Source organism: Aquarana catesbeiana, linkage group LG09 (genome assembly GCF_042186555.1).
Source record: "Aquarana catesbeiana isolate 2022-GZ linkage group LG09, ASM4218655v1, whole genome shotgun sequence".
Lineage (NCBI taxonomy): Eukaryota > Metazoa > Chordata > Amphibia > Anura > Ranidae > Aquarana > Aquarana catesbeiana.
This window is the reverse complement of record NC_133332.1, coordinates 69,440,519-69,584,697: the sequence shown is the minus strand read 5'-3', so window position 1 is coordinate 69,584,697 and position 144,179 is coordinate 69,440,519. Positions and strand designations below refer to the sequence as shown.

Genomic DNA, 144,179 nt, shown 5'->3' with positions numbered 1-144,179 from the left:
CAGGAAATGAAAATTATGGTAATTATTTGATAGGGAATTTTCTGTTTTTAAAGCCTGGATGCTGGATAGAGAGTGATGCTCAATTTGTCTTTTCAGAATTCCCCATAGGTGTTCGATTGGGTTCAGGTCAGGAGACATACAGTACTTGGCCACTGAACCATTTTCACCCTGCTCTTTTTCAGAAATGCAACTGTGGCCTTATATGTGTGTTTTGAATCATTGTCATGTTGGAAAAGTGCACGACAATCTGTCACGAATTCCACACCCACGGCGACTAGCTAACCGTGACGTGCGTTCTGTGACCGGGGTATATGAGGAACTAAGGGAATAAGGGGGAACTTATACTGAGCATGTGAAAAAAATCAGAAAAGTGTAGCGCTAATATGAAAAGTGAAATATCAACATCACATGTACAATGAGGACTAGTGCATCATCAAAATTGAAAAACAAAAAAGACATCAAAATGGAGTGTTGTGAGTCCCATATATAAGAACGACTTCATACGTGGATCATGACAGTGTGCACGTAAAATCTTGAAGTGAGAAAAAGCATCACCACCAACAATAGGGAGGCTTTCCGGAACGTTTGAACCCAAAGGAACGTACGTTCAATGGGTCAAACAAGCTTGTGTTGTAAAACAGCCAATGTAATTCTATGGGAGTTGCGAGGAAGACCTGCGATAATCCATAAACCGGTGTGTCCCCTCAGGAGTGATGCCCCAATTGCATAATGGTTAGGTTAAATGGAAAAGAACAAAAAAGGCCACATAGTGTCATTCCATAAAAAATATAAAAAATGTATTAAAAAGAAATAAACTCACATGTTGAATGGATAAAACATGTATGAGTAAAAATGGCGGCAGTGGGGTCCTACCCGACGTGTTTCGTCTCCTTGGACATCATCTGGGGACCCTATACACTTCTAGGGTTCCTCCAGCTATCCTGCAAGCTTGAATCCTGGTGTTAATCACTCTTCCCACTGTCCCCACATCCACACACCGGACACACAATAAATAATAGCCTGCCACCACCCAACAGTTTGTCCGCAGACTGGTCTGCTGAGCCACCACACACACAGATCTCTGTCTGGAAGATCTGTTAGCTTACAATCTGCATGCAATCTGCCAACACGCAGTGAAATTGCATACGATTGGCACATAACTTAGACCGAGTACGTACTTAGGCACTAAAATACACCAACCTCTTCAGAGATATGAGTCCTAGCTTAGTACACAGAAGTCACTTATTCATTTTATCATTTAATATCACGAAAGTGGGCAGTGCATAAAAGATATACAAAGAAAAAGAAGTTACCAAAAAAAGATAAAAAAATACAGAAAGACACACAATTGGCAATTTGCTATGAAAATAAAAAGAGATAAAAACAGAAATAAACTTTACCGAAGTCTATCATCTTTGTAGAAGCATACTGGAACATGTGGGATTTCCCCAGTTTCGAACTGGCTTCGTGGAAGAATGATGTCCATATCTCAGGCTACCCAATTTATAGAAATATGGATGTGGGCTGGACTTTAGCCCCTAGTCAATCAACCATGGGGGGTGTTCCTGTCTCAGCCCACAGAAGGTTTTGTGTTCTGAATTTACCAGAGTGGAAGTGGCCCAGAATGGCGCTGATTGCTGGGTCATGGATAGCATTTCCGATACCAGCACATCAGTCCGATCGCAACAGTACCAATCACTGCCTGCCTGCTGCATTCAGGCGCTATATAACGGTTTTGTGTGGTTCTCTAGGATTCCACACCTGCTAAACATACAGAGTTACATGTACACGTAACCCATCAGGTGTACGATGAAAAGGAATTATTTTCATCTCTCTGATGCTAATATTTTAGCTTTTATGAGAGATAAACTAGGTTCCTTAGATCTGTTGGTATTAATCGAAGTTTACAGACTGTCCGGAGCCTTGCGAATGCCCCCTGCGGATCAATGTAGCCAAAATGACTAGTTTTCTTTGAAGCCTCAGGATGGTGGCAATCTGTTTACTCTAATGGAAACTTTTATTGGCATCTAGGTGTCACTTCGATCCTAAAAAACTGTCTCTGTCCTTTTCAAATGCTAATGAAAGAACATATGTGCATGACTGACATAGAATACTATATTTTTAATAACCTAGAATTAAACTACATCTACAATTACACTACTTCTACAGATCACACCACATCTTATTAAGGCAAAACTATCCTACGCTTACATTTTCGTCACAACGACCAAGATGGTAGCATCTTCTATAATCAACTGTCTGCTGGACAACTGTTATAATGAATAATTAGACTCACCTGTAGTTGAATTCTTGTTAATTAGGATTTTGTTGTCTAAAATGTATCTTTATTACTAAGGCTGCCTTCATACTGGGGCGGGGGGGGGGCGTTGATGGTAAAATCCTGCTAGTTTTAGCGGCGCTTTACCGTCTAGCGGACGAATAAAGGGGTAAAATGCGCCCTTGTAGCGCCGCTGCCGAAGTGCTTTGCAGGTGCTTCGGCAGCGGTGCTCATTCATTTCAATGGGCAGGAGCGGTGGAGATGCGGTGTATACACTGCTTCTTCACCACTCCAAAGATGCTGCTTGCAGGACTTTTTTTAATGTCCTGCCAGCACATCGCACCAGTGTGAAAGCACTCTGGCTTTCACACTGGGACTGCAGAGGAGGTGTTTTCAGGCGTTTTACAGTCGCTATTTTTAGCCCAATAGCGCCTGAAAAACACCTCAGTGTGAAAGGGGTCTAAAGGCTCGTACACACTATAAGAAAATTGGGCGAATATTTTCGTCCAAAGAATTTTCGTATGATTTTCGTATAGTGTGTGCGCAACTTTCGACATCCGATTCAGACTTTTTGTACAAAAATTCTCGAACGGACAAACTCCAAAATGTTTCTCGTACGAGAGTAGAATGAACGATTTTCATTCAATGTGTACCGTTTTCGTACGATTTTCGTACAAGAAAAATCTGAAAAGAAAGACTGCACATGATCAGAAAAAATAAACAAAAAAAAGCCTTTGTCATACGAGAATTTTCGTACGAATTTTCGTTCATCAGATTTGATTTGCTTTGAAACAATAAAGAAAATTGGATGATTGTTCGCCCGTGTTTCTTAAAGTATGTACCCCACTTAAGACTTTCATTGAGGTGTATTCATTTTTGCAACATGGTCTTAAAGGGGTTGTAAAGGTAAAAATTTTTTCACCTTAATGCATTATATGCATTAAGGTGAAAAAACTTTTGACAATACCGCCGCCCTCAGCCCCCCCGTTTTACTTACCTGACGCCTCGAATCTCCGCTGCTCGTTCTCGTCATCTCTATTGCAGCTCAGCCTGGTCGCTGATTGGCTGCAGTGGATGGATTGAAAGCAGCGCAGCCATTGGCTCACGCTGCTGTCAATCACATCCGATGACGCGGCGCGCCGGGGGGCGGGGCCGAATGATACAGCGAGCGGCTATAGCCGCCGGCTGTATCACGGGAGCGCGCCCGCAACAACTAACCACCATGCGGGAGCTCGCATTAAGGTGGTTATTTCTTGCGGGGAGGAGCTGAAACAGCCGCCGAGGGACCCCAGAAGAGCAGGTTCGGGGCCACTCTGTGCAGAACGAGCTGCACAGTGAAGGTAAGTATGACATGTTTGTTATTTTAAAAAAAAAAAAAAATTACCTTTACAACCCCTTTAAATGAATTTGTTAGGAAAACTATTTTTTGTGTGTGCAAATTAACAAATCTTTGCTGCAATCAATGACCCACATTTGTGGGAATATTTTGTAGTATAGTGTCCCAAAGAAAATGTAGATTCTGAAAGGAAAGTAAACGTTTTCTGACAAATCTGTTGGGGTGTACTCATATATGCTGAGCGCTGTATATATTTACATTATTATTATTATACAGGATTTGTATAGTGCCAACAGTTTGCGCAGCGTTTTACAACATGAGGGCAGACAGTATAGTTACAATACAATTCAATACAGGAGGAATCAGAGGGCCCTGCTCGTTAGAGCTTACAATCTAGAAGGGAGGGTCAAGTGATACAAAAGGTAATAACTGTTGGGGATGATCTGATGGAGAAAATAAAAGTACAGTTGTTAGGTGGGGGCCGGATAGGCTTGTGAATGGAATGGAGGCATGTGAATGGAAGCACAGATGGGTGCTGCACTGAGGCCCTCCATACCGGACACTCTGCCCTCAGTGCATGTTCAGCCCCAAGGCTGCTGTTATGGTGCAGGGAGTCTGCCTGCACCATAACAACCACTGATCCTGTCAAAAAATGGCCTCCCTGGGTACATTCAGACATCCCAAGTCTCCCGTATTTGGTAGCGGGCTCCCGGACACACGCGAGTGCCCTGCGATCTCCCGGCTGCAGGGATGATCCTGGGTGGCAGTAGCATATCATCCATGTGTCCCCCTCCATTCTCAACCGGCCCGCTGTCCTTCTCCGCTTCCCCCTCCGTTCTCCTCTGGCCCAATGTTCTCCGCTCCCCCCTCCGTTCTCCTCCGGCCCACTGTCCTTCTCCTCCCCCCTTGTCCCCCGCAGCCGTCTCTCTCCTCACCCCCGACCATAGCTCCCAACTGTCCCTGATTTTGAGGGACTGTCCCTGATTTTGGGCAATGTCCCTCTGTCCCTCATTCCTCCTCATTTGTCCCTCATTTTGGTCTGATCTATATAGTTGTATATAAAATGCACTTTTTATCTATCAAAAAGTGTTTCCCAGTGCTAAACCTTTCATCCAATCTCTAAATTGCTGCATTTGTAAATTCCAAAAGCCCATATAAAGGAATAGTAGTGGTAAAAAAAAACACTTGTGGGTTTAACCAATCTTGTTTTTTTGTACAATTCTCCTTTAAGGGGGCATGGCAAGGGGTGTGTCCTATGCCTGCATATTTTTGCTGATAGGTGTCCCTCATTACCATCTCAAAATGTTGGGAGGTATTCCCCGCAGATGGCGGGAGAGGAATATGTCGGAATGGAGAGTGGAGGAAGGAGCCGGTAAATATGTCATTTACTGACCCCCTCCTGTTATGAAATGGACACAGTGAGCTATCGTTCCTATGATAAATGAGCAGAGTAAACAGTGTGAACCTGTGTTCTCAGTCCCTTTCTTTGTCTCAAAGGGGAGATGTCAGGGGTCTGTTTAGACCTCTGATGTCTCACCAAAGCCCCCCAACAGGGATGATAAGAAAAAAAAACAATAAATATTAAAAAAATTAAATTGTAAAAAAATTATAAAAATGTAATTGTAAAAAAATATATATATATAAATTAAAAATCTACTGACACCACTCCCCCCTGCCCCACCAACACTGTCCACTGCCCCAACTCCCTCCCCCCAAAAAGCATTGTGAAAAAAATAAAAAACAAATTAAATTGTAAAAAAATTAATACGTAAAATTAAACAACTACTGACACCATCCACTGCCTACTGACACCGTCCACTGCCACATACCCCCCACCCCGTTCCCCAGAAGCACTGTGAAAAAAAATATTTAAAAAATGATCTGATTTAAAAAAAAAATAATAAACAACAAAACTGTAAGAAAAAAAATAGATAAAATAATAGTATAATAATCATATAATAATAATAGTGCGCCACCTCCCTGAAATTAGTTTTTGCAGGTTGGGATGTGTGTACATTTTTCTAACATGCTAAAAGACCATTATAAGAGGAGGGACTGCCTTAATGCAACTGATTGCATGAAAATTTATTTTGATATCGCAACAAATAGCTTGAGGCTGGGTACACATATATGCGAATTAGATGCGGTAAATCTGCATCCAATTTGCATGATAGGCAAGTGTGACCAGCTCTCAATGGAGCTGGTTCACACATGTGTGGGCAGCCGCGGTCCAGATTAAAAAAGGGTCCGGTGCGCATTTGGGTCAGGTTCAGGTGTGAATTCATGCAAACATTTGGACCTAAATCACACCTGAACTAGTGAACAGACACGCACCGGACCCCAGGCACGAACACATGGCCGCACATGTGTGGACCTGGCCTGAGACCAGGTTCACACTGGTAAACAGTGCAAGACAGTGCGTTACCCTGGGTTACTTTGCGCTGCATTAATAAATGGCACCACAGCAAAACAGTTTGCCGCAGAGAACCACAGCACATAGGGGTTTATTTACTAAAGGCAAATCCACTTTGCACTACAAGTGCACTTGGAAGTGCAGTCGCTGTAGATCTGAGGGGGACATGCAAGGAAAATAAAAAACAGCATTTTTGCTTGTACATGATTGGATGATAAAATCAGCAATGCTTCCCCTCATTATAGATTTTCCCCTCCGATCTACAGCGACTGCACTTCCAAATGCATTTCCAAGTGCACTTGTAGTGCAAATTGGATTTGCATTTAGTAAATCAACCCCACAGTGCCAAACTGCTTTGCGCTGCCTGGAACACAAAATAGTGCTTATCGCTCATTTTGATGCGATAGCAACTAGGGTTGCCACCTCATCCCTTTAAAACTGGACACATACTAATACTAATACTCAGGACTTCTCCAGAGCCTCTCCCATCCTCTGGAATGCTCTACCCCAATCCGTCCGATTTTCTCCTACTTTATCCACTTTCAGACGATCTTTGAAAACTCATCTCTTCAGAGAAGCCTATCTGGCCCCTACCTAACAACTGTACATTGATCTTCTCAATCAGCACATCGCCCACAGTTATTACCTTTTGTATCTCTTGATCTTCCCTCTTATGCCTCGTTTCCACTGAGCGGATCAGTTCGGTTCGGTATGGTACGCTATTTTGGGTGTTTCCATTATGAAAGTGGCCCATACAACCAAACCGAACCGTTCCATTCAGGGTCCTGCTTCAGATGTGGGGCCATAGAAAATGGAACGGTTCGTTAGGGCGGAGCTACGATGCATTCCACTGATTGGCTGACAGAAAACCCTCTGCTGTGCTATGCTGAGGCATTTTTTCTAAACCCTGTATGGCCCCTTGTGGTCCCACTTGCAGTGGAAATGCTCACCAGAATAGACTGGACCATTCTAGGCCATTCAAACTGTACCGACCCGAACCGATCCGCTCAGTGGAAACAAGGCATTAGATTGTAAACTCTAAGGAGCAGGGCCCTCTGATTCCTACTGTATTAAAGTGTATTGTATTTGTATTGTCTACCCTCAAGTTGTAAAGCGCTACGTAAACTGTTGGCGCTATATAAATCCTATATAATAATAATAATAATAATTACACAGGTGGTTGATTAAGGTGGTAATTTAACTCACTCGGTGCCTTATCAACATTAAATTAGCCTCAGAACCTGTGTAATTCATATGTGTTCGGGTTTAAAGGGATGGGGTGGCAACCCTAATAGCAACATATATTTACGCACTGTGTCACTGTGGATGCAGCCTGATTGGCCAACTCCAGCGCCAAAACCATAGGCGTCACCAGGGGGGGGCTATCGAGGCTGGAGCCCCGAATGTGGAGCTCATAGCCCCGAGTCTCAGCGGGTGTGGACTGTGGAGGAGAGAAGAGCCGGCGGGTCGCTGCTGTGGCGGGCGGCATTGGAGGTGGAGGAGGGACGATCAGGCATGTACAGGCACTGAGCCATCGGACCGCCACCCCCCCCCCCCCCCCGCAGCGCTCACCTCTTCTCCCTGCTTATGCAGCGCGGCTGCATACAAACATGATCCTAGGAGTGGACACTGATAAGCTTATTGTACGATCCAGAAGTCATGCAGCCGCACACAGCTGTGACATGAACTTCCTCGGCACTCGTTCTCTTGTTCTTTCCTTCCCCCGCTCTTCATCCTGTCTGCTGTCACGGAGAATCTAGATGAGAGCGGGGGAAGGAAAGAACAAGAGAACGAGTGCCGAGGAAGTTCATGTCACAGCTGTGTGCGGCTGCATGACTTCTGGATCGTACAATAAGCTTATCAGTGTCCACTCCTAGGGTCATGTCTGTATGCCTATCTAAGCAGGGAGAGGAGGTGAGCGCTGGGAGGGGGGATAGAGCAGCATGGAGGGGGGGGGAATAGAGGAGCATGGGGACCATAGCAGGGGGGGGGGGACCAGCAGAGCACATGTGGGACCAAAACAGCATTCGGGGGATCAGCGGAGCATGCAGGGGACCAGCACAGCACACGGCGGACCAGAGGAGCATAGGCGGACCAGAGGAGCATAGGCGGACCAGAGGAGCACAGGCGAACCAGAGGAGCATAGGCGGACCAGAGGAGCATAGGCGAACCAGAGGAGCATAGGTGGACCAGAGGAGCACAGGCGAACCAGAGGAGCATAGGCGGACCAGAGGAGCACAGGCGGACCAGAGGAGCACAGGCGGACCAGAGGAGCACAGGCGGACCAGCGCAGCACGCGGGGGACCAGAGGAGCACAGGCGGACCAGAGGAGCACAGGCGGACCAGAGGAGCACAGGCGGACCAGCGCAGCACGCGGGGGACCAGCGCAGCACGCGGGGGACCAGAGGAACACAGGGGGACCAGAGGAGCATGCGGGGGACCAGAGGAGCACAGGGGGACCAACGCAGCACGCGGGGGACCAGAGGAGCATGCGGGGGACCAGAGGAGCACAGGGGCACCAGCGCAGCATGCGGGGGACCAGAGGAGCACAGGGGGACCAACGCAGCACGCGGGGGACCAGAGGAGCAATCGGGGGACCAGAGGAGCACAGGGGGACCAGCGCAGCATGCGGGGGACCAGAGGAGCACAGGGGGACCAACGCAGCACGCGGGGGACCAGAGGAGCACAGGGGGACCAACGCAGCACGCGGGGGACCAGAGGAGCACAGGGGGACCAACGCAGCACACAGGGGACCAGAGGAGCACAGGGGGACCAGCGCAGCATGCGGGGGAACAGAGGAGCACAGGGGGACCAGCGCAGCACGCGGGGGACCAGAGGAGCACAGGGGGACCAGCACAGCACGCGGGGGACCAGAGGAGCACAGGGGGACCAGCACAGCACGTGGTGGACCAGAGGAGCACAGGGGGACCAGCGCAGTGCTGGGGACCAGAGCAGCACGCGGGGGACCAGAGAAGCACAGGGGGACCACAGGAGCAAGAGGGACCAGAAGATCCGGCATGGGTGAGACCTGTCAAAGTTGGCCGGTCTGGATGAAGTCCAGGGCCAAATTTTTGTCTCAGTCCAGCCCTGGAGACGAGCAGGCGGACAAGCAGAGATGACATCATCTCTCTCCGCCCACCCGTCACCAATCTTCCGCTTTCACAGCTGGGACTTCAATGTGGGAGCGATGTGCGGCGGGGAGCAGAGAGATGATGTCATCTCTCACTGCCTGCCACACATCAGCGCTCTTCTGCCCTCACTAAATGGGCCTCTTCAATGTCGGAGGTGTGGTGGGGAGCAGAGAGATTACATCATCTCTCACTGCCCGCCCTGCATCTCCGCTCTCCTGCCCTCACTAAATGGGCCAGTGCTGCCAGCCTGCCACCAATGCAGCGAGAATGCACATTTAGTGGCACTGGCTGGCATAGCAAGTGACAATCTGCTAATGGTGGCAAGTGACAATCTGCTAATGGTGGCAAGTGACAATCTGCTAATGGTGGCAGGTGACGTGGCAAGTGACAATCTGCTAATGGTGGCAGGTGATGTGGCAAGTGACAATCTGCTAATGGTGGCAGGTGAGGTGGCAAGTGACAATCTGCAAATGGTGGCAAGTGACAATCTGCAATGGGTGTCAAGTGACAATCTGCAAATGGTGGCAGATGATGTGGCAAGTGACACGCCCAGGGCTCCCACTGATTCTGCATTATGGTGAGTTGAACCACTTCATTATATATTACAATATAACAATAGAAACAATGCGCTTTGATCACCCTGACACCATATCAACCATGGTGCCATGAAGATTGAAACGCCAACACCAGCCTTCTTTTGCCCGCAAAAAATTGCTTACCACCAGCGTGCACCCCCCCCGGTTGGTGACCGCTGCTATGGGCTATAGCCCCAGATCTTTTTCAGACCTAGCAACGCCCCTGGCCAAAACTATTCATTTAATTTTGGACAGAGTGTGGGGGCAAGTTGTAGGTGCTGACAGAGAGATTTGCCTTTAATGTCTCCAATGAGAATTCACTTTACTTCCTGTCAGAAAAGGAATAAATAGGAAGTTTCCCAAATGGGTACTCACGAAAAAAAGTTAGTAAAGAGGGAAAGTGTTGGGATAATTTTGTTTTTTGTGTGTTCTGTCTTCTTGTTCTGGTGACAACTATGTCCCCATTTCTTGTATGGGTGTCACGGAAATAGGAAGTGAGGCAAAGTTATCAAAATCAAAACTTAGGTTAGAGTTGGACTTTAATACGCAGAGTGTATGTGACATTGGCATAGGAGGAATGCTTTTATAATACTATATACACAGGCCTCTGTGTGGACCAGAGCTGGAGACGCATCAGTGGTGTCCACAGCAACCATGTATACCGTCCTTTGTTGCATTAACATTCCCACGTTTTATTAATTCTTCACTTCACTGGAGGAAATATGGGCATAATTCTGCAGCTACGGCTTATTTACAGTGCAGCCAATTTATAAACATCAGCTTTGCACCGTCGGGTACTGCACCACACATCGAATGAATGAGGCGCCATTACACGCTAACAACGAACAAGATGGCGGTTCGTCACCTCCTCACGCCTTCTGGCTTTAGCAGAAGGCAACCAATCCCAAAACAGGCGTGCCTGTTATTGGCGTCCGCTTCCACCAATCAAATCGCGATTTTTCCCAGCCCGCCTCTTCTCGCTTTCTTTGAGATGATTTGCTCGGGTATCGGAGTCGACTGCCATAGTAAGCCAATAGGAAGAAGTCTTTAGGGACCGGTGTTATCGCGGACCTATCGGGATAGAGTAAGTAGGCGGGGTATAGAGGGTTTTTGCCCCGGCGCCATGTTACGGGATTCTCAGTCCCGGCGGATCTCTGAAGATGGCGGCAGCTGCAGCGGTGGGAGGAAGGTCAGCTTATTACGGGACGGAGGGCGGACGAGCCCCGAAGAGGCTGAAGACTGACGGGACGGACGACAACGTGGCGGCCAGTGTGGTAAGGGAGGGGCCCGCGCGGAGGCTGAGCGAGCTCTATTGTGTCTTGTGTGGAGGACTCATTCATGGACTGGGGGGGAGGGGGGACTACGAATCCCAGCATGCACTGCGTGCCTTTTGTCCAGGTGGGGTTGGAGTGCTCTGCACAATGGAAGGCCTTGCAGGGATTTTAAGTATCATCTCCCATAATATGTACTCATCACTACTACTACTACTTCTTCTACTACTAGGCCTCCCACACATATCTGATGAATGGCTGGACCAGTCCCGGCTTTGCTATTGTTCTCACCATCCGGGTGTGCAGGGCTGATGTGAATTGCTCCCAGGCTTTAGAAGATGCAGGAGAGTGGTCAGGGCTGATGATGATCGGTACCCTCCAGTCCGGGGGGGGGGTCTTGATCAGTGCCCCCGGAGGGTGCTCAGGGGGGGAATGACCGGTGCCCTGGTTCTCTGGGGGTGATTAGGGCCCCAGTTGGCATAGTCAGGGGCACAGGAGGGTGCTCGGGCGGATGACCGGTGCCCCAGTCCTCGGGGTGGGGGGGTGATCAGTGCCCCAGTCCTTGGGGGTGCTCAATCCTTGGGGGGGGGGGGGGAGATGACCGGCGCCCCAGTCCTCAGGGGGATTGATCAGCGCCCCAGTCCTTGGATAGGATGATCAGGGGCACAGGAGGGTGCTCGGGTGGATGACCGGTGCCCCAGTCCTCAGATGGGATGATTAGTGCCCCAATCCTCGGGGGGGGGGGGGGGTCATGATCAGTGCCCCAGTCAGGGGGCCTCGGGGATGACTGGTGCCCCAGTCCTCAGGGGGGCTCAGCAGGATGGTCAGGGCCGATGAAGATCGGTATCTCAGTCTTCAAGGGGCATGTCAGTGTTGTTGACTGGCACCACAGTCCCATGAAGACAAGAGGATAATCAGGGTAATGGTACCCCAGTCCTGAGAAGACACGGTAAGATGGTCAGGGCTGATGAGAATGGTCCCCATCCAGTCCTGAGGGGGTGATGTGTATTGGATTTGGTTGATGTCCTGGGGGGGGGGGGGGGGGGGGGCTGCATAAGATGGTGGGCCAGGGTGATGCAAATCTGCACCCAGTCTTAGCCAAAGCTCACCCCTGAGATTTTTTGGGGATTGACATGCAGATTTGGTCTTCAGTGTGAGAGCCCGTTGTAACATGTGTTTCGCACGATTTGTGTCTCTAGCTTTTCATTGGCTACAAATGAAGCCATGTGTACAAATGCATAAAAATAGCTTGCAGCAGTTCATGTGAGAACCTAATGCACTCATTCACACTTCAGCATAAGATTTTGGAGCGTGTATTTGTGGGTTTGTACACGCATGTTTTGGCTATTTTTTTAGGCTTGCGTGTTTTAGGCAATGGCTGGCAAGCTGGATGGAGGAAAGGCAAGTAATTGTGCAAAAACATGTGCTATTGATGTCTCTTCATGACTGTCCCAAAGAAGTTCATGTACTTTCCTGTGATATAAACAGCTGCACATATGTGTTTTTCCTTTCTTGAGCTCTGAGGCATCCAATCACAGTATAGGAAAGACATGCCTTGGAACACTAAACACATTGCATTGTGTGTGGGTTTTTTTTTTTTTTTCTTTCGACAGGTCGTACAAAGCCAATCCCTGAATTGTTTTGGATATCCCCACAATTTCAGTAGTATAAATTGGCCCCATATAATCTGTTTGAATTGCCTGGGTTTGTTGGCGAGTTTTACTTGATTCACAGTTGGGACTGAGGCTAGTTTAGCTCTGCAGAGAAACAGCCTCATTTATGGACAGATGGTGTAAGGTTTGTGCACATACCTTCTGGCTATTGAATGATCTGTGCATCCTCAATGTGCATTGACTCAGCTGTGCAGGTCTTGTGGACAGCGCCTTCACACCCGTACGTACCTTGGAGGGACAATGGCAATCTAATGTTCTCTGAGTGGGATTGCCCAGTGGCAGCTGCTATTACTCTGTGTATCTGAATATTGATCTATCTCTTAGGCAGGCTGTACATTCAAGCCATATGTTATGCTTTTTTTTTTTTTTTTTTCCACCACAGGTTGAAGGAAAGAAGATTGCTCAAATTTCTTTTTGCTGGCGGGAAGCCTTCCCCCATCGGCAAAAAAAAACAAAAAAAAAAAAACTTGTGTTGCTGGCTATCGCCAATGGCACTAATCATTCGGGACAATGGAACAGGCTGGTTGTACACAAGTTGATCAATGGTTTAACTTGTGTACCACCAGGGTTGCCCATACTTGGATCAAAATTCAAAACAGTGCCTGTTGAACCAACGAATCTCGATCGGATCAGCTTTACTGATCCAGCAGCATTCAGGAGATGATGTAGGTGTTCTATCTCCCCTGCATAAGTAGATGCCAAGGATTGCATTCATTGTTGGTATTGTCCAACCATTTTGTATATCTTTGAATATGTGGCCTGCACATTTTATAATTTTTAGCTGTAAAACCATCTAAATCTGTTCTGTTGGAGGTGTAGGCACTTTTCAAATTGTGATTTTTTTTTTTTTTTTTTTTTTTCCTTAGAGGAACTGCAGTCTGCTCACATAATTTGTAATTAAAACATCTTTTCCATTCTGAAGCTTCCCTCCAACAACTTTGCATATTATTTTATATATACTGTGATTCTGTACTTGCCAAGTATGCTGCAGAAATCTCCCTCCACTGAGTCTGGCTGCAACCATTTCGATTTTGGGCAGCTTCAGCTGCTGCCTGTTCACTTCCTGGATTTACACACATGCCCCAGCTCTGCAGCTCTCATTGGCCCTCTTATGACTACTCCCCCTGCACCCGCCACGTTCACTGGAGCTGTGGAGGGGGTGGGAGCATCCTGCTTGGGCTCAGCGGTTTCCTGAGGGGCTGAGCCTGGTACCAGTCCAGGCTCAGGAAAGATCATGACCATATGGTCCTGATCAGCTCGCATGCCTGGACTAGTTCAGGCTGTGACATCAGTAGACAATGAGCTTTGGCGCGGATGTCACTCCTGTGATCCTAAGTACAGCCAAATGAGTTTAGGCTGTACGTCTCCTCCTTCAACCACTTGAAGAAACAATAACACACATGCTGTGTCGGAAAGGTGGGCTTTAAACCTGGTTGCCGAATATGTGTTCGTGCTGGGAGCGTGTTCCCAACATAGACTGGGCTCTTGCTGAGAGTCTCGCACTAGATCGGGAACATGGACCCCCAGTTTCCTGTCACCTGATTGCTGTGCTAGCCAATCAGAGGCTATCACAGCAATCAGTCACTGTAGCCTGTCCATTGGTTTTTATTTTTTTTTTTTTCTTCTCTGAATGGAGAGAAATGCATTGCATCTTTCTCCTTGCCAGAGGAGAAAGATGTAAACAAAAAAATTGATGTAGGTTGTTGGTGGGGGTCAGTATATTTTGGGTATGATTAAAAAAAAAAAAAAGCTATTGTTTTTGGCCTGTACTACAGGTACATACAATAAATAACATACACGCTGCAATCAGCAGGAGAATTTTTTTATTTTGAGGAGTCCATTCTTAAGTTATGATAAGAGAAGGAAATATACAGCTAAATGAAAAATTGTAGTATTTTGGGACAGTTTCTTTTATGATGGAGGGGGGGAGAGAAACAAGAGCATTTACCACCCAATGAAATCCTAATTTTTCTTGGAGAAAAAGTATAATTCACCTAGATATACTAAGTGGTTGTGGTGATATGTACAGTTTTATGAACACATGTCAAATTTGCAAAATTGGGTCTGGTTGTTAAGGTTTGTTACCCTTGGTGAAGAAGGGGTTACTGATGGCCTAGTTGACATCTTGCAGTGGCCTCATACAACATAAAATCACCAAGGCATGAACGGGGCCCAAAGACCGATATCCATTTCGCTGACCCAACTGTAACATTGCAAACTATTTTCTTTCTGCATGAGTAAACTACCAGGAAGCTCATACACTGTCCTTGTACTGGGCGGCTGTGCTGGCTTTGTGGCTATAATGAGTTTTACAAAAGATCCCATTGTTTGGAACTGGTCATGAGATTTATTTTTTCCCTCCACTCTGATTTGTAAGGTTACGCTTCAAAAACTTTCTCTTCTGATTATGCACTATAAAAACATTTTTGCTGCTTAACCACTTACGAACCGCCCACCATGGATATGCGTTCCTACTTTGACGTTGTATACCGTGGTTATGGCAGAAGCTAGCTGCCATTACCCCGGTATATTTTCCCACAGTGGCCGATCCTCTTTCACATAAAAGTGCGGATTCATCGCAAGATCACTTATGGGCGGCGTGAGGTACTTCCCGGTCGTTTCCACCGCTTATTGGAGAGATCAGCAGTAGAAACGAGATCCGAGCCATGGGAGTGATGGGCAGAAAATTGAGTGAGTGCAAAATGGGGCCCCCACTCGACTATGCTCTTAGAGGGCTGGAGCGATGTCAAATATCACTTCTGTCACCTGGCGTTAAAGAGCCTCCTCTTTTTTTGTAATCTGAGGTCTTTTGACAGTGTAACAATATAAAAAGTAATGAGAGAATTGAAAGCGCCCCATCCCTCCGAGCTCACACGCAGAAGCGAACGCATAAGCAAGTCACGCTCACATATGTAAACGGTGTTCAAACCACACGTGAGGTTAATACCATGATCGTTAGAGCAATAATTCTAGCCCAAGACCTCCTCCTGTAACTCTAAACGGGTAACCTGTAAATTTTTAAAGCATCGCCTATGGAGATTAAGTACTGTATTTTGTCGCCATTTCACGAGCATGCATAATTTTAAAGCATGTCTTATTGGGTTTCATTTTACTCGGCGTAACATCTTTCACATTATTCAAAAAAATTGGGCTAACTTTTTTTTTTTCCCCCCCAAAAAATTGTTTGTTACACCGTACTTGCGCAGCTGTCTTACAAAGTATTGCAATGATCTCCATTTTGTTTTCTAGGGTCTCTGCTGAAAAATAAAATCTATACAATGCTTTGAGGGTTCTAAGTATTTTTCTAGCAACAAATACAGATTTTGACTTTTAAACAGTAAATGTCAGACTTAAGATTGGTCCTTAAGTGGTTAATAGTGGGACTTCAGACACTGGGGTTTTCCAGCTGCTGAAGTCCATGGTTATGGAAAAAACTGGGTAAACTGCTGCAAACAAGTTTGTAATGTTTCCATTGTTAATATTTCTGTACATCATCTCCTCTGGTTTGCACACCTGTCACATTGTAAGTAGTCAGGGGACTGTTTTCTGGTTCAGCAATGCAGCCTCTTCTCCACCCTTTTAGATAGAGATCCTTAACGTCGGGTTTAAAAGTGAGATTAAAAAAAGGCCAGCCTTTGCATTCTTCCCAGAGCTATCCTCTGCTGTACTGTTCCATTGAATCTCACATTCTGCCTCTTTTTTTTGTTTTTCAGGAAGGCTATGAGGACCCTCACAAGACCCCGGCTTCCCCGGTGGTCCACGTGAGGGGACTAGTCGATGGTGTGGTAGAAGCTGATCTTGCAGAGGCACTTCAGGAGTTTGGAACTATAAGGTATTCTGTCCATGACATGGATGATGGCATGGTCTGTCACTGTTTCTGCAGTGTGGCAAGGCCTTATTGTGTTCCTGATAATGTTCTCCACTACTTGGTGGAAAATGCATAGAAAAAACGTGTGTGTGTGTGTGTGTGTGTGTGTGTGTTGGCTGCTTGTAAAACCTTCATCCACACCATGTGTAGAGATGCTAACACCTCTGTAACTGTACAAGGCTGCATAAATGTTTAGAAGATAGTCACCTTTTGAGTTAACCCTTGAAATACAGCCTCTGCTTTTTACAGGGTGCTGTCCTTTTATGCACTTTCCGGGTTGCTGTAAGTTTTTCACCCACTTTATAGCACCTCTGTTTAAATGCCATGTGCTGGTGTGGAGTATTGGTGCATACTGCATTCAGCTTTGTCAGTAAAGTGACCCTAAAAGAATGTCCACTTTGATTCTAGCAGAGATTTTGGTGCACTGTGACTTTTTACCCACATTGGGCAAAGAAGGCATTAATAGTTTGCACCAGAAGCAGTTCACACAATTAGTTTGTGGCTTTCCTGGTGTAAGCATGGCCAAATGTAATAAATGCACTCAACAGTACTAAAAGTGCACATTCTAAAGGTTGGCATTGAAGCCTGCATTGCAGCCACGATCAGTGCGTCACAGGGGACAATGTGCAGACTGTTGCCCAAGGCCCAGGTCCATATGACCATGTTAGATGATGTACCATGAAACGGTAACAAAGCCTTTAAAGTGTTACTAAAGGCAAAAATATTTTTTTTACTTTGCCTGTCCCTTTTGGGGAGACTCGTTCTTTGTCCTGTTGACCATTATTAAAAAGTACATCCCAAATTTTGGGCTGACATCAAATCAGAAATAGAGGTGAAATCTTCCATTGGGGACACTAGTTCTGGTGAAAATGACACCTTCATAGCTTTGGCTATGGGAAATCTCCTCCACAATGGCACACAGATAGCAAAAGAACCCTCACTTTATCCAAAATGGGGGGCGAATGTTACCCCAACATTTCATATTCCTGATGTGTCTGCTGTACCATGTACTTGCATCCTGCTCTCTCTTTGTATTGCTTCCTTTTAAATTTACTGACTTGTAAATTGTTGGCTGAGGCATGAGCTGGGCATTTTATAGGGATTTTTTTTCTCGCTTATGATTCTGTTTTCTTATTTATAGCTATGTGGTGGTGATGCCGAAGAAGAGGCAGGCACTGGTAGAATTTGAGGATATTCTAGGAGCTTGCAATGCTGTAAACTATGCTGCAGACAACCAGATCTATGTGGGTGGGCATCCTGCCTTTATTAATTACTCCACCAGTCAGAAGATATCTCGCCCCGTGGACACAGGAGATGATTCCAGAGGCGTCAACAACATCCTTCTGTTCACCATCTTAAACCCAATCTATTCAATCACTACAGTAAGTTAAGCGTTCATTCCCATTTGTTTTTCCGTAGTCTTCTTTTTTTCTCCCTTTTTAACCACATGCCAACCACCTGTGAAAATGTCATGACTTTGAAGTTAAATACCAGGGTTATGGCTGCAGCTAGATGCCATAACCGTGGTATTTTCTTTTCTCGAAGGCAGCTGGCTTTCAGATGAGCTCTCCTGGGATCACTTTTAGAAGTGGTGAGAGAGGTCTTTTAGACCCTAGATCTCTACCTAAAGAGGACCTGTCCTGTATTATTGCAAGGGATGTTTACATTCCTCGCGACAGCAATAAAAGCGATCAACTTTTTTTTTTTTTTTGGGAACAGTGTGAAAATTTAAAGGCAATATTAAAAACTGTAAAGCGTGCTTGCGCACTGTAGTGAATGCATACGTAGGTGGCACAACACATGAGGGGTATTGCCGCAAACGTCTGAGCGAGAGCAATAAATCTAGCGCTAGACCTCCTGTAATGCCAAACGGTTAACCTGTAGAAATGGACTACCCTAGTTTGGCACAATTTTAAAGCGTGGATGTTTGGTATCTATTTGGTCAGTGTAACCTCATTTTTCATATTATACAAAAATTGGGGTACATATATTATGGGGCTGTGCACTTGTATTCCCAGTCGAAACACCCCCCCCCCCCCAGAAAAAACGCTGTGCAAAAAATGTGTGTATGTGTGGGGTGTTTTTTTTTTAAAAAAAAAAAAAGTTAAACCTTCCATAGTTGACTAAGACTATGCAGTCTTTTGTATCAGTTATAGAATCAAAAGTATTTAGCATTAATACAGCATCTTTCTTCCCTATAGGATGTGCTCTACACTATCTGTAATCCATGTGGACCAGTACAGCGAATTGTGATCTTCAGGAAGAATGGTGTCCAATCTATGGTGGAATATCCTTTTTAATGTGTTCTGTTCAGTAAATTTAATGCATCGTACACTTGGCACCTAGTGTCTTCACAAAGCTGGTAAAACTTGATAGATCAGTTTAGAAAATTTTATATATATATATATATATATATATATATATATATATATATATATATATATATATATATATATATATATATATATATATATATATATATATATACATTTTATGATTGTAGTATGGTGGGAAGTGAGATTTCCCAACAAGCTGACATCTGACTTCCTGTCTGTTCTTCCTTGAGGAATACTGGCAGCTTTAAATTTGTAAGCTTCGTAGGACAAGAATTTTTGGCAGCTCATTGAAGCTACTGATGTCATTGTTCACTTTTTGCTCTGATGTGGGAGCTTCTATATACTGCATTGTAACATTAAGGAACTCTTAAAGTAACACACTTGTGTTTCTTATTTTCCTAAAAGTAAATACTTGAATGTACTAACTGATTTAACATTGGATGGCTGCAGTATCTCGGCATGCTTTTCATAAATAGATGGGTAAACACTGGGCAGTATCAGTTCATGCTGACCTTCTGTTAATGCCTGTGGGATACTACTGGTCAGCACTATGTAATTACACACTCCTGTCAGACTTAATGTGTTGCAGAGACATTTCAGTGACGCTTAGCAGTTAGAATTTGTCTTTACCATTTGTGCTGCAATACTTTGGTTGTATGGAGCATGCAAAGCAATTAAAGCCTTACAGAGCAGACATTACTGCAGCCATGCTGGTGACTGAACTGGCAAATGTAAATACAAGAGAAAACTTTTGTCTATTTTTGCAACTTGTCTTTTCCTTTACTTCCTGCACATTCGACTCTGTTCAGAGTGCTCAACGTGCTAAGGCCTCCCTTAATGGTGCTGACATTTATTCTGGATGCTGCACATTAAAGATTGAATATGCCAAGGTAAGCTCACTATTTTATGTAATTTTGCTTTGGTTTTTCTGGCCAGAGACAGGTTAGGGGAGATATTAATTGGGATCTGTTTGGATGCAACTCCTAAACACATTAAAGTTTTTTTAGTAGTCCTGGGTCAATGAAATATTTTCTCCTATGATGCATTTGATAGTCAACCCCTACCTTTTCCCCCACCCCCCCACCCCTTTTTTTTTTTTTTTTTTTTTTTTTTTTTTATTCCTCAAAATAGGCTGTTGGCCACCAATGTGTTATCCTTGCAGACCATGGTTTTTGTGGTCTTAAGGATCAGATCTCCTAAATCACTGTTTTGTGCCTTCTCTAAGCCTAGTGAGAGGTGTGCAGTATCAGCATGGTGTGACTATTGGCAGCTGTATGCTGAGGTGAAGGGAGGCTTTATAGACTTCCATGAGTTAGATTTCTATAATTGCACTGAGGATTTTTCAGTCCACATGCAAAATTTGTTAAGCTCATCTGCTTCGCTCACGTGACAAATTCCCCTTGCTGGTAACATTGACCCATTGCTGAGTAATGGACACTTACATCATGCTCCGGTTAAGGGAAAGTGAGGAATTCAGGGTTGCAGTATGGAGGGTGTAATTGTCATAACATAGTTAAATGTTTACATTGTTAAAACTTGGTGCTAGCTAACCTCTCCTCCTCTTCCCCCACCCCCCTATTTTTTTTTTTTCCTTTCTAAGCCTACCAGACTGAATGTCTTTAAAAATGACCAGGACACTTGGGACTACACTAACCCGGCATTGAGTGGACAAGGTAATAACTCGTCTTATATATGTCTATCTATACATGCTTTCTTCACTAGTCTGATAAAATGCACAAGACTGGCACGTCACACTTTGTAATGTCACCGACTTGTCTCTTGGTCATCAAGAAACTTGGTTGCTTTACCAAAGCAAGTCAGACGGCTTAAGTATATTGCCCGTCGGTAAGGGCACCTACAGAATACTGTCTGTTGCAGTCACGTTCAGATAACATTTGCCCTGTCTGAAGGACTACACTGATTTCTTTTTTGAATTGTTTAGCACCAGACAGTTTCTCCCTAGAGCAAACGGTGGCATTACAAGAGCAAAGCTAACACTTCTTTTCCAAGATACATACTAGAATGTATGTGCAGGGGCCAGTTCAGTACTGCCTGTCATGAGGGCATTGTCTCCAGCTGACCCGAGAGATGGTGATGTTGGTTTTTTTCAAGCCTCCCTCTAGTGGGAGGTTTTTTCCCAGCTCCCTCTTGTGGTCCAGGACTGACAGGCCCCCGTCTGCACATTGTTAAACACACAGTGTAGTGAGTCACCACGGAGACATGCATCGCAGAGCTTACCAGGCCTTCTGCAGAGGTCACACACGACGAACATCACATGGTGATCCAAGAACAAGTCGCTGAATCTGGGGCTTCAACACGTCACAAGTACAAAAGATGCTCCCCAACACGCTGCAGGCATGACCAGTACAGAGAATCTCAACATTACAACAGACATCTTTTTAGAAGTACAGTGAACTTGAGTGCCACATGCCATAGCAGTGTATTTTCACAGTGAACATAGTCATGTAATGGGCACAGAAGTGGGTCGGCACACGCCACGGCAGGCAAGGACGGGACATGCTACAACATTAACACAACGCGATCCTCAAAAACTCTCCATACTACAAAAACAGTTCCTTCTTACCTCCAACCAAGTCCAGAAGAGGCGAACATAAGCTCACACCCCCAACAAGATACAGGACGTGTGACGGGGTCAGACACCAGCTAGCAGCATCACCACAAGAGACCACACAAAGCACATGGAGCACACAGAACATGGAGAAACATGTTAGCAACATGTGATCCTTTTACAGAATGCCAATTGTTGCGTTGTCTTTGCCCTTCGATGTAACTCATGACTGAAACCATGTGATGCAGGGTCGCTGCGTGTGTGTGGCGGGGCGGCACCTTTCAGAGCTCTGCTTACGCACAAATGAGGTACCAAATGGTAAGAGAAATGTTTTTGTCAATGGGACTCAGCAGTAAGTAAATTCTTTTCTCAATCTTTGTGCTCAATCTTTCCAATGATATGTCTTGGGCTCAGTAAGGGTTGGTGTTTTGATTGGGGGAGGGATCTGTGTATCAAGGACCATTTGTGGCAGAACGTGGTAGGGTTTGTAACTTGGGGAGGTGGTATAGGATGGGAATCTCACTAGAATGTGGCTTTGTCTAGTAATGGGGAGTACTTCAAAACCTTGATACACAGCTCTTTTAATCAGTATATTGGGGAGGGGGGCTGTACTTTCACTTTCTTTGATTAGCCAGTGGGGATTTGACGCGGAACTCCATAGGGTACTCATTGCTCCTTTATTTTCAAATATTTTAGTTGATGCTGGAGGTAACCCTAACAAACGCCAGAGGAACCCACCGTTGTTGGGAGACCACCCTGCAGAGTATGGTAAGGAAATCCAATCTGGATGGCATATTCCAAATTCTCATAAACTAACCAGAAGTGCCCATGGGGGTGCATGTGCCACTGGTTGAGAATCTTTGTATTGTACAATGTGTTAGTGGGAGCGCTTTTGGTTCCTCTTTGGGCTCCCTTACCATAAACTGACTGGTTATCCTGTTTTGATAGTGATGCAAACGCTCTCTAAACTTCATAAAAACTTCATTATATTTCCTTGCAGGTGGTGGTCCTCATAGTGGATATCATGGACACTATCATGAGGATGCATATGGCCCTCCACCCCCACACTATGAAGGACGCAGGATGGGTCCTCCTCCTGTTGGAGCTCCCCGCAGAGGTCCAGGGCGCTATGGTCCGCAGTATGGCCACCCTCCACCACCCCCTCCAGAATATGGTCCTCATGCTGATAGTCCAGTGTTGATGGTGTATGGTCTCGACCCCAGCAAAATGAATTGTGACAGAGTGTTCAATGTATTCTGTCTGTATGGCAATGTAGAGAAGGTAAGCTGCATATTTCTTGAAGACTACTGGGATACAACAGCTATAGGCTTCAACTTAATATGCTATAATCATCCTTTAGGTCAAGTTCATGAAGAGCAAGCCTGGGGCCTGTATGGTGGAAATGGGTGATGGATATGCGGTTGACAGAGCTCTTACCCATCTGAATAACAATTATATGTTTGGGCAGAAACTTAGTGTGTGGTAAGCTACTTTTTTTTTTTTTTTTTTTTTTTTTTTTTTTTTTTTTTTTTTTTTTTTTTTTTTATAAAAGACCTTTTTTTGTTTGCTTTGTTCCCTAACCATGTAAGAGTTAACTTTAGCTGCCTCTTAAATCTTCTAGTGTATCAAAGCAGCAGTCTATTGTGCCTGGTCAGTCCTATGGCTTGGAGGATGGATCCTGTAGTTTTAAGGTGTTTAGCGGCTCCAGAAACAACCGTTTCACTTCTCCAGAACAAGCTGCAAAGAATCGCATTCAGCAGCCTAGCAATGTGTTGCATTTCTTCAATGCTCCTCCAGAGGTGACTGAGGAAAACTTTTTTGAGGTAAGACTAATGGTCTTTATGGTCATGGTTTAATTTATGGTCTTTAACTTTCTGGCTTTCTAAAATATTGAAATATTAGTGGTGTGAAGAGTGGAAGGCCTGTCTCGACACTAGGGGGTTTATGTATGAAAACCTGGAGCATGCAGAATCAGGCTCGCTTCTTCTCGGGTCTTTCTTTGCTGCTCCTGGCCCTTCCCGCCTAACTTTTATTGGCTATCTATATAAAGACACATCTATATTCTATAGTATCTCACAAAAGTGATAACATGAAATTACACTTTACTATGTAAAGTAGTGAGTGTACAGCTTGTATAACTGTAAATTTGCTGTCCTCATTAATGTCTACACTGCTGGCAACAAAAGTGAGTACACAAGTAAATGTCCAGATTGGGCCCAAAGTGTCAATATTTTGTGTGGCCATTATTTTTCAGCACTTCCTTAACCCTCTTGGGCATGGAGTTCACCAGAGCTTCACGGGGTGGCCACTGGAGTCATCTTTCACTCCATAACATCACGGAGCTGGTGGATGTTGGAGACCTTGCGCTCCTCCACCTTCTGTTTGAGGATGCTCAATAGGGTTTATGTCTGGAGACATGCTTGGCTAATCCATCACCTTTACCCTTAGCTTCTTTGAATCTTGGAGGTGTTTGGGGTCTTTATGTTGGAATGCTGCCCTGTCTTTGAAGGGGTGGGGATCATGCTCTGCTAAAGTATGTCACCATCTTGACTTTAGGCAAGACACACTTGTCTTTGTACTCCTCACCTGGTTGCTGCCACACATGCTTGACACCATCTGAACCAAATAAGTTTATCAGACCACAGGACATGGTTCCATCCATGTCCTTAGCCTGTTTGTCTTCAGCAAACTATTTACGTCTTTCTTGTGCATCTTTAGAAGAGGCTTCCTTCTAGGATGACAGCCATGCAGACCAGTTTGATGCAGTGTGCAACGTATGGTCTGAGCACTGACAGGCTCACCCCCCCCCCCCCCCCCCACCCCTTCAACCTCTGCAGCAATGCTGGCAGCACTCATATTTCCCAAAGACAACCTCTGGATATGATGCTGAGCACATGCACTCAACTTCTTTGGTTGACCATGGCGAGGCCTGTTCTGACAGGAACCTCTCCTGTTAAACCTCTGTATGGTCTTCCCCACCATTCCGCAGCTCAGTTTCAGGGTCTTGGCAGTCTTCTTATAACCTAGGCCATTTTTATGTACAGCAACAATTCTTTATTTCAGATCATCCGAGTTCTTTGCCATGAGCGGCCATGTTGAACCTCCAGTGACCAGTATGAGAGGGCACCAAATTTAACACCTGCTCCGCATTCACACCTGAGACCTTGTAACAAACGAGTCACATGACACTGGGGAGGGAAAATGGCTAATTGGGCCCATTTTGGACACTCACTTAGGGGTGTACTACTTCCTTTTTTGCCAGCGGGTTAGACATTCATGGCTGTGTTATTTTGAGGGGACAGCAACTCCACACTGTTATACAAGCTGTACACTCACTACTTTACATTGTAGCAAAGTGTAATTTCTTCAGCGTCACGTGAAAAGAAAATTATTTCCAAAAAAAGTGAGGGGTGTAATCACTTGTGTCAGATACTATAGAATGTAGATGGATGTCTTTTTATATAGAGTTGCTGGCTTTACTTGGCGATTGTCAGTTTACCACCCTAGCCAGAGCACTGGTGTTCAACTCTCTAGGACTTTGGATAATAAAGGTAGAGCTTGGGTAAATCCTATTTGTCCATGGTTCTAGTTCAGCAAACACCCCATGAAAACGTGGCATTTAGTAGCTACCCACCTGGCTGCTATATAGATTGCCCATCGGACAGTAAATAAGCAACACAACAGGTTATCTGAGCTCAGCTCTCCTATAAGCAAACTGATGGCACTGTGCAAAGCAATATAGCACTGAATTGGTCAGAGTTCAGACCTTCATTCTCAGTCTGGTGATGTACATTGGGTTTCGGGAAGCTTAAAATATATTTATATCAGATGGATTACAAATATATTTTGAATACTTACCTGGGTAAAGAAATATTTCTAATTTTTAAAAGGGTCTTATTTAGGGGAGAAACTAGGAAGTGTGCCAGTTGGCTTACTGAGGGTTAAGTGCTGGAAATGTGGTTGGGACAGAGTTGGCTATAGATTGTTAAAGTTCTACTTGTCAAAGGGTAATTTGTACCAGTTTATTTTAATTAAGCTAAACATGGTAAATGTTAACGCACATGTAACATTGTGGGTATTCTGTACAGGTGTTGCTTTTAAATTTTGGTTTCCACACTCAACTTAAACTGTTCTCTTGTCTTGTTTTAGATCTGCGAAGAACTGGGTTTGAAGAAACCATCTTCTGTTAAAGTGTTTTCTGGCAAAAGTAAGTCATGTGCAATAACTTTACTTTCTACACAATGTAGCAGAATAGTCTGCAGTCAGCCATGGATGGGGCAGCATGATCTTAACACTGCATTTCTTCTTTTATAGTTTGCCACAGGGGTAGATTTACTAAAACTGGTGCACTCAGAATCTGGTGCAGCTGTGCATGGTAGCCTATCAGCTTCTAACCTCAGCTTGTTCAATTTAGGTTTGGCAATAAAACCTGGAAGCTGATTGGTTTCTATGCAGAAGTGAGCCTGATTTTGCGCACTCCAGCTTTAGTAACTAAACCCCACAGTTCTGCTGACCCACTTTGTTACATGCTGTTGAACTGCAAACGTTAACCACTTGCCGGCCGTATAACCTAGATGTAAGGCGGATCGGCTGCGCCAGATCCCTTACCTAGTACGTGATCTGACACTTCCAGGTAGGGGGTGCGATATAGCCGTGCTGTGATTTCGACACAGCAGGTGTCGGATCACCAGGTGCTGGCCAGTGGATTACCGCAGGCAATCATGAATTTACACAGGACACATCTGCCTATGTAAACTAGGCAGAGCCCTGTCAGTGGGAAAGTAATAGATTTTATACCCTGCTTTGCGGGGAAAGAATCTATTACTTCCCTCTAGTGAAGGCACCACAAACACTAGCTAGGCACACATTTTAACCTTTTTGATTGCACTAGATGTTTAACCCTTTTCCTTTCAGTGTCATTAGTACCTTGCATAGTTTTAGCACTGGTTTCCAAAAAGTCAGTGTCCGAATGTCTGCTGCAATATTGCAGTCCCACTAGAAGTTGCTGATGGCCATTACTAGTAAAAAAAAAAAAAAAAAATTGAATACAAATTCCAGTGTACATATCCTGTAGTATAAAGACGCTATAACTTGCACAAACCAATAAGCGCAATCAATATACGCATATTGGGGTGTTTTTCAAAGTCAAGCGAATTGGTGATCACATACTGCAAAAAGCTCTATTTGGGGGGGATCAACTGGGTTCAAGGACAACTTCACTTTTTTAATACACATATTGCATCACTTTGCCCAAAAAATTTTGCATTCTCATGTTTGTTCTTGTATTGGCATGACACAAAATGCCAAATATGACACCTGTCATGCAAAACTCCAAAAATGAATGGACAAAATTATTGGCACCCTCAATTTTAATATTTGGTATCATACCCCTTGGAAAATAACTGAAATCAATTGCTACCTGTAACAATGAGTTTTACACCCCTCTCCTGGAATTTTAGATCACTTTTTTTTTTTTTTTTTTGTTTGCCAACTGCTCCAGGTCTTTCCCCAACTGCTGTTTTGAGATCTCTGCACAGGTGCTCTATGGGATTTAGATCTGCACTCATTGCTGGCCAGTTCGGTACTCTTCAGTCTTAAACCATTTCTGGGTGCTTTTTGTCGTGTGCTTGTTGGGTCATTGTCCTGCTGTAAGACCCATGAGGTCTGATGGAGACCCAGCTTTCTGACACTAGGCCCTACATTGCACCCCAGAATTCTTTGGTAGTCTTCAGATTTCATGATGCCAAGCACACGGTCAAGCTATCCAAATGCCTGAAGCAGCAAAGCAAACCCAAAACATCCGTGAAGCCCCACCATGTTTGACTGTAGGGACTGTATTTTCTTTAAAGGCCTAATTTTTTTTTCTGAAAATAGAATTACCAAAAAGCTATAATTTTTGTTTCGTCTGTCCACAGCACATACTCCCAAAAGGATGTCGTCTTCCTCAGGTGGTAAGTATATATATATATTTTTTTTTTTTTTTTTTTTTTTTTTTGGCAAACTTTTATCTGGCATTTTTATGTTTGTGTAAGCAGTGGGGTCCTCCTGGGTCTCCTACCATAGCGTGGCCTTTTTATTCAGAAGGCGATGTATAGTGCAAGCTGACAGTTGTAACCTGTGCTTAAAAGGTCAGCTAAAATTTGGAAGTTAATCGAGGTTCTTTATCCACCATTCTTGAAAAATCCTTTGTTGCTTTTTTTTTTTTTTTTTTTTTTTTTTTTTTTCCCCTTTTGTCCACATCCAGGGAGATTAGCTACAGTGCCATGGGCTGTAAACTTCTTGATGTTGTGCACGGTGGACACAGGAACACTAAAATCTCTGGAGATGGACTTGTAACCTTGAGATTGTCCATGCTTTTCCACAAGTTTTGTTCTCAGATCCTCAGACAATTCTCTGCTGCTTTTTTTTTGTGCCATACAAATAAGAGAAACATGAGAATGCCTAAACATTTGTAATTCCACAATTTTCTGGACTAAGTGGTGCATTATCTGACAAATACAGGGGTGGCAATATTTTTGGCCACGACTGTTATGTATGGAATAAAAAAGCAGTGCAGCGCTCAAATTTAACCACTAATTACACAAAACAAAGTCCCAGAGTGTGGAGTTTCTGAAGTAAAGAGGTGTCAACAACTGATACACCAACAACAAGAGGGAAGACTTCTTGATAGTGGACTGTTCTGTATGAATTTAAATTTTTTTTGTGTGGGGTGTGTTTTTTGTTTCAGCATTGCATCAGCAGAGCAGATGCCATGCAGGTCTCCTGCACACTGTCAGTGTGAGCTGTCTGCTCGTACATTGTACAGCCAGCCCGTTTCACACTGACAGGAAGACTCGATGAACTACCACAATGCTCAGTAGTGCTGTAGTAGTTCACTGAGAACTACAAGCCGACAGCCACAAGGGATGTTCGGTCTTGTAGTTCATCAATACACAGAATTTGAGAATGTATTATGCAGCCTTATGTTTTGGGAGGAGCCCTGCACAGCTGTGCTGTTTTTCAGAAAGTGACCTCTAGTATGGGAAACTTGTTATGCTGCTGTCACAAGGAAAGAGGGAAGCCAAGAGCAGCAGTGGGAACATATTACATGTTCCACCCTAAAAACAGGTGTAACCCCTGTAACCTGTTCCCAAAGGTGAACTTAACCTTTAAATTTTAATCAGGTATCCTATGGAAGTAACTTGATTGTAATGTGTTAGTCAGAGTTTTGAAGTCTGTTTTGTAAAGGTTTGCGTTTACATCACCTCTGTAGGTGAGAGGAGCTCCTCTGGGTTGCTTGAATGGGAATCTAAGAGCGATGCCCTTGAAACACTCGGCCTCCTGAATCACTTCCAGATGAAGAATCCTAGTAAGTACTCTTTAGGGGTGTTTTTTTTTTTTTTTTTGTTTTGTTTTGTTTTTGATAACATGTAAATGGTAATTTTAAGAAGGGGAAAACTTCTGATTTTGGGAGGGTTGTTCATTTAGCCCACACTGCCAGAAGCTGACTATTTTTCTTTGGTAGCCCTCATCTTCCTAAAGTCCTACTTCATTAAACCAAATAGGCTTATACAGCTGTACTAACATTGGCTTTATGGGCCCGAATCTTTTGATGCCATTAACCAGATATTCTGGGTGAAATTTCTATAGAAATTTAATGGTCTGTGTGGTTCCACTGTCATAGGTATTTGTATAATCAACCCACCCACAATGCATTTATGTCACTTGACAGATGGTTTCAATCACATTTGTTCTTAAAGGTGTAGCAACTTTAGGCTGTGTGTACATGAAACCTTTGACTGCAGCAAAATCGTGCTGTGGTTTTGCAGTTTTTGACAGTCAAAATTCTATTCTTCTGCATTCAGATGAGGGAGGTTGAGGCTCCTCTAACTGCAGCACTCTTAAACTCTGGTAAAAGCCTATGTGTACCACCCATTTCAAGTGCAGGGTGACTTGTATAGAAATGCAAAACCAGCTTGAAGCAAATGGTATCTGTCAACAAAGGCTCTTCAACCATTGTGATTTATAATTTGCATAGCAAAACTTGTTTAATAGCTTTTATATGTGAGGCAATAATGTGACTTTTTTTTTTTTTTTTTTGTCCTTTCTATTTTCAGATGGGCCATACCCATACACCTTGAAGCTGTGCTTCTCCACTGCCCAGCATGCATCGTAACATCAAGACTTGTCAAGATAATTCCCTTCCTGCAGTTCCTGTTTAGTACAAGTTGAGCTTCTTGTGCTAGTTTTTTATTTTTTGAATTTTTTTTTTTTTTACGTGTTTGGTTGTGTGCGCCTTGTTTTTAGCACATGTTTAATAAAATGTTTTGAACATGGTTTTGTTCCTTTTGACTATTTGTTACTATAATTTCAAAATGTAGTGTGTATAGATAGAAATTTTTTTTTTTTTTTTTTTTTTTGTTTTTTCAGTGTTTTGACTTTATAAAGGCCTTGCAAGTACAGAAATACTGGTTGATTCTGGCAGTATTGCACTTTACCGGCCCCTCCAGGGCACAGAACCATGTGCGCTCACAGGCTCCTCTATACCACATTACAGGACCGCAATGACCATTTCAGCAGAATGCTGCCACAGCCCTGCTCAGCTGCAGCAGCTTCTTGTATAAGTGCCTGGCACAGCAAGTATTTGGACACTTGTTTAATCGGGTGACTTGCCACACAGGTGTTCTGGTTTAGGCTGACACTCCCCCAGATGGCTGGCTGGTCCTTTACAGGCCTATTAAACCTCAGCAAGCCATGGCTTTTTGGGGGAAGTACAAGGAATTTGACCTGCAATGGCTCCCCGACGGGTCAGATTAATATGCAATCCCTGCTCTTATCTGGTCTTCTGTCTTAGGAGCAAATTCTCTACTACTTTTTTGTGTCATTGGCCCAATTTTTCTGCAGCCAGATCGGCTCTTAGTGGGTTCTCTATGGTCTTGGAATGCAAATGTTAGTACTGTCCTTCCCTGTTGTGGGAGGGTGAGGCATCAGAAGAACATCCTGAAGAGGAAACTGTCAGAATCCTCCCCTAGATGAGTCCTCCCAGGATTATTCTTGGGGTCTGGGGCTCTCAATGCACAACCAAAAGTAGGCTTTCTAGCCAACATAGTACAACACCAACTTCAGAATGCCACTTCTGAGATCATAAAGTCGCTAGATTTTGTTCCGAGCGGTGGACAAAAATCAGTTTCCTGTGCATCCTAACTTCTTGCAGGAAGGTATTTTAACCACTTCAATACCAGGCACTTTCGCCCCTTCCCACCCAGGACAATTTTCAGATTTCAGTGCTGTCGCACTTTGACAATTGCGCAGTCATGCCACACTGTACCCAAACTAATTTATCATTTTCTTACCATAAAGCGTTATTTGTGGGATTTGATCACCTCCTGGGGTTTTTATTTTTCGCTAAACAAATGTTTGAAGAGTTTTTCAGTGCTACTGCTGGGCACGGCATGGTGCTTTGGCACTGACAGACATTGATGGGCATATCTGATGGGAGGGCTGTGCTGATAATCAATTTGATTATCATTACAGACCCCCCCCTCTGACTCTCCTGTCACTGCTAACTGAGGAATGCAGTTCACCGGCACTTCCTGGTTCACATGATGATCAGCTGTGATTGGTCACAGCTGATCATGTGGTAAGAAGCCTCTGTCAGAGGCTCTGCTACGATCGGAGATAGTGTCAAACTGACACACAGCACCTCCAAACACTGCGCTGCGTGTTATCCTGCTTGGCTGTCGTGACACCCAGTCAGGATAACAGAACCACCGCCCAGCTGTCAATCTGCTATAGGCCAGGCGGGAAGTGGTTAATCACCAAATTGATTTAGCGCTATCCCGAGGAGGAATTCTACAAGAAATAGGATTCTTCTGCGGCTGGGTTGGCTATTTCTTATTTGCATTGGACGTTGATAGTCCGAGTCTGGAAGATGCCACATATAAGAAAAGGCCTCTTTTAAGGCATTATGCAGCCCCTAGTGGGCGTTTTTTTTTTTTTTTTTTTTTCTTGGGGGATCAGTTAACCACTTCACATCCAGGCCATTTCTGACACTTCGCTCCTACATGTAAAAAATCATCATTTCTTTGCTATAAAATTAGATAGAACCCTCAAACATTATATATGTTTTTTTAGCAGAGACCCTAGAGAATACAATGGCAGTCATTGCAACTTTTTATCTTGCACGGTATTTGCGCAGCAATTTTTCAAATGCGTTTTTTTTGAAAAATAAACAGTTTCATGCTTTAAAAAAAAACAAAACAGCAAAGTTAGCCAAATTTTTTTGCATTGTGTGAAAGATGAAGTTACGCCGAGTAAATAGATACCTAACATGTCACGCTTCAAAATTGCACACGCTCGTGGAATGGCGCCAAACTTTGGTACTTAAAAATCCCCATAGGCGATGCTTTAACTTTTTTTTTTTTTTTTTTTTTTTTTTTTTTACTGGTTACATGTTTTGAGTTACAGAGGAGGTCTAGGGCCAAAATTATTGCTCTCGCTCTAACGTTCGCGGCGATACCTCACATGTGTGGTTTGAACACTGTTTTCATATGTGGGCGGGACTTACGTATGCGTATGTGGGCGGGACTTACGTATGCGTTCGCTTCTGCGTGCGAGCTCACGGGGACAGGGGCGCTTTAAAAATTTTTTTTTTTTTTTATTAATTTTACTTTAAAAAATTTTATTTTTACACTTTAAAATTTTTTTTTTTTTTGATCACTTTTATTCCTATTACAAGGAATGTAAACATCCCTTGTAATAGGAATATGACACGATCAGTCCTTTACAGTGAGATATGGGGTCAATAAGACACCACATCTCACCTCTAGGCTGGGAAGCTTAAAATCAAAAAAAAAATAAAACGATTGCCGCTTCACAGCTGAAGCGGCGACTTTTTTTGAATGCAGAGGCCGGGCGTGACGTCATAACATCGCGCCCGGCCTCCGAACGATCATAGACTCCGGCGACCATCTGGTCCGCCGGAAATCTCTATGGTGAACATCCGGCGCCGGCGGATCCGCTATCCGACTCACCGATCGCTGAGGTGAGTCGGTAGTAGCACCGGAGGGTGGCGGGAGGGGGGGGACGTCCCCTCCCGCCGCCCGTAAGAACGATCAAGCGGCGGAACAGCCGCTATGATCGTTCTTATGGTGTACGGAATCGCCGGCTGAAAATGCCGGTATCTGAATGATGTCTGTAGCCTCAGACATCATTCAGATATAAGCCCCGAAAGTCGAGGACGTCATATGACGTCCTCCGGATGTCAAGCGGTTAAAGGGGTTGTAAACTCTCATGGCTCATGCTGATATATGTCGGCATTTTGAAGAGGGATATATTATTATGGTAGTAGCTAACTACCATAACCCTGGTATTGTCTTCAGTGAGCGTTCCGGTTTCAGATAAAAGTGGTCTCTGCGGTGGATTTGCCGCAAGATTACTTATCGGCAGTGGGAGAGGGGGTCCTGCCACTCTCTGGTTAAATAGTATGGTAAAAAATCTGCGCTTGGGAAAGCAAGGGTTGCAGCCTCCCCTAATTAGTTCCCTAAGGGCTCTAATAAAATGGATAAAGGAGAGTGGGGAAGTGACGCTGCCCTATGTGCCAAAACGTTAGATAAAGTGTATATAAGTGGGGCATAAATTACATAAAGCCAACCTAGTAGCATATGCCTAGGATGTGTTTATGTTCCACCAATGAATGTGGATAAACGTGTAGGACATAAACGAGTGGAGTGTAAACTGGGCAGAACCCCCATACAGCCAAAATCAATATTCCAGCCCCTGGCGCTCCATATATCCACACCCCTACTCTTACAAATCAAAAAATCACTCAAAATCAAACTAAAAGACTAACATAATAAATTAACATGTGTTCAGTGAAAACTAACTACTAAAATACATGTACACGCTAATTAATCAACCAGTAATTGGTGCGACCAGCGTCCACAGTGTTACATACACATATAATTGTCCAATCTGTAGTGTAAGTCCATAAATACCGTGCTTCTATTATGAAACCAACTTATATTGCATAAAAAGGTGATTATAAACAAAACGTGATAAAGTTCCAAAAGTGACTCCTGTGTGGCAGATATTGTGACTGAGTGCTCCCCCAATGTATCCCCACTCACCAGAGATGATTACCCGGTCAGGGGTAGTAGACATAGAGTGGGTAGCTGTAAAACAAATCTTCCTCTTAGGTAGCCATAGTAGTTGTCTGCACCACCGTCACTAGTATTAAGTCATGGATTTCCAGCCTGAATTTTGAACCAGGGTACCTCGAGATACTTCACAACCGGTCCGTTCCTCACCGGAAAACACAAAGGACTCCCATAGTGTAGTAGGAAAGGTTTATTGTAAAAACAGCATACATTAAAAAAAACGTCCGGCACAAGATACAAGTATGCAGGGGCGCCTCAATGCTATTAATGGAGAGCTGTCCGTAGCGTGCGCACCAGCCCGCGCTCCAAGCCGAGAATTCCGGGTGTGACGTAAGAGCGTGGCTCTGACTTACGCGTTTCATCATAGGATGTTATCAAAGGCGTAGCCATCACTCCACGCATCTTATAGGCGGGCGGACTCCGTAGTGTCCCCCCCCCCCCCCCCACCTGACGGAGCAATACCATTCAGGACCAGATGATAGTATCTCCGCGGGGAAGGACGGAGCCGCCTGTCTATATCTATGACAGACAGCAGTATTAAACATGGCAAGATGAATTAGTCTACACGTATATATTTAAAATCACATGTTGCCTCATAATTCCACAATATATGGATGCATCAAATGTACAACCCTTTATGTAATAATAAACGTAAAGGTGCACATATATGACATTAAAAAGCGGCTCAAGGTAAATACCACTAAGCATAAAAAGAAACGGGTTGGAGGGTTTAGGCAGGTTATTCCCAAAGGGAATAATAAAAAATATAAGATATAAAAATAAATAATAAAAAAGAGATGACTATAAGGATTATGATCCGGGTATGTCTACCAGTGGGACCTACTCAGGATAAGTACCAAGCCAAGGGCTATTCGGACCCCTTTATAAAGGGCTCTCTTTGCACTACAAGTATATGCCATCCTAGGGGGACCCTTACTCAGAGTGGTATATGCCCATCCCGTATGTTAACTAAAACGTCACCCATATGGTGTGGTATATGAGGATGATACCACAGGCCCACATTGTAAGCGGTAATTATCATACAAAACACAGAAGAGGTAATACCCATTACTAGCTGTACATCAAGTTATATAAACATGTAGGAGCTGGTTAATAATACACCCTCCTTCTATAGTAAATTAGAGTATATAAATCTATATACTAAGGAGTAGTGTTCTTCCATAATGGTGTACAGTAATCATATTTGTGATGCCTAGTGCTGACAGAAGCATAATGTAGTAACTACGCTTTCCAGTAGTACCTACATAAACTCGCATCCCATATTTCCCACTATTGTAAATAGACAGATGTCCTTATATCTATTAGTACAGTGGGGGTAAAATAGGTGTACCAGAGGATGTTAACTTAACTTGAGTCTAGTAAGTAAATGTATCTCAGCAGCTACCAGCCTTTATGGGTTTGCTATGAAGCAGTTCAGATCAATGTCTAAGTTTAGTCCCTTGGGGGCAAGGGATCCCAGCTGGTATATCCAGCTGGTTTCGTTCCTGGAAATTAAAGTTTCCCTATTGCCCCCCCCCCCCCCCCCTCCAGTGTTCTTGTACTATATCAATCCCATAGAAAATGAGGCCACTCGGGTCTCAATGGTGAACCTCATCAAAATGTCTGGAAAGACTATGATTGGGGAAACCCTTTTTTATGTTCTTAATATGTTCCCTTATACGAACAAAAAAGGGCCGAGTGGTTCTACCCACATATTGGAGGTGGCACGGACATTCAATGATGTATGCGACGTGTGTACTTCGTCACGTAATCAGCTGTGATTTAAATGTGGTCTTTTTCCTAGGTTGTTTTTTGCTAACTTTACACGGTAGACATCTTTGACATCTAAAGAACCCTTTCAGGTCAGGGAGAATTTTGATTGGTCTAGGTGGATCTATAGCATTGCGTACTAGATAGTTTCTTAGACTGGGTGCCCTTCTGTACACGAATTTAGGTTTTGTGGGCAAGATTTTAGATAGGATACGATCCTCTTTTAGTATCGGCCAGTATTTCTTCACTATTCATTCAAGTTCTTTAAACTGGCTATTAAACCCGGGGTATCTATGCGTATAAGTAAGATATTGCACTTCCCCAAAACCACCACCCCCAAAACTAATTAAAAAGAAGAAAGAAAGGAGAAAAAACAACAAACAAGCTCAATAATGTACTATTATTTTGCCAGCAGAAACAAAATTATGTACATTCATTTACTAGCATAAAAAAATATTCTACAGGATAGATGGTGCTACATTTAGCAAAACAGTTAGCAATTGGGTTTTAAGGGCCCTGCTCATAGGAGCTTACAATCTAAAATTTGTCTAAACCTTAGAGTGGACACAGCTTTACTTTGTGTATAACGAACAACACTAGTACAACACTAGTACAACACTAGTACAACTACTCACCGACAAACCCACATCACATTTTTATCTGCAAGATTATAGAAACATACTTAACAGTCATTATTCTTACAAAGCATTCCAACATGATATTAAAAAGGCACATATTCAAACTATAACACCCACCACCACCCAACAATCCACACACATACATTGGCAAGTATGTTCTGCTGGAAGCTGCATTTTTGTGTACATGATTAAGCAATGAGATCAAAGAGTAGAAGGTCAGCATATGGTCCCCAACCATGAATGCATGGTCAGACAGGAATACACACACAATATTAACAGCATGGCTACATATACCCACTTTTGATTAACAAAATGCACAAGAATTTCAACAAACAGCACTAGTGGGGCGTTTGTCATTATGCACAATATCATTCCTCTCCCCCCACAAATCACAACAAAATACCTGGCTTCTTGTCAGGCTAAACCAATCCCCCTCCTACTGCAGTCCTCTATATACAATAGGTTGTATTGTTAGAACACTCAAACACGCCCAATAGAAGTACACGCCCACCAGTATCTTTCAATCTGTCTCTTCATGTACGTCTAAAGTGATTGCACCTGATGAGCTGGAACACATAATACTATTTACAACTGTGTTAGCCCTTGGCTATGTGCATAAAATCTCCAACTACAGGCCAAAGATCGAAGGCCATTTGCATGCACATAAACAAAGCAACAGTTTTCTAAGCATATGTACCTGTGCAGTGTAAACCCTACAATTTTAAATGTCCAAGTCCCTGGGCATAATTAGTGCTAACAAACATTAACATCAGTCCCTGGCTGCAATGAGCTCCCAATCTAAAGTCCAAAACTAACTTTCTTACATTAGAGACTATTTTGACAAGAGACAAATAAAGTGCCAGTATGTCTTTGGATTGTGGCGAAAAACCCACACAGGGAGAACATATAAACTTAAACACAAGAATTAGCATGTTGGGTAATTGAACCAGAAACCCCAGTGCTGCTAGACAGAATTGCTACCCACTTAGCCAGTGGGCAGCCTCACACATGTAATCTGCATCTCTGTGGTGTGAACCGGCCTTAAGTCCATAGCCATGCTCAGTGTCACAAGCAATATACAATATATTGTCCTAAGTATTGGGACACCTGCGTTTATACGCACATGAACTGTAATGGCATCCCAGTCTTAGTCCGTAGGGTTCAATATTGATTTGACTTACACTTTGCAGCTATAACAGCTTCAACTCTTCTGGGAAAGCTGTCCACAAGGTATAGTAGTGTGTCTATGGGAATGTTTGACCATTCTTCCAGAAGTGCATTTGTGAGGTCAGGCACTGATGTTGGACGAGAAGGCCTGGCTTACAGTCTCCGCTCTAATTCATCCCCAAGGTGTTCTGTTGCGTTGAGGTCAGGACTCTGTGCAGGCCAGTCAAGTTCCTCCACTCCAAACTCACTCATTCGTGTCTTTATGGACCTTGCTTTGTGCACTGGTCCAAATAATTTGGTTGAGAGGGGATTATGATGTGGGGTTGTTTTTCAGGGCTTAGTTTCTTAGTTCCAGTGAAGGGAACTCTTAAGGCATCAGCATACCAAGACATTTTGGACAATTTCATGCTCCCAACTTTGTGGGCACAGTTTGGGGATAGCCCCTTCCTGTTCCAACATGACTGCATACCAGTGCACAAGGTGCATAAAGACATGGATGAGGGCGTTTGGGGTGGAGGAACTGCACAGAGTCCTGACCTCAACCCGATAGAACACCTTTCGGCTGAATTAGAGCAGAGACTGCGAGCCAGGCCTTCTCATCCAACGTCAGTGCCTGGCCTCACAAATGCGCTTCTGGAAGAATGGTCAAACATTCCTGTAGACACCCTAAACCTTGTGGACAGCCTTCCCAGAAGCTGTTATAGCTGCAAAGGGTGGGCCAAATCAAATTTTAACCCTATCGACTAAGACTGGGCTGCTATTAAAGTTCATGAGTGTGTAAAGGCAGGCAACCCTAATACTTTTGGCTATAAAGTGTATCTGGCAAGATTTACAATAGTGGTGGAACCCTCCTACACATAAATATTACATTAAAACATAATTTATCATTTTAGGACCTGAGTCAGGAGTTATGTTTAACAACATAGGGAGATGAGACAACTTCTCTACATGAAGCGGCATGTTTGGGATTCAAACCCAGATCCTCAGAGATGCCAAGCGGAAGTTCAAACCTCTAAGCCAAGGAGCTACCACATGTGGAAACCTCCTACATATAAATACACATACACATACTCAAGAGTTATTCTTCTTGATTTATTCTGTGATATTTGGTGGTTCTTGGTGGGTGAGTGTAGAATAGTGATGTTACCCTCTGATTTTTGGGAATTACATTTTCATTTCTGTTTTGGTACACATGACATTTTTTGGGCTAAAATTATGATCATTTGTAAATAATAAAAAACACACAAAATTGTGACTCATTTTAAATTTGCATCAGCAATGGTATTTTTAGTGGTTTGTAAAGACACCTGTGTGAGTTTGGGTAAAGATTTTTGTGAGATGGACAGCAACCAAAACCTCAAAACATTCCACATTCTAGCATCTTAAAGCGGAGTTCCACCCAAAAGTGGAACTTCCGCTCATTTGTCTCCTCTCCCCCTCTGGTGCCCCAATTGGCACCTTTCGGGGGGGGGAGGGGGAACAGGACACCTGTCTTTCACAGTTATCCTGTTCCCACTTCCGGGAGTCCGCGCCGCGGCCCGTGACATCACCGCAGGGCTCCCTCCTCCTCCTCCCTCCTTCTCCTCTCCCTGTTGCCGGACCAGTAGGAGAGAGGAACAGGGCCTTGCGCATGCGCAGTAGGGTTCCTGGTGTGAAGCCATAAGGCTACACTGCTGGGTACCCCGACCCGCAATGGCGGCGGCAGCACCTGACAGCTGATGGAAACATCAGCTGCGGTGCCGACATCGCTGGACTCCAGGACAGGTACGTGTCCTTAAATTAAAAGCCAGGAGCTGCAGTATGTAGCTGCTGGCTTTTTTTGGGGGGGCAGAACACTGCTTTAAAAACAAAATCGAAGTAGAAGCAACATTGTTGCAAGGAAAATTGACTTCAGAAAAGGATACATTTCATCTCAACATTAAAAGTATTTATTTGGGGAAGTTACAATTGTACCATTAGAATTAATGGCTGAAGCTTGCATTGGACTATATAGCACAGATTTTCCCTCTCAAAAACACATTTTAGCCCAGAGCTAATTTTGGTATTTATCATAGCGCCCTTTAAAAAAATCCATGGGAGTTAAAATGAGAGTAGTTTGCATGTCTGAGCATGCTCAGTTGTGCTGGCACTTTGTTGCACAGAGACGGGGAATTTATCTCTTCTCAGACTTTTAAAGTTATTTCAGTGTAGAAATTATTTTTTCACACAGTTTAAAAGCAGATTATCTTTAAACAATATATTGCATATTTTAGTCCCATTTAGGCAATCATATCATGCTCTAAACATTATTTCCATGTGCACTACTCCAGGTTTTAGCAGAGTTATGCCCTGTACACACGTTAGGATTTTCCGACAACCAAACCGTGGATTTTTTTCCTAAGGATGTTGGCTCAAACTTGTCTTGCATACACACGGTCACACAAATGTTTTTGGAAATTCCGAATGTCAAAGAACACGATGACGTACAACACGTAGGACGAGCCGAGAAAAATGAAGTTCAATAGCCAGTGTGGCTCTTCTGCTTGATTCCGAGCATGAGTGGACTTTTGTGCGTCGGACTTATGTACACACGTTAGGAATTTCCGACAAGTTTTGTTGTCGGAAAATTTGAGAACCTGCTCTCAAACATTTGTTGACGGAAATTCCGACAACAAATGTTCTATGGAGCATACACACAGTCGGACTTTCCAACAACAAGCTCACATCCAACATTTGTAATCGGAAAATACTATCGTGTGTACAGGGCATAGGGGTTTGGGTACTATTTGTTTGCAGGGAGCTATAGTAAATTCGATTTTGGCAGTATTTTTTCACCAGCGCTAGAGTGAATATCGTTTTAGTGATAATTAGTGCCAATTCGCGCTAATTAGCACACAGCGCTATAGTAAATGACCCCCCATTGTGTTTCCAGCTTGTTGACCTATCCCTAAAGCTGTGGCCATAGATATATTTAAATTCAGTCTGTTCAGCAGGAACTGGCCAAATTTTGATCCATCTATGGCTGGTCCCGCTAGAGAGAAGTCTAGATTGGCTTCTCTTGAACAGGAATGTTGAAAACGTTTCCTTTGATCAGCAGAGGAGTCACCGCTGTTGGAATACAATAATGCAGTGGGGAGGATTCCATCATGCACTTTGAATGTGTGGATGGGGGAATATATTTGTGGGTTGTTTTTTTTTTTAAACGATCCATCTATGGCTGGCTTAAAGCATAACTCCACTTTCATGGTTAAAGAACTATCACAGGTAAACATACGGTTGCGACACAAGCCATATTGTTATTGAACGTTATTAAAAATTACCTTTCCTTTTCAATCTGCAACGCTGTAATTTCCTGTAAGATGCAATGCAATATGGCAACCTGGAGGTGTCCTGTACAGATTGTGAATGGAATGCAACCCCCGAGAAATGCAATTTCTTGCTTGTGTGATTGGCTCACTAATTTTCCCAGAAGTATGTACTAAGATGCAAATCAGATTTTGCATCTTAGTACAGACTAATCATGTCTGTACTAAAGGCTAATCATGTCTAAAGGGATTCAGACCCTGACACTTTCCTCATTAGAACTCTGCAAGTGCAGCAATTGATAATTATAAAGTTACTCCCATTCACATTGATTTTGCACATGGACATAGACCAACAGCAGAAGTGGCCACTAGAGTTCCACATTACCTTTAGGGGTGGCCATCAGAATTTCTCCTTATATCCAGGGGTTGCCATCAAAGTCCCACTCCCCCCCCCCCCCAACCAAAAGTGCCCTTCAAAGTTCCCACTTACATCCAGAAGTGCCCACCAGAGTACTCCCTTACACCCTGAACTGTCCATAAAAGTCCCCCATTACATCCAGGAGAGCCCATCAGAATCCCCTTTCAATACAGAAGTGCCCTGCGGAGCGCCCATCAGAGTCCCCTTTTACATCTAGGAGTAACCATTATAAATTCTAGAGTACTACTTACATTCAGGGGTGCTCAGAGTTCCCCTTTATATCGAGGGGTGCCAACAAAGTACACATTTACATCCAGAAGTGCCCACCAATGTCCCCCTTAAATCCAGGAGTGCCCATCAGAATCCCTTCCTATATCCAAGAGTGCCCTCTAACAGCACTCCATCATACAGAGGTGGTTATCAGAATCCCCCCTTACATCCAGGAGTGCCCATAAGTCCCCCTGGTGTGTTGAGTTGCTGTGAGGAATACTCACCACCATGTTCAGCTGTCTTTACACTTTTACTGGCTGGTCTTATTACTTAGTGGGGTATCACTGTGATTTCCTGCATAATGAAAGATGTTATAAAATAGAATATTACAAATCCATGCTTGCCAACATAGGAAAACACTAGAAGACGTAGTTACTGAGTCACTGGGCCCAGCAATAATGGGGTATTGCATCACAGATAACAGAGGTAAGGAGGAATTGAGAATACAGACAACAGAAGCAGGGGGTAGCTGGAGGACAGATGACAGGAGTACTAACAGTACAGTTGATAGAGATAAAGATGACAGAGGGAAGGGGATAGAGATTACAAGGAGTAAAGATGACGGAGGGATAGGGGTTGCAAGGAGTAAAGAGTACAGGGGGTTGGCATAGGAGCTACGAGGAATAAAGATGACAGGAGTGTAGGGGTTACAAGGGGTAAAGATGATGGGGGGGGGGGTGGTAGGAGTTGCACAGAGTAAAGGTGACGGGAGGGTAGGGGCTATAAGAAGTAAAGATGGGGGAGGGGGGGGGGGGTAAGGGGTTGCAAGGCGTAAAGATGATGGGGGATGTAGGGGCTACAAGGAATAAAGATGATGAGGGGTAGAGGGAACAAGCAGTAAAGATGACGGGGGGTGTAGGGGTTACAAGAAGTAAAAATGACGGGGGGTAGGGGGTACAAGGAGTAAAGATGACGGGGGCAGGGGTTACAAGGAGTGAAGATGAAGGGTTGGGGGTATCGAGAGTACAGATGACAGGGTGCAAGAAGGACAGGTGACAAGGTCGTTCAATAGATATTAATAAACAGATACACTATGATAGATAGATTTGTATTTGTGCTCAGTAAAGATCTCTGTGCACTGGTAGAATTTCTTTAGAAAATGTTTGTTTAAGAACGTTCGTCCAATTTTCTAACACCCTTGTCATGTGACTTTGGATATCAAAGTCGCATGACAAGTCGTACCTCATTTTTCCTATTATGCAAGTTAAAGTTGCAGTGACTTCAAAATACTTCATGCACTACTTTGGTCTGACTTTCATGCAACTTGAGAGCCGTAAACTTCAATGTTAACCTCAAAAGTTGCATGAAAGACGTACCTGAATATTTTACATGCAACAGTGGGTCTGACTTTGCAGAGGGAGGACAAGTCACATCCAGGTTGCACCCATCCAAAGATGCACCAAGGTTGCACTCCAAAGTCCCTGCAACTTTGGAGTTGTAAGACCCTTAATCCCTCCTCTGCACTTAAAAGCATTCAAAAGATCTATATTTTTGAATACACTTCATTATTTGAAAATGGCGCCAAAAACATCCACATAAACCGGAAGTGATGACATGTTATCGCTTCCAGGTTACTATTATGGACAGCCCATCAAAGCCGATTCCGGCTTTGTTGGGCTATCCGCCCAGTCGGCATGGTTCTCCCGGTGGGACAGGAGAGCTGCTGAAGGCGGTGGGGATATCCTCTTCCGCTGCTTGTAATAGCAATTGGGCAGCAAGTTAGCCACTCCAGTTGCTATTAGGGTTGCACCAATACCACTTTTTTAAGATCGAGCACAAGTACAAGTACAAGTAGCTTTTTTTCAAGTACTCGCCGATACCGATTACAAATATTTTTTTTTTATGTCATGTGACAGTAGCACTGATAGGTGGCACCGATGAGGTGTGGACTGTGTCAGTGTTTTTTTATTTTTTACAATTTTTTTAAAAGTATTTTTTTACAATTTATATATTTTTTTGTTGTTATTTTTTTTACAATGCTTTCTTTCTTTTTTTGGGGTGGGGGGGGGGGGGAGTGGACAGTGTCAGTGTTTTTTTATTTTATTATTTTTTACAACTTTACTTTTAAATATTTAATTAAAACATTTTCCTTTTTTTATTTTTTATCAACCCTGACTGGGGGAGGGGGGCTTTGGTGAAATATCAGGGGTCTAAACAGACCCCTGATATCTTCTCTTTGAGACAGAGAAAGGGACTGAGGACACAGATTCCCCAGTCCCTTTCTCAGCAGTCTCAGCTGCACTGAAGATGAATGGACAGGAAACAGCGGCTCCTCTCCATTCATTAACTGAAGCATTATAAACACAGTTTACGATGCTCAGTTATGAATGGATAGAGTTAGTGATCACGGAATTCGTGATCATGTGAATTCGGAAAAGGAATAAGCCGGTAAAGGACAGATTTACCAGCTCCTTCCTCTGCTCTCCATCCTGACAGATCTGGACATGGAGGGGGGAACGCAGGAGGAGGAGAGGAGGACACGGAGGGGGAGTGGAGGAGGACACGAAGGAGGACACAGAGGGGGAGCGGAGGAGGACGCTGCGGGAGAGCGGAGGAGGACGCTGCGTGGGAGCGGAGGAGGACGCTGCGTGGGAGCGGAGGAGGACGCTGTGGGGGAGCAGAGGAGGACGCTGCTGGGGAGCAGAGGAGGACGCTGCGGGGGAGTGGAGGAGGACATGGTACCCTGCCATAGGAGCACTAAGGAGGAAACGGAGGACGACACAGAGGACAGTCGGTGTGATCGGTGCAGCGGTTGGGGCCGTTACAAGCACCGCTCTCCCTGTATAGATTTCAATAAAGCAGCTGAAAGCCGTGGGAGGGAGAGGAGGAGAAGCGTCTGTCAGCTGCTTTACTGAAAGCTATACAGGGAGATCGGTGCCTATAATGGCCTCCTCTGTAGCGGCTTTATTGAAAGCCTCGGCTTGACCTCAGTGGCTGTGATGGTCATTGGCTCCCACTGTTATCTCAGCCAACCAGGAGGCAGAGTCCCCTGAGAGCCGAGGCTCTCGTGCACATCACTAGATCGAGATGGGGCTCAGATAAGTATTAGGGGGGTGGGGGGAATAGAATGCATGAAGGTAAAAAACCTTGAGCCTTTAGAACCACTTTAATGAAGGTGTTTTTAGGCATCATACTGCATCTGTTATTTGTGTATATATTTGTTACGTGTTTCCAAACACATAGCATAACTTCCATTTAAAAATTACTGTTTACTATTTTACTTGCTTAAAAATCTTCCCCAGCTTTCCTCCTCTATGTGCTGTTCAGGAGGGGGTTGGGGACTTATGTTTACCATAATTAACCCTGTATGTGCTGTGCTGGAAGATCTCATTATTAGTTGTAAACTAGATGTGCACACTGGCTGTCCTAACAAAGGGTTAAAGATTTCAAGGTTTGGCTGGTACATTGTATCTTAATCATAGGCATGCGCACAGGGTGTGTCGGGTGTGCCCAGGCACACCCTAATCCCCCCATGCGCATTATTGTTATCGTTCTGTGTAGCAACAGGAACATGGGAAAGATCTCCCTCTTACCGGCTCTGCCATAAGAGAAGTGTTTATCCTTTTCTCTTTCACTGTGCCAGCAGAGAGATCAATGTGCCGGGGTCATATATATGTAGATACATACACATGCATGTATGTTTGAGCTTAAGGGTGCACACCCTAATGCATTAGGCTGCGCACACCTATGATCTTAATGCACTTAATAACTTTAAGACCAAGCTTTTTCTGGCACTTTTTTTACAAGTTTAAATCACTAATTTGTGCTAGAAAAATACTTATTACCCCCAAACATTAAATACAATATTTTTCGCTCCATAAGACGCACCTGACCATAAGACGCACCTAGGTTTTAGAGGAGGAAAACAAGAAAAAAATATATTCTGAACCAAATGGTGTACCAAACTATTTACCAGTGCCCATGAAATGCAACCTGACCTGTGACAATGAAATGCAGCCTTACCTGTCCCATAAATGCAGCCTGACCTGTCCCATAAATGCAGCCTGACCTGTCCCATAAATGCAGCCTGACCTGTCCCATAAATGCAGCCTGACCTGTCCCATAAATGCAGCCTGACCTGTCCCATAAATGCAGCCTGACATCCCCCTGACAGACAAGCCTGCTCGGGCTACTCTGTCTTCTGTCTGAGTGACAGAGCCAGCCTGGAGTTTGCCCGGCACTCATGGGGGCTTTGGATGTCTGTCCCCCGCTCTCCTGACGGTACTTTAACATGGTGGCAGCGGGGGAGGGGGGCAGTGCCCTTTCAAAATTCGCTACATAAGACGCAGAGACATTTTCCCCCATATTTCTTTGGGGGGGTGCATCTTATGGAGCGAAAAATACAGTATATAATTTTTAGCAGACACCCTAGGGAATAAAATGGTGATCATTGTAATTTTTTTGTATTAGTATTTGTGCAGCGGTTTTTCAAGTGTATGTGTTTTTTGGGGTTTTTTTTACTTACTTTATTTTATTTTTTATTTTTACACTGTCCCTTTTAATTTTTTTTTATATCACTTTTATTCCTATTACAAGGAATGTAAACATTACCTTTAATTTACGTTTTTTGCTTTAAAAAAAAAAACAATTGTTTACTTTCACCCTGGACAGGAAGTGACGTCATGACGTCTTCCAAGACCATAGAGAACGATCTAGTCTTTTATCACCTCTGTGACCAGCCGGCTGCACCGTTAGATCATTACTCGGGTGCGGTGGAAAAAATTGTAAGCCAGAGCGTCGCCCCCCCCACCCGGTGCTGCTGAAAACGTTCCAGTGGCATGAGCCGGATCGCTTTCATGAGAAAGCCAGCCGCTGACTGAAAAAATAAAAAAATAAATACCGGGGTATGGCTGGTAGCTTCAGCCATAATCCCGGTAAACCACTTGCAAACCGCAAAGTATATATAAGTATTGCAGTCGGCAAGTGATTAAATAAAACTGTCCTAAAAATGTGTCCCCCAATTCCACTTTACAAGCTAATCTGAACAATTTCATGCTGCCTGCAGATTCCTATGTACAAACCTGCTCCAAGGTAACAACTAGAAAGGTATGCTGTGTGAAGAAGAACATATAACAAACATACAGCGGGGGTTTTCAAATTCGACTGCAAACGTGGAATACATTTTAAGGAGTTTAGCAGAACAAATGCATCTCTGGGTGCTTAAAAGAGAAGCATAGGTATTTGTTTTTTTGGCAGAATCATACCTACCTATGTGGATGCTGCATCTGTCCCCTACTGGCTATAACACTGAAAACCGAGCGATCAAACACCGCCAATTGCTCTGTGCCCAGGCCTCACTGAGCAGAGAGCTAGTGACCGTCAATCACCGCTCTCTGCGCTGCACCCCCCCCCGGCTCACCGGAGCGCTGGGCTATGGAGGGGGCAGGATCGCCCAGCTCAGGCTCTCAGCAGCTTGCTGAGAGCCTGAGCTGGGTGCCCGGTCCAGGCATGCGAGCGGATTCCAACTTCATTGTTGCGACCTTGCCCGAGCTTGGACCGGCTTCAGCCCATTGTCTGCTGAAAACGGGTCACAGGAGTGCAGAACAAACTGCACTCCTGTGATCCACAGGAGAAGTACAGACAAAGGAGCTTTGGCTGTACTTCTCTTTCAAGGCTACTCTGTGAATTTATGTCACACATTTATGTCTTGTGGAAATTTTTAATATTCTTCAGTGTGCCTGCAGAGGGAGCAATTGCTGCATTTCTTCCCTAACACATGTGTGTATTGTATTTGAGGTTCTGTATGACATCTGCTTCATCTCGAAAATGCCATGATCCCATGATTTCTTCAACAGGTCATAGAACTTCATCCCAATTACTCAAAGATAAGAAAAGATATTCTTGACAAATCCAGAGCTGCCCTAAGGGCTTAACCACAATACCAAAGTTAATTATAACAGCCGAATGCGGTAAGCAGGCAGAAGGCATTGTGAGTACTAGGCACAGCCTGGCGCGCAGCATCATGGCCAGCTAAAGTAATTTCCTGGGAATTTCCTGGGAACTTGTCCATTTATTGTACAAAGTAAGAACAAATGACCACCGCCTTGTTTACTCATGAACACCAGGCTAATAGAAAAGGATGTTGTTTTGAAAGGAGGAGTAGCTGACGTTACCATTCAGCCAGCTAACAATTTCATTTACTTGCCTTGAATTGTGGGTGCAGCCAATATGCTGTCCAGGGGCTGACACTGAAAGATTCTGTGTCTGTGTCTGCACCATCCACCACATCAGGGGTAAGTCAACCTTAAAGCGGAGTTCCACACAAAAAATGGAACTTCCGCTTTTCGGAACCCTCCCCCCCCTCCGGTGTCACATTTGGCACCTTTCAGGGGGGAGGGGGGTGCAGATACCTGTCTAAGACAGGTATTTGCACCCACTTCCGGCATAGACTCCCATGGGAGTCTATGCCTCTTCCCGTCCCAACCGCGCTGTCTGCTGGGAACACACAGCTCCCAGGAGAGAGCGGGGACCACTAGGGACGCGCAGCGCGACTCGCGCATGCGCAGTAGGGAACCGGGAAGTGAAGCCGCAACGCTTCACTTCCTGATTCCCTCACCTAGGATGGCGGCGACAGCTGCCGAGAACCGAGCGGGTTCTCGGCGTCCCCTGCCGACATCGCTGGACCCTGGGACAGGTAAGTGGCCATGTATTAAAAGTCAGCAGCTGCAGTATTTGTAGCTGCTGGCTTTTAATATTTATTTTTTTTGGCGGTGTGGGTGAACCCCCGCTTTAACCACTTCAATACCAGGCACTTAGACACCTTCCCGCCCAGGCCAATTTTCAGCTTTCAGCGCTGTCGCAATTTGAATGACAATTGCACGGTCATGCTACACTGTACTCAAACAATTTTTTTATTATTTTGTTCCCACAAATAAAGCTTTCTTTTGGTGGTATTTGATAACCTCTGCGGTTTTTATTTTTTGCGCAACAAATAAAAAAAACACTGAAATTTTTGAAAAAAAAACAAGTTTTTCTTTGTTTCTGTTAAAATTTTTTGTAAATAAGTACGTTTTCTTCTTCAATGACGGGCACTGATATGGCGGCACTGATGGGCACCGATGAGGTGGCACCAATGAGGTGGCACTGATGAGATGGCACTGACGGGCACTGATGATGGGCACTGATAGGTGGTACTGGTATGCGGCACTGATGGGCACTCATAGGTGGCACTGATAGGCACTCGTAGGTGGCATTGATGGGTACTTATGGGTGGCACTGATGGGTACTTATGGGTGGCACGGATGGGCACTGATAGGTGGGCACTGACAGGTGGCACCGATGGACACTGATGGGTGGCACTGATGACACTGATTGGTGGCACTGATGCCCCTAAGGGTGGCATTGCTGGGCATCACTGTAATATAATGGTGCTAATCAGTGCCCATTTGTGAGCACTGATTGGGCACATGTGGATGGCCATGGGGTACATACCTGGCCATCCACATGTTGCCCCCTTCCCTGGTGGTCTCAGTGGCGATCCCTGGTGGTCCAGTGTGGTCATCTGAGGGGGGACTGCACTGATAAACAATCAGCGCAGACCCCCCCTTGTCAGGAGAGCCACGGATTGGCTCTCCTCTACTCGCGTCTGTCAGACGCGAATGAGGAAAAGCCGATCAACGGCTCTTCCTATTGACATCATGATCAGCCGTGATTGGACACGGTTGATCACGTGGTAAAGAGCCTCCGCCAGAGGCTCTTTACCAAGATCGGTGGAGCGGTGTGTCAGATTGACACACCGCTCCACCAATCGCTGCGATACGCGCCCCTGCGGGCGCACAGCGGCACGTTATTCTGCTGGACATCATATAACGCCCAGTCAGGATAACAGAACCACCGCCCGGCCGTCATCTGCTATGGGCCGGGCGGGAAGTGGTTAAAGAGGTGGAGATCTACCTGAACAAGATGGAGAAGTCAAAGATCACTGGGCACAGTGTGTCGCCCATTGTTGCATCCTCAAACCTGATTTAAAAACTTTAATTGCGGTACTACTGTGTCACAATTGTATGCAGTACATGGCAATTTTGGGTTTAAATCAGATGTTGAGGAGGCAACACATCACATCCTCACCACCCGTCAAACACACTTGGATCACTTTTCAGAGGAGCAGCAGTATCTGCTGCACTTGTGAATGAGCCCTTAGTTGCATTCTGTACATAAGTAATTTCGTGTACATACACTGAATGGCATAAACATCATGAATCCATCCATACAAAACACACACGAGGTTGGCAGCACAATCAACTTAGCAGCACACAACAATCATGAGCACAAATGATGATATAATGTATAAGAGAGATTATATGAAAAATTCTGAAGGTGGTTAAAATAACATAAACTGAATCTGGATAGGATCCTTGGAGAGGCATATAAATACATTCTAAATTTTCGACGCGTTTCATGTATGTAGCAATATGAACTATAATTGCCACAAACAGCTATTCCCTGCCTCACCTTATACCATGTTATCCCTGTAGTGCCCAGCGTTATTAGACTGACATCATATTTGTGAGCCCAAACAAAGGGATTGTGGGAATGGTAGTTCCAACAGACGGCTGTTCCCCTGCATGACTATGCATCCGGACTACATATCCCAGGGATCTTTAGTACCACCAGGGAGATTGCTGGGAAGAACTATAAAAGAAATGTGAGACCCGCCCTGAGGTCTCTTTCTCTGGGACCTCGTGTGTGAAGGACCTCTCCACGCATGGAGAGTGAGGTTTCAGCCTACCACGCGGTCCACAGCATTCCTACCCGAGGAGATGGGATCCAGCGCTGCCTGCTGTTTATCAGACTCCTGATCAGCACCGTCTCTACAGTGTAGCTACCCACGCTTTGTGCTCCGTGACGGGGGATCATCACAATCGGATCTGCAGCGAGAACGTCCATTCGGGAGTTGCTAGCTGGAAGGCGCTGAATCGGCCTGGTCGTTGGTGAGAGCCATTGCCCATCTTTGCAAACCTTTCTTTTGTTTCATTGGGACACTGTGCACAGACAACTTTACCTTGGGAACAACTCACTGCACCTTCATTTGAACACTGTACATAATTCTCTTTAGATACAGTCATCACAAGATATACTTCCACTCTGCTACTACACCCTATTGGATACAATTAATGCCCTCCGACTGTCGGTGAAGACTATCAGATCTGCAACGGGGACATTCTGTCATTGCTACCTAAAGGGCCCTTACACCATCCATGTTTAGCTGTATCTCTCATTAGGATCAGAGGTTAAACAGGCCGGCCTGTGTTTCTCTTTCTAGAAGTACTGTCAGTATTGCTGCTTAACTTGTTTATCCTTTCAGGTTATGTCCAAGTGGTGTTCTACTGTACATAGGTGTATATAATATTCTGCTGTTGCCTTCTGTTTCAACTGACATTTCTTAAGTGGTCATTCGGCTGAGTTTGAGCTGCTATTCCAAACTCAGTTGAACCATTACCTCTTTGTACAACCACACTAACTGAAGTATTCTACTAAATTGTAATAGAATATAAATGCATTGAGTATTGTGTTTTTACTCAACCGCTTGCCGACCGGCTCACGCCGATATACGTTGGCAGAAGGGCGCGTACAGGCATATTAACGTACCTGTATGTTGCCCTTTAAGAAGCGGCTTGCGCGCCCGCCGCGAGCTCCGTGAGTGTGATTGCGGGTCCCACGGACTATATGTCCGTGGGGATACCCGCGATCGTCTCAGGGAAATGCTGATGTAAACAAGCATTTCCCCATTCTGCCTATAGTGACACTGACACTGATCACAGCTTCCTGTAATTGGAAGCGGTGATCAGTGTCGTGTCACACGTAGCCCCCCCCCCCCACCACAGTTAGAATCACTCCCTAGGACACACTAAACCCCTGCAGCGCCCCCTAGTGATTAACCTCTTCACTGCCAGTCACATTTACACAATAATCAATGCATTTTTAATCGCTGATCGCTGTATAAATGTGAATGGTCCCAAAATAGCGCCAAAAGTGTCCGATCTGTCCGCCATAATGTCGCAGTGATGATAAAAAACGCTGATCGCTGCCATTACTAGTAAAAAACTAATTATTAATAAAAATGTCATAAAACTATCCCCTATTTTGTAGACGCTATAACTTTTGCGCAAACCAATCAGTAAACGCTTATTGCGATTTTTTGTACTAAAAATATGTAGAAGGATACATATCGGCCTAAACTGAGGAAAAAACATGTTTTTTTTTTATATATTTTTGGGGGATATTTATTATAGCAAAAAGTAAAAAATAATGCGGTTTTTCAAAATTGTCGCTATTTTTTTGTTTATAGAGCAAAAAATAAAAACCGCAGAGGTGATCAAATACCACCAAAGGAAAGCTCTATTTGTGAGGAAAAAAGAACGTCAATTTTGTTTGGGAGCCACGTCGCACGACTGCACAATTGTCAGTTAAAGCGACACAGTGCTGAATCGCTTTGACCAGCCAAATGGTCCAGGCCTTAAGTGGTTAAAGGTATTGCAATGATGTCTGAACCCAGAGTGTCAGGTGGGTTGGAAGGTTCACAGGGTCATGGTGATGCAGATGAGCAGGTAAATCCAAGCAATCCCCTAGGGGGCTGGGCTACATGTATGAACACTTCCTCAGGGGCGGATGCTTAAAAGTATCTGTAAAAAACAGAGTATGAGTATATCTAGTCTAAAACTCGACTTTATAAGAGATAGAACAGGATTACCAATCCTAGATACTTACAACCAACTGTGATGGTATAAAATGCTGTGGGCGGGCCGGGGCTCAAAAATAAGCCTGTCCTGGGAGCTGAGGTAATGGAGCCCCAGGACAGCAGGACGCATATGCTACATCCCCAAAACAAAAAGTACCAATGTCCATAGTGTGTTAGGAAGTGATGACCAGAAGTGTCTGCCAAAGAAGTCTGTATTGCATAAATGAAATATCCATTGGATATATAATGTTTGATAAGGGTGAATAAGGACTAGGTACCAAAGTGAAAGCGTGAGAGAAAATAACGCATATATAAATAGGGATGTGGTTGTAAACCACAACCTACATGGAGAGTGACGGTGGTAAGTGACCATAGGTGGGGAGACCTTATACTGTAGCTAACCAAGTAATGAGGAAAATAGTTAAGGAAAGTGGGTATCAAGAAAAACAATATAATGAAATCCCGAGGTGGTTACCTTGAGTGTCTGTTTGAAAAACATATCCTCCTGCAAGGTATGGTGTTCGGCAAAGAAAGCTGTTTTAGGGGAAGTGCCTTTATATATGTCCCACCCACCAGTGAGGTCATACCAGCGTCACGCAAGCACGGCAGGTGCGGGGAATGGCTACAGCCCAGGCGGTAAATACCGCTCGCAGCTGCGGCCAAACTTTACCCACCGCGTCGGCTAAGATGGAAAACACGTGCCTCCGCCATGGCGCCCGATTGGGGGGGGGGGGATAAAACCCTGGGGTTGTCAGTTTTAACCCTCCGAATCCCCACCCCCTTTAGCTGCCGAGCTAGCAGCCAAAGGTGTACACATGCTGCAGCAGGAATGAAACCCCCTGTTGCTTTTGGTGGGTGCTACCGCCTGCCAATCACAACCATTCAAGTAAAAGGGGTAACTCTGCAAGCGCCCCGCAACTGCATGCTTCTGTGGGGTCCAAGGGGTTAAAGCACGTGGTGAGAAAGCAACACAACACTGCTTTAACCCCTTGTTTGCTGTACTGCATAAGGTTGCAGGGCACTTGCAGAGCAGCCTCATTCACTTGACTGGGTCATGCTTGGCAGGTGCTACAACCACCATCCATGACAGGGCGTATAACTCCTGCTGCAGCTGCAACATGTGTACACCCCTGGCCACTGCAGCTAAAGGGGGTGCGGTTGGGGGCGGGGATGATAAAAACTAGGGTTGCGCCACTTTTCTAAGACCAAGTACAAGTACCGATACTTTTTTTAAGTACTCGCCGATACTGATTACCGATACTTTTTTTAATGTCAAGTGACAGTTTTCAAAGCACAATACAGACTAACTATATCTTCTTTATAATTATGAATGGGCGCTGATGACTGGCATTGATGGCTGGCACTGATGGGTGGCACTGATGGCTGGAACTGATAGGTGGAACTTATGGCCACTGATAGGTGGAACTGATGGGCAGGCCATGGCATTAAAATGCAGTACTGATTGCATTGGCAATTGTTGGCAGCCTGGCATTAAATGTATTACATATAAAGATAAAGAGTATACAAGAGCCTGCGACGCCCATCTTGGCACACCCTGTAGGCTGTACTCGGCCTCAGTAAGCCTAGTCAGAAGGCAGCAGCGGACATCTTGCTACACCTAGCCCATATAGTTAGTGAACTACATGGGCTGGGTGTAACAAGATGTCCGCTGCCGCCTTGTGACTGCAGGCTTACTGAGGCCGAGTACAGCCTACAGGGTGTGCCAAGATGGGCGTTGCAGTGTTAAATCTCTGATGGAGACACAGGCTGTCACTTCCGTTAACGATTCTGATGGCCCGGGTCACCGATCCTGACGGGCGGCACATGCGGCTGAGATCCTTACCCCTGCCCCAGCCAGCTTACCTTCCGCTGCTTCTAGGACTCGCTCTCCGCTCTGCCCACTGACCTCCGGGAGCGAGCGCGGCCGGTATCAGATTAGGAATTGGGAGCATTTGCCCGAGTACAAGTACAAGTACTCGGGCAAATACTAAGTATCGGCACGATGCCAATACTAGTATCGGTATTGGTGCAACCCTAATAAAAACACTATCGGTATTGGTGCAACCCTAATAAAATCTTAAAGCGGAGGTCCGCCCACCCCTGCAAAATTAAAGAGCCAGCAGCTACACATACTGCAGCTGCTGACTTTTAATAATCGAACCCTTACCTGTCCTGGAGTCCAGTAAGGTCGGCACCGCAGCTGATATTTCCATCAGCCATAGATTTCTATTATATCCTGTAGCTGTGGTTTGCTTTCAGAAAGTTCACCAAACCCGCAGGATATAACAGAAGTCTATGTCTAAACATAGCAAACCTGCAGGAAAGCTGTAGGTACACTTCACCTGTGGTGTGGGGAAACAGCAGCAACTCAGTGTGAAAGCAGCCCTATACTGGGGCGAGCTACTGGTAGATTGTGATCTACTGGTTGCAGACCTCCGCACTACATCATTCCAGCTCAGATCACACAGAGCAGAACACTGAAAGCAGAGCTTCTTCCTTAGACCCCTTTCACACTGAGGCAGTTTTCAGACGTTTTAGCGCTGGAAATAGCGCCTGTAAAGCCCCTCAAAACTGCCTCCTGAATGCTTTCACGCCCAGGCGGTGCACTTGCGGGACGTTAGAAAAAGCAGCATCCTTGGGGAGGTGTAGGAGCGATGTATACATTGCAATGAATGGGCAGTGCTGAAAAGCGCTTCGGAAGCGCCACAACACGGGCGTTTTGAATCCCTTCTTTGGGGTTAAAAACGTCCCGCTAGCGGGCGAAAAGCGCTGCTTAAACAGCGGTAAAGCGCTGCTAAAACGAGTGGCACTTTACCGCTAACGCACGGGCGACCCCAGTGTGAAAGGGGTCTTATGGCAGGAAAATATTCCACACATCATTCCTAATATTTTTAATTATTCCTCACGCTCCTGAAAGTTAGAAGCAAAGGAATTCCTTCAGTATGGATTAAGAATATATATTGCCAAATATATATATATATATATATTAGTATCTGCGTTTATATTCCCATGTCCTGCAAACTGAAAATTGACTGACCGCTTATATACATTTTTGGTAAATCTGTTTGTCACCGCTGTCTCAACTACATCTGTAGCCATGCTCACATTATTTCAATGTTTATTTAGCCATTAAGTCTTACCTAAATTATGGGTTTCCTTATCTTTACAATTTTGGCCTTTTAGTCCCCTTGCAGTTTGATTGTGGTGTGAAAGTTATGCCCTGCTTGCTGTGTTCTTAATATGCCCTCCTAATTGATTAATTGCCAGATTCCATCCACACCCAACACAGTATATAACAAGGCCTTCTTTACGGGGAAACATACAGGGGACTGCACATACAGGGGGTTCTTCCAAAGAAGTGGGGTTCTTAAAATAAGTGGCACTTCTGCTCTTGCACTTCAGCGATTTGCACAAAGCAAACCATAGCAGATTGCAGGTGATCTCATTTTCATATTATCTCACCTTCTCTGAAACATGCATTCTTTACCTCTCCTCCTCTTCACAATTGCAGCCTCTCTCCTCAAGCTCTCTTTTCTACATCCCTCTGCTCCACCACACAATCTGTACATATCACCCTCACTTCTCCCCTCCCCCTATTACTGCACTCATCACCTCTTTCTAACTCTAAGCCCACTTGCTAACATACCCCCCAGGATACTAAAGCATGTCCCCTCATACAAATCATATTCTCATATTACCTCCCTCACTCTTCTGCTTCTCCTAATCGCTGGAGATATTTCCCCAAACCCTGGGCCTCCCTTATTTAACTGTGCCCAACACACCCATCACCATCACCATCACCCTACACCCTCTGGCAGTAGTCGCAATCTACACAATTTAGTCTCCATTCCTCTTCTTTCCAACACCAGCCTCCCTCTCTCCTGTGCCCTCTGGAACGCCCGCTCTGTCTGCAACAAACTCACTGCTGTTCATGACCTCTTTGTCACTAATTCCTTTAATCTACTTGCTCTCACCGAAACCTGGCTCCACGAATATGACACCCCTTCTCCTGCTTCCCTCTCCCAGGGTGGCCTTCACTGGACTCACTCCCCTAGGCCTAATGGACGCAAGGGAGGTGGAGTGGGATTCCTCCTATCTCCCCAGAGCACCTTCCAGGTTATTCACCCTCCTCCCTCTTTTTCCCTCTCATCATTCGAAGCCCACTGTATACGTCTATTCTCTCCTACTTCCCTAAGAATTGCTGTGATCTACCGGCCCCCTGGACCATTATCGACTTTCCTTGATGAGTTTTCTGCCTGGCTACCCTACTTTCTCTCTTCGGAAATTCCCACAATCCTTCTCGGTGATTTCAACATCCCTGCTAATACAAACACTCCTGCTACTTCTAAACTTCTTAGCCTAACCTCTTCATTTGACCTGAAGCAATGGGTACAGGCTTCTACTCACTCTGATGGCAACACCCTTGACCTTGTATTCTCCTACCTATGCACTCCGTGCAACTTCTCAAACAATCCTTTTCCTCTCTCCGACCACCACCTTATTAGTTTCTCTCTCCCCCTGTCTTCCACCACCTTTCCCTCCAATCGCCTAACCATCACCCGTAGAAGCTTTCGCAACTTCAACTCCTGTCTCCTCTATTCTGCTACTGACCACCTCTATGACAAAATCTCTCCCCTGTCCTGCCCCAACCAAGGCATGTCCATCTACAATAAATCTCTGTCCTCCACCCTGGACAAGCTCGCTCCCCTCACTACACGCAGAATCAGGCCTCGACCCCTACAACCCTGGCAAACAGATGACACTAAAATTCTCAAAAAACGTAGTCGCGCTCTTGAGCGTCTGTGGCACAAGACTAAGTCTCTCAAAGACTTCAACCAATACAAATCTGCCCTCCAAATATACTATTCTTTCCTCCACACTGCCAAGCAAACCTATTTTACAACTCTTATTAACACTTTCTCATCCAATCCCCGTAAACTCTTCTCTACCTTCAACTCTCTACTTTGTGCTCCACCGCCTCCACCCACTGACTTTCTCACTGCCCAGGAAATCGCTAATCACTTCCAAAACAAGATTGATACAATCCGTGATGAAATCTCCATTCTACAGGTATCTCCCCCAGCTAAGACCCCATGTCAACAGGTACAACTGACACTCCCCCTATTCAAATCTACTACTACAGATGAAGTTGCTAAACTCCTTTCTATCACCCACCTAATCACCTGTCCCCTGGACCCTATTCCCTCTCAAATGCTACGGTCACCCTCTGACCCCATCCTACACTCTCTAACCCACATCTTCAATCTCTTCCTCACCTCTGGCATCTTCCCCGATGCTCTAAAACATGCACTGGTCACCCCCATACTCAAAAAGCCGTCCTTGGACCCTACCAATCTTAACAACCTACGCCCAATCTCCTTGCTCCCCTTTTCCTCTAAACTCCTTGAATGCCTGGTTTACAACCAACTGAGTGACCACCTCATTAAAAACAACCTTCTTGATCCCCTTCAATCTGGATTTCGCCCTCAACACTCCACAGAAACTGCTCTTTTAAAACTCACAAATGACCTACTAACTGCAAAAACCAACGGACACTATTCTGTACTCCTACTTCTGGATCTTTCAGCTGCCTTTGACACGGTTGACCACCCCCTCCTCCTCAAAAAACTTTACTCCCTCTGTCTCCGTGACTGTGCTCTTCAGTGGCTCTCATGCTACCTATCCCAACGCACCTTCAGTGTCACTTACAATTCTACTTCCTCCACTCCTCTTCCCTTCTCTGTCGGGGTCCCCCAAGGTTCTGTTCTTGGACCTCTTTTATTTTCAATCTACACCTCTTCCCTGGGTCAGCTGATAGCCTCTCACGGCTTTCAATATCATTTCTATGCTGATGACACACAAATCTATCTCTCCACCCCTCAACTCACCCCATCAGTCTCCTCACGCATCACTAACTTACTAACCGACATATCTGTATGGATGTCACGCCACTTCCTCAAACTCAACTTGCCCAAAACCGAGCTTATAATATTTCCTCCCCCACGTTCCTCTTCCTCCGACTTCTCTGTCAAGAGCAATGTCAAAACCATCCACCCGTCCCCACATGTCAGGGTACTAGGTGTTATCCTGGATTCTGAACTCTCCTTTCAGCCCCACATCCAATCACTTTCCAAAGCTTGCCGCCTCAACCTCCGCAACATCTCTAAACTACGTCCCTTCCTAACCAATGAAACCACAAAGCTCCTGATTCACTCCCTGGTTATCTCTCGCCTTGACTACTGCAACTCACTCCTCATTGGCTTACCTTTAAATAGACTATCCCCCTTCAGTCCATCATGAATGCTGCTGCCAGACTCATCCACCTTACAAACCGCTCAGTGTCTGCTACCCCTCTCTGCTAATCCCTCCATTGGCTACCACTCGCCCAACAAATTAAATTCAAAATACTAACAATAAGTTACAAAGCCATCCACAACTCTGCCCCCAGCTACATCACTAGCCTAGTCTCAAAATACCAACCTAATCGCCCTCTCCGTTCCTCCCAAGATCTCCTGCTCTTTAGCTCCCTCATCACCTCCTCCCATATCCGCCTCCAGGACTTCTCCTGAGCCTCGCCCATCCTCTGGAATTCCCTACCCCAATCTGTCAGACTGTCTCCAACTTTATCCACTTTTAGGCGATCCCTGAAAACTTTCCTCTTCAGAGAAGCCTATCCTGCCTCCATCTAACAACTGCACTATTTTCTCCATTAGCTCATCCCCCACAGCTATTACCCTTTTGTATAACTTGACCCTCCCTCCTAGATTGTAAGCTCTAACGAGCAGGGCCCTCTGATTCCTCCTGTATTGAATTGTATTGTACTTGTACTGTCTGCCCTAATGTTGTAAAGCGCTGCGTAAACTGTCGGCGCTATATAAATCCTGTATAATAATAATAATAAATATATATATATATATATATATATATATATATATATATATATATATATATATATATATATATATACACACATATATATATATATATATATATATATATAATCTAAATATATTGTGTGACATAAATATGTGACAAACTTCTGCAACCACTGATCACATGCACTCTGTCACTACAATAGTAAAAAAAAAAAAAAAAAAAAGACGATTTTTACACGTACGAAAGAAACTTGCCTGGATGGCAAGTGGCACATAAATTGTAATAAAAACATCTTTGCCATTCTGAAGCTTCCCTCCAACCACTTTGCATATTGTTTTATATGCACTGTGATTGTGTACTTGCCAAATATGCTGCAGAAATCTCCCTCCACTGAGTCTGGCTGCAAAAATTTTAACTGTGGGCTGCTGCCTGTTCACTTCCTGGATTTACAGAGCAACACTTCCAGCTCTGCAGCTCTCACTGGCCCTCTTATAACTCATCCCCCCCTCCCTTCCCAGAAAAGTCTCACGAGAGACCCCCGGTATCCTCTTCTTCAGCGAGCAGTCCGCTTCAAGATAAAAGTGATCTCTGCGGCAGATTCGCCGCGAGGTCACTTTTATCAGCGGAGGGAGAGGGGCCTCTCTCCGCGATCGGATCCTCTCCCTAGCCTGACCTGGAAACGAGTGAGGGGAAGATGGCCTCCACCCATCTCCATATCATTACAGGGCAGAAGCGACGTCAAAACGTCCCTTCCGCCCAATGCTCTTAAAGAGACTTTTTTTTTTTTAAATGACATTAAATTTTTTTTTTATTATTGCATTTTAGTGTAAATATAAGATCCGAGGTCTTTTTGACCCCAGATCTCATATTTAAGAGGTCCTGTCATGCTTTTTTTCTATTCCAAGGTATGTTTACATTCCTTGTAATAGGAATAAAAGGGAATAAAAGTGAACCTTTTTTTTTTTTTAAAAGAACAATGTAAAAATCTAAATTAAAAAGGTAAAATAAATAAGAAAACATTTTTTTTTTTTTTAAACGCGCCCCATCCCGCAGAGCTCACGTGCAGAAGCGAATTCATACGTGAGCCACGCCCGCATATGAAAACGGTGTTCAACCCACACATGTGAGGTATCGCCCCGATCGTTAGAGCGAGAGCAATAATGTAACCTGTAGAATTTTTTAAACATCGCCTATGGAGATTTTTAAGGGTAAAAGTTTGTCGCCATTCCACGAGCGGGCGCAACTTTGAAGCGTGACATGTTGGGTATCAATTTACTAGGCGTAACATTATCTTTCACAGTATAAAAAAAATATTGGCTAACTTTACTGTTGTCCTATTTTTTTAATTAAAAAAAGTGATTTTTTTTTTTCCCAAATAAAGTGCGTTGGAAGACCACTGCGCAAATATGGTGTGACAAAAAGTATTGTACTAACCGCCATTTTATTCTCTAGAGTGTTAGAAAAAAAATATAGATAATGTTTGGGGGTTCTAAGTAATTTTCTAGCAAAAAAAAATGCTTTTAACTTGTAAACACCAAATCTCAGAAAGAGGCTCGGTCCTAAAGTGGTTAAAACAACAAGTGCAGAAGATTTAATAGATGGAAAGTTGAATAAATGACTGAAGTTCAGCATGTGCCTAGTAACAGGAAATGTTGATCAGGCATATGAATAGATCCTGAGAATTACCTCCAGCATACAGAAGATGGATCAGTATTGTGTAATGTCTGCATCTCAATCCTCCCACCCCCTCATCACTGGACTATGTCCTCCTTGGAATCACCCTGTATGGCTGTCAGTTAGAGTGTTTCGTCAGATTAGGCGACCCGTCAGAATGTGTAACAGAAGTGACGTTTCGTCGCCGCCATTTTGCTACACTCTGCACTCCTCCACAGTAAGGAAACAGTGAGAAGGGGCAAGCGGACATCTTGTTACACCCACCGTAGTTTTGCAACTTACACTTATTTTTAACTATAAACTGAGTTTATATAGTAAAATACAGTACTTAGAACTCAGTTTGACTGTTTAGATGTTTCATTTTAAAAGCAGAAAACTTCTGCCCGATTAGCAAACCTGTGCGATCAAATTCAACATGTAAACATTCAGACGGAGTTCTAAGAACTGTACTTCACGATATATACTCAGTTTACTGTTAAAATACTCCGGTGGGTGTAACAAGATATCCGCTTGCCCCCTTCACAGCGTATCCTTACTGTGGAGGAGTGCGGGGTGTAGCAAGATGGCAGCAACGAAACGTCACTTCCGTTACACATTCTGACGGGTCGCCTAATCTGACGAAAAACATGGTCCACCTGCCAACCCCAAGATGGCGGCGCCCAGACACTAACTCGGAAGTGCTTTCGGCTGGTGCAGTGAGCGGTCATGGCTGCGCTCAGGTGTCTCCTTCGTAGAGGTGGGTCACTATAAGTCAGGGTGGAGGGTGTATGCAGAACTTGTGGACTTCTATCTACACTTATTACTGCCTGGAAAGGTGGGCATTGCCGCTGTACAAGGGAGAGTGCCCGCCTCGTGTGTCAGTGTTTACATTGTCAGCTGTAGAAAAGGAGCAGAAAGTCAATTGAAGGTTGCCTCATTCGAATACCTATCTGAGGCTTAAAGTGCAACTAAAGTTACAAAATAAAAACGAAATCTGTGGACAAGCAGGGTTTTTATTGCAGAAATGACATGCAATCAAATAAAATACTATGTTTGCAAACCCTCTTGGGAATGTAAACTGAGCTGCGCATGCACAGCTCAGTTTACTTTCTGGCACAGTGACGGGTTTACTGCACCCCTGTGCTTGTGCGGGAGTGATGCCGGCCAATCAAGATGGCCGAAGACTGGCACCCGGAAGAAGCCAGAGAGAAGATGCAGGCGAGGGACTTAGCGGGCTTTGGATCCGAACTTTAGTATTTTTGCCTTTAGTTTTGCTTTAAAGCGGAACTGAAGGGTTTGTTCTTACCTATGCCCCCCTCCCCGCTAGCATTTTCCTTCCTCTGAGTGCAGGTCTTTGGGCCTCTTCATTGGTGGGCGCAGGATGATGTCACTCCTACGTATTGGCAAAAGGTTGTCATCCCGACGATCAGTTTACAGTGCCGGAGAAGATAGTGAGCGGGCAGGTAGGGGAATTTTATTGCAATTATTATTCTGCTATAATATCCTGTCTGCTAACATTTTATAATGGCAAGTAAACTTGTTATTTTTTTTTAAACGTTTTGGTATTTTTTCATTTATATAGCAAAAAACTCAGTGATTAAAGTGGAGCTCCACCCAAAAGAGGAAGTTCAGCTTGCCTGCATCCCCCACTGCCACATTTGGCACTTTTTTGGGGGGAGCGGGTATCTGATTTTGACAGCACGGCAATCTACTTCATTTCTGGCCCCTCCTCCTTCCCCCTGTTACCTTCTGGGAGACACAGGCCCCAGGAGACAGCAGGACCATTCAGAAAACACAGCGCGCCTCGCGCATGCACAGTAGGAAACAGGCTGTGAAGCCGCAGGGCTTCGCTTTCTGTTTCCCTTACTACAGATGCAGGCGCCTGCACCCGAAGCTGATTGATGAATCAGTTAGGTGTGCCGACATTGCGGGATCCCTGGACAAGTGTCCTTATATTAAAAGTCAGCAGCTACAGTATTTGTAGCTGCTGACTTTTAAAGGAGAAGTCCAGCCTGAGCTCATTTGGCTAGTCTTCTCCTATGGGTCACAGGAGGGCAATTCGGTTTGCACTCCTGTGACCCTAGGGTTGCCACCTCATCCCTTTAACCCGGAACACATATGAATTACACAGTTTCTGAGGCTATTTTAATGCAGATAAGGCACCAAGTGAGTTTAATTACCACCTTAATCAGCCACAGAACCTGTGCAATTAATATGTGGCAACTAGCTCACGGACGTACACTAAATCAAAATAATTTCCAAGTTTTTTCTTAAATATGTAGCTTTCATGAAAATATAAATCAGTGGTGCTGCCAATAATGATCCTTATTCAGGTACTTCCTGCTGTGGGGTGACAACTGTATCCCAACTGTCACATGAGCCCCTCTTTTTCACAAGTGGCCATGCTGACAAGCACTGCACAGACTGTTGTCCTTTTTTGTTCTGTGAGCTTTCTTCAATAAATTCTGACTTATTTGAAGAGCCTGGGTGTACTGGCGAATATTCATACAGTGATGTGCATGCTATATGACGCATGTACGATGGGAATATGGACAGTTATAATAGGAACAGGGGCATCGGCCACTTTGCTTTAACATTGAAGAGTCTTAGCAAGTACCCCCCCCCCAAAAAAAAAAACCTTCATTGCAGAAGATGCTTGTAATTTGACTTCAGGCTTTATGCAGAAGCAAACCAATCAGGAAATAAAGTTTCTTGCTGTTTTCCAAACACAAATGCTGTGCCGAATGCCTTTGGTTTGTCACATTACATGGGAGGAACATTTGAAGGCCTGTTCCCATGTATGTGTTGTGACATTCACATAGAAACACACCTGCTCCATATGTGGTGCATTGCAATACCATTGTATGCAATCGAGCAGATTTCTTAACCTTTATTTCAGTTGCGGCAACCTTTAAAGGTATGCAAAATCTCGAGGCACCTCAGTCTTAAATCTTTAAAGGAGAAGTGTGGGATTTAAAAAAAAAAAAAACAAACCTCTATGCTCACCTCTATGCTGCAGCATCAATGTGATGCTGTAGATGTCCTACGCCAGCTCTAAGCCTGAGAACTGAGTGATCACATGACCGCTGATCGCTCAGTTCTCGGTCTCGGAGTGAAGAGCAGTGACTGTCAGATACTCTATCTCCCAGCAATCATTAGAAAAGGGGAGGGCAAAGCTTGCCTCAGCTCTCAGTGGAGCACTGAAATAGGAAAGGGGATTTCATTAACACTAATATTAAAATGGTTTGTGTAAATATATTTTTATATACTGTATAATCGTATAAGGCCACTTGGATGTCGGTGTCATTAGTGACTGGCTGTCTCACACTGACACTCAGCAGTCAGACATTTTATTATTGCTGTAGATATGCAACCTGGCACTCTGACCTCTTCTCTGCTTCCTATACTGAACTTTAGTCGAGGGACACGCTTGGCTTATTAACTGCACAAATACCGACATTTGTCTGATCCAGCAGCCACTAACAAGGAGAAGAACGGTAAACCTCTTTCTTCATGCAGGCACCTCAATATATCATATGAAACTCTATATATATATATATATATATATATATATATATATATATATATATATATATATATATATATGTATATATGTATATCCTGTTATGCTTACACCTGTAAATAGATCTATCCTAGATCCTTTCTGTTCTAGTCCTAAGAACCCATTAATGTGTGTGTTTGTATTGTTGTAAATTTTATAAAGTTACATAGCAGATGATCTTTGCAGTGTGTGATTTACAGTATATACAAAATCCAGCGTAAAGGTGGAAATGTTGTCCAAAGGAACCAGTCATTCTCCTTGTTTTTGCTGAAGTTTTGCTATGCCAGTTTTTACATATTTACATCAAGTACCTGCTAGCCAAAATGATAGGATTCTGCTTGCCCCCAATATTATACACAAAAATGAAACACAATTTCTCCCAAGGTCTTTAATGCAGCAGGAAAGAGATTCAGAACATTACACGAAAAGTTATTAAAAGTATTTTTTATACAAAATATTAAAATTTTAATTCCAAAACATTGTTTGAATAGTGGCAGGTGAAAAAAAAAATATGCAGGAATTTCCAACTTGATTTTCCTGCCCAAAAAGCCCCCTTTTTGGGCAGGAAAATCCATATGTAAATTCCTGCATACTTTTTTTTTTTTTTTCACCTGCCACTATTCAAGGACATTATTGGTTGTATTTGGGATTATATATACACCAGAGCTCATATTTTAAACAATATTTTGGAATTTGAATTTTAATATTTTATATCAATAAAAATATTTTTGTTAATAACTTTTGGTGTAATGTTCTGAATCTCTTTTCTGCTGCATTAAAGACCTTGGGAGAAATGTTGTTCAATTTTTGGTTTGCATATTACACTCAATGTAAGTATGTATGTGCCATACCTGTAGGATTCCCATGGAAGCTGAGAATTACTGTAGTAAACACTGCTACTACAGTGGTTGCTGCTAGCTTCTATGTCCCGTGCTGAGTGATGCCCTGTTGCTTGCTAAACAAAGGGAGTCACTTGCCTGGCACGGGCACCATACAGAGAACACTTTGCATTTACTCAATTTATGCAAAGTGTTGTCCCATTGGACGTGGTGAAGATGGTCACATCATCACCCTACCTCTCTGCCTCGTCCAGTCAGAGAACACTTTACAATAATTGCTTCTGAGCAAACAACCTTCTCAGTTTCCAACACAGCTGCTTGGAACAGGACCCAGAAGCTAGTGGAGATCACTGTAATAACAGTGTCTATTATAGTGATTTCCAGCTTTTTTGGGGATCCCACATACATACTTACATTGGTCCAAGCTAGACATACTATAACAATGTAAAAATATCTGTACCTGGGATTCATAAAAGAGTAAACATTATTGTTAATTGAGACCCACAGTTATATGGCCTCATTCAGTAGTTTTTAGTAAATCTTGGTAACTCTTATGCTTGGTAATTCTTAAAAGACAGGGTATGTCTATTTTCTTGGCTGACCGATTGACAGTGACCAGGATTGGGATAAACTCTATAACACTGTGTACGCTGCCTGCAAAGGTTACCCTTTATTTGCAAGGTTTAATTTAAAAAAAAAAAAAAAAGTAACTTCTTAAGCATCCCTAACAGTGTTATGGCTTATATTGTCACTGTAAAGCATGTAAAATGGTCTTTAGAGGACATACTCGCATAGAAATGTGGGCAGCATAGTGGCTTAGTGGTTAGCGCTTTCTCCTGGCAGCACTAGGGTCGTTGGTTTCATATCTCAACCACGACACTACCTGCACAGGGTTTGCATGTTCTCCTTTTGCCTGTGTGGGTTTCCTCCGGGTATTTCGGTTTCCTCCCACGCTCTAAAGAAATGCTGGTAGGTTAATTGGCTCCTGTCTAAATTGTCCCTAGTATGTGTATGTATGAATGTGAGTTAGGGACCTTAGATTGTAAGCTCCTTGAGAACGGGACCGATTTGAATGTATAATAAATGTGTAAAGCTCTGTATAAATTGTCGGGGCTATATAAGTACCTATAATAATAGTAATAGAAATGGTCCCAGGTGGCATAGCATGGAATGGTTTTGCCTGTTACACTGTTTAGAGGTTGGGCTGTGATTAGTAGGGGTAAAAAAAAAAATACCCCAGCTGTAGGAGGTCAATGGAAGTAAAACATTTTACAGAAGAAATGTCTGCATATATACAGTTTTATCAAAAGTGTCACGTGTGTATTCCTTTAAGTGAAATATGTATGGCAGTTATTACCACTCCTGTGGGTTAAAGTGACTGGTGATTTAAACATGAGAAGCATAATGAGTGCAATAAATCGCATCCAAGGTGTCTAGTGCTATATTCCCTCAAAAGGAAAAAACAGTATTAACCACTGCTAAGAGCATGAAGCGGTCTGTGTCTAAACACTAGAAAACACAAAGTTGCAATAAATACATCACACGTGACATGCAAAAAATTCTAAAGTGTCTAGTGCTAAATAAATAAATATTAAAATGTTGTTCTACAAACGTTGCAAATAACAAAGTGACAAGTGCCCTATGAAGAGGTCACTCTGAAAAGTGCTAAACACACGTGCCATGCAAATGGTTCTATGATAGTAAACAGTTCATATGGGTAAGTCCCCGGTGCACTATAAGTGAAAAAAGGCGTCCTTTGTGGGATTCCTCAAAGCACACAACAGGTGTTAATCCAGTGCTGGTGTCTCGCGTTGTGATTGTGCAGAGACTCACCAGCTGTATATCCCCTGCAGGGGTAACGAGTAGTCACAGTATGTGCCACTGTGCAGCAGGGCTTGGCAAGACCAGGACCAGGATGATATCATAAGGACATAAGAAGAAAGGATTCCATAGTGTGAAACCGTTTAAAACCACTATTTATTAGGTCAGATAAAAAGGGTACTCACATTGTAATAGAAAAAATGAGCGGTGTACAATGCTTACAAAGATGTTCCTAAGCATCAGCTTTGCAGGGAGATGTCAGCAAGGCATTCAGTCAAAGGCCACGCCGCTCATTTTTTCCATTACAATGTGAGTACCCTTTTTATCTGACCTAATAAATAGTGGTTTTAAACGGTTTCACACTATGGAATCCTTTCTTCTTATGTCCTTATGATATCATCCTGGTCCTGGTCTTGCCAAGCCCTGCTGCACAGTGGCACATACTGTGACTACTCGTTACCCCTGCAGGGGATATACAGCTGGTGAGTCTCTGCACAATCACAACGCGAGACACCAGCACTGGATTAACACCTGTTGTGTGCTTTGAGGAATCCCACAAAGGATGCCTTTTTTCACTTATAGTGCACCGGGGACTTACCCATATGAACTGTTTACTATCATAGAACCATTTGCATGGCACGTGTGTTTAGCACTTTTCAGAGTGACCTCTTCATAGGGCACTTGTCACTTTGTTATTTGCAACGTTTGTAGAACAACATTTTAATATTTATTTATTTAGCACTAGACACTTTAGAATTTTTTGCATGTCACGTGTGATGTATTTATTGCAACTTTGTGTTTTCTAGTGTTTAGACACAGACCGCTTCATGCTCTTAGCAGTGGTTAATACTGTTTTTTCCTTTTGAGGGAATATAGCACTAGACACCTTGGATGCGATTTATTGCACTCATTATGCTTCTCATGTTTAAATCACCAGTCACTTTAACCCACAGGAGTGGTAATAACTGCCATACATATTTCACTTAAAGGAATACACACGTGACACTTTTGATAAAACTGTATATATGCAGACATTTCTTCTGCAACTTTGGGACAGCGCCACACTCACACACTTTTCTTTTTTCACTTTTTCCGCTCATTCCACCCCCTGTGGAGTCAGCGTATGTGAGGGCAGCAGTCTATCAATTTAGGAATATACTTCCCACCTAGGCTTCTAATTACACCCATTAGCGCGGACTCCCTATTTCCTCTGTAAAACATTTTACAGCCACAAGGGTCAGTGGTAGTGAAAAATTCCCAGATGTCAGTGGTTGGTTGGAGTTATAAATGCCCTCATGTCAGTGGGAGGATTTGTGCCCCATCATTGGTGTCAGTGGGAGGAATGTAGTGCGCCGTTATTGATGTTCAGTAATCAGTAGGAGTTATGGTGTCCCATCATTGGTGGCCAGTGGAAATAATATAGTGTCCCATCATTGGCGTTCAATGGGTGGAATGGTGTCCAATCAGTAGTGGTCAGTGGAAGGAATATAGTGCCCCATCTTTTGTGTTCAGTGGTTATGCAGCAGAATATAGTTCCACATCATTGGTGTACAGTTGAAGGACTAGTGCACCATCATTGGTGTTCAGACGCACTTACCATTGTGCAGACTCCTTGTCCTTGTGATGACATCACAGCTGAGAGAGTGCGGGTGCCATAAGGCAGGCAATCACTTCACCTATCACTTCGCCTGTGGTAGATTGCATTCAACACTTAGCATGTTCCAGCACTTGCTGCCCACTCTGCAATCAGTAGCTCCCTGCCTCCAGTCTGCAATGAGAAAACCCTGCAGGCATGGGCCAGGTTTACAGCAGCCAGCTGGCCCTAAGCAGCTCACCAGCTGTAATTTGGGAAGTGTGGTTTTATAGGAACGGGGCAGGCTGACAATGAAAGGATTCTAAGATTGTATGATATGGGGTAAGCTTGCTTTCTGACGAGACACATTACAGTCTGATTGTACAATCTCTTTTAGATTTGTCCACAACTATGTAGTTCGAGTATCTACGTAACTGGATACAAATTAAATGGAGTGTCTAGGTAGGCCATCACACTATGCAGCCCTTGGTAAAGGGAATTGTACAGTTGGACTGTAATATGCATGGCAAGGTTTAGTTTTCATTTGATCTAAAAATTGTTCTGTTTTGGATTCTCAGATTTGCACAAGGCGGTTCTGGGACTGCGGAACATGTCGTCTGAGGCGGGACTGGCATCCTATGACTATGAGACACTGAAAGTCACAACACCAAAAGATAACATCTTTCATGTGGAATTAAACCGTCCTGAGAAAAGAAATGCCATGAACAAAGCTTTCTGGAGGCAAGATAATATACACATCCTCTTCAGCAAGGCCACACTGCAGGCTGTGGTATTTTAACAGGATTACTGTAGCCATGAAATGAAAGGATCATGGACATAAAGGAGCAAGGACCGCTTACAAAATGATATGATCTGATTGCTTGGTAGCAGCTCTAATGCCCCGTACACACAGTCGGATTTTCCGACGGAAAATGTGTGATAGGACCTTGTTATCGGAAATTCCGACCGTGTGTAGGCTCCATCACACATTTTCCATCGGATTTTACGACACACAAAGTTTGAGAGCAGGCTATAAAATTTTCCGACAACAAAATCCGTTGTCGGAATTTCTGATCGTGTGTACACAAATCCGACGCACAAAGTGCCACGCATGCTCAGAATAAATAAAGAGACGAAAGCTATTGGCCACTGCCCCGTTTATAGTCCCGACGTACGTGTTTTACGTCACCGCGTTCAGAATGATCGGATTTTCCGACAACTTTGTGGGACCGTGTGTATGCAAGACAAGTTTGAGCCAACATCCGTCGGAAAAAATCCTAGGATTTTGTTGTCGGAATGTCCGAACAAAGTCCGACCGTGTGTACAGGGCATTAGAAACCAGGATAAGCCTCATTGCAATATATTGTTTTTAGACTTCTGCAAGCTTATAGCAGAAGAGCATTTGCAACCAATCAGAAACCTTCTTTTGTTTTGCTGTTTGCTCTAAGATGATGAATTTAACATTTTGGTTTTCAATAGAACAATATGAATATCAGTATTGCCCCTTAAAGCCTAAGTTTAGCCAAAGTTAAAAAAAAAAGAAAAATCAGCACAGGGGACGTAACTTACAGTTAGCATGATAGAAACCAGTGGCGGCTGGTGTGTTTTTTTTTTTTTTTGTTTGTTTTTTGGGAGGAGGGAGCGGCAAACAAGCACCCACCCCCCAGCTGTTTGCCGGTCGGTCCGGCACTTACCCCATTGTAGTTGGCAGTGTGGTGCAGCGGCTCGGCTACGAGTCCTCTCCTCCATGGCAACTTCTAGCTCCTCCCCTCCTCCTTCTAAGAATCCAATAGGATTTCCTGTCCTTTCAGCCAATCGTGTGACCGGTCTCAAAACCCGCTTTCTGAATGGCCGGGAGGAGGATTAGTGTTACAACAGCAAATATTGATTCTCTGTTGTAATACACCTGGGTGGGCTCAGAGTGCACTCTCTGCGACCCAAGCCCACCCTATATTGAAGCCTATTGGAGCCTCTGGCTCTAATCGGTGCTTCAAAAAAACAGCCCCTCCACATTGGAATCCATGCGCCGGTGTCCTGAAAGTGGCCGGACGCATGGAGGGGGAGAGGGCGCCCTTAATGGACAGGCCGCCCCTGATAGAAACGTAGAAAAGTGAGGGCAGAAAAAGACTGAGTAGTCCATCGAGTCTGCCCTTTTTTTTTTTTTTTTTTTTCTTTTCATGTCTGACTATAGATTTTTGCTTATCCTAAGCGTGTTTGAAGCCATTTACTGTTGACTGTCTCACTACCTCTGTTGGTAGTTTATTCCAATCATCAACCACTCTTTCAGTAAAATAATACTTTCTAAGATTAGTTTTGAACTTTCCTCCAGTTAGTTTGAGGTTATGTTCTTGATTTTGCTTTCATATTGAAAAGCATGCCTTCCTGAACCTTATTCACCCCCTGGATGTATTTAAAGGTTTCAATCATGTCTCCCCCTTCCCTTCTTTCCTCCAGACTGTACATATTAAGTTCCTGAAGCCACTCTCGATATGTTTTATCCCCCACATCTTTAAGCATTTTTGTTACCCGTTTCTGGGCTCTTTCTTATTTCTTATATCTTTTTGTAAGTGAGGTATACAGAAATGGATACAGTATTCTAAATGGGGTCTCACTAAAGATCTATATAGAGGAATCAGAACCTCCTTTCTCCTGCTGGTGATCCCTCTAGAGATGAATCCTAGAATTCTTTTGGCTATTTCCACTGCCTGGTCACACTGTTTGCTCATTTTGCAATCATCTGAAATAAGTACCCCCAAATCTTTTTCTTCTGTAGTGCTGGCCAACACTGTACCCCCCAATGTTGTATTCTCTCAGGGGATTATTTTTTCTTTGTGCTGATTGTGTTTTAGGAGACATTTTCATCTTTCCTAACCCCCCATCATTGACAAAACATGTATGCACATCAGTTCTGGTTCTGAGTCAAGCCAGAGACAGGTAATTGGCATTTTTAAAAGGAGATCAGTAATTGCGGCTCGTATTTTTGTTTTCTCAAAACAGGTGTACCCTGAAGCCTTTTTGACTTTTCAGTCTATTGTCAGATATACCTCTTTCCATTTAAACAATAGGCCTAACTCTCACCTGAGAGTCTGTGCTACAATATCCATTTAACCACTTGACGACCGCCTCACGCCGATGTACGTCGGCAAGGCGGCACGGACAGGCAAAATCACGTACAGGGTACGTGATTTGCCTTCCGCGGGTGGGGGGTCCGATCGGACCCCCCCCCCGCCGCCCGAGGCGGTCCCGTTCTGTCCCCCGGCGATCAGAGACGAGGGGGAGGCCATCCGTTTGTGGCCCCCCCCTCGCGATCGCCGCCGGCCAATGGGAACACTCCTTTGCTGCTGTATGCTAAACAGCAGCAAAGGAAGTGATGTATTCTCCCCTCGGGTCGGTAGTTTCCGTTCCGGCCCGAGGAGAGACGGCATGTGAGTGACTGCACTAACACACACACACACAGTAGAACATGCCAGGCACACATTACACCCCGATCCCCCCCCCGATCCCCCCCCAATCACCCCCCCCCCCCGTCACAAACTGACACCAGCAGTTTTTTTTTTTTTTTTTTTTCTGATTACTGCTGTGTCAGTTTGTGACAGTTACAGTGTTAGCACAGTTACTGTTACCCCCCTGTAGGTCTAGGGTACCCCCCTAACCCCCCCTAATAAAGTTTTAACCCCTTGATCACCCCCTGTCACCAGTGTCGCTAAGCGATCATTTTTCTGATCGCTGTATTAGTGTCGCTGGTGACGCTAGTTAGTGAGGTAAATATTTAGGTTCGCCGTCAGCGTTTTATAGCGACAGGGACCCCCATATACTACCTAATAAATGTTTTAACCCCTTGATTGCCCCCTAGTTAACCCTTTCACCACTGATCACCGTATAACCGTTACGGTTGACGCTGGTTAGTTTGGGTTTTTTTTGTGTCAGGGCACCCGCCGTTTATTACCGAATAAAGGTTTAGCCCCCCGATCGCCCGGCGGTGATATGCGTCGCCCCAGGCAGCGTCAGATTAGCGCCAGTACCGCTAACACCCACGCACACAGCATGCGCCTCCCTTAGTGGTATAGTATCTGATCGGATCAATATCTGATCCGATCAGATCTATACTAGCGTCCCCAGCAGTTTAGGGTTCCCAAAAACGCAGTGTTAGCGGGATCAGCCCAGATACCTGCTAGCACCTGCGTTTTGCCCCTCCGCCCAGCCCACCCAAGTGCAGTATCGATCGATCGCTGTCACTTACAAGGCACTAAACGCATAACTGCAGCGTTCGCAGAGTCAGGCCTGATCCCTGCGATTGCTAACAGTTTTTTTGGTAGCGTTTTGGTGAACTGGCAAGCACCAGCCCCAGGCAGCGTCAGGTTAGCGCCAGTACCGCTAACACCCACGCACGCACCGTACACCTCCCTTAGTGGTATAGTATCTGAACGGATCAATATCTGATCCGATCAGATCTATACTAGCGTCACCAGCAGTTTAGGGTTCCCAAAAACGCAGTGTTAGCGGGATCAGCCCAGATACCTGCTAGCACCTGCGTTTTGCCCCTCCGCCCGGCCCAGCCCACCCAAGTGCAGTATCGATTGATCACTGTCACTTACAAAACACTAAACGCATAACTGCAGCGTTCGCAGAGTCAGGCCTGATCCCTGCGATCGCTAACAGTTTTTTGGTAGCGTTTTGGGGAACTGGCAAGCACCAGCGGCCTAGTACACCCCGGTCGTAGTCAAACCAGCACTGCAGTAACACGTGGTGACGTGGCGAGTCCCATAAGTGCAGTTCAAGCTGGTGAGGTGGCAAGCACAAGTAGTGTCCCGCTGCCACCAAAAAGACAAACACAGGCCCGTCGTGCCCATAATGCCCTTCCTGCTGCATTCGCCAATCCTAATTGGGAACCCACCACTTCTGCAGCGCCCGTACTTCCCCCATTCACATCCCCAACCAAATGCAGTCGGCTGCATGAGAGGCATTTTCTTTATGTCCTCCCGAGTACCCCTACCCAACGAACCCCCCCAAAAAAGATGTTGTGTCTACAGCAAGCGCTGATATAGGCGTGATACCCGCTATTATTGTCCCTCCTGTCCTGACAATCCTGGTCTTTGCATTGGTGAATGTTTTGAACGCTACCATTCACTAGTTGAGTATTAGCGTAGGGTACAGCATTGCACAGACTAGGCACACTTTCACAGGGTCTCCCAAGATGCCATCGCATTTTGAGAGACCCGAACCTGGAACCGGTTACCGTTATAAAAGTTAGTTACAAAAAAAGTGTAAAAAAAAAAAAAAAAAAATATGAAATAAAAAAAAAATAGTTGTCGTTTTATTGTTCTCTCTCTCTCTATTCTCTCTCTCTATTGTTCTGCTCTTTTTTACTGTATTCTATTCTGCAATGTTTTATTGTTATTGTTATTGTTATTATGTTTTATCATGTTTGTTTTTCAGGTGTGTAATTATTTATACTTTACTGTTTACTGTGCTTTATTGTTAACCATTGTTAACCATTTTTTTGTCTTCAGGTACGCCATTCACGACTTTGAGTGGTTATACCAGAATGATGCTTGCAGGTTTAGGTATCATCTTGGTATCATTCTTTTCAGCCAGCGGTCGGCTTTCATGTAAAAGCAATCCTAGTGGCTAATTAGCCTCCAGACTGCCTTTACAAGCCGTGGGAGGGAATGCCCCCCCCCACCCCCACCGTCTTCCGTGTTTTTCTCTGGCTCTCCTGTCTCAGCAGGGAACCTGAGAATGCAGCCGGTGATTCAGCCAGCTGACCATAGAGCTGATCAGAGACCAGAGTGGCTCCAAACATCTCTATGGCCTAAGAAACCGGAAGCTACGAGTATTTCATGACTTAGATTTCGCCGGATGTAAATAGCGCCATTGGGAAATTGGGGAAGCATTTTATCACACCGATCTTGGTGTGGTCAGATGCTTTGAGGGCAGAGGAGAGATCTAGGGTCTAATAGACCACAATTTTTTCAAAAAAGAGTACCTGTCACTACCTATTGCTATCATAGGGGATATTTACATTCCCCGAGATAACAATAAAAATGATTAAAAAAAAAAATATGAAAGGAACAGTTTAAAAGTAAGATTAAAAAAGCAAAAAAATAATAAAGAAAAAAAAAAAAAAAGCACCCCTGTCACCCCCTGCTCTCGCGCTAAGGCGAACGCAAGCGGCGGTCTGGCGTCATATGTAAACAGCAATTGCACCATGCATGTGAGGTATCACCGCGAAGGCCAGATCGAGTGCAGTAATTTTTCCAGTAGACCTCCTCTGTAAATCTAAAGTGGTAACCTGTAAAGGCTTTTGAAGGCTTTTAAACATGTATTTATTTTGTTGCCACTGCACGTTTGTGCGCAATTTTAAAGCATGTCATGTTTGGTATCCATGTACTCGGCCTAAGATCATCTTTTTTATTTCATCAAACATTTGGGCAATATAGTGTGTTTTAGTGCATTAAAATTTAAAAAAGTGTGTTTTTTCCCCAAAAAATGCGTTTGAAAAATCGCTGCGCAATTACTGTGTGAAAAAAAAAAATGAAACACCCACCATTTTAATCTGTAGGGCATTTGCTTTAAAAAAATATATAATGTTTGGGGGTTCAAAGTAATTTTTTTGCAAAAAAAAAAAACTTTTTCATGTAAACAATAAGTGTCAGAAAGGGCTTTGTCTTCAAGTGGTTAGAAGAGTGGGTGATGTGTGACATAAGCTTCTAAATGTTGTGCATAAAATGCCAGGACAGTTCAAAACCCCCCCAAATGACCCCATTTTGGAAAGTAGACACCCCAAGCTATTTGCTGAGAGGCATGTCGAGTCCATGGAATATTTTATATTGCGACACAAGTTGCGGGAAAGAGACAAATTTTTTTTTTTTTTTTTTTTTTTTTTGCACAAAGTTGTCACTAAATGATATATTGCTCAAACATGCCATGGGAATATGTGAAATTACACCCCAAAATACATTCTGCTGCTTCTCCTGAGTACGGGGATACCACATGTGTGAGACTTTTTGGGAGCCTAGCCGCGTACGGGACCCCGAAAACCAAGCACCGCCTTCAGGCTTTCTAAGGGCGTGAATTTTTGATTTCACTCTTCACTGCCTATCACAGTTTCGGAGGCCATGGAGTGCCCAGGTGGCACAAAACCCCCCCAAATGACCCCATTTTGGAAAGTAGACACCCCAAGCTATTTGCTGAGAGGTATAGTGAGTATTTTGCAGACCTCACTTTTTGTCACAAAGTTTTGAAAATTGAAAAAAGAAAAAAAAAAATGTTTTTTCTTGTCTTTCTTCATTTTCAAAAACAAATGAGAGCTGCAAAATACTCACCATGCCTCTCAGCAAATAGCTTGGGGTGTCTACTTTCCAAAATGGGGTCATTTGGGGGGGGTTTATGCCACCTGGGCATTCCATGGCCTCCAAAACTGTGATAGGCAGTAAAGAGTGAAATCAAAAATTTTCACCCTTAGAAATCCTGAAGGCAGTGATTGGTTTTCGGGGTCCCGTACGCGGCTAGGCTCCCAAAAAGTCCCACACATGTGGTATCCCCATACTCAGGAGAAGCAGCTAAATGTATTTTGGGGTGCAATTCCACATAGGTCCATGGCCTGTGTGAGCAATATATCATTTAGTGACAACTTTATGAAAAAAAAAAAAAAAAAAAGTGTCACTTTCCCGCAACTTGTGTCAAAATATAAAATATTCCATGGAATCAATATGCCTCTCAGCAAATAGCTTGGGGTGTCTACTTTCCAAAATGGGGTCATTTTGGGGGGTTTTGTGCCACCTGGGCATTCCATGGCCTCCGAAACTGTGATAGGCAGTGAAGAGTGAAAGCAAAAATTTACACCCTTAGAAATCCTGAAGGCGGTGCTTGGTTTTCGGGGTCCCGTACGCGGCTAGGCTCCCAAAAAGTCCCACACATGTGGTATCCCCATACTCAGGAGAAGCAGCTGAATGTATTTTGGGGTGCAATTCCACATAGGCCTATGGCCTGTGTGAGCAATATATCATTTAGTGACAACTTTTTGTAAATATTTTTTTTTTTTTTTGTCATTTTTCAATCACTTGGGACAAAAAAAATGAATATTCAATGGGCTCAACATGCCTCTCAGCAATTTCCTTGGGGTGTCTACTTTCCAAAATGGGGTCATTTGTGGGGGTTTTGTACTGCCCTGTCATTTTAGCACCTCAAGAAATGACATAGGCAGTCATAAACTAAAAGCTGTGTAAATTCCAGAAAATGTACCCTAGTTTGTAGACGCTATAACTTTTGCGCAAACCAATAAATATACCCTTATTGACATTTTTTTTACCAAAGACATGTGGCCGAATACATTTTGGCCTAAATGTATGACTAAAATTTAGTTTATTGGATTTTTTTTATAACAAAAAGTAGAAAATATCATTTTTTTTCAAAATTTTTGGTCTTTTTCCGTTTATAGCGCAAAAAATAAAAACCGCAGAGGTGATCAAATACCATCAAAAGAAAGCTCTATTTGTGGGAAGAAAAGGACGCAAATTTCGTTTGGGTACAGCATTGCATGACCGCGCAATTAGCAGTTAAAGCGACGCAGTGCCAAATTGGAAAAAGACCTCTGGTCCTTAGGCAGCATAATGGTCCGGGGCTCAAGTGGTTAAAGACATTGCTCCTACAGATTGCCGCTCTCTCTGTTTTCATTACAAACTATTTAATTATTGCTTCTTCCTTCCTTGGCTTTCTGTATTTTACAAAACAATGGGATTGATTTACTAAAACTGGAGAGTGCAAAATCTAGCGTATCTCTGCATAGAAACCAATCAGCTTCCAGCTTTTTTTCAGAGCTTAATTGAACAAGCTGAAGTTAGTAGCTCATTGGCTACCATGCATAGCTGCATCAGATTTGGCACTCTCTAGTTTTAGTAAACCAACTCCAGATTCTGCTTGATCAGCTCCTGCAAAAAATGGAATAAACTTTGTATTATTAAGTGTTCTTGCATAGCAAGACCACTTACTGTTATCTCACATATATATTATTCTTATTATTATTAGTGGGAATGCTTTAGCAGTCCCACTATTGTTATTCGATTTTATTTATTTTTAATTCTAATAATTTTATTCCGTACATTTTTTGGTTCTGCGTAACTTCTGCATACTTTCAGCTATTAAAACCATTCAATTATTAAAATGTTCGTCTCTTTTAGCTGAGGTGTGCTCTTTTTCAACTTTTTTTCTACCATTTATACTTTTTAAAATATTAAGCTTTTTAACACTTTTTTTTTTTTAACATTGAAGTCAATGGGAGCATGCTTGAAATCCTTAAATTCTTCTTCCGCTCCCAAAAGTTTCAGCTCCTTCATACTTTCACCTAGAGACACCAAACAAACTTTAAAATGTTCACAAAATATTCAGCTATCTGGCTATATCTTTTCAGTTTGATATCTTTTACAGTTTTAGAGAAAAAGCTTTTTGTTTAGAGGTCATTTTAGGAAATTTTAGCCATTAATCAGAGTGTACTGTGTTTGTTTTGTTGCCATGGTTACCAAAGCTTCTGTTATACACGGGGGGAGGTGGCTGGAGCATCTCAGCTCTGATTACAGAGCCCGGGGGAGGGGACAGACACACCATGTACTGATTTATAATAGAGGAATATGATGGGGCAATTATGATGGGGTAATTCTGATGGGGCAGTTTTGATGGTGGCAATATGATGGGGCAGTTTTGATGGGGACAATTTTTATGGAGCAGTTTTAAAGGTGGCAATATGATGGGGGCAATTCTGATGGGGCAGTTTTGATGGTGGCAATATGATGGGGCAGTTTTGGTAGGGCAGTTTTGATGGGGGCAGTTTTGATGGTGGCAATATGATGGGGCAATTCTGATGGGGCAGTTTTGATGGTGGCAATATGATGGGGCAGTTTTGATGGTGGCAATATGATGGGGCAGTTTTGATGGGGACAATTTTGATGGGGCAATTCTAATGGGGCAGTTTTGATGGTGGCAATATGATGGGGCAGTTTTGATGGTGGTAATATGATGGGGCAATTCTGATGGGGCAGTTTTGATGGTAGCAATATGATGGGACAATTTTGATGGGACAGTTTTGATGGGGCAGTTTTGATGGGGACAATTTTGATGGGGCAGTTTTGATGGCAGTATGATGGGGCAGTTTTGATGGCGGCCGTTTTAGCAATTTAGCTATTCAGCATTCCCACGCATTTTCCCCAGGAAATGCATTTTCTAGTTATTATTATTGTAGCCAAATTTACCACCCTAACTCCTCACACAGTTTTTACACTACATAGACAAGTAATATACCGAAACGTGCGGATTGTTCCCGAATGGTGTGCTATTATTTTGTGGAACGTTTCACCGAATGGTTCACGAAATATCGTCGTTTGTGCGGCGAAATTGGTCCCATAGGAATGAATGGGGAAACTAGAGTGGGAGGTGACAAAAGCTGAAAAATCAGAACATGATTTCTAAACTGCCGCCACTCCCTCATTTTCAAGGCCACCTACACAAATCTTATATCAAAACGTTCAGCTATCCCTGCTGCCACTAAACATGTCCACGGCTAAGCCATAGTCCTGATAGTTTTCACAATATGACCATTTGTTTGCAACTCACGCCGTCCATTGACATTCATTGAAACTACACTCTAGCCCCTTCAAATTTGAAGGGCAATTTCTAAACTGCGACCGCAGTTTTTCAGAGACATGTATCAAAATCTAGGTCTGGGTCTTGTGATTCTTGGTGTGCTATTACTTTGTGGAACGTTTCGCCGAATGGTCCACGAAATATCATCGTTATTGCGGCGAAATTGGTCCCATAGGAATGAATGGCGAAATGTTCAATGTCATTTAATTGGTGTGCTATTACCTTGTGGAACTTTGTGAAAAGCTGAAATATACCAGTGTGAATCCGGCCTCAATGTCATTTAATTGGTGTGCTATTACTTTGTTGAACGTTTCGCCGAATGGTTCACGAAATATCGTCGTTTTTGCAGTGAAATTGGTCCCGTAGGAATGAATGGCGAAATGTTAAAAACTAGAGTGGGAGGTGACAAAAGCTGACAACCCCATGATCAGCCAAAACATTATGACCGCCCCATGAAAAAAAAAATAATTTTTGAAAAAAAATTAATTTTTGAAAAAAAATTTATTTTTGAAAAAAAATTTATTTTTGAAAAAATTAATTTTTGAAAAAAAATTAATTTTTGAAAAAAAATTCATTTTTGAAAAAAAAATATTTTTGAAAAAAAAAATTTCATTAAAAAAAAAAAATCATTTTTGAAAAAAAAAATCATTTTTGAAAAAAAAAAATTCATTTTTGAAAAAAGAAAATTCATTTTTGAAAACAGAAAATTCATTTAAAAAAAAAAAAAAAAAAAATCATTTTTGAAAATAAAAACTTTTGAAAAAAATGTTCAGCTCTTTCAGCTAATGATGGGACTTCAACTTTTTTACTACTATTTATACTTTTTAAAATATTAAGCTTTTTAACAATTTTCACAGTTACTCCGCCCACTCCAGTTGTAGAGGCAAGAACACTTTTCACAATTTCCCCAGAAATTGTACCTTTTCTAGTTATTCTTATTCTACAGTAGTTGAATAGTGCCAACAGTGTGCACAGTGCTTTACAAAATAAAGGCAGTTTCAGTATCAGACAAGGGGGTTAGAAAGCCTCTGCTTATGAGAGCTTACAACCTAAAGAAGGGGGAGTGTTGCAAAAAGTTGTAACTATGTCGGGAGAAGTTGTTCAAGAAAGTAAAATTCAGTTGTTAGCTAGAAGGTGGGATAGGCATTCCTGAAGATATGAATTTTCAGGGGTCCCCTAAAAGCAGAGTAGGAGATAACCAGACAGATTGGGGTAAGGAGTTTGGGGTGAGGAGGATGAGAGAGGCTTTGGAGAAATCCTGGAGACACACATGGGAGGGGATGGGAAGGGAGTAGGCGTTCTTACAGTACAGTTTGGTTGATATTTTAAGATGAGTCTGGTGATGTAGCTGGGCGCAGAGCTGTGGATAGCTTTGTAAGTTGCTAGTATGTTGCATAGTTACATAGTAGGTGAGGTCGAAAAAAGACACAAGTCCATCAAGTCTAACCTATGTGGGTGATTTTATGCCAGTATTACATTGTATATCCCTGTATGTTGCGGTCGTTCAGGTGCTTATCTAATAGTTTCTTGAAACTATCGATGCCCCCCACTGAGACCACCGCCTGTGGAAGGGAATTCCACATCCTTGCCGCTCTTACAGTAAAGAACCCTCTACGTAATTTAAGGTTAAACCTCTTTTCTTCTAATTTTAATGAGTGGCCACGAGTCTTGGTAAACTTACTTCCGCGAAAAAGTCCCTATTGTGGGGTCACCAGTATGGTATTTGTATATTGAAATATCATATTCCCTCTCAAGCGTCTCTTCTCCAAAGAGAATAAGTTCAGTGCTCGCAACCTTTCATCATAATTAATATCCTCCAGACCCTTTATTAGCTTTGTTGCCCTTCTTTCTACTTTCTCCATTTCCAGTACATCCTTCCTGAGGACTGGTGCCCAGAACTGGACAGCATACTCTAGGTGCCGCCGGACCAGAGTCTTGTAGAGTGGGAGAATTATCGTTTTATCTCTGGAATTAATCCCTTTTTAATGCATGCCAATATTCTGTTTGCTTTGTTAGCAGCAGCTTGGCATTGCATGCCATTGCTGAGCCTATCTTCTACTAGGACCCCCAGGTCCTTTTCCATCCTAGATTCCCCCAGAGGTTCTCCACCCAGTGTATAGATTGCATTCATATTTTTGCCACCCAAATGCATTATTTTACATTTTTCTACATTGATCCTCATTTGCCATGTAGTCGCCCACCCCATTAATTTGTTCAGATCTTTTTGCTGGGTTTCCACATCCTGCAGAGAAATTATTGCCCTGCTTAGCTTAGTATCGTCCGCAAATACAGATTGAACTGTTTATCCCATCCTCCAGGTCATTTATGAACAAATTAAACACAATTGATCCCAGCACAGAACCCTGGGGGACCCCACTACCCACCCCTGACCATTCTGAGTACTCCCCATTTATCACCACCCTCTGAACTCGCCCTTGTAGCCAGTTTTCAATCCATGTACTCACCCTATGGTCCATGCCAATGGACCTTATTTTGTACAGTAAACGTTTAAGGGGAACTGTGTCAAATGCTTTTGCAAAATCCAGATACACCACGTCTACGGGCCTTCCTTTATCTATGTTTGATTTTATTTGTTGGTCAATTGGAAGCCAGTGGAGGGATTGGCAGAGAGGAATGGCAGACGCTGAGTAGTTGGTAAGGTAATCAGTTAAGGTTGTAATTGGTATAGGCCAGAAGCCCTTATATGCATAGTGGTTCTGGGTTTGTGACGCAATATCAGAGGGTCAGCATGACAGCTAGACAACTAGCATTTTCAGAAAGAAGACTGCAGTCACGGCCCTTTTTCTTTCTTTAATTTATTCCCTGGTTTGTTGTGAAGTGCACTCAAGTCTGCGGTCACTTTTAAACTATAGCAAATGTAGCATTATAGAAAATGGTCCAACTCTGATGAAACGGATCAACGAATATTATAATTCCTGAAATGCCAGATAATTTTTAAGGGATATGTGCTTTTCTTTCTTCTCACAGGGAGATGGTCCTCTGCTTCCGTGCCTTATCAGACGACACTAATTGTAGAGCAGTCGTTATTTCTGGTGCTGGTAAAATGTTCACTTCAGGTAAGTCAATCATCTATATAACACTAAGTGGTTGATTTACTAAAACTAGAGAATGCAAAATCTGGTGCAGCTCTGCATAGTAGCCAATCAGCTTCTAATTTCAGCTTGTTCAATTAAGCTTTGACAAAAAAAAAACCTGGAAGCTTATTGTTTTCTATGCAGAGCTGTACCAGCAATTACACTCTCCAGTTTTGCTAAATCAATCCCTTTCTGACTCTCTCTTGCCAAAACCACAAGATAGGTTATCTGGCACAGTTAAGGCTTCTGGATTCTGGGGAAAAATGATCTGGTTTCACACGGGCTGTCCAAGCATCAGGTCCCCCTGTCAGTTTTCCATGTGGACCTCATTGGATCATCCATAGCTCTCTATGGAGTGGCGGATGTCAGCAGACATGTCCGCTGTTACCTGCCGGCATCTGATCCGATCCTGTCCACCAAAAACAGCAGATCGGATGACAGTCGAATGGAAACAGACAGGTGGTCCGTTTCTATCTGACAGCTCTATAGAGAACAGCGTGCTGTGTCCGCTCTGCATAACGGAGTGGACACGGACCTGTCATCCACCTGCTTAGTGGGGAGATCCCTCATGTGAAAATAGCCTTAGTTGGTTAGGTTAAAAACAAAACAAGCCATGAACATCAAACTACTAAATAAATACTTCTCAAACATTCTCTCCTTGTTCCCAAACCATGCAGGCACTGAGCAGCCTTTCAGTCTGGAATTTCACATTTAGAGCGAACTGCATTACCATCTCTCTGTCTGAGTGACCTGCTAAACTTATTCACCCCCCTCCCTTCTGTGTTGCTGCAGCCTTCTCATCTCAGCTTTCTTTGGATCATTTTTTTTTTTTTTTTAAATTGTTTATTTATTCCAGGAAACAGATCCACAAGGACCACAATTACACATTACAGATACATAATGTCAGCATTACATACATTGGGGATCTATGATGACATTGTGCAATATTTAACATACTGTTGGATCCATAACGACAAACTACCATATAGTAAATCGTTAGAGTGCATCTTAAAATGTAAACCTATGCATATACTGCTTCTTTCCCCAGTCCTATGAGAGTGTTTGTAAAGTCACGGGAATAATTCTCGTGTCTGACATTGTTAGCATATAATTTTGCTGCCCCGCGGACACGTCTCCTGCTCTTTTTCTATATAACCTAAAAAAAACCCATAAAGCTTGGTAAAAAAAAAATTAAGAGAAAAAAAAATGGGGGTGTGGGGGGGGGGGGGGTTGAGTAAATAGAGGGGAGGAAAAAAGAGGGGGGAAGAAGAAGAGAAAGGGGGGGGGGGGGTTCACGGACATGCACAGCTTAATTTGTGTATTATTGCTACTGTCGATAGCACCCTATTTCCTTGCCATCAGGAATTATCTTATAAACTTGTGTTGTGAGGGGTGATCCCTAAGGTTTGTCCTTCTTCTGAGTATTTGAATATATTCCACAGTTGCCATGTCTTGGAATATCTTTCCTGTCTATTCTGGTGTGTTAAGATAAGGTCCTCCATTTTGTTTATCATCTCAGCTTTCTTATAATGTCCTTCAATTTCCTTAGTGGGCCATGGGAAGTGAATGTTACTTGTTACAAAACATACTGAGGTTGATGTACTAAAACTGGAGAGTGTGGGGGCGTGGCCTGACGCAGCATGGAGTGGGACGTATAGACACAGAGCTCCGTCCATCACTCCTAATCCTCATTAATCCTGGACATCCTGCACTAACAAACCGGCTGGATTGTGTCCCTGGGACACCTGGAGCAGAATTATCCAGTTCCTGCGGAGAGAGAGCGCGTGACGGCCCGAACGGAGCGGCGATCTCCTGCCCGGCGGCACACTAAATTTAGACCGCGGCTTCGGCCTACCACCGGAGGTCGCGGCCATCTTGGTCCTCCTCATCTGCGGCCCTGCCTGAAGCCTGCATCAATACACAGGTACCTAGCTGCGGGATAACCCCCTGGGGGAACGGGATTGCACTCATCCCCCTGATTACTAGCTTATATAATCATCAAAGGCCCAGGGAGAACGGCCTGGATTGCGGCCTAGACCTCTATGCTGTGACCGGCGGCCATTTTGGTACACCTACCTCCTCTGCCTGTATTGTAACACAGCCTGCGGTCCTGTTCTTCCCCTCCAAATAGTACCTACTCGGCCCTCTGTGTCTCACAGGGCATAGCTCCAGTCTGCCAATATCTCTGAGAAAGGAGGGGTAATACCTCACACACTGACACAGCAAGATAAGCTCCTGTCCCCATTTTCCCAGATACCCTAACATCTGGACATCATGTCGCCATCGAAATCTCAGAAAGTCGCCGCATCTAAATTGGATCAATACCGCCGACAGGACAGGGAGGAACAGGCAGAAAATGACGGCGACGCTGCACATGGCGAGGAGCGCACAGCGGGAGACAAAGAAAAGCTGCTGGAAGCAATAACCCTCTGCAGAACATCACTTGCCTCACAGATAGAAGAAGTCAAGGTAGACATATCCTTGATCAGACAAGACTTCCACAAACTCCGAGACCGTGTTAAAGAAACTGAAACCCGCATCAGTGACATGGAGGACACCATTCCCCCAATGAGAACGGAGGTGCACCACATGAAGCAGCAAATCCAACAACTATTCTCCAAGCAAGAAGACCTTGAGAACAGAAGCAGGAGATGTAACCTCCGCCTCATTGGTCTGCCGGAGGGGGCTGAGGGTAAGGACCCCACGCTTTTCCTGGAGCAATTGCTCATCAAGACCTATGGTAGAGAGGCCTTCTCCCCCATGCTGGCAGTTGAAAGAGCCCACCGCATGCCCGCCAGACCACCGCCACAAGGAGCCCCACCACGTACTTTTATAGCCAAAATGCTCAACTACAGAGATAGAGACGCTGCCCTGCGACTTGCAAGGGAAAGGGGCAACATCCCCCTAGGCAACGTAAAAATTGCGGTGTTCCCTGACTTTTCGGCGGAGGTGCAGCGACGCAGACAAAATTTCATGGAAGCAAAGCGCAAGCTTAGAAACCTCAACATGAAATATGCCATGCTGTTTCCAGCGCGTCTCCGAGTGGAACACGACGGCCGTGTTTCCTTTTTTGAAGATCCCGCTGAGCTGATGGCCTGGTTGGAACGCAGAAGCAATCTGGAAAAGGCGGATTAAAGTGTCTGTGAGTATGTAATCATACGTTAATCTTCCACATGCACACCCCTGAAATAGATGTAACAACAACCCACTATCAATTTCCACTGAACACCCACCCCTATTTACTTCACCAGTTGTTACCGTTGTGAAGAATAGCCCAAGGGTTAGAGGGACACAGTGCCTACACAAATATCTACATGTACTCCCCTGTTGTGGGCTTAGATCCAGTTTATATTCTGCGGATCATTTCTGATACACAATGCTGGAACTTTCCTGGGACAAATCCCTAAATGATCGAACTACACTCATTACTTTTTACATCTCAATGGAGCTCTGGACTGCTGCAGTCCTACAGTCCACAAGCAGAGTGCAGCGTACTCTGCCCCCATACAAGTCTGGAACTGGCGGCCTAAGAAGAAAATACCACAACAGCACCAACCTTGATAATGTGCAAACTCCAGCTACACACCTGAGTGAAGAGAGGTTAGCCCTCTCTGTGTTTTTTCTTCCATGGAAAGAGAAGTTTAGAGACAATCATCCTACTTCAAGTACTTTACTTTCATTATTTTTTCTCTCAATATGCCGTCAGGGCCGAGACTGTACAGAAAGTTTTGTTATGGGTGAATGCTAGCATCAGTTGGGGAAGATGCAAAGCAGGGAGGGGGGAGGGGGGAGGGGAAACCTACAAGTTGAATTTCAATGTAAGTGTTTTAATGTTCAAGCGCACGGCGCTGACATACCTTTTGTTTCACTGGTGTCCAGACGCTGCATGCAGTGAGTTACATCACATAACCAGAAAGAATATAACCATTTTTGCTTTTTTCCAATTAAGGAAAGAAGGGTGTAGATTGAAATCACAAAAACACATTCTATTACAACTCCCGTTTCTATATAAATATGTTACCTTTCAATATAGCGTCAAGTCTGGGTTCATAGGGAAAGCATTGTCATGCATACACACCGAGACCAATTGGAGAGAATACGTATCGGGGGGGGGGAGGGGGAGGGGGAAACCAAAAAGCCAGATTCAACTACACGTGCTCTGGTTAACCTGTGTGTGACAATGCTATATCCTACGTTTAACTGGTGTTCAATTGCTACCCATAGCATGTTATATCGCAGATGTATTGGGAGCCTGATACTTTCTGTTCTGTTTCTTCTAAGGAAAGGGAGCCTCAGGCTGGGTGCACAGAAATCCGTCCCATTTTATTTATTGCCCTTTTATTATTTCTTCTTCTATCACGCTACCAGATGCAAAAACATAAAGAAAAATCTGTTACTGATGCAGGCTAGCACTGACTGGGTGGGGGATGTTGCTGGGAGGGGGGAGCAGAAAAGGGAAGCTGAAAAACTGAACTTAAACGTGCGCACTTTAACTGCTACGTCTACAACACCAACACGTCCCGGTTCCATCAGGTGTCTACTGGACAAATACAATATGTTGTATCACCCATCCCTGCTATTTAACCATCCTACATCGCCCCGCCACAATGGGGCTAAAAGCTACATTAACATACTAATATATAGGCACAAACAACAATGCCTAGAATATCACTGAAGTTCCTTACATGGAACGTGAGGGGATTACGTGATCAAATTAAACGGGCGGCAGCCCTCGCATTTATTAAAAAGCAAAGAGCGGATGTGGTGACCCTGGTTGAGACCCACATAGAGGGTAGACTTCAGATGACACTGCGTCGCCCGTGGGTGGGTTGGGCATTCCACTCGACCCATACAACACACTCGAGAGGTGTCTCGGTACTTATCGCAAAAACAGTGCACTTTGAATTATGCGAGCTACACACTGACCCACAAGGTAGATATATATTTATATCCGCTAAATTACACGGGGAACCCTTCTTGATCCTGGCTGTCTATGTCCCTCCCCCATTTTCCACTTCCATACTACTAGAGGGAATCTCCTTTATAGCAAAATACCCAACAGCTCAGACAATATGGATGGGAGATTTCAATAGTACACTTAATGAGGAACTGGACAGACTGAGACCAACTCCACTTGCTACAAACCCCCCCAGGGATACTAAACTAGCCAGGCTTTTCTCACCCTTTCACTTGATAGACACCTGGAGGCATAAACACCCGCACACGCGTAAATACTCCTGCTTCTCAGCAACACACAATACCATGTCAAGAATTGATTTTATTTTTATATCCCAAAATCTGTTCGCACGTCTCCTTGAGACAGAGTTTGGTCCTAGACTGCTCTCGGATCACGCTCCATACTGGATCACCCTCACCTTCCATATAGATAAACCACCAACTTCATGGCGCCTTAATCCGTTCTGGCTGACGCTGTTGCCAGAGGATGACGACTTGTCAGCCGAATGGGAGACCTTCTTCCGAGAAAACTCAGACTCTGCCTCTTTCCTGATAGTATGGGAAACTTTTAAAATACACGCCAGGGCTACCCTAATAACTCGCATCAACAAGATCAAAGCAAACTCATCAGATATATATGAGAAGGCGGAGACTGAATTCTCACGCATAGAACACACATATCAAAATGACCCATCCCAAGCTAACGCCTCCCACTTAAAACTACAATCTAGGATCATGAACCAACTCCAATACGAAAAAGCAAGACAGAAATTATTTTTTGCCAAACAGAAGTATTTTGAGCAGGGTGAGAGAGCTGGAAAACTCCTGGCGTTTCTAGCTCGAAATGAGGACAAACCCCCAGTGGTAATTGCACTTCATAGCCCAGAGGGGCAAAAAATCACAGATCCTCCTGTTGTGTCATCTAAATTTAGGGAGTTTTTTATGGACTTATACAATTCTAGGACCCAAGAGGGACCAGACGATATGATCCCCTTTCTGGAAGGAGTAGCATTCCCTCAACTTACGCTTGAACAAAGGGAGCTTCTAGAGGCCCCTCTCATTAAAGAAGAAATAGACACCGCAATTGCAAGTTTTGCCAAATCTAAATCCCCTGGCTCAGATGGGTTACCCATAGAATTTTACTCACATTACAATGAAATAATCACCCCCAAACTGCTTACCCTTTATAATGTCATGTTTCAACAATTCACCCTCCCATCCTCTATGGGTGAGGCCACAATTGTCTTGATACCTAAACCGGGCAAGGACTTGGGTCACCCGGATTCCTACCGCCCTATCTCATTACTACAGGCTGATATTAAGATTCTGGCCAAAATTCTAGCCATGCGACTCAATCAAGTGATACTCAACCTTATACATGCTGACCAGGCAGGTTTTATGCCGGGACGTAACACTTCCTTTAACCTACGGAAATTATTTATAAACCTGCAGGCTATACATGAGAATGTAGGCACAAGAGTGATAGTCACCCTTGATACAGCCAAGGCTTTCGACTCGGTTGAGTGGGGATACCTCTGGTGCTGTCTTGAACGATATGGTTTTGGTCCAAACTTCATTCAATGGGTACAATTACTATACCAGAACCCCGCGGCCAGAGTGGTGGCAAATGGATGGCCGTCTCAGAAGTTCGACCTCCACAGAGGCACGAGACAGGGCTGCCCATTGTCCCCACTACTGTATGCTCTGGCTGCGGAACCACTGGCTATTTCTATCCGGACAGACCCAGAGATCATAGGATTAAAAACTGGAACCCTCACAGAAAAAATCAGCATGTACGCTGATGACACATTACTCTATCTGGCGGACCCAGGTCCTTCCCTCCACCGGGCTCTTCAGACAATTGAACGATTTGGGAAATTCTCGGGCCTCAAAATAAATTGGGGGAAATCCCAAGTTTTACCAATAGACACTTTCCCACCCACGGAATTCCAAGCCACCCTACCATTACAAAGAGTAGACACAATTAAATACTTAGGAATAAATACCTCCAAAAATCCAGCAGACTATATAACACTTAACATTAAACCATTATATTCCCTTATTAAAACTAAAACACAATCGTGGACTAGACTACCCTTAGGAGTATGGGGCCGCATCAACCTTATAAAAATGATACTACTCCCTAAAATATTATATATACTCTGGCATACCCCAACATACATACCTCTAAAACACTTTAAAATAATGGAGTCCCTTCTCAAGCCCTTTGTGTGGGGGAAAAATAGACACAAGATTGCATGGCAAACCCTCAAAAACCCAACAGACATGGGAGGTACAGCACTTCCAGACCTTAATCACTACTATATTGCGTCCCAACTCTCCCAACTTTACCATATAGATAAGGTGGACAGTGAAAGATTCCGGATGCTACTCTGCCCACAATGGGCCCAAGGAACCTCAGATTCCATATATGCTATCACCATGGGCACTAGGACCAATGAAGGTAACACACACAAAACATCCCTGTTGTACCAATACAGACGCATCTGGGAACTCGCAAACAACAAACTCAATATACCCAGACACAACGACTTCACTCCCTTATGGTGTAACAGAGGCCTACCAGAGCTCCACAATATCCATGACCCGAGACCCTGGATGGAGAGGGGTATACTCTACTTGCACCATGTCTGGTCAAACGGAACCCTTAAAAGTTTTGACACCCTTAAAGAGGAATTCCATCTGGCCAGCAATATGGTATTCAGATTCCTCCAATTGAGACACGCAATACAGGCACAATTTCCACAACTCCCACTACAGTCAGCCCCCAATCCTCTAATAGCAATCATAAAAGACATAGACCCAAAAAAATTAATCTCCTGTTTCTATAACATGCTCACTATCCCAATAGCCACAAAAATAGCATACGGCCTCAAATCCCGCTGGGAAAGGGATCTGGGTAACCTAGAAGATGAGGAATGGGAAGAAGCATTGGACACATGTAAAGAAGTATCTCCCAAACTATCAGACAGGTTGACACAATTAAATATAATACACCGTACATACCTAACCCCGCATAGGATAGCCAGATACAAACACAACTGCTCAACATTGTGTCCAATGTGTAAGTCCACAGAGAGTTCGTTCTACCATCTCCTCTGGTCATGCCCACAGATACAGGGCCTATGGAAACAGATAGTGACCTTCCTTCATGACAACATGGGCTCACCTGTGACACTGGACCCCAAACAATGCCTGTTAGGTGTATTCCCGAACCCACTGGAAAAATACACCAAGGTATTTCTACAGGAGACCCTGTTTTCATGCAGAAAGATAATAGCTAGGAAATGGATGCGTCCCTTACCACCCGAGACTAAAGAATGGAAAGCAGAGGTAAATGGGACACTCCCATATAAACGGGTGATATACATCAATAGAGGGTGCCCAGACAAATACAATAGAATATGGGATCGATGGCTACAGGACTCGGAAACCTGCTCATGACCACTGTAAATTTCTTTGCACTGGAGAAATACCTCCCCTCAATGAAAATACTATAATCATACCCTACATTAAACGATAATATCAATAGAGAACATCAGAAGAAACGTACTACAGACCATTCATGTATGTAACCATCTTTATTTTACGTACAATTACATTGCAATGTATACATGTATAAATATGTGCAAATGATATGACTTGTACGCATTCTGATTCACAATAAAAAACTTTGTTAGAAAAATAAAAAAAAACTGGAGAGTGCAAAATCTGATGCAGCTCTGCATAGAAACCAATCAGCTTCCAGGTTTTAGCCCTGGTTCACACCAGTGCAGCTTTGAAATCGCGCTACTTCAGCACTGATTTCATTGTGGTTTGCAACTTCATTTAACAGAAGTCTATTCAAGTCGCAATGAAATTGTTAAAACGTAGTGCAGGAACCTTTTTCATAATAGCTGTGACATGAGTCGCAGCGATATGTACAGTTTCATTGCTGGCAATGGGGTGCAAGTCACACCGGTGTAAACAAGGGCTTATTGTCAAAGCTTAATTGAACAAACTGAAGTTAGAAGCTGATTGGATACCATGCACAGCTGCACCAGTTTTTTTTTTGCACACACCAGTTTTAGTAAAGCAACTCCACTGTGTATTTACTGACTGTATGTTTTCTTACAATGGGCCAACATGCAAGTTCACTGCCAAATGCTCCAGGTCATATCTCCACAGGAGGTGCTTTGCTTAGAAGGAATCAGAAGTATAGTGGAAGTACAGGCACAAAATCTAGAGAGAGAGTGGGTGCTAATTTACATCTGTCACCTACCTCTGCCTCTCAAAGGAAACCAAGATAGAGGAAGTCATGGCACTGTAACATCCATGTGCAGATTACCGAGAAGAAAGTATTTTGAACAGTGAACCTATATTTTCAGGGTACTTATGTACAGTCTTTGCCATTATGGCAGCAACTGGTATTTGTATGGTTTAGGCACAGTTTTGGGGTTTGGATAAGTAGGGTAGTTAAAGGTTAGAGGAACTTCACTCCCTCTGTACATTTTCCCTTCCCCCTCTTACCTTGTCCACTGGGTTGTCCTCAAAAAAACATACTCACACATTCATCGAATCTAGCGCTCTGGTGTAATCTGCCGCTCCTTTGCCACATGCGGGGTCCTGCTCCGCCATCTTCTTTTCTTACGTCATCAGGGGCCTGGCTGTCTCTTTCTGGTTCTTGCAGCTGGTCCCCTGATAACTCGGCATGGTGCATGTGCTGTGTGGTGGAGATTGCCCCGGGCATACACAGTGTGGCATGCATAATGTGAGAAATACTGTTCCTGTTATTACTGGATCAATCTATAAAAGGTTTTTTTCTCTAGTCATCTTCCAGGACGGCACACCTGAGAGATGAGAGGCTCCTCCCTACAGGAAACACAATCAATCGACAGCTGTTTTAAGTCCCCACCCTTCCCCTTGATCCTCAGTTTTTGATTGTGTTTCTCCCTACACAGCGAAACCGTTTGTTTTTTTCAAATGGCCCGAAGCCTGGCGCTGGTGGTCCCCCCCTGGGAGCCGGACCAAATGCCTGGGGAAGGCCTACGGCCACATCACCCTGAAAGTGAAAGAGGGCGCCGCCTGCCCGATCTCGTAGGATCTCGGAGGCAAAGCAGGGTCGGGCCTGGTTAGTACCTGATGGGCCTCTGGGTCTGGCCGGATATAATTATCCTTCCTGGGGGGTTCCCCTATCCTTTCCTCAGGGGGGGCAGCAGAAACTGGAAGAGCCCCCCTGAGAGCTGAAGGCCCCTGGGTACAGTGGTGTCCCCAGAACTTCAGGGGCCTTTTTCCTGTCTCCCCCCCTTACCTGTCCGGGCGTCCGTTCAGACAGGGGTGCTGGCTGTCAGTTCTTTCCAGGGCCCCCGACTCCTGGGCCCCTGGTAGCCCGCGTGGGCTGCTGGGGAGGGCGCCGCTTGAACGACCCGCGTTCTTACCCAGGAGGGAAGGCTGAGAGTCAGCAGGAGCAGGCGCCCACATCCTTCTTTCGAGGAGGCACCAGTTCGCTACGGTGGATGTCTGCCTAAACCACCTCCAGAATGGAATGAGGAACGTACGGCATTGCCCCCCCCCCCCCCAGGTGTATATACTGACTGGCAGGACACAGCCTAACCTTGCAGCTCCCTATGGGGACAGTAGTTGGGGGGGGGGCACTTTGGCGGCTATCCTCCTTGCGTGTGGACCATAAGGATGGAAAAGCAAGCCCGGTGGCTGTGGAAAAAGGGGAAGACTACAACGGTGAGTACTTTCCTTTACCTTGGGAATTTAGCTGCAAAATCCCCAATCCCAGCCTGATGGTTTCTGGGCATTTGAGATAATCTCCCCTGGGGTCTAGATTCAAATAGCCCAGAAGCTTCTGCTAAAAACACCAGCTACAGCTCCCTCTTACATCAGAGATGCTGTATGGTGGACAAGTGGTGCAGAGGAGCGAGTGTGCCTAAACCACCTCAGATGGGAAAGAGGTAGGTAAGGCATTTCTTCCCCTTCCCCCTGTATTTACTAAGTGGTGCAGTGCAGGACCTGGGGTCTGCATAACAAAATAGCCCAGAGGCTACTGCTAATACCACCAGCCACAGCTCCCTCTTACAGCAGAGACACTGTGGTTATCACAACAGTAGGTTTCCAACACTCTCCCTACATGTCCGGTTGTGGGACATTAGTAGGGATGAATAGAGTGAAGGGGGGGAGGACCTGGTAGATACAAAGAGTTCTTTACAGGCCAGGTATACCACTGAACAATTTACGGATTGTGCAATGGTTGAAGGATTCAGGAGTAAGTTCTCCTGGTCAGCAGGTGCACTAGGTTATATGGCCCTATTAGCCCAGCTGCTAGGAATCTGAAGCCATAAGCCCCAACCTCCCACTCCACCTTTACATTGTGGTTATATTGAAGTGCAGGAGGTAAGAAAAACCTTTTTGTTGGTTTGGGCTGCAGTCAACTCAGTGACAGATCTAAAGGCGATTTACCATAAATCGCTTCCTATATCCTTTAATTAAGGATTTTCTGTGCAAACATATGCAAGAGCTAGATAGATACATGATTGCTTGTTTAAGGCCTGCAGGTGGCTATTTTCCTCCAGGCTAAATTGGTGATCACCTTTTCTAGAGGCTGTCCTAAATTGATCTCTAGGGCGGGGCTCATTGAGACTTTAGTTTCTGATCAGCCCCACCTGTGTGTGAGCTGACCAGCATTTGCTCAGTCTACGGAGGTAAGGTAGGACAACAGCTACTATAGTAAGGTGTCTAACCATTTTTAGAATTTGTTCCTTCACTGGGGGGTGAAGTGTTAGTATCTACAGCCCAGGCTATGCCTAGGGATCAAATTGCTCTGTTTGGTTATTGCATAAAGGGATTCACCAGTAGACCTCAGTAGTGAAGGTTTGTCCTTGCTGGGATATTTTGTGGCACAGCAGAAATACACATTGAGATTTGTGACATCTCTGCTCGTAAGGGGTATAGTGCTGTACATCAGAAATGCACTGCACTGAAGCTTTGTTGTTGTCTGTTATATCCTAAAGGTACTGCCTTATTTGGCTACAGATCAGAAAAATACAACAGGGAAGGTGGTCTGTACTTTCTGGTCTTGTGACGCATGGCGGAAATGCACATCATTGAGTTTTATGACATCTCTGCTCATATTTGTTATATTGCTGCACATCAGACATACTCAAAATTGAGTTCTGTCGGGGGGTTTTTGTGTCCTGTATTACTAGATGGTCCTGAAGTGTGGGGAAATACAAATTGAACCTGTGCCAGGGGTAGTACTGGTACTGCCTTTTGGTAATAGGTGCAGCCCCGCAAAGTGGCGTCAGGCTGACAGTGCTATTAACGGCAAAGGTTGCCGATTTTAGGCATGCGATTTTACATGTTGAGTCGCATGCCAAATCCCTTCAATATGGATGTGCTATCTCTATTCAGATTGTTATATTGTTGCACATCAGATATATACAAGATTGAAGGTTGTCTGTCCCTTTATGTCTTACATTTACTGCCTTATTGGCTGCATATCAGAAGGGACACAGCAGTGGGGTTGCTTGTCCTTTTCTGATTTGTTTTTACTGCCTCAGCAGGGAGACACATTGAGGATGGTGGCGTATCTGCTCAGTATTGGTATATTACTACACATCAGACATACACAAAGATTGAAGATTGGTTGTGTCCTGTATGTTCTATATTTACTGCCTTATCGGCTGCATATCAGAAAGGCACAGCAGTGAGGGGTGTCTTTTCTGTTTCTCATTGTTCTACCTTGCTGCTTCTTAAGGATACACAGCAGGGGGTTGTTGGCTGCACGCCTCCAGGGAGATACAGCATTGGGGACCCCTCGCTTGTTCAACCTGAAAATTGCAAGTTACCTGCGACCTGTGTAATCTTGAGGTCTGTGGATCCAGAAAGCAGGGTCTGCTTGGTGGCGCCGCGACCTGGAGTTGCACAGACACAATTGGTTCCCATTGGAAGCCATAGTGTATGACTTTTCTCTTGCGTTTTTGCGGTTGCAGGTTGGGTCGCACAGGTGTGGGAGCCCTAAGTTTCCCTTCTGGTTGAGGTTTTGCTACACACAAGAATAGACATCATGGAGTTTATTGCCTTACTTTGCAATACACCAGAAAGATCGCAGCTAGGAAGGCTGTCTGTTTTTATGTGGCTGCACAGCAGAAATACTCAACATTGAAGCTTGTTGGTGCTTTCTGTTTCAGATTCCCTTACCTTACTGCACTTCGGAAAAACACAATGCTGCAGGTTGCTTGGGTTCTTTCCATGTTGGTTCTATGTGACTGCACTACAGAACTGCATAACAGAAAAGATATTGTCTTGTTATGTTGGTTTAGCTAGCCAGTACCATATTGATCTTATAACTGTATTTGGTGGTTCATCAGAAATACGCAACATAGAAGTTTGGGTCTTTCTGTCTTATATTTATTGCCCTGTTTTGCTGTACATCAGTAAAACTCCACCGTAAACAGGACTCCCGTCCTTTATGTGGATGTATGTATGTGTATATATATATATATATATATATATGTATATATGTATATATGTGTGTGTATATATATATATATATATATATCTCTATCAGTTATGACCTAGCTACCTAGCTAGCTGCACTTCAGAAACACGCAGCATTTAGGGTCGGTTCACACTAAGGCAGCACGACTTACAGCGCGACTGCCTCAGGCGACCCAGGACACGACTCAGCGGCGACTTGCGAAACTACTTCTGTATGGAAGTCAATGCAAGTTGCCCCCAAAGTCGTACAGGAACCTTTTTTCTAAGCCGGAGCGACTTGCATCGCGCCGATTTAGAACGGCTCCATTGCACAGAACAGGACGCTACTTGTCAGGTGACTAGGTCGCCTGACAAGTCGTCCCAGTGTGAACCAAGACGGAGGGTTTGCGTGTGTCTTAATGTTTTTACAGATTGGCTGCACATCAGAAAACCAGACTGTGAGGACTGTTTGTCTACATTGAAGTTCAGATTTGGGTCTCTCCCATATTTGATATGTTGGTTTAGCTAGCCACACTCAGATACACATTATTGTCTATGCTTGTGTCCTTTTTGTCTAAATGTATTGTGCTGGGTCCACAATCTATGATCTTTTTTAATTTGTGATATTAATAATGCATGTATCACCTTTTGTATTTCAGCCCTCTTTTCCGTGGAGGGGCCTGGAGTTCTGGCGGCAGACGTCACATGTCAGAAAGCCTCAGCCCCATACATTCAGGAATGCTGGAACCATTTCCTAGGGTTGAAGCCCAGTAGGGTTATAGGACACTGGAGGAAGGCGATAAAGAATCACCCTGCTTAGTAAGAACTTGGGAAGTTCTGTTCAGAGGAGTATTATGACCTGAAGATGAAGTATAAAGATGTCCACCCGACCGAATAGGTTACGGCTCGGTGCATGGCCTTCATCTCACCCTTCTAGCAGAACTAGATGTAGCAGTATAAGTGTTATACTCCTGCTATGAGCTTTATTCTCCTGAAGTAGGCACTTTGGCGTAAGTAAAGCCACAGAGTGGGCATGCCTTAAACCCAGGGATCAAGCCTCGGTTAATCTATTACCCTTAAGTAGGCTTCCCTTTAGTCTTGGCTGATGTAAAGATAAAAATGAACAAAAAAGGTTGTCTGTTAGGGGCCCACCTTTTTTTTCAGTTTTAATTCCCTGAACAGGGTAGTGTTAGACAGGCCCTCTTAGTGATCAATTAGTGTCCTTGTCTTACAACACAGGTCTCTGATTAACCTTTAAGGGTTCTAAGTAGCACCTACAGGCACAATAGGCCAGGGTTGTTAGATGTGTGAGACAGGCAACATTGATAACCTACAAGTTTAACATGTTTTCTGATTCCATCTTTAAGAGCCCACTCCACCTAGGTCCTGCATCCGAAGCAGAGAAGGCAGGGACATCGGTGGAGTAGACATGCAGACCAGCTGCATGATCCAGCTATAATACCTTCATCAAGCATATGGAGTGGAGGTAAAACTCACTGCAGAACCAAGGTTCGCCAAGAGGGTCTTGCAGTGGTCCCACCCTAAGGTAGGCCTGAGGTACTTGATTATCCTCTCAGGTGTGCCGTCCTGGAAGATGACTAGAGAAAATTGACAGTTACTTACCGATAACTGTTTTTCTAGGATATCTTCCAGGACGGCAGGCCTACTTCCCGCCCGTTGGAGGAGGGAAAATGGTAGAACACTAGAAGGTGAGTACCTATGAGGAATGATTTCCCTTGTGAACCAGGTTCAGGAGTTACTTCTCTACAAACTGAGGATCAAGGGGAAGGGTGGGGACTTAAAACAGCTGTCGATTGATTGTGTTTCCTGTAGGGAGGAGCCTCTCATCTCTCAGGTGTGCCGTCCTGGAAGATATCCTAGAAAAACAGTTATCGGTAAGTAACTGTCAATTTTTTTTTTTTCCACAAGATTCACAAATCTTTCAGAGTCACATTTAAAGAAAAAATAATAATTTTATTGAAAAATGTGTGAATTCTGGGTGCAAGTTGTATAACTTTTTTGTGAAAACATTTACAAATAGACCCTTAATATTGTGTTATAAAAACCATTAGATTATTTACGTTTTGTTATTGTCTGTATACTTTTTAGCCCTGATGGATCCTTTGCCTTCCATTCACATTTTTTGAGTCAGCACCTAGTCAGAAAAAAACACTGACTGCTGATTGATGGTCCCAAGGTGCTCTAGGATAAGCACCAGGGCCCCACATGGTGTGTGTTTCAGTGCTAAGCATACTGTAAGGTTATTTAAGTGCAGAAATATACTTTAAAATTAGTATATAATTATTGGTAAGTTGTAAGTTACATTTTCTATGTTTAATCTTTACATAGGTATTGACCTTTCAGACCTTGCTGGTGATTTTTTACAACATGAGGAAAGTGACTCTGCAAGAATTGCCTGGAACGTGCGCAAGAAGATAAAAGATTATCAGGAATCTTTTAGTGCTATTGAGAAGGTATACATATGAATGGTATATACAACTCATTCAGGGGGAGGAAGTAGGAGGTCATGGTGGTGATGTGGAGTGGGGTAGTACGTTGGCTGATGATGGAGGAGAAGATGGGAACTGATGGTGAAGGGGTTGAGATAAGCAAAGAATACATAAAGATCTCTTCTTGAGGAGATACAACACAGTGGGTACATGTAATCAGGGTTGGGATGAAACGGTGAATGGAAGATGTACAAAGAGTGGATTTTAATGGGAGTTTGGAAATTAAGAAATGTGCAGGGGATGGGCCTGAAGAGCAGAGGACAGTTGGGTTTGCCTTGTGAAGTGTTTAGAGAATGAAATTAGGACATATTAGATGAAGAGTGGTGGAGATGGGGCCTTTGTGATGGAGAGAGCGTCAACTGGACTAAATTGTGGATGAGCAGCAGTGGGTACATGGAGAAGAATTCAATGTGCAGTACTAGATTGTAGACTGGAAGGTTTAAAAGAGATGTTGGCAGAAGTAGTTGAAAACAGGAGCAGATTGTAGTCAAATGATCAGAAATCACAGATTGTTTTGGGAAACTATGTTTGGGGTCAGGTAATAGGGATGGGCGAACGGTTCGGCTCGAGCATAAGTTCGGGCCGAACTTTGGTTGTTTTTAGATGTTCTTTGAACACCGTACAATATGCGTTGTTCGGGCCAAATTCGAAAGCCGCCGGAACACCGTTAAAGTCTATGGGACACTAACATGAAAAATCAAAAGTGCTCATTTTAAAGGCTTATATGCAAGGTATTATCATAAAAAAGTGTTTGGGGACCTGGGTCCTGCTCCAGGGGACATGTATCAATGCAAATTTTTTTTTTTTCAGGAGCAGTGATTTATTTTTTTTAATACTTAAAGTGAAACAATGAAAATGAAATATTCCTTTAAATATCGTGCCTGGAGGGTGTCTATAGTATCCTTGTAAAGTGGCGCATTTTCCTGTGTTTAGAACAGTACCACAGCAAAATGACATTTCTAAAGGAAAAATTGTCATTTTAAAACTGATGGCGGCTGTAATGAATTGTCGGGTCTCGGCAATATAGATAAAACTCATTGAAAAAAAGAGCATGGGATCCCCCCTTCCAGTCCATTACCAGGCCCTTTGGGTCTGGTATGAATATTAAGGGGAACCCCGACCCAAAATGAAAAAAAAAATATTGCGTGGGGGTCCCCCTAAAATCCATACCAGGCCCTTTGGGTCTGATATGGAAATTAAGGGGAACCCTGTGCCAAATTTAAAAAAAAAATGGCATAGGGGGTCCCCCCAAAATCCATACCAGACCGATTTTAAGGGGGAACCCTGCACCCAAAAAAAATGGCTTTTCACAAACTCAATGTGCCATTTTGTTTTTCGCTGAAAGTAATAGCTTTCTTCTGGCCACTCTGCCATAAAGCCCAACTCTATGGACCGTTACGGCTTATTGTCGTCCTATGTACAGATACTCCAGTCTCTTCTGTGGAACTCTGCAGCTCCTCCAGGGTTACCTTAGGTCTCTGTGCTGCCTCTCTGATTAATGCCCTCCTTGCCCGGTCCATGAGTTTTGGTGTGCGGCCGTCTCTTGGCAGGTTTGCTGTTGTGCCATGTTCTTTCCATTTGGTTATGATAGATTTGACGGTGCTCCTAGGGATCATCAAAGATTTGGATATTTTTTTATAACCTAACCCTGACTTGTAATTCTCAACAACATTGTCCCTTACTTGTTTGGAGAGTTCCTTGGTTTTCATGGCAGTGTTTGGTTAGTGGTGCCTCTTGCTTAGATGTTGCAGCCTCTGGGGCCTTTCAAAAAGGTGTGTGTATGTAATGACAGATCATGTGATACTTAGATTGCACACAGGTGGACATCATTTCACTAATTATTTGACTTCTGAAGGTAATTGGTTGCACCAGAGCTTTTTATGGGCTTCATAACAAAGGGGGTGAACACATACGCACATGCCAATTATCATTTTTTTTTTTGTTTCTGAAAAATAGTTTTATGTATATATTTTTCGAATTTTACTTCACCAACTTAGACTATTGTGTTCTGATCCATCACATATAATTCAGATTAAAAAAAAACATTGAACTAAAAGCTGTAATGTAACAAATAGGAGAGGAGGGGGGGGGGCGGGAGTTAGGTTAAAGGCTTGTGTGTGAGATCCCTAGGGAGGTGGATGCCCAGGTAGGTTGATTGGCTCACTTGAGGGGAAAGTTGTGTAGAACCCTGGCCAATGCGATCTTTGCTTGGGAGAAGTGCAAGGCTTCTGACATCTGGTGGTTAATGTGAAAATTCGATAGAGCCCTGTATTTCTTGCATGCTGAAAGTTGGTAAGAAATGAACCTGTCTGGAAAGGTTAGTAAGAATAGAAGGTTATCTGCATAAGCAATGACTTTATGTTGATGGGGGGGCCCATATGGACACCAGTAATATTATAGCTGGCCCCTACCATGCAGTGAAATGGTTCCTGTGTTAGGATTAAAATGGGGGATAGGGGGCAGCCCTGGCATGTACAATGTTTAGCTTTGGAGAACGCCACAGAAGGTGGTTCCATTTATCCATACTTTGCAGAGGGGGATGACTGTATCTATGAGAGAATGTGAAGGCCCAAGTTTGGACTCCTGAATAAAGTGTAAGTAAGAGCAGACAGCCCCTTTCTCCAAATCTGTGGAAAACAAAATACAAGGGGTGGCCCTCGGCAGGGCCAATTGGACAGCATTGAGTTTCTGAGTGGTATTATCTCTGGCTTCTCGAGTGGACATAAATACCACTTGGTCTGGGTAGATGATGAGGTGGGGTAGCAAGCATTAGTATAGATTTTTTTTTCTTGAGAGTTTTGTATCTATAGTCAGTAAAGCGATAGAACCCATGACTCCTCTTATACTTCAGGTTGTTCACATAAATATGGAGTGCATCAATATATAATAGATGTCCATACCAATCAATCTCTAACTTGATCCAGCAGCTGTATTAAATACCTCCTGATATTAAGTATGATATGCATGGCATATACAGTGCTGTATATAATATATAAAATATGGAGTGTAACTTTGTTGTAACACTGAGAAAAGCCAAAAGTTACATTAACTATTTTACCATAATAGCTCATAGAATACTGCTTCATTCCTGAGCTCTGACATTTGAAAGAGGGCATTCCCAATGGTTGTTTGTACTGTACATAATGCTTTATTTTATTACCTGTATGTTTTAAATTGCAGTGTACTAAGCCGGTGATTGCTGCAATCCACAATGGGTGCATTGGAGGAGGTGAGACCGCGCACATTGTCATTTTACTAGATGAGACATTTGTGTCTTGATGATTAATACTTTGTCTTCCATCAGGGATGAATCTCATCACTGCCTGTGACATCCGTTACTGCTCGCAGGATGCCTGGTTTCAAGTTAAGGTAAAGACATAGAAGGAATGACTTCCTTGGTATGGACTGCAAACTGAACTTTACTTTGAAATTTAGTAAACCTTTACAAGTTCATGCTGGATTGTTTTAATCCTTTGCAATTTATAACCACCTATAATTTTCTAAAGAATAATTTGAGAATTTGTAAACCTAGAGCACACTGTAAGAAATGGCAATATCCGAAGTCTGAGCTGGTATATTCATTGAATCAAACTTCTCTTTTCCTAAATATTGAAATTCAATAACAACATATGGCTAAAAGTCCAAATCAGAGTAACTTGATGAAGCTGGGAAACAGCATGTTGCACCGTGTTACCTGCGTACTTTGAGTTTTTTTTATCATTCACAATTGTAAAGGTTCTGTATTCATGCATCTAACCTTCTCCAGAATGTAAAACAATAAAGCTTTAACGATGAGAGTGGGAAGCCCTAGTAATAACCACAGCAGGTGTGCAGACCTGGGAATTCAGCATGGAGATCTCACCAAGAAAGTCCCCAAAAGATAAAAGAAACTGTTAAGCCTGGTACACACCACTAGTTTCTTTTTCGTTCAACCTGCAAAACTGACAGCTCAGGTTGGAGCTGCTGTACTAACAATCCAATATTAGTACAGCGATCTCCCCTGCTGTGCTATTGTGTTCTGACAGGGGGATGGCTCCCCGCCAGTACACTCCAGTCAGCGCCCTCAGTCATTGGCTGGAAGCGTTGATCAGGAGCCGGTCAATAGAAATCGGCGGCTGCCAGCTGACATTCGGCCTGTGTGTACTAGGCTTTAGGCAGTTTAAAGGAGCGCTGTTGACTGAAAAATAAAAGATAAAAAGTTGAAGAGCTATATTACACTGACCAAAGAATCTTTATCATCTGACACACTTTCATGTGCGTTAAACGCCTGTGCTCTGTGATTCCACCCACTGGCTGTGGGCTCAGTACCTTTTCTGTGCAGTCGCAGAGAGGCTCATCTTTGCCCTCCCCTCCCATCTCAGAAGTTGGCAGAAGAAAGGAGGGCAGAACTACAGATCCTGTGTCTGTCTGTGCCATAGCAGCACCCCCTTGTCTCCGCCTCTGCTGGTCTCAGCATTCAGAAGATTCCAGCAGCTGACTCCAACCCTCCTCTGGTCCTTCTCCAGACCCTGCACTTTCTGCTTTCCAGCTCTGCCCCCAGCTTCTTCTTGGCAGCAGCACAAGGTAAGAAAGGTACATGGGGGGGGGGGCCTGTGCAGTCCCCCTCAATCCCCCCCGCGCACTCCTCTGTCACTTTGTAGGCGTTAAGGAAAAACAACCCGAAACGGAGCATTAGCTTCTTGTGTGGGCGGGATGTGTACTGCTCCAATCACATGAGAGGAACAGGAGAGGACGACAGCGGGGATCGTAGCAGTACACATCCCACCTACACAAGCAGCAGCTGTGGTAAGATTGTGGACGGATCCAGCAGGCTGCTGGGGTGGGATTTTTTTTCTTTTTTGGGGGGGGGGGGGGGGGGCGGCGGTCGGCAAACAAGCACTCCCCCCCCCCCCCCCGAGCAGGCGGCGGTCTGGCACTTACCCCATCTAGCTGGCGGGCAGTGGCTCCTCCAGCAGCTTCTGCCGTGCATGGAACTGTACAGGTTAGAACTAAACACAGTAGCCAGCTATACACTCTATGCTGATCGTGGCTACTGTATATGTAAGGGAATCAGATTTCAGCTCCAGTGTGTAGGGAGCAAGAGATCTTAGTGCCTGTGTTCAGGCTTTGTACAGTGCAGGGATAGGAGACACAGCTAGGGAGGAAGATAGAGTAAAAAAAGAGTAGTGTATTCAGGGGTGCAATGTGTAGAGAGGGCAGTACAGGGGTGAATATAATTTTGGGCAGTTCTCTAGTTGTGTTTTTGTTTCTAATTGGAACAAAAAGCCATGCCCAATACATAGCATAATTTAGCCACACTGACTTTTTGCCGTGACGCATGTAGTGTGCTGCAGGAATCCATCTCCCTAGTAGGAGCCCCAGTGCATTACTTTGCCCAAGAGCCCATGATGCTATTAAGATTGCACTGCTGTGATGTAAGGGAGGGTGGGGGCTCTTGACATCTATTGTAAGCGAGGGTGGGGTGCTCTGGACATCTTGTCTTACAGATACAACAATAATGCTGCTGTTGTCTGCGATGAAATTGAGTTTAACACCCCTGCACTACTGTGTCTTTGTAGTGCTGTAGTTACATAATGACCGGTGAGTGAAACCTCAGTGTGCAGTGGCGAAAGTCAGGATCAAACACAGAATTGTCGGATGCCAGAGATTGCCAACATAGCTCTTCAACAGAGTATTATAACTCTTCTTTTGCAGTGTTTTTTTTGTTTTTTGTTTTTTTTCAGCATCAACTAAAAACTGAAACATACATTTTGGGTAGACTGTTTTTAATTTTATATTGTTTTACAGCAGCCCCAAAGTGAGATCATGTTGCAGGGCTAAAGGAGTGAGACTGAGCAAGAGTTAAGCAGCTATGTTTGGCTGTATATGGTGCATATACCATTAATTTTATTTTTTTAGTAAAATTGATAAGCAGGTATGTTGAAGCAAACTTTTTTGCTGCATAGGTATATAACTTTTTCTTTATCGTACATCACGGGACACAGAGCAATCATAATAATGACTATATGGATTATACGCCACCTACTGGTGGATGGAAACTGACAGATAATCAAACAGGAAGTTCACCGCTATATAACCCCTCCTACATATGAAGGACCTCAGTTTTTTCGCCAGTGTCTGTAAGGTGGAATGGTCATTGATGTAAAACATGTGCTCTGGGAGCATACTTGGAGGTCTGGACGGTTCTTTTTAGAACCATGGACTTCATTCGGATCCATTCGAAAAAGCTATCGGCCAAAATGGATGGTACCCGAGCCCCATTGGAAGGAGAGGAGATTCCTCGAGGTTTGCCTGTAATGCGGCCTTATGGTGCTGGACCCTGCGTAATGGAACCCTGTGCAGTGTTTATTCTGACCAAGGTGCTTTCCTGCGGGGTGCTATACAGGTTCAGGGGAGTGGACCCCACATTAAGGGGGACCCAGTACCCAAAGGTTAAGGCAAAGCTCACCGTGATGGGTGAAGATTGCACTTCTGTTATGTTCAAAGTCCTGCAGCAGGAATGGTAAATCTGCATTTTTGACGTTTCTTTTTTTAAAGGGTTTACTTCCTCTTTAATTCAGGGGGCCTGTACAACTGTAAGTCAGTACACCCCTAGCAATGCACTTTAAAGTGTTTGGTCTCCAGATTACTGTGCATTTGGCACAAAAATAGTATGGGGCCTGGTGCAGTTGAACAGGTGCATAATTGCAAACTTCAGAATAATGTGCATTTGGTCTGCAGGAGCTTACTTTTCGGCTGAAGCAGGAAAAGGCTGCGTGGCATGCATATATGCTTAACTAGTAAAAACTAGTATGTGGCCAAGTGCAGTTGGGCAGGTGCAGCATAGTATATATGCCTGCAAACTTGTTGCCTAAACGCATGCATGAATAAACACATGTTTTGCATAGATGTTGCATACATACATATGGCATAAGCACATGTTTGGAAGACCATGGGCATCGGTGCATTTGAAGGAGTTGTCTACAGAATAGCATGCATTGGGTCTGCAGGAGCTTATTTTCGCGCTTCCTTTTCATACTTGTGCAATTTGAAAGTTGCACATTTTGGCTGCAACTTTAATGTGATTTTTCAGCGATGTGAAGCAGTGCCTGTGTAATCTTGAGGTCTACGGACCTCAAGTTGCACCAAGGCCGGACCGGAGTGGTGCAGGGGCTGGTTTGAGGTCGCTGCGGATGTGAAGGATACTCATTGGAAATCATGGGGTGCGACTTGTTAGGGACCTTGCAGTCCCAGGTCACAGGGTGAGGAGCACAGGTGTGGAAGTTGTTATGCTGTTGAATTAGCATAGAGGCTGCATTGGTTGCCTATGTACTTGGCTAATCTTGACTATAACTAGGGCCCAGGTGCAGCATAGTATACATGCTTGCTTACTTGCATAGAACACAAGCCTGCATAGGCACATATTCGCAGAGGGCCCTGCGCTCGACATGCGTGCGGCACCCAGCCTTCCAAGGCTGGCTGTGACGGCGTGTTTGCATGGACGCATATTGCGTAAACGCAGGTTTTTATAAGCTAGACATGTGGGCATAAGTGTGTATGCATGTTGCAAAGAAATACGCGGAGGCATGTTTGCATAAACACATGGTGCATAGACACGTTTGCTTAGATGCGTGTTACGTAATATATGTTGCATAAACACGTTTCATAAACGTATGCTTGCTTATTTTTATAAATGCATGTCTCCATGGGCACATATTGTGTAAGTGCATGTTTGCATGCACACGCGCTTCACGTTTTGCCTAAACGCATATTTGCTTAAGCACATACCTACATGCTTCCATAAATGCATATTGCTTAAACGCATGCTGGCAGATTTTCATTTGTACTGCATACGTATATGCTTAGTTTAAACTGTATACATATGTGCTTATTTGCCTAGGGCTACATACAAATGTGCTTATTGCCATGAGCTGCATACATAGATGCATGAATGGCAAGAATACTTGTATACCTGCATGTTTGCATACCTGGGTACCTGCATACAACATTGTCTAGGCCTGCATCCTTGTGGAACTGCGTATTAGTTTGTCTAATACAGTCACTTTATTAGGTATCTGTTAAACTAGCTAAATGACCTAGAAGGGTGCCACCACCGTCTGGCAATGTTCACGTCTCCTGTTGGACCAATGGCATCAGGGTGATCTGAGCGACTATGGTGCCTGATCTCGGATCAAGCCTGCTTAGTACTTGGATGGGAGACTGCCCAGGTTTCCCTCCTAAGTGAGGGAGGCATCTGAGGTTGCTGTGTTTGAGAGTCTCTCAGATCATCAGGAAATGCACAGCTTCATGTGCCGGGTTGTTTCCAGCCTTATGTGCTGGGTTGTTTTCCAGCCTCATCAAAGATTTCTGTAATTGCGGTGGAAAGTCCTCTCTCTTCTTTTTTGTGACCATCCTTTGGGCTGGCCACAGCTTCTGAGGTTCACAAAGCTCCTAGCTCTGGTACTGGACTTGCTAAAGACGCGCGGGGGGGGGGTTGTCAATCTCAGTATACCTCAATAACCTTTGCTCAGGAAGCAGTTGGTCCAGATTTTCCTTTGATACCTTTTGCAGTGTAAAATAAATAAATAAATATAAAGCTGTATCTAGGTCGAAGCACATTCCTTATGTACATTCCTACTCCAGGTCTTGGGGAGGATCATTCTCTCTGTCTGGAACTTGAAGATCCAGGCATTGGATTGCCGGAGGGCTCTTTTCACGGGGTGTTGCACAGCTAAAGATTGGTGGTTGATGGTTCGGAATCTAGGAGGGTTGAATTCTTCCTTTCAGGTATTGGAAGATGATAACCACTGATGATAGTTTCTCCATCTGGTTTGAGGGTGGCTACAGTTCAGTGGACTTGGTCTCCACAGGAGATTATACTGCCCATAAATATCTTGGAGCTTTTGGCCAGTACGCCTTGCTCTGGATTATGGTACAAACCAGTTGTAGGTTCTATCCGGGCGAGCCTCTGCAGGGGCATATATATCAACCACCAGGGCGGCACCAGGAGTCATGCTTCTCAGGAAGGTGTACCACATTCTGTCTGAGACAGCACAAGGACTGTCTCTATCATCCGTGCATATTCCAGGTATAGAATAATGGCAAAAGGAACTCTGCAGGTGACTCTACTAGATTTCAAGTTCTACAAGAAGTTGGGAACAGGTTGTGTCTGGGACGAGGGTACCACTGGCAATAGGGGTAGATGCACTGGTAACACCTTAGGGACCAGTTCTCCCTTATTTGACACTTTCGCTTTTCCCCCATCTTTTGGGAAGAATCAAAAAGGGGGTAGCACTGATAATAATGTTAGTTGAATTAGCCCAGGAGGACTTTGTACACCGACAGCAAGTTTTGCGGGGGTCGCTCCTGGGACACTCCCAGTTCAGCAGGACCTTATTGTCGTGAGTCCTGTATCTCAGCACTGTTGAGCCCCTGGAAGCCAGCTTAGGAGAACTTCAATTACAGGACTTGGAAATATTTTTTTGCCTGTGGTGCAGCCAAGAAGTGGCACCCGCAGAAATATGTGAGTGGGAAATTTTCTTTTTCTTTCTCCAGTCCGTATGGGAAAGGAGATTGGCCTTAAGTACCGTTAAGGGTCAGGTTTCCTCCCTATGCATTTTTTTTCCAGGGGCGCTTGTTTCTCACTCCTTGATTCATACTTCCTACAGCCTGCAACGTAGACAGTCTCGCCTGTCAGGCCATTCTTGTGTCCTTGGGACTTGAATTTGATCTTGACTGTCCTTGCAGAGGCCACTTTTTGAACCAATTGAGAGATTCTGTTAGTCCTTTATCTCGGAAGGTAGCTTCTTTGGTTGCTATCACTTCACTAAGTGAAGTGTTAGAGTTGGCGGCTCTTTCATGCAAGGAGCCGTTTTGGTCTCGCATCATGTTAAGGTGATGTTGCGTCCTCATTCATTTTTTGCCTAGTATGGTTTCTGGTTTTCACTTGAATCAAGACAATGTCCTTCCTTCTTTTCTGATCCTCAGTTGGCAGGAGTTGGATCACTGCATACTCTGGAGGTAGTTCTGGTGGTCAGAATTACCTGATTTGTCAGTACAGGTCAGGAATCCTGGTTTCCTGGTTTGTGCTGCCAGTAGAGCCCGGGATGGGCAGGAGACATCCAAGTTAACTATTTTCATTGGATTTGCCCGTTAATTATTCGAGCCTATGGGTTGAAAGGGTAAGGTCTCCCACCCCTTTTTTTGGTAAAAGCGCTCGCTACCAGGTGTATGGGGGCATCTTGGACCATCAGGTGTCAGTGGCTCAGGCCATTAAATGGTCTTTTTTTTCATACATTCACAGAATTTTACCAGATGGATATCAAAGTCACGGAGGATACTGCTTTGGCCACAGTATGTTTTGGGGGGCAGAAGGAGTACTTCTCAGGTGGCAGTTTCCGTGATTGTGTCTCCCTCCCCTCAAGGGCATTGCTTTAGGACATCCCATATAGTCATTATTATGGTTGCTCTGTGTCCCGTGATGTACTCCAAGAAAAGGATTTTACAGGCAAGTATGATGGAAAAATCCACATTTTTATAGTTTGTGTTCCCCCTAAAATATAACTAAAGGCAAAACCTTTTTTTTTTTTTTGGATAGTGGAGGGGGATTAGAAAATCTGACCATTTTTTTTTTTTTATTACAGTCTGTGTCCCTATTAGGTAGATTTACCCTCTCTATTTGTCCTGGTGACCATTATCACTAAAACTGAAAGTAAATAAATATCCTATACTGAGTTGTGACCAGAATAGGAATATCATGCAATTGGGAAATTCATTCTGGTGACAACCAGAGATTCCCTCACTTGGAAGGATTTCTTCTTACTTCCTGTTTTGGCTGTGGGACAGAAAGTGAAGGGGAATATCCCCAATGGAGACACAGATGGCAAAAATAATGCTGACAGGGGTTATAGTGCTTCACTGACTATTCAAAATGAAAAAAAAAAAGTTATGACTTTAGTTCTACTTTAATATTTTATGGCAGTGAATGTGTGCACTAGTGCGGAACAGGTAAGGTGATTTGAGTGTGTAATTTTATTTCCATGTGACTTGTAATTATACCTGATTTCATCATTGGCACACAGGACAGAGGGAAATACCCTCCCAGCTGCAATGCATTGGCATACTGTACATGCAGTCAGAGGGGGCAGCCCTTGGACTCTGATCCTTATTTCCTGATAGCCATATCCACAACCCAGATCAAGTTGCACAATTTACTGCAGTCAAAGAATGATACATTCATTAAAAAAAATAAATGCACATTTTTTTGCAGGTCAAAAAATTAGCATTTTTCTTTTGTTAGGAACCTGCAGAGCATTGCACCTAAGATCAGCAGATAGTAGGTGCAATGCCAGGCTCCTGCAACCTCTAAGTAAAGTTGTCTGCTCATAACTCCCTTATGAGCAGACAGTTAATGAAGAGCAGGAAGATCAATGAACTATGAGAGCGCTCATCAGCGCCCCTTTAGTTCATTGAGAACTACAGTACAAGCCGTCTGCCACAATTAAGATGGTACTTGCAGCTCATTCATTCATAGAACTGTTTTCAAATTGTGACAGTGGATGCGGGGAGAAGAAACCTTGCCCACTGTCACAACAAAGGGGGGGGGGGGGGAATCAGCAGTGCAGGAAGGGAAGAGGTTGCTGGAAAAAAGAAAACACACAATATATAACCAGTTTGTTTGTAAAATGTGAAATATGATGTTACGCCGAGTAAATAGATGCCCAACATGTCATGACACGGCACACTCTCCTGGAATGGTGGAAAACTACAGTACTTAAAAAATCTCTGTAGGCAACACCTTAAAAATTCTACAGGTTGCCAGTTTAGAGTTACAAAGAAGATTGCGACGTTCGTGGCAATACCTCACATGCGTGGTTTAAGCACCATTTACATATGTAGGCGTTCACCACTGCGCGCAAGCACAGGGGGACGGGGGCACTTTAAAAGAAACATTTATTATTATTTATTACTTTTATTTTTTTTTACACTTTCCCTGTAAATTACATTTCCTTTTGATCACTTTTATTCCTATCACAAGGAATGTAAACAACCCTTGTGATAGAAATAGGCAGTTTCAGGTCCTCTTTATGGAGAGATCTGGGGTTAATAAGACCCCACATCTCTCATCTACAATGTAAAGCAAAAAAAGTGCTTGTTTACATTGGGCAGGGATCGGAAGGGACGTCATGACATTACTCCTGTCCTCCTAGACCAGTGATGGCGAACCTATGACAAGCGCAGCTTGCGGAGCCAGTGCCACCAGGATGGGGGGGGGGTGGGATATCCATCCCTAACTCACATTCATACATACACATACTAGGGCTTGTGCAGACAGGAGCCAATTAACCTAGCTACTGATCTAGGTTTTTTTCTATATTATATAGTGAGCTGCATTATAATATCTCCCCGGTCTCTCACAGGAAGTGGACGTGGGTCTAGCGGCTGATGTAGGAGCCCTCCAACGTTTGCCAAGCGTCATTGGGAGCAGAAGGTATATTGAAATAATTTATGAACTATCCCTGCATATTAGTTCTGTCTGGGATGGACTGGGCCTGAGGTTTTTGTTTATATTCTTTTTATTCATCAAATATTGGCAGACCAGTTTATTTTATTAGAAAAAAAGAGGGCGCACTGGCCTAGTGCATTATCCAACATAACCAATAACATGGTTTAAAAATGTCTACTCACAACCATAAATGTACAATTCGCTCTACAAGCCACATGCGTGGCTGGTCCTCTCACAGAATGTCTGCAACTCCAAGCCGGGGTAGGGGAAACTAAACCTTGGTCCCTGGTGGCTGATGTGTTTCAAAGGACAAACCACCTTCTTCAGAGCCTCAACAAGTTTATTTTATTCACCTTAAAGGGGTTGTAAAGGTTCATGTTTTTTCACCCTAATGCCTCCTATGCATTAAGGTGAAAAAACATTCGGCGATTGCAGACCCCCCAGCCCCCCCCTCCCTTACTTACCTGAGCCCTCTAAAGGCCCGCGTCGAGAACGCGCTTGATGTCTTCTCGCCTATTCTCTGCTCTCTGCCATTTGCTCGCACTGCTGTCAATCAACTCCAATGACGCGAGGGACGGGGCCGAGTCCTGTAGTCGGCGGCTTATGAACGCCAAATGCAGGACCTGGGAGCGCGCCTGCAAGCTAACCCCCCGGGGGAGCGCTTTCCAGAGGGGGTTAGCTGTAGCGGGGAGGAGCCGAGACAGCCGCCGAGGGACCCCAGAACAGTAGGATCGGGGCCACTCTGTGCAAGAGGAACTGCACAGTGGAGGTAAGTATAACATGTTTGTTATTTTTTTTTTTTAAATTGAACTTTTACAACCACTTTAAGCATTGAATAGCACTGGTATATTCTGAAGCCTTTTAAGGAGAAAGTTTGTGATTTTCTGGCACCAAAAGAGCTTACATCTAATAGCTTTATCAAGTTTTAACAAGCAACGTATTAGAGGTGCTGTGGGTATATGGCGATTCACCTCCCAGTATCCAAATTCTGCGCATGACCCTAATGATATGACTGCTACAGTACATGACCTGTAACATACACCAGCCTTGAATCTAGTATAGTGGAAAACTGTTTTAACAATTCTTTATCTTTGTTATACAGTCACTGCAAACTTTTTAAACCCCACCAGTCAATAGAGAATTTCTAGTCCATATACGTCTGTTTTCCCAACTCCTATACATATCTTCCCTATATCAGACTGATCAATTCTGTATTCTCAATATATAAAAGAGACCTAAACTTTTTTAACCCCTTCTCTACCAAGGTATATACAGTGGGGACGGAAAGTATTCAGACCCCCTTAAATTTTTCACTCTGTTATATTGCAGCCATTTACTAAAATCATTTAAGTTCATTTTTTTTTTCCTCATTAATGTACACACAGCACCCCATATTGACAGAAAAACACAGAGTTGTTGACATTTTTGCAGATTTATTAAAAAAGAAAAACTGAAATATCACATGGTCCTAAGTATTCAGACCCTTTGCTGTGACACTCATATATTTAACTCAGGTCCTGTCCATTTCTTCTGATCATCCTTGAGATGGTTCTACACCTTCATTTGAGTCCAGCTGTGTTTGATTATACTGATTGCACTTGATTAGGAAAGCCACACACCTGTCTATATAAGACCTTACAGCTTACAGTGCATGTCAGAGAAAATGAGAATCATGAGGTCAAAGGAACTGCCTGAAGAGCTCAGAGACAGAATTGTGGCAAGGCCCAGATCTGGCCAAGGTTACGAAAAAAATTCTGCTGAACTTAAGGTGCCTAAGAGCACAGTGGCCTCCATAATCCTTAAATGGAAGACGTTTGGGACGACCAGAACCCTTCCTAGAGCTGGCCGTCCGGCCAAACTGAGCTATCGGGGGAGAAGAGCCTTGGTGAGAGAGCTAAAGAAGAACCCAAAGTTCACTGTGGCTGAGCTCCAGAGATGCAGTCGGGAGATGGGAGAAAGTTGTAGAAAGTCAACCATCACTGCAGCCCTTCACCAGTCGGGGCTTTATGGCAGAGTGGCCGGACGGAAGCCTTTCCTCATCAAGACACATGAAAGCCCGCATGGAGTTTGCTAAAAAAACACCTGAAGGACTCCAAGATGGTGAGAAATAAGATTCTCTGGTCTGATGAGACTAAGATAGAACTTTTTGGCCTTAATTCTAAGCAGTGTGTGTGGAGAAAACCAGGCACTGCTCATCACCTGTCCAATACAGTCCCAACAGTGAAGCTTGGTGGTGGCAGCAGCATGCCTTGGGGGTGTTTTTCAGCTGCAGGGACAGGACGACTGGATGCAATCGAGGGAAAGATGAATGCGGCCAAGTACAGGGATATCCTGGACGAAAACTTTCTCCAGAGTGCTCAGGACCTCAAACTGGGCCAAAGGTTTACCTTCCAAAAAGACAATGACCCTAAGCACACCGCTAAAATAACGAAGGAGTGGCTTCACAACAACTCTGTGACTGTTCTTGAATGGCCCAGCCAGAGTCCTGACTTAAACCCAATTGAGCATCTCTGGAGAGACCTAAAAATGGCTGTCCACCAACGTTTACCATCCAACCTGACAGAACTGGAGAGGATCTTCAAGGAGGAATGGCAGTGGATCCCCAAATCCAGGTGTGAAAAACTTGTTGCATCTTTCCCAAAAAGACTCATGGCTATATTAGATCAAAAGGGTGCTGCTACTAAATGCTGAGCAAAGGGTCTGAATACTTGGGACCATGTGATATTTCAGTTTTTCTTTTTTAATAAATCTGCAAAAATGTCAACAATTCTGTGTTTTTCTGTCAATATGGGGTGCTGTGTGTACATTAATGGGGAAAAAAATGAACTTAAATGATTTTAGCAAATGGCTGCAATATAACAAAGAGTGAAAAATTTAAGGGGGTCTGAATACTTTCCGTCCCCACTGTACGTCTTTAAACTGCAGATCGGTGGCCCGTAATTTATCCAGTGGCGTTTATAAATGGCACTGGGTAAGTAGCAGTAAGATGGCCGGTCCGCCCGGTAATCTGTGTAGTAACTGGTCATTTAGATGGCATTCTATACATTCTATATCTTTTAGCTGAGAAGCCACTGGATTTAAAAGGTGGCTAATCTGTGGTATGCTCTTTACATGATCTTGCAACATGGAAGGTATAATGGGGTTGATATACTAAAACCGGAGAGTGCAAAATCTGGTGCAGATGTGCATGGTGGTCGATCAGCTTCTAACTTCAGTTTGTTCAATTAAGCTTTGACAAAACAACCTGGAAGCTGATTGGTTTCTATGCAGAGATGCACCAGATTTTGCACTCTCCAGTTTTAGTAAATTAACCCTACTGCGCAACTATTTATTTCGCTACGTCTAGCGAGCACATTTCCAGTTGCCACCACTAGGGGGAGACTTGTTGCTGTACCATATAGTTTAAACCCTGGCAGTTTCTGCACTTTAATGTAAGAACGATCTGTACACCCAAATCCTAATGCTATTGTTTAGCTTTTATTTAATTTATTATGTCAAAGTATTACAAAGTTCTGGCACTTGAAACAGCAGTACAGAAATGACTGAGTAGTAGAAGATCTAGTATTCGGATATGCTAGAAATTGATAAACACATTTTTAGAGACAGTTTTTTATATATAGGTTTCTGTCCCTTCACTGTATGTAATTTTGCTAATTTACATTGCAAACTAATAAAACATGTATATCATGCTTTAAAAAAAATAATAAAACTGCACATGAATTTGATGGATTGTAGCCTGTGCTATTTTAAGATGTTTTTGTAGTGTGTCCTGTAGCAGCCAGAATCTGCTGTAGCGGGCTGTTTTTGATCCTACTTCAGCCCATTGAATATCATTGAAGTTGGATCATCGCCTTCTGTTGGTAGGGGACTCAATTCTCAGAAGGACAGAGAGATCATTCTGTCACAAAGACCCGAAGCGCCAAACTGTATGTTGTCTACCGGGCGCTCGGGTTTGGCACATCACAGGTCTTGTGGACAGATTACTGGGGAGGGGCTGGGGAAGACCCGGCTGTCATGGTGCGCGTTGGCACCAATGACAAAGTCAGAGGAAGATGGAGTGCCCTAAAAAACGATTTTAGGGACTTAGGAGCTAAATTGAGGAAAAGGACCTCCAAGGTAGTATTCTCAGAAATACTACCCGTACCTCGAGCCACACCAGAAAGGCAGTGGGAGATTAGGGAAGTAAACAAATGGCTGAAGAGCTGGTGTAGAAAGGAGGTGTTTGGGTTCCTGGAGAACTGGGGCGAATTCTCAGTCGTTTACCAGCTCTATAGAAGGGACGGACTGCACCTAAACGGGGAAGGTGCAGATCTACTGGGAGTGAAGATGGCCAAAAAGTTAGAGGGGGGGTTTAAACTAGACGACGGGGGGGCGGGTCCAGAGGTAGAGCTAGTCAGCACGGAACATATTCCAGAGGGTAGTATTGGGGGCATTAGTGGTAGGTTGACTAAAGCACCTAAACCCGAGGTAAGTATAGTAACAAGTCCTATTTGCAACCCCAGAGCACCCAATAAGGAGATAGTATGCGACCGGTCTAAACTGTGTGGCATGTTCACCAATGCCAGGAGTCTGGTGGACAAGATGGGAGAGCTAGAGCTACTGTTGTATGAGGAGGATTTCAATTTTGTAGGAATTACAGAGACTTGGTTCAACAACTCTCATTGGCTAACCATTCAAGAGTATTCCCTATGTAGCAGGGATAGAGAGGGTAAAAAAAAGGGGGAGGGGTATGCCTGTATATCAAAAATGGTGTACAAGTCAATTTGAGAGATGACATCACTAAGGGACCAAGGGAGGAGGTGGAATCCTTTTGGGTAGAGCTACAAAGAGAGGAAACTAATGTGAAAATAATACTGGGAGTATGCTCTAGGCCCCCTAACCAGAGGGAGGAGGCGGATGTGGACCTCCTATCACAATTTGGATTAGCGGCAAGAATGGGAAGTGTCATTATAATAGGGGATTTTAAATATCCAGACATAGACTGGGTGGAAGGAACCGCGCATTCATCTAAGGCTTGCCAGTTGCTAAATGTCTTGCAGGACAATTTCATGGGTCAGATGGTAAATGCACCAACTAGAAACAAAGCGTTACTAGACCTACTGATTACCAACAATACAGACCTGATCATGGATGTGGAAATACGGGGCAATTTAGGAAAATCACCAAACAGGAAACATAAGGGGAATACAAAGACACTGAATTTCAAAAGAGCCAACTTCCCTAAACTACGATCCTTGCTAGAAGATAATTGGGATAAAATCTTAGAAACAAAGAACATGTAGGAAAATGGGTATGCTTTAAGAGCATATTAAATAAGGGCATTAGCCAATGTAAAAGAGTGAATAAAAGTCCTGGGTGGCTTAACTCCAACGTAAAAATGCATATAAAAGCAAAGGAGAAGACCTTCAAAAAATACAAGGCTGAGGGATCATCATCAGCATTCCAACTTTACAAAGAATGCAACAGGAAATGTAAGGGTGCGATCTGGGTGTCTAAGATAGAACATGAAAGGCACATAGCAAAGGAGAGTTAAAAAAAAAAAAATCCCAAGAAATTCTTTAGGTACATACATAGTAAGAAATGGAGGTCAGATCATATTGGTCCCACAAAGAATGATGAAGGGAATCTGGTTACTAAGGATGGAGAGATGGCGAAGGTATTGAATTTTTTCTTCTCCTCAGTCATCACCAGGGAATCGGAGGGCTTCAGTAACCAAAACTGCAATATCATGACACAGGAAGCACACTTATGGCTAACGGAGGACAGGATTAGAAATAGAACTTAACGTTAATAAGTCACTGGGACCAGATTTCTTGCACCCGATGGTCCTTAAGGAACTCAGTCAAGTAATTGCCAGACCATTGTTCCTAATTTTTACGAACAGTCTACTGACTGGAATGGTACCAGCTGATTGGAGAACAGCCAATGTAGCACCAATATTTAAAAAAGGGCCAAGATACATTCCTGGGAATTACAGACCAGTTGCCTAACATCAATTGTATGCTAACTCTTGGAGGGGATATTAAGGGACTATATACAAGATTTTAGTAATGACAACGTTATCATTAGCAGTAATCAGCATGGATTCATGAAGAATTGTTCTTGCCAAACCAATCTATTAACCTTCTATGGAGAGGTGAGCTGCCATCTAGATAAAGAAAGGCCCATAGACATGGTGTATCTGTATTTTGCGAAAGCATTTGATACAGTTCCCCATAAACATTTACTGTACAAAGTAATATCTGTTGGCATGAACCATAGGGGTAGTACATGGATTGAAAACAGGCTACAGGGGCGAGGTCAGAGGGTAGTGATAGATGGGGAATACTCGGAATGGTCTGGGGTGGAAAGTGGGGTGTCCCCAGGGTTCTGTCCTGGGACCAATCCTATTTAATTTATTCATAAACAACCTGGAGGATGGGATAAACAGCTCAATCTCTGTATTTGCGGACGACACTAAGCTAAGCAGGGCAATGACTTCTTTGCAGGATGTAGAAACTTTGCAAGAAGATCTGAACGTAGAAAAATGTAAATGAATGCATTTGGGTGGCAAAAATATGAATGCAATCTACTCACTAGGGGGAGAACCTCTGGGGGAATGAAAAAGGAACTAGGGGTCTTAGTAGATGACAGCAATGCCAAGCAAAGCAAACAAAATATTGGCATGCATTAAGAAGGGGATTAACTCCAGACATAAAACAATAATTCTCCCACTCTATAAGACTCTGGTCCGGCCGCACCTGGAGTATCCTGTCCAGTTCTGGGTGCCAGTCCTCAGGAAGGAGGTGCTGGAACTGGAGAGAGTCCAGAGAAGGTCAACAAAACTAATAAAGGGACTGGAGGACCATAGTTTAGAGGAAAGGTTACGAGCACTGAGCTTATTCTCTCTGGAGAAGAGACTCTTGAGGGGATATGATTTTAGTGTAAAAATACCGTACTGTTGACCCCACACAAGGGATAAAGCTTTTCCGCGAAAGGGAATTTAATAAGCCACGCGGCCAATCACTAAAATTAGAAGAAAAGCGGTTTAACCTTAAACTGTGTACAGGGTTCTTTACTGTAAGAGCAGTTAGGATGTGGAGTTCTCTTCCACAGGCAGTGGTTTCATCGGGGAGCATCGATAATTTAAAAAAGCTGTTAGATAAGCACCTGAATGACCACAACATACAGGGATATACAATGCAATACTGACATAAAATCACACACATAGGTTGGACTTGACGGTCTTTTTTTCAACCTCGCCTACTATGTAACTGTGTCTTAACTGATCTGACTTTGGCATGCTACTTGTGCTCTGAGGATCTTGAAGGGGAACACCACGCCAAATTTTAAAAAAAAAACAGCGTGGGTTCCCCCCAAAATCCATACCGGACCCTTATCCAAGCACGCAACCCGCCAGGCCACATGCCCTCAACATGGGGGGTGGGTGCTTTGGGGCAGGTGGGGCCCTGAGCCCCCCTACCCAGAGCACCTTGTCCCCATGTTGATGGGGACAAGGGACTCTTCCCGACAACCCTGGTCGGTGATTGTCGGGGTCTGCAAGCGAGGGGCTTATCGGAATCTGGAAGCCCCCTTTAACAAGGGGGCCCCCGGATCTCAGCCCCCCACCCTATGTGATGGGTCTGCCGTGTGCTATGACTTGTATAGCCATGGGGCGTGGCCACCAGGTGATGTCATCCGGAGGCCCCACCCCTTATGACGTCACCACCCGGGAACTGAGGGGGGTGACGTCATAAGGGGGTGGGGCCTGTGTACTGTTTTTACTTTTTGACACTTTTTTTTTATAGGTGAATGGGTAGAGGTACAATGTACCCCATACTCATTCACATAGGGTGGTGAGCCCAGATCTGGAATCTATGGCCCCCTTGTTAAAGGAGGCTTCCAGATTCCTTCCCTGCAGACCACGACAACCACCGGCCAGGGTTGTCGGGAGAGGCCCTTGTCCTCGTCAACATGGGAAAAGGTGCGTTGGGTAGGGGGGCGCAGGGCTCCCCCTGCCCCAAAGCACACCCCCATGTTGAGGGCATGTGGCCTGGTATGGTTCTCAGGAGGGGGGTGGGGCGCTCGCTCCCACCCCCTTTACTGACCTGCCGGGCTGCATCCTTGGATAAGGGTCTGGTATGAATTTGGGGAGGGGGACCCCACTCCGTTTTTTGGCGTGGGGATTCCCCTTAGAATCCATACCAGACCCTCGGTCTGGTATGTGCTTGGAGGGGGAACCCCATGCCGTTTTGTTTTTTTTTTTTTTTTGTTTATTTTCGCATGCCAAAGTTGGATCAGTTAATACCATGATCGACTTCAATGATATTCAATGGGCTGAAGTAGGATCAGAGTCGGACCAAAGTAGTGCAGGAACCTTTTTCAAAGTCGGACTGACTTGTGTTGGACCAGTTAAGATGGCTCTCATAGGGAACGTTTAATTTTCAATTATTTACGTCATGCGACTTGTACTCCCAGCGTCGGAGCATTTGTAGTACAAGTGTGAACCCGGGCTAAATATCAGAAAGAAGAGTCACGTTGGCTATCAGTTGCCATTTTCCAACTGAAGATTTAAAAATAAAAGGTTAGTTTGCTGTGAACGCAGAGCGTTTTTATTTCACGTGTTGCTTTGTGAAATTTGCAGCACAAACAGCATGCAAAGTGAAGTTGCCCAAAGCAATAAATCGGATACATTTTTGCATTTAAATTATAGTAGATCGAGACCTATAATAATTACACCCAGCTACATTAGAGGCTGCCCAGATGGCAGCTCTGCAGATTAGCTCTGCACTTTAGACACTGTGTCTACCCCCTCCTTTCCAGGTTTCCATCCTAGGCTGTTGTATGACAGAGTTTCCCGTACTAGTATTTGGCTTGTCTATGTTTTTTTATGATGTCTGTTCCTGTATTTAGTTAATCATTCACGTTTATTTCTTCATTCCATTTTTTGTGGGCAGTAGTGTCAGTTTATGACTTTTTTAAACCAAGATCTCACAAGAGACCTAGTTGATCTCTGGTGTATTATAGATCTAAGAATCCTTCTGACTTCAACTCCCAGCTCCTGCAGTGGGCTTGGCACATTTTGGGAATTTGTAGTGCATAGCTGATATCAGACACGGGTTATATGAATTGAGCCATAGATCAAGTTGCAGTACAGTTCAGCTGAAATCCAGGTCTAGATTAGCGTGAGGTTTCTGCCTGCCTTACATACAGTCTGAATAGGGAAGTGTGCTTTGTTATAACAAATACAGAACAATGGTTCGTCTATATTCATGCGTTGTGGGTTTGGTTCCCAGCAAGGACTTGTGTATGGATTTTGTATGTTCTACCTGTATGGTTTCTGTACTTAGTCTGGAAAAATAGTGAAAGCATCATTAGCTGCCACATTGAAACCCTTTTGGGGAGGAGCGGGTATCTGGTTTTGACCTGGTTGCCCCCCCCCAAATGCAGTCGGCACATTAGGAAAGCAAAACCTGCTGGGAGCCGCAACTCACTAGAATCTACAAACAATGTCACTTCTGGTGACACTCCAGCAGCAATAATTGGAGATTTGAATTGGCTGTTTTGACAGAACACCGGCAGCATATACACTACGGTATAGGACAAGTTTGGCTGATTTGACAGAACACAATGGCTAAGGAGGAAAAAAAGTTGTCGCTGCCTTGGTTACTAGCCATGTTGTTGGTTACCTGCGGGCGGACTAACAATGTCCACTCATATTGTGTACCGTATGGTATACGCTGCTGGTGTTCTGTGAAAACAGCCAACTTGTCCAAATCTCCAATTACTGATGCTGGAGAGTCACCAGAAGTGACGTGGTTGGAGATTTTGGCCAGTTGGAGTTTTCGGCAGAACACCGGTTTCCCCTAGCCAAGAATTGTCCCGGGTGAGGACACAGCTGGATGCCTGGACAGTTATACATATATTCCAGTGGCAGAAAAGAATACCCCCCGCCCCTGCCTGCCATGCTAGCCTCATTCTACAGCTGTCAATATGTTCTTTTACACATAGAGAAGAAATACCACTGTGTCTCCCTTTGTACTTCTGTTCCCGCTCGCATGTAAGTGGGGGGGGTCCTTTTCTGCCAGGGGAATGTATACCTTCTGTAATACTGTTGATTTTTTTTTTTTTCTTTGTGCCGGGAGTTGGGCTTTAAATAAACATGGAGGTGGTATCTTGAAACTTGGAAAAAGGGTTGCTCCCTGCTTGTTCTACAAACACTGGTTAGTATTTCAGACAGCGCAGGGGATTTGGGTTTTTATGAACTGAATGCATGCAGATTAATGAGAGGCTGACTGATGTCTGCACATGAACTGATAACAGAGGGTAACATTTAATTTTCTGCTTTCCTTGTAGCCTGGTCAGTGAACTGACTTTAACTGCTAGGAAAATGATGTCAGATGAAGCCTTGAGCAGCGGTTTAGTCAGGTATGTATTTTTATTCAATATGGCAAAAAAGTAGGATTCCAGTGATCTATAACTGCTGAATATTGTGATCTTTATCGTCCATTGAGGGACAAAGGGAGTCTTTAAAGTGTTTCCAAACCTACAACAGTAAAATCAGTCCTTATATGCAGTAAAGCATCCTTGTTATACTCACTGTGGAACCTAAGGGGTTAATCCTCTGCATTGTGTAAAAAGGCTGTTCGATCCTGTCTTATCTGATCCTCTCCTTCTTCTTCCACTGTTTCCAAAAAATAACCTGATTTTTACAAAGCCAGGGGACAGGCTGCACATGCTCAGTTTGGTGTGTATTACTAGAGAGTTTTTTTAATCTTGCGAGAGTGCATGTGATCAGCACAGGGTCAATCAGCACTGTCCAGACAGAGGGTCAGGGGTCCTGCATTCCCATAGGACAATCGTGGGAGAATGAAAACTCCTTTTACAAGCTTTAACCAGACACTCATATAAGTAACCAAACTGCTCTAACTGCTGATGAGAAAAGGTATTTATCAGTTTATATTTACTAAAATAATTGCATTTCCATGTTCTGTGTACTGTGGGAGACCAGATATAGTGAATGCAGGGGCCTGGGTTTAGTAACACTTTCTGATTATATTGCTGCCTAAGGGACAGTTTGACACTGGCAAACAATAGAACTGTAGCACAGCAAAGAATAACTACTCCCACCACTAGCATGCCTTCGTTTTTAGCTAATGTCCTAGAAGGATGGATGTCTTCTCTTTAACCACGTCATGCAAATCGCCGTACCCGTACATCGATACTTTGACGCTAAATATCGTTGTTATGGCAGCAGCTAGCTGCCAAAACCCAGGTATTTTCAGGAACGGCATGTGTTTCTCTTTGAGATAAAAGTGGTCTCTGTGGCGGATTTGCCACAGGATCACTTATCAGTGGCGGGAGAGGGCGCCCTCCCACCATGCTTCAGTCGTCTCCGCCGCTTACCGGAGCCGTCGGTACGGCCGAGACAATCGCGTACGCTCCCCTCGCTGGCTGGATGTTGAGTGAGGGAAAGATGGCCCCCGCCATCTAAATTTTTAAACGTCGCCAATGGAGATTTTTTAAGTGCCAAAGTTTGTCGCCATTCCACAAGCGGGCACAATTTTGAAGCGTGACATGTTGGGTATTCATTTACTCTGTGTAACAGTATCTTTCACAATATAGAAAAAAAATGGGCTAACTTCACTGCTGTCTTATTTTTTAACTCAAAAAGGTGTATCTTTTTCAAAACAATTGCGCTTGTAAGACCGCTGCGCAAATACGGTGTGACATAAAGTATTGCAATGACCGCCATTTTATTCTCTAGGGTGTCTGAAAAAAAATATATATGTTTGGGGGTTCTAAGTAATTTTCTAGCAAAAAATGATTTTAACTTGTAAACAAGTGTCAAAAAGAGGCTCGGTTCTTAAGTGGTTAACTCTGCTATGTCAAAGATTAACCTATTTTTGCACCTTTTTTCTTTTTTATTGTTCCAGAATTTTCTTCTTCAATTCCCAATGCCTAGTACATACGATAAGAATATCAGTCGAATGATCATCCCTTTTTTTTTTTTTTTTTTTTTTGCATGCTAATCTCCTATCGAAAACCAATAGGTTACTAAAGTTATGAAAACTCTCCTACGACAGATACAACTTCGGAAGTGATGTTTTGTATTGTAATGTGTTCTTTCTTTTCTGAGCATACGTGGTCTTGGTCACACAATTTTTTTCGTACACGTACTATACCAATTAAACGAAAATCGTTTGTTCATGCTTGTCCTTTCGGATATTTTTTTTTTTCCTGAGGAGGAGGAGGGGAGGAGGGGGGGGGGGAGGGATGGGAAGGAGGGGGATGAAGGGGAATGGGCATAAGAAGAATAGACCTGAAATGTAGGATGTCCTTTACTGTATTTCACATCCTGGTTATGGGGTAGGGGGTTCAGGGTCTTCAAAGGTGTCCACCCAAGAGGACCAAATTTTATCGAACTTCCCCGGGCATTGTCTACTTTCATAGGTCAGTCTATAGGGGGAGTACCCGACCTTCTCCACGAGGCAAGGGAAGGAGGCTCTGCCAATTTCCATCTTAGTAAAACTTCTCGCCTAGCGTAGTACAAAGTGAAGGTTAGACACCAGTTTACTATACCTATCACCCTCAACATCCTCCAGATGACTAAGCAACAGTATTTGGGGATCCACTGCTAAGTTTGAGCCCGTGACTTCGCTCAGTGTGGAGGCAACTGCTGACCAAAAGGGTCGGATCTTGGGACAAGACCAGACCATGTGCCAGAACGTGCCCACCTCCTGCCTGCATCTCTGACAATTGGGATCTCTGTCATGGTAAATGCGCGCCAGTCTCTGGGGGGTGAAACTGACACATAATCACACACATAGGTTGGACTTGTGTCTTTTTTCAACCTCACCTACTATGTAACTATGTAAATACGCTCTATGTAGGAACTTAAATTGCATAAACCTGTCTTTTGCTGCGATCATGGAGGGAATGTAGGAAATTAAACACTCCTTCCATTCCTCCTCGTCTAAAGAGGGAATATCAACCCTCCACTTTTCCCAGGTTTTAGTTAATTTGGCATCATACTCCACTGTGAGATATAGATATAAAGTTGAGAGAGGCTTCCCCATTACACTGGAAGTCAGGAGTCGTTCAATGGAATCTGGTTCCAGAATAAGGGGGGCTGGGAACTGAGCTTCAAAGGCATGTTTCAGCTGCCAGTACCTGAATTGGAAGGAGGGCGGGATAACGAAGGATTGCCTCAGGGCTTGGAAAGTCATAAGCCTATTATCCTTAACCACATGTTTTAATGTGAGGATTCCCTTCTTTGCCCAGAGAGAGGGGTCCGGTATACTATAAAAGTGGGGGAGCATAGGGTTACCCCATAGGGGCATGTGAGGCGAAATGTGATTGGGCTTCCGGTATATTTTCCTAGCCTCCTGCCAGACCCTCACAGTGGTCCACATCAGAGTCGTCATGGATGAATTGGCCCTGAGGCCGCAAAATGGGAGATTGCTCAGGGCAGCAAAGGAGCCCAGAATAGCCGCCTCCAGAGTGACCGCCGGATTCTGTGTGGGCTGGGAAGAACCACCACCGAATCGTGACCAGAACAGCTGCCCAGTAGTAGATTTGAAAATTCGGCAGTGCCAGACCCCCCCCCTGAAAGTGGGAGGTATAGGATCTGCTTGGCCACCCTGGGTGGCCTCCCAGCCCAGACAAATTGTATCAGCAGACTCTCCAGCCTGCGGAAAAAAGTCCTAGGGATGTGTATGGGTGTGTTACGGAAGAAGTAGAGAAACTTGGGAAGGTAAATAATTTTTAGTAAGTTGACTCTGCCAACAGGGGTCAGTGGAAGGGAATGCCAAGCAGCACACCTAGCCGTAAGCTGCGTCATGAGTGGTCGGAGATTGTTGTCCATGTAGTCTTGGACCTTAGCGCTAATTTTAATCCCCAAGTATTTGAAATCTTCTACCCATTTGAGCTGCGAGTGTGGTACCTTAGGGGTCGAGGGGTGGAGCCGGAAGAGAATCGACTTGTCCCAATTAATGCGAATCCCCGAATAGCCACCGAATTGGTTAATTAGATCCAGGGCGGTCTGCAATGAGGACGAGGCGTCCGCTAAATAGAGCAGAGCATCGTCCGCGTACAGCGATAGCTTTTCCTCAATTGGACCTACTTGAAGTCCCCTCACCCCAGGGTGAGCCCTCAGTGAAACAGCCAGAGGCTCCATCGCCAAAGCAAATGGGCCCGGGGAGAGGGGGCATCCCTGTCGCGTGCCGCGAAACAGGTGGAACTTCCCCGATAGGCATCCGTTGGTACGTATTCTAGCTGAGGGTCCATGGTATAACATGCGGAGCCATTTCATAAAACCCGGGCCAAACCCAAATCTCGACAGCACTTCCCATAGGTAGCCCCACTCGACGGAGTCGAAAGCCTTCTCCGCGTCGCGTGAGGCCACCGTTCCTTTGGTCACCTCATCTGCTCTGTCTATATGAGTGTGAAGGCGTCTGATATTAATGTCAGTTCCCTTCCCGGGCATGAAGCCTGTTTGATCCCTGTGGATGAGGGCAGTAATGACCAAATTAAGCCTATTGGCCAATACCTTTTGCCAGTACCTTTGCATCCACGTTCAGAAGGGATATAGGGCGATAGGAGGCACATAACGTGGGGTCCTTCCCCGGCTTAGGCATCACTACTATGATCGCTTCGCTCATTGTGTCCGGGAGTTTTTCGAGGCACGGCGATGCAGAGAAAAGGCACTGAAGTTTATCAACTAGTTCTGTAGCATATTGTTTGTAAAACTCCACAGGGATGCCATCAGGCCCCGGTGTTTTCCCTGTCTGCATCGATTTAAGCGCCTGGAGTATCTCCAAGGACGTAATTGGTGCGTCGAGCTTGTCACGGTACGTTACTGTAAGGGTTGGAACGTCAATGTCATCTAAATATGCTACCAGATCCTCCCTTCTGTAGTCTACCCTGGACCTGTAGAGAGATTCATAGAATTGCGCAAAACAGCCATTGATCCCTTCTGGTGTATGGATCAACTATCCCGAGGAGTCCCTAATATGTGAGATGCTCAACCCTCCCGCCTGTTCCCTGGAAAGGCAGGCCAACAAACGGCCTGACCTCTCTCCCTGCTCAAAAATCCGTTGGGATTGAGCCAGCATTTTCTTCTGGGTGAGAGAGGTACGGAGACGAATCACCTCCTTCGTCAGAAGTTGTAGCTGCGAGTAGTGCACAGGATCCCGAGTGCGAACAAAAAGAGCCTCCGCACTACTCGCCTCCTCCTCAGCCCTAACCAAATCTGCCCTACGCTCCCGACGGACTCTGGCAATGATGGTCTGGTAATGTCCCCTCGTCGTGGCCTTGAAGGGGTCCCACACAACTGTGGGGTCAGCTGAGCCCACATTTACGGCCCAGAAGTCAAGCAGTTCCGTTCTAAATTGGGAGTCTACTGCAGTGTCTGAAATCCAAAATCTGGAAAGCCTCCATATCCTTTCTACTGTGCCCAGGGAAAGGTCTAAGGACAGCAACAAGGGTGCGTGGTCGGAGATTCCCCTAGGGAGTATTTGTATGTCCGTGACCCGTGGGAGGACCGGGCTCCCTGCGAAGACCAAGTCTATGCGGGAAAACGTTCTATGAGAGGCCGAATGGCATGTGTATGCCCTGGTCTGGGGGTGACGCCACCTCCAGACATCCGTCAAGCCATAGGTGTCCGCCCACTCAGCCATCCCAGGGCAATGATGTCCCGCAGGAGTTAGCTTGTTAACGTCCGGGTCAGGGACCAGATTGAAGTCACCCAATATAACATTGTTATCAGAAGCAAATTCAGCCATCTTGTCGGTGATCTGATTGAGCACCAGCAAGGAAGCCGGAGGAGGCAGATATAAGCCCACAATAGTCCATGTTATAGAGTATATTTTAGCATGAATAATAACATACCGACCGTCAGGGTCCAGGGCCAAGTCCAGAAGCCGAAAAGGAAGTGATTTCAATACCAGAATAGTAACACCCCTAGAGAAAGTGGAGTGTGTAGAGTGGTAATGGTGCCCCACCCATGGTTTTTTTAGGGCCAGAACCCTACGTCCTGTTAGGTGTGTCTCTTGGAGCACACCTATGTGTGGGTTATAGGTTTTAATGAATTGGAACACCAGGGAACGCTTGACCGGGGAGTTCAGTCCCCTGGTGTTCCAGGAGATGATGTTAAGGGAGGACATATCTACGAGGGATAATAAGAGTGTTAGGAGTAATGTAGGTCACGGCTCCTGAACTGGACCCCAGGACCCAAACGGACACATCTGGAAATAGTGCAATGCTGAGAAGTCAAGTATTTTAGTACAAATGTCAAATAAAAACAAAACCAAACTAAAAAAAAACGATAAAGGGTACCAGTATCTAAAGTAAATGCAATTTGCCCCATTAGGGGAACTTTCATCACCCCCCACCCCACCCAACCCCCCAAAACTGAGGCGGGTTTCAATCCCAAACTTATTCAGCTCACCGGCTGCAACTGGGGGTCCATGGAAGAGGCGAGTCCACCCCCCCCCCCCCCCCGAAACTTCACACGGGGGGAGGAAGCAGCAGTTCAAGCGGCTTTCCACACATGAGATCTCCGCTTGTGGTACAGCAGGCTGTGAAGGCCTAGAAAGTCAGATGAAGAGAATTAGCCCATAGTGCGGCCTCACAGTGAAGTCGATCCGTCTTTAGGAGGATACATAGAACAAGAATTCCAACATTGTTCAAAGGAAGAAACAGGTGTAAAGGAACTGTATGTCCCAAAGGTCTCCTGACCAAGTTCTTTGGCAGGGGCATTAACTTGAAATTTCCCTGGTAGGGATAGTAAGCATCCCTCCTCAAATCAGCACACAAAATAGCTTGAACTGGGCCTAGCCTGTGCAACAAACTACATCATCAATGTGGTATTTTGTGTGGTAGCTCGGACCTTGGCCGAGACCATGGAGAGTAAGCAATGAGAGGGGTCATACAACACATACCAGGTAGACCCTCATCGAGACTGTGGTAGGGAGTCCAGCCAGGCTGAGGCCTCTCTCGGTCTAGTAAAGAAACGAGTTGTCTCGCCGTCCTGGACTCTGAGGCGAGCAGGGAAAAGCACACTCTAGCGAATGCTGCGTGATCGCAAAGCTGCTTTAACTTGGTCAAAAGATTTCCTGAGTTTCTGTGTCTCTACCGAGTAGTCCGGGAAGATCATCAGCTTTGTGTTTTGGAATCTGAGGTCCCCCACATTTCTAGAAGCGCAGGGAACTTCGTCTCTGTCTCTGAAGTTGAGGAGACGGAGTATGAAGGTGGGGAGGGGATCCAGGGGGTCCCGGCTTAGGCGGGATGCGGTGCGCCCTCTCCACCGTGTAATAAGGTGACCAGTGGGCCTCAGGTAACAGGTCATGCAAGAGAGCCTCTATGAAGGAGGTGGGATTAGTCCCCTCTACCCCCTCCGGTAGACCAACAATACGGAGATTATTACGCCGATTCCTGTTCTCCACGTCCTCGGCTTGGTATTCAAGGGCTTTTACTTTGGTTTGGAGTGTACGGAGTGATGCCCCATGGTCCGCAATGGTATCTTCAGTGGTACTCAGTCTCTGCTCCATCTCAGTGACTCGTGATCTGATTTTATCTATATCTTGGCGGATGAGACCTATATCCAGCTGGACAGCTTCAATTTTGGATGTTAACGTGGATTGGCAAGTGGCGATAGCCGCCATGACATCCGCCAGCCAGGGGGGCCAAGAGTCATCCGATGCCATAGTGGTCATCTGCGAGGCTTTGTGGGTGCTGCGCACATTAAAGTCCTCCGGAGAGGGGCAGGCGGGCGTCTGAGGGGAGTCCAACCGTGGTGGAAAAGTCAGCCTCTTACCCCCTTTACTATACTTTGCGCTGGAGTTCCTGCGTCTCATTCAGGAGCTAGGGGGCCCAAAGCCGGGCAGCAGTCAGCGACTGGCTGTGGGATCCTGTCTGCAGGGTCAGGGGTAGTCAAGGAGTAGGTATGGTACAATGTGTGTGTCCCCCTTAACAGTCTTTCCTCTCACCTGGGGTAGTATGATGCAGAGGCTGTCCACCTTTTTGTGTGCAGCTTAGCCGGGGATCCCCCCAATCCGGAGGACAGGGGGTGAAGGTGTTCCAGGAGTCTTTCCCCTCACAGGGAGATATCCCCACCCAGCACAGGGCCTCCTCCTCTAAGCCAACAGGGTCAGGGTCTCCCCCAGGCAGTCCGACGGCTCCGGATCTTTAGGAAAGGCCACGGCTGCGGCCTAGTCACACGTGGAGGGAAGGAGAGACCAGGCCCAGCGCGCGGCCTATATACAGTCCAGGGTCTCCTCACTCCTGGTTCGCCGCGCGGCTTGGGCCTAGTCGTCCACGGCAGGCCGGGAGCGCGCGACGGCGCCGATCTCGGCCCGGGAAGAGAAATCCTCCTCGCCCCTCACTTATTAGGGAGTCCCAGGTTCCCCCCCGAGCAGCTGGGGTGAAATATGTAGGTGTTTAGGATCGATGGATCCGGATTAGAAAATCGAATGAGCGGATCTCTCTAAAAAAAAAAGCCGCCGCTCACAGCGCCATCTTGGCCACGCCCCCCTTTCGGATATTGTTGCATCTATTTTCTCATCGTGTGTACTAAGCATTAGACACTGCTAGAGTGTTATCTGGTGCTGCCGTCTTCAGCCTGTTTGTTTTTTTTTTTTTTGGAGTGCTGTGGAGGGACCCCGCTGAACTAGACTTTGCAGGGATAGCCTGGAAGTAAACTTCAGGCACTAGGTTCTGCATAGGGCACTTTCCAGACTACTTTCTATTAAGAAGCTAACACTGGAGCATTTTCCAGGTCCAGAGCCACTGGCATTGCCTCAGCGCTTGCCCTGTCTGTAGAGACTAACTTTTTAGTAAGCAAGTTGTGCTGAGCATTGGGAGCTACCTCAGGAATATAGGAAGCTGATGGCCTTTAAAAAATTCACTGTTTCCTGCTATTTTCCACAGCTGAGTAATCAGTGTGTGAATTAGTGCTGACATCATCCGCTGGGAGAAGTGTTGCACTCTCATTCTGCATCGGGGAAGCATCTTCCTGTTGTTCTTGCTGCTTGCAAAGAAGCTCGTAGAACCTAGATCTTCGATCCATTTCTGCTGTCCACCTACAGTAACTGCTAGATTTTGTTAGTATCTGAGGCCTTTCTTTGTACCCTGTGCCCTAAGTTTGCCACATGTCTGAATTTAGACTGAGCTGGACAGTCCCACTGGTGCCCACAGCTCACACTACAAACAGCTCCAGGGTTAATGCAACATGCCTCCTGATGGTGCTGCTGACATCTGCAATCTGGAATCATATTGCCCTCTGCTTCTAGAGTAATTCTCGTCATCTAAGTCCTCTTTAGCTCTGTTGAGCGTGGGCGCTTCCTCTGCTCTTTATTACAGCCATGCAAGACTTTATTGCCCATATCAGCCACTTATTTGCTGATCGGGACTTTACAGGCATTGCAACTATGTGATTATGTAAAAAAAAAAAAAATAGAAATTTTATTTATCACATCATATAAGACATTCGAAATGGTATGAAAATTGTGTAAACATGTATTGATCATAATATGGTTTGGATGCACATTTCTGGTATTACAAGCGTTTCTAGATATTCTTTTCTTCAAGGAGAAAGTACAGAACAGAAACTATAAAATAGGCAAAGAGCATCATCACAACTAATCCTCATGTATAAAACATATGTAATCATTATATCAGCTACATTGTACACTTACAACCCAGTAGATCACATAGCAGACAGCTGATAAAAACATATCACACTAGGGGATGTATCATTGTCATCCAGTAGTAAGCCAGAGGTCATCTCACTTAACAGGACCGACAGACACCACTTGAGGACAAAAATAACAAAAAGAAGAGTTTCAAGAATTGCACAATAATTTAAAGTAGACAATAATAATCTACATAGATCATATACTCTATTATGGCAGCATAAATCTGGCTAAAAAATTAGGATTTTTCAAAAATTACGCCAACAAATCAGATGTGAACTCGGGTAGGGTGATAGGGGTGTGCAACAGGCTCGGAGATTATAAAACATAACTATATATAGCCAGGTACAAAGCTCCACCACAACAATTGTAATGGAGCAAAAAAAAATAAATTTTGACCTCTTGCTTACTACTGGCCAACGGTGATACATCCCCCTAGTGTGATATGTTTTTATCAGCTCTCTGTTATGTGATCTACTGGGTTTTAAGTGTACAGTGTAGCTGATATAATGATTACATGTGTTTTATACATAAAGCTTCATACACACTACTAGTTTTTTTTCTTTTCCGTTCAACTCAGCGGGCTGAACGAAAAAAAATGCTGGCAGCTTAGGTCGGAGCCGCTGTACCAACGCTCCGATGTTAGTACAGCGATCTCCCCTGCTTTTCTATTGTATTCTGACAGGGGGAAAGCCCCCACCAGAACATTCCGGCCAGCACTCTCAGCCATCAGCCATTGGTAGATGATTGGTCATGCCCCTGCGACAGGCTGCAGTACACATGGGCCGAATGTCAGACAGTTTCTATTGAACTGGCCGATGCCGGCCCATGTGTACTAGGCTTTAGGATTAGTTGTGATGATGTCCTTTGTTTTTTTTTAACGTTTTCTGCACTTTCTCAATTTCCTTAAAGAGAATATCTTGAAGTACAATGAAATATGAGAAATGCGCATCCAAATCATATTATGATCACTTTATGTTCACAGAATTTTTCATACTATTTTGAATGTCTTTTAGGATACAGTATGTGATAAATAAAATTTGTATCTTTTTTTTTTTTTTTTAAATATGTAGTTGCAATGCCTGTAAAGTCCTGATCAAAGCTGTGTTCTTAGTGTTTATCAAAATTTAGGGATGCAGGCATTGTATGTGAGGATGGCAACACTCAACGATTTTTGTAGCTTATCTACCCGTGGCCTTGAAAGCTTCTGAGTCCTCAGCCACTGAGATTCCATCTGATTCTGAGTTGCTCCAGTTTGCCCCTGAAGGGTCAGAGTCTACTGCTATTACTCTGAAGTTAAAGAGACCATTGCACAGCTTTTTGATGCACCACTTTGAAATGATAGAATCAGCCTATTGCTTCTACTGCAATGCTGTTTCCAGTGTTGGGTCCTTTAGAACCCCTTAAAGTGTAAGTTCACCCTAACACTAAAATCCCTGCATCTACAGACATCCACATCCACAACCTATCTAGCCCTGTAAAGAAGAAATCGGTATACATGCATTTTTTGAAGCCGCTCCGATCCGGTCTCCAGCGGCGGAAGCTCTGCCAAGGACACAGCCGACAATGGCTGTGAAATGAATGGGGAGTGACGTCGCCCATTGACTTACTATGGGGCTTCCGTTGTCGGCTGTGTCCTCTACACCTGCCTCCCCAGCTGACAGCTTAGCATGAGATTGGGTCAGAAAGGCTTCAAAAAAAGGTATGTATACTGAGTTTTTTTACAGGGTTAGTGTTAGATCGTGGATGTCTGTAGATGCAGGAGTTTTAGTGTTAACGTGTACTTCTACTTTAAGGTTCCAAAGACTGTCCTATTGCATCAGCTGTTCCAACTCTTGCTTAATGAAGATTGGAAACACCCTGACAAGCTATTTGCTCCCCCAAACACTTATTACCTTTTTTATACCCATTTAGAAGAGAACCTTGTTAAAAAAAAAAAGTGGTCTAGCCCCACGGCCTAGATCTTCCTTCTTGCGTAAGGTAGTTTCTGCCTTTCACCTCCAGCCAGGACATTGTTCTTCATCCCTCTGTCTGGCTTCAGTTCATCTAAAGGAAATTTCCCTCCATTGCCTGGATGTGGTGCAAACTGTGAGAATCAATCTCTCAGCCACTCCTTCCTTCAGAAATGCTAATTTCCTATTTTGTCTTTCTGGATGTTCCCCGTAAGGGCACACTGGCTTCTCAATCTACTATATCTATGTGACACAGACAGACCATCATTCAAGGATCGGGTACTAACCTTTCCTGTCAATGGGCATTCCAAGATTTGCAAGGCTACTACCTGGTTTTCTGTTCCTATGTTCATTAAGTTCTACCAGGTGGAAATTGCAGCCTTATCTGATGCCAGCTTCAGACGTAAGCCTCTTTGAGCTGTAGGCAGTCCCTTGTTCTTTGTTGTCTTTATTGGGCCTGTGTTGCCCACCTTTCAGTTGGACTGTTTCTAGACATCCTATGGGTAAAAAGCCTTCCTGTGCCTGTCAAAGGACTATAAAGAAAACTGGATTTTTGTACTCACCATAGTCCCCACTTATCTGTGTTTATGATCATTCTCTTGATACTGCCTGCTACAAAACTGAGGCAAGCTGGTAGGAAGGGTTTTCCAGGCCTGGCCTACAGTTTTTTTTTTTTTTTTGTTTGCCAGTGTCCAATCTTTTCTGTATGTGGCAGGTGAAAGTCTTCTTGTGTTCCTCAGTGAACTCCCAAGCAAAGTCCTATTTTGGGCAGTGAGTTGTAGATTTTCTTATAGTAGACTGATACTAGATTGCAAACAAATGTTAACAGCCTTATGAGATAGATACTAAGCAGTGATAAAAGAGCTGAAAAGCTTTTTTTCACTCTGTTTCGGGCTTCCTTTGTTGTTAGTCACATGACACAAACACTAGATTAATTTGTCAGAGTTCAGAATGACAAATTCTACCCTTCAGCAAAGATCACAATGCCTAAGCTTCAATTGCCTGGCATAGGTGGAATCCTTGTACAGCATTTTCTTTAGAAAATGTAATTACAATTATTGTGTGTGACTCTGGGTGTGGTTGCCACCATCCTCATTAATTATATTTGAAAAACCACAGTTGCTCTTTATTATTATTATTATCATTCAGGATTTACATAGCATAGGATAGGATAGGATTTACCCTGCTCGTTAGAGCTTACAATCTATATAGGATGGTGAAGGCAACTTCTAATCAAAAAAAAAGATTAAAGTAATAAGATTTATGTTCTCGATTTAAAAGGTTTGAACCACATATATTACATAGTATAAAATATTGTACAAAATTGGGTTACAACATCAAGAAGTGTGATCCAAATGGTATCCCCCACAGCTGATTTAGCTTGCAGTTATTGGATTACTGATTGACCCACTAAGCTTAGGTACTCCAACGCGTTTTGAAATATTTATAACAATTATCTTCTTCAGGGATACGATACCAATCTGGAAAATAAATTATATTTTACTATTCACAAATTAAAGTCTATACATAATAGTTCAACCATCATAATACAAAAAGAAAACGTACATAATTTGTCCTACCTGTCCTATATGGAAAAGGGAAAGTCTGGATCCATGTGAGTAGACTCAAGTTATCAGGACCCCCATACGTGCATGCAGAGACCAACACTCATATTGCAGGCAGTTTATTTATTATCATTGTATATGCCTTAACAGCCTGCAATATGAGTGGCTAAATCATCAGCTGTGGGGGATACCGTTTGGATCACACTTATTGATGTTGTAACCCACTTTTGTTCAATATGTTATACTATGTCATATACAGTGGATATAAAAAGTCTACACACCCCTGTTAAAATGTCAGGTTTCTGTGATGTAAAAAAATGAGACAAAGAGAAATAATTTTAGAACTTTTTCCACCTTTTTAATGTGACCTATAAAACTGTACAACTCAGTTGAACAACAAACTGAAATTGTGTAGGTGGAGTGAAGTAAAAATAAAAAAACTAAAATAATATGGTTGCATAAGTGTGCACACCCTTAACCACTTCCGTACCGCCGCACGCCGATATGTCCTAACTTTGAAGAGGGATATCTTTGTTATGGCAGCAGCTAGCTGCCATAACCCTGGTATCCTCCTCTTCAGGGAGCGGTCCGGTTTCCGATAATAGTGGTCTCTGCGGCGTATTTGCCGCAAGATCACTTTTATCAGTGCCCTCCGCCGCTTACCAAAGCCGTCGGTAGCAGCGGAGGCGATCGGATCCTTCTCCTTCCTGGGTATGGAGGCAAGTGAGGGGCAGATGGTCTCCAACCGTCTCCATACCATTGCAGGGTGGAAGCGATGTCAGAGCGTCACTTCCGCCCATAGCTCTTAAAGGGTCATTTTTTTTATTGCATTTTAATGTAAATATGAGATCTGAGGTCTTTTTGACCCCAGATCTCATATTTAAGAGGTCCTGTCATGCTTGTTTTCTATTACAAGGGATGTTTACATTCCTTGTAATAGGAATAAAATTGACATGATTTTGTTTTTGAAAAGAACAGTGTAAAAATGAAAAATAAAAGGTAAAATAAATAAGGAAAAAAAAAATTTTAAATGCGCCGTCCCGCCGAGCTCGCGTGCAGAAGCGAACGTATACGTGAGTAGCGCCTGCATATGAAAACGATGTTCAAACCACACAGGTGAGGTATCGCTGCGATCGGTAGAGCGGGAGCAATAATTCTAGCCCTAGACCTCCTCTGTAACTCAAAATATGCAACCTGTAGAATTTTTTTAATGTCGCCTATGGAGATTTTTAAGGGTAAAAGTTTGTCGCCATTCCATGAGTGGGTGCAATTTTGAAGCGTGACATGTTGGGTATCAATTTACTCGACATAACATTATCTTTCACAATATAAAAAAAAATTGAGATAACTTTACTGTTGTCTTATTTATATAAAAAGTGCACTTGTAAGACAGCTGTGCAAATATTAATTTTTATTGCAGCACTCAGTCTTTTTGGGTATGAGTCTATCAGCATGGCACATCTTGACTTGGCAATATTTGCCCAAAACACTCCAAATCGGTCAGATTGCGAGGGCACCTCCTGTGCACAGCCCTCTTCAGATCACCCCACAGATTTTCAATTGGAATCAGGTCTGGATTCTGGCTGGGCCATTCCCAAACTTTAATCTTCTTCTGGTGAAGCAATTCCTTTGTTGATTTGGATGTATGCTTTGGGTTGTTGTCATGCTGAAAGATGAAGTTCCTTTTCATGTTCCGCTCTCTAGCAGAAGCCTGAAGGTTTTGTGCCATTATTGACTGGTATTTCCAGCTGAAGAAAAATGGCCCCAAAGCAAGATGCTGCCACCACCATGCTTCACTGTGGGTATGGTGTTCTTTTGGTGATGTGCAGTATTGTTTTTGCGCCAAACATCTCTTTTGGAATTATGGCCAAAAAATTCAACCTTGGTTTCATCAGACTATAACACATTTTCCCACATGCTTTTGGGAGACTTCAGATGTGTTTTTACAAAATTTAGCCGGGCTTGGATGTTTTTCTTCATAAGAAAAGGCTTCTGTCTTGCCACTCTACCCCATAGCCCAGACATATGAAGAATACAGGAGATTGTAGGCTTACCTGACCAGATTTCTTCTCGTCTTTTCATCAATTTTGGAGGGATGCCTAGTTCTTGGTAATGTCACTGTTGAGCCATATTTTCTCCACTTGATGATGACTGTCTTCACTGTGTTCCATGGTATAGCTAATGCCTTGGAAATTCTTTTGTACCCTTCTCCTGACTGATATCTTTTAACAATGAGGTCCCTCTGATGCTTTGGAAGCTCTCTGTGGACCATGGCTTTTGCTGTAAGATGCGTCTCAGAAAATGTCAGGAAAGACCTACTAGAACAGCTTAACTTTATTTGGAGTTAATCAGAGGCACTTTAAATGATGGCTTGTGTGTACTGACTGCTATTTAACCACTTGCCGACCGCCGCACGACTATATACGTCGGCAGAATGGCACGGGCAGGCAAAAGGACTTACAGGTACGTCCTTGCCTGCCCGCGGGTGGGGGGTCTGATCGGACCCCCCCCGGTGCCTGCGGCGGTCGGCAAATCTCCCCCGGCGATCGGTGGTGAGGGGGAGGCCATCCATTCGTGGCCCCCCCCCTCGCGATCGCTCCCAGCCAATGGGATCATTTCCCTGCCTCTGTATTGTACACAGAGGCAGAGGAAATGATGTCATCTCTCCTCGGCTCGGTATTTTCCGTTCCGGGCCGAGGAGAGAAGACTGTAATGTGAGTGCACCAACACACTACACACACAGTAGAACATGCTAGGCACACAAAACACCCCGATTTCCCCCCCCCGTCACAAACTGACACCAAGCAGGTTTTTTTTTTTTTTCTGATTACTGTATTGGTGTCAGTTTGTGACAGTTACAGTGTTAGGGCAGTGAGTGTTAGGCCCCCTTTAGGTCTAGGATACCCCCCTAACCCCCCCAATAAAGTTTTTTAACCCCTTGATCACCCCCTGTCACCAGTGTCACTAAGCGATAATTTTTCAGATCGCTGTATTAGTGTCGCTGGTGACGCTAGTTAGGGACGTAAATATTTAGGTTCGCCGTCAGCGTTTTATAGCGACAGGGACCCCCATATACTATCTAATAAATGTTTTAACCCCTTGATTGCCCCCTAGTTAACCCTTTCACCACTGATAACCGTTACGGGTGACGCTGGTTAGTTCGTTTATTTTTTATAGTGTCAGGGCACCCGCCGTTTATTACCGAATAAAGGTTTAGCCCCCTGATCGCCCGGCGGTGATATGCGTCGCCCCAGGCAGCGTCAGATTAGCGCCAGTACCGCTAACGCCCACGCACGCAGCATACGCCTCCCTTAGTGGTATAGTATCTGATCGGATCAATATCTGATCTGTTCAGATCTATACTAGCGTCCCCAGCAGTTTAGGGTTCCCAAAAACGCAGTGTTAGCAGGATCAGCCCAGATACCTGCTAGCACCAGCGTTTTGCCCCTCCGCCCGGCCCAGCCCCAAGTGCAGTATTGATCGATCACTGTCACTTACAAAACACTAAACGCATAACTGCAGCGTTCGCAGAGTCAGGCCTGATCCCTGCGATCGCTAACAGTTTTTTTGGTAGCGTTTTGGTGAACTGGCAAGCACCAGCCCCAGGCAGCGTCAGGTTAGTGCCAGTAGCGCTAACACCCACGCACGCACCGTACACCTCCCTTAGTGGTATAGTATCTGAACTGATCAATATCTGATCTGATCCGATCAGATCTATACTGGCGTCCCCAGCAGTTTAGGGTTCCCAAAAACGCAGTGTTAGTGGGATCAGCCCAGATACCTGCTAGCACCTGCGTTTTGCCCCTCCGCCCGGCCCGGCCCAGCCCAGCCCACCCAAGTGCAGTATCGATCGATCACTGTCACTTACAAAACACTAAACGCATAACTGCAGCATTCGCAGAGTCAGGCCTGATCCCTGCGATCGTTAACAGTTTTTTTGGTAGCGTTTTGGTGAACTGGCAAGCGCCAGCGGCCTAGTACACCCCGGTCGTAGTCAAACCAGCACTGCAGTAACACTTGGTGACGTGGCGAGTCCCATAAGTGCAGTTCAAGCTGGTGAGGTGACAAGCACAAATAGTGTCCCGCTGCCACCAAAAAGACAAACACAGGCCCGTCGTGCCCATAATGCCCTTCCTGCTGCATTCGCCAATCCTAATTGGGAACCCACCACTTCTGCAGCGCCCGTACTTCCCCCATTCACATCCCCAACCAAATGCAGTCGGCTGCATGAGAGGCATTTTTATGTCCTCCCGAGTACCCCTACCCAACGAACCCCCCCAAAAAAGATGTTGTGTCTGCAGCAAACGCGGATATAGGCGTGACACCCGCTATTATTGTCCCTCCTGTCAATCCTGGTCTTTGCATTGGTGAATGTTTTGAACGCTACCATTCACTAGTTGAGTATTAGCGTAGGGTACAGCATTGCACAGACTAGGACACACTTTCACAGGGTCTCCCAAGATGCCATCGCATTTTGAGAGACCCGAACCTGGAACCGGTTACAGTTATAAAAGTTACAGTTACAAAAAAAGTGTTAAAAAAAAAAAAAAACACACACAAACAAAAATATAAAATAAAAAATAATAGTTGTCGTTTTATTGTTCTCTCTCTATTCTCTCTCTATTCTCTCTCTCTCTATTCTCTCTATTGTTCTGCTCTTTTTTACTGTATTCTATTCTGCAATGTTTTATTGTTATGTTTTATCATGTTTGCTTTTCAGGTATGCAATTTTTTATACTTTACCGTTTACTGTGCTTTATTGTTAACCATTTTTTTGTCTTCAGGTACACCATTCACGACTTTGAGTGGTTATACCAGAATGATGCTTGCAGGTTTAGGTATCATCTTGGTATCATTCTTTTCAGCCAGTGGTCGGCTTTCATGTAAAAGCAATCCTAGCGGCTAATTAGCCTCTAGACTGCTTTTACAAGCAGTGGGAGAGAATGCCCCCCCCCCACCGTCTTCCGTGTTTTTCTCTGGCTCTCCTGTCTCAACAGGGAACCTGAGAATGCAGCCGGTGATTCAGCCAGCTGACCATAGAGCTGATCAGAGACCAGAGTGGCTCCAAACATCTCTATGGCTAAGAAACCGGAAGCTACGAGCATTTTATGACTTAGATTTCGCCGGATGTAAATAGCGCCATTGGGAAATTGAGGAAGCATTTTATCACACCGATCTTGGTGTGGTCAGATGCTTTGAGGGCAGAGGAGAAATCTAGGGTCTAATAGACCCCAATTTTTTCAAAAAAGAGTACCTGTCACTACCTATTGCTATCATAGGGGATATTTACATTCCCTAAGATAACAATAAAAATGATTAAAAAAAAAAAAAATGAAAGGAACAGTTTTAAAATAAGATAAAAAAGCAAAAAAAATAAAGAAAAAAAAAAAAAAAAAAAGCACCCCTGTCCCCCCTGCTCTCGCGCTAAGGCGAATGCAAGCGTCGGTCTGGCGTCAAATGTAAACAGCAATTGCACTATGCATGTGAGGTATCACCGCGAAGGTCAGATCGAGGGCAGTAATTTTAGCAGTAGACCTCCTCTGTAAATCTAAAGTGGTAACCTGTAAAGGCTTTTAAAGGCTTTTAAAAATGTATTTATTTTGTTGCCACTGCATGTTTGTGCGCAATTGTAAAGCATGTCATGTTTGGTATCCATGTACTCGGCCTAAGATCATCTTTTTTATTTCATCAAACATTTGGGCAATATAGTGTGTTTTAGTGCATTAAAATGTAAAAAAGTGTGTTTTTTTCCCCAAAAAATGCTTTTGAAAAATCGCTGCGCAAATACTGTGTGAAAAAAAAAAAATTAAACACCCACCATTTTAATCTGTAGGGCATTTGCTTTAAAAAAATATATAATGTGTGGGGGTTCAAAGTAATTTTCTTTCAGAAAAAAATAATTTTTTCATGTAATCAAAAAGTGTCAGAAAGGGCTTTGTCTTCAAGTGGTTAGAAGAGTGGGTGATGTGTGACATAAGCTTGTAAATGTTGTGCATAAAATGCCAGGACAGTTCAAACCCCCCCAAATGACCCCATTTTGGAAAGTAGACACCCCAAGCTATTTGCTGAGAGGCATGTCGAGTCCATGGAATATTTTATATTGTGACACAAGTTGCGGGAAAGAGACAATTTTTTTTTTTTTTTTTTTTTTTGCACAAAGTTGTCACTAAATGATATATTGCTCAAACATGCCATGGGAATATGTGAAATTACACCCCAAAATACAGTCTGTTGCTTCTCCTGAGTACGGGGATACCACATGTGTGAGACTTTTTGGGAGCCTAGCCGCGTATGGGACCCCGAAAACCAAGCACCGCCTTCAGGCTTTCTAAGGGCGTAAATTTTTGATTTCACTCTTCACTGCCTATCACAGTCTCGGAGGCCATGGAATGCCCAGGTGGCACAAAACCCCCCCAAATTACCCCATTTTAGAAAGTAGACACCCAAAGCTATTTGCTGAGCGGTATAGTGAGTATTTTGCAGACCTCACTTTTTGTCACAAAGTTTTGAAAATTAAAAAAAAAATTTTTTTTTTTGTCTTTCTTCATTTTCAAAAACAAATGAGAGCTGCAAAATACTCACCATGCCTCTCAGCAAATAGCTTGTGGTGTCTACTTTCCAAAATGGGGTCATTTGGGGGGGGGGTTGTGCCACCTGGGCATTCCATGACCTCCGAAACTGTGATAGGCAGTGAAGAGTGAAATCAAAAATGTACACCCTTAGAAATCCTGAAGGCGGTGATTAGTTTTCGGGGTCCCGTACGCGGCTAGGCTCCTAAAAAGTCCCACACATGTGGTATCCCCGTACTCAAGAGAAGCAGCAGAATGTATTTTGGGGTGCAATTCCACATATGCCCATGACCTGTGTGAGCAATATATCATTTAGTGACAACTTTGTGCAAAAAATAAATAAATAAATAGTCACTTTCCCGCAACTTGTGTCAAAATATAAAATATTCCATGGACTCAGCATGCCTCTCAGCAAATAGCTTGGGGTGTCTACTTTCCAAAATGGGGTCATTTGGGGGGGGTTTGTGCCATCTGGGCATTTTATGGCCTTCAAAACTGTGATAGGTAGTGAGGAGTAAAATCAAAAATGTACGCCCTTAGAAATCCTGAAGGCAGTGATTGGTTTTCGGGGCCCCGTATGCGGCTAGGCTCCCAAAAAGTCCCACACGTGGTATCCCCATACTCAGGAGAAGCAGCTAAATGTATTTTGGGGTGCAATTCCACATATGCCCATGGCCTGTGTGAGCAATATATCATTTAGTGACAACTTTTTGTAATTTATTTTTTTTTTGTCATTATTCAATCACTTGGGACAAAAAAAATGAATATTCAATGGGCTCAACATGCCTCTCAGCAATTTCCTTGGGGTGTCTACTTTCCAAAATGGGGTCATTTGTGGGGGTTTTGTACTGCCCTGCCATTTTAGCACCTCAAGAAACGACATAGGCAGTCATAAATTAAAGGCTGTGTAAATTCCAGAAAATGTACCCTAGTTTGTAGGCGCTATAACTTTTGCGCAAACCAATAAATATACACTTATTGACATTTTTTTTACCAAAGACATGTGGCCAAATACATTTTGGCCTAAATGTATGACTAAAATTGAGTTTATTGGATTTTTTTTAGAACAAAAAGTAGAAAATATCATTTTTTTTTCAAAATTTTCGGTCTTTTTTTCAGTGTATAGCGCAAAAAATAAAAACGGCAGAGGTGATCAAATACCATCAAAAGAAAGCTCTATTTGTGGGAAGAAAAGGACGCAAATTTCGTTTGGTTACAGCATTGCATGACCGCGCAATTAGCAGTTAAAGCGACGCAGTGCCAAATTGTAAAAAGTGCTCTGGTCAGGAAGGGGGTAAATCCTTCCGGGGCTGAAGTGGTTAACATTAGTTTGAATGTGATTGCTTTATTCTGAACACAGCTACATCTCCAGTTATAAGAGGTTGTGCCCACTTATGCAACCACATTATTTTAGTATTTTTATTTTTACTTCGCCCCCAACAAAAAGATTTCAGTTTGTTTTTCAATTGAGTTATACAGTTTATAGATCACATTGAGCCTAGGTTCACACTTGTGCGATGCAGGAACCAGCGCTATTACACCGCCAGTTCCTGCATCACATTTCTCCCGCAGGCAGTTCACACTCCCGGGTGTGAATACATTGTTAATGACACCCCCAGATCGGTTAACAGATCGCAGTGCGAACTGTGAACTCGCACAGGAATCGGATCCCATAGGTGAGAACACCCATGCAATCCGATTTCAGCATGGGGGAAAAAGTCCCTGCACCTGTTTTGTGCGAGTTCGGCCATGCAACTGTACAACTTTGTCTCATTTTTTTACACCACAGAAACCTGACATTTTAACAGGGGTGTGTAGACTTTTTATATCCACTGTATGATGTAATATATGTGGTTCAAGCCTTATAAATCAAGAAAATAAATGTCATCACTTTATCCTTATTTTTTGGTTAGAAGTTGCCCTCAAAGTCCTGTAAAGAGCAATTGTGGTTTTTCAGATATATCTTTAGAATATTTAAGTTCTGCAGGCCTTCTATTACTCCCCGAGTCAGTAACTGGGAACATCTGTGTAGAGCAGGTCAGTGGCTGAGAAAGTATCAAAATTTCAGGCAACCGGGCAGATAGAATTCTCAGAACCCAGGAATGACTTCCTCCAATCTTCTTTCCGTGCAGGTCTTTTTAACACTAGCATAAATTGCAGAGTCACTGGAGGAACAAATTTTCAATATCTTTTTAAGTTTTGGAGAGCGGAGGATTGGAACCCCTGTCAGTTTTTATTGCCGTCATCCCCCATTAGGGAGATTCAACCTCCTCTAATTGTCCCATATCATTGAAATTGAAAGTAAAAGAAAATCCCACATTTTGGGTTGACCTCAGAACAGTAATAGAGGGGAAATTTTACAACGGGGACACTAGTTCTAGTGATCCTGGTGACATCCCAGGATTCTATAACTTTCTCAAATTTCCCCTATGGGACACAGATGGCAAAAAAAACTGACATGGGTTATAACTCTCCCTTACTTTATCCAAAAAATGTATTACATTTTGAGGGCAACCAGTTAAAGCTCTATAGGAGCTGCATTTGGCCCGTAGTCCACAAGTTGCAACTGATTTATCTCTTCTCTTTCCCTCTTCTCAAGCCGTGTGTTTCCCGATAAATCTTCCCTCATGCTTGCTTCCTTTGACTTGGCCTCTGAGATTGCCAGCAAGAGCCCTGTGGCTGTTCAGGGAACCAAAATCAACCTTATATATTCTCGAGATCACTCAGTGCAGGAGAGTTTGGATTACATGGTGAGTACTAATAACAGGATAAAACTCCCTGGGACAATTCTTTTATCAGACCACCAACATGACGTTTTTCTCTCTATCATAGGCTAACTGGAACATGAGCATGCTGCAGACTGAGGACATCATGAAGTCTGCACAGGCTGTCTTACAAAAGAAGAGCCCAAAAGACGTTACTTTTTCCAAACTGTAATAGTAGCCCTGTACTGCCGACTAAAACTGTAATAATCATCTGATAGACCCGTATGATTAGAACAACAGTCAGATATGATAATGATTAAATGTATCTGCACATAAAAAACATGCAAAAAGCCTAAGTTTAAAAATAAAGTCCTTTCAAAAAGCACCTGGAGGGACAGGTAATTAAAAAAACATGAGATAAGTAATCAATTTTCATGTAGTGCAGGGGAGAAAATGAGAAGTAATATGAGTGGTTAATGTGTGCAACCCAGACACTTTCTTTAGCCTTCGTAAATGTCTCTTCCGCCTTTTCTATTTAAAACTGAATGTAGTAATTCAGTTATCAACCATCTGTTTCTTTTCCATTATATGGAAGGCTCTGTTGGTAAAGAAACACACAATTGACCATTAAGACGAATGTCTTTTTACCTGAGGTTCAATGTTATATAATAGACTGAATTAATTTTCTTGTTATGAATAACAGAACTCTTATTAAGATTTGATATGTCTCAGATAATAAGTAATTTTCAAAGGTTTCTTGAAAACTGTGGTACAAATTCTGATGATTGTTTTTGCTACTGGTTATAAAAAGTTCAGTGTGGATTATGTCTGTTCAAGTTCTAAACTTTTTTTTTTTTTTTTTTTTTTTACTCAAATTACATGGATTGAACAAATCCACTGTCTAATACAGAAAGGAGGTTAAATGGAAAAAAGGTTGTGTGTTTGGTGTCACTTTTTTATAATGTACATTGGTTTTGGTCTCTTTTGGCACCAGTAGACTCCCTTATATGGACAAGTGATAAAGGATCTGGGCACCACTCTTGACCATACGGAATGGAATGACATATGGCTGACTGTCTCCAAATGCTCGTTCAATATTCTAGTCCAAGAAAATGCTTATAAGTTAGTTTCACTTTGGTACATGATCCCTGACCACATATCCAGATCTGCTTTCAGGGTTGCAATGACCAATGTAGTCTCCTGCAAATCTGGTGGTCCTGCCTCAAGGCTTACTACTTTTAGATATAAGTTTATAATATACTTCAGCTGGTTTTACATACTAACCTCACCCATGACCCATGTGAAGCCTTATTACATAAGCCTGTACTGCACCTTGATTAACATCAGAGAAAGCTGCTAGGATTTCTGGAGACAACCATCAAACTTTGCCAAGGTCAAACAGAGGCTCATGG

General features: G+C 44.1%; 2 protein-coding genes across 5 annotated transcripts; both read left to right on the top strand.

The window, feature by feature from the left end:
* The first annotated feature begins 10,819 nt into the window (after positions 1–10,819).
* On the top strand, positions 10,820–29,765 carry HNRNPL (heterogeneous nuclear ribonucleoprotein L). 3 transcript variants are annotated; one of them, XM_073598743.1, is made up of 14 exons: positions 10,821–11,007; positions 16,391–16,509; positions 17,687–17,927; positions 18,747–18,834; positions 19,677–19,771; positions 20,482–20,554; positions 22,147–22,218; positions 22,451–22,731; positions 22,811–22,932; positions 23,072–23,273; positions 25,600–25,657; positions 27,366–27,401; positions 28,703–28,798; positions 29,547–29,765. In XM_073598743.1, exons 1-14 carry the CDS (start codon positions 10,894–10,896, stop codon positions 29,603–29,605), a joined length of 1,656 nt encoding a protein of 551 aa, XP_073454844.1. In that variant the 5' UTR covers positions 10,821–10,893; the 3' UTR covers positions 29,606–29,765. The 3 variants fall into 3 exon arrangements, with proteins under 3 accessions (XP_073454846.1, XP_073454845.1, XP_073454844.1); XM_073598745.1 differs by lacking the exon at positions 22,147–22,218 and having other exon boundaries at positions 10,820–11,007; XM_073598744.1 differs by lacking the exon at positions 27,366–27,401 and having other exon boundaries at positions 10,820–11,007.
* A 31,177-nt stretch (positions 29,766–60,942) lies between these two features.
* Positions 60,943–143,627, top strand: ECH1 (enoyl-CoA hydratase 1). Of its 2 annotated transcripts, none has more exons than XM_073598740.1 (10): positions 60,943–61,098; positions 68,715–68,877; positions 81,760–81,848; positions 97,659–97,783; positions 101,000–101,048; positions 101,124–101,188; positions 110,218–110,288; positions 120,639–120,710; positions 142,662–142,812; positions 142,895–143,627. In XM_073598740.1, exons 1-10 carry the CDS (start codon positions 61,068–61,070, stop codon positions 142,997–142,999), a joined length of 921 nt encoding a protein of 306 aa, XP_073454841.1. In that variant the 5' UTR covers positions 60,943–61,067; the 3' UTR covers positions 143,000–143,627. The 2 variants fall into 2 exon arrangements, with proteins under 2 accessions (XP_073454841.1, XP_073454843.1); XM_073598742.1 differs by lacking the exon at positions 60,943–61,098 and adding an exon at positions 63,697–63,838.
* Positions 143,628–144,179: the final 552 nt, after the last annotated feature.

Excerpts from the sequence above, each read along its gene's own strand:
- HNRNPL (XM_073598743.1), top strand. The coding sequence starts at position 10,894 with ATGGCGGCAGCTGCAGCGGTGGGAGGAAGGTCAGCTTATTACGGGACG. Across the intron at positions 16,510-17,686 it reads CAGGAGTTTGGAACTATAAG|CTATGTGGTGGTGATGCCGA; the intron begins GTATTCTGTCCA and ends TCTTATTTATAG. Across the intron at positions 25,658-27,365 it reads TAAAGTGTTTTCTGGCAAAA|CACATACTCCCAAAAGGATG; the intron begins GTAAGTCATGTG and ends GTCTGTCCACAG.
- ECH1 (XM_073598740.1), top strand. The coding sequence starts at position 61,068 with ATGGCTGCGCTCAGGTGTCTCCTTCGTAGAG. Across the intron at positions 61,099-68,714 it reads CAGGTGTCTCCTTCGTAGAG|ATTTGCACAAGGCGGTTCTG; the intron begins GTGGGTCACTAT and ends TTGGATTCTCAG. Across the intron at positions 101,049-101,123 it reads CAATGGGTGCATTGGAGGAG|GGATGAATCTCATCACTGCC; the intron begins GTGAGACCGCGC and ends GTCTTCCATCAG.